This window comes from Oncorhynchus gorbuscha, linkage group LG18, assembly GCF_021184085.1.
Source record: "Oncorhynchus gorbuscha isolate QuinsamMale2020 ecotype Even-year linkage group LG18, OgorEven_v1.0, whole genome shotgun sequence".
NCBI classification, from domain to species: Eukaryota; Metazoa; Chordata; class Actinopteri; order Salmoniformes; family Salmonidae; genus Oncorhynchus; species Oncorhynchus gorbuscha.
The window spans coordinates 60,592,278-60,735,946 of NC_060190.1; the positions used below are offsets into that span (position 1 = coordinate 60,592,278).

Sequence of the window (143,669 nt, forward strand, 5' to 3'; positions counted from 1 at the left end):
TCTTCGCGCCCCCGTTCGTCTTCCACCCCCCCCATCCTTGTCGAGGGCGCACCTATCTACAGGGTCCGGAAGATTTTGGACATGCGTCCTCGGGGCCGTGGTCATCAGTACCTAGTGGATTGGGAGGGGTACGGTCCTGAGGAAAGTTGGGTTCCATCTCGGGACGTGCTGGACCGTTCGCTGATCGATGATTTCCTCTGTTGCCGCCAGGTTTCCTCCTCGAGTGCGCCAGGAGGCGCTCGGTGAGTGGGGGGGGGGTACTGTCATGTATTGTCATGTTATGTCTTGTTCCTGTTCTTTCTCTTCTCTTCGTTTCCCCCTGCTGGTCGTGTTAGGTTACCTTCTCTCCCTTTCCTTCCCCCAGCAGTCCCTCGTCTCCTCTAACTACCTCGTTTACTCTCTCCCACCTGTTCCCTCTTTTCCCTCTGATTAGGTCTCTATTTCTCTCTCTGTTTCTGCTTCTGTCTTTGTCGGATTCTAGCTAGCGGCAACAGACGCAATCCAAGCGTGGGCCGCGCCGGAGATGCCCAACTCGGAGAGGGTGGAGAGGAGGATCTGATGGTTCACAGTATCGAAGGCAGCCGATAGGTCTAGAGGGATGAGAGCAGAGGAGAGAGAGTTAGCTTTAGCAGTGCGGAGCGCCTCCGTGATACAGAGAAGAGCAGTCTCAGTTGAATGACTAGTCTTGAAACCTGACTGATTTGGATCAAGAAGGTCATTCAGAGAGAGATAGCGGGAGAGCTGGCCAAGGACGGCACGTTCAAGATTTTGGAGAGAGAAGAAAGAAGGGATACTGGTCTGTAGTTGTTGACATCGGAGGGATCGAGTGTAGGTTTTTTCAGAAGGGGTGCAACTCTCGCTCTCTTGAAGACGGAAGGGACGTAGCCAGCGGTCAGGGATGAGTTGATGAGCGAGGTGAGGTAAGGGAGAAGGTCTCCGGAAATGGTCTGGAGAAGAGAGGAGGGGATAGGGTCAAGCGGGCAGGTTGTTGGGCGGCCGGCCGTCACAAGACTCGAGATTTCATCTGGAGAGAGAGGGGAGAAAGAGGTCAGAGCACAGGGTATGGCAGTGTGAGCAGAACCAGCGGTGCCGTTTGACTTAGCAAACGAGGATCGGATGTCGTCGACCTTCTTTTCAAAATGGTTGACGAAGTCATCTGCAGAGAGGGAGGGGGGGGGAGGAGGATTCAGGAGGGAGGAGAAGGTGGCAAAGAGCTTCCTAGGGTTAGAGGCAGATGCTTGGAATTTAGAGTGGTAGAAAATGGCTTTAGCAGCAGAGACAGAGGAGGAAAATGTAGAGAGGAGGGAGTGAAAGGATGCCAGGTCCGCAGGGAGGCGAGTTTTCCTCCATTTCCGCTCGGCTGCCCGGAGCCCTGTTCTGTGAGCTCGCAATGAGTCGTCGAGCCACGGGGCGGGAGGGGAGGACCGAGCCGGCCTGGAGGATAGGGGACATAGAGAGTCAAAGGATGCAGAGAGGGAGGAGTGGAGGGTTGAGGAGGCAGAATCAGGAGATAGGTTGGAGAAGGTTTGAGCAGAGGGAAGAGATGATAGGATGGAAGAGGAGAGAGTAGCGGGGGAGAGAGTTGGGACGGCGTGATACCATCCGAGTAGGGGCAGTGTGGGAGGTGTTGGATGAGAGCGAGAGGGAAAAGGATACAAGGTAGTGGTCGGAGACTTGGAGGGGAGTTGCAATGAGGTTAGTGGAAGAACAGCATCTAGTATAGATGAGGTTGAGCGTATTGCCTGCCTTGTGAGTAGGGGGGGAAGGTGAGAGGGTGAGGTCAAAAGAGGAGAGGAGTGGAAAGAAGGAGGCAGAGAGGAATGAGTCAAAGGTAGACGTGGGGAGGTTAAATTCGCCCAGCACTGTGAGAGGTGAGCCGTCCTCAGGAAAGGAGCTTATCAAGGCATCAAGCTCATTGATGAACTCTCCGAGGGAACCTGGAGGGCGATAAATGATAAGGATGTTAAGCTTGAAAGGGCTGGTAACTGTGACAGCATGGAATTCAAAGGAGGCGATAGACAGATGGGTAAGGGGAGAAAGAGAGAATGACCACTTGGGAGAGATGAGGATCCCGGTGCCACCACCCCGCTGACCAGAAGCTCTTGGGGTGTGCGAGAACACGTGGGCGGACGAAGAGAGAGCAGTAGGAGTAGCAGTGTTGTCTGTGGTGATCCATGTTTACGTCAGTGCCAAGAAGTCGAGGGACTGGAGGGAGGCATAGGCTGAGATGAACTCTGCCTTGTTGGCCGCAGATCGGCAGTTCCAGAGGCTACCGGAGACCTGGAACTCCACGTGGGTCGTGCGCGCTGGGACCACCAGATTAGGGTGGCCGCGGCCACGCGGTGTGGAGCGTTTGTATGGTCTGTGCAGAGAGGAGAGAACAGGGATAGACAGACACATAGTTGACAGGCTACAGAAGAGGCTACGCTAATGCAAAGGAGATTGGAATGACAAGTGGACTACACGTCTCGAATGTTCAGAAAGTTAAGCCTACGTAGCAAGAATCTTATTGACTAAAATGATTAAAATGATACAGTACTGCTAAGCCTAAGAGGTTCGTGGTTCTCACTAAAGGTCGACCGATTAATTAAGGCATGGCCGATTAATTGGGGCCGATTTCAGGTTTTCGTAATCGTTCATCAGCATTTTTGGGCGCCGATTATGGCCGATTACATTGCATTCCACGAAGAACCTGTTAATTTATCATCAAATCACAGCCTACTTCGCCAAACGGGGGATGATTTGAGCTCATTCACGTAAAAAGCACAGTCATTGCACGAATATACCTAACCATAAACATCAATGCCTTTCTTAAAATCAATACACAGAAGTATATATTTTTAAACCTGCATATTTAGTTAAAAGAATTTAATGTTAGCAGGCAATATTAACTAGGGAAATTGTGTTACTTCTCTTGCGTTCATTGCATGCAGAGTCAGGGTATATGCAACAGTTTGGGCGGCCTGGCTCGTTGCCAGAATTTTACATGATTATGACTTAACATTGAAAGTTGTGCAATGTAACAGCAATATTTAGCCTTAGGGTTGCCGCCCGTTCGATAAAATACGTAACGGTTCCGCATTTCACTGAACTAATAAACAAAATGATAGTTTCCAAATTCGACCATATTAATGGCCAACGGCTTGCATTTCTGTGTTTATTATATTATAATTAAGTCTATGATTTGATAGAACAGTCTGACTGAGCAGCCTATCTACTCCTGAGATTAGGCTGGCAATACTAAAGTACCTATTAGAATATCTAATAGTCAAAGGTATATGAAATACTAATGGTATAGAGAGAAATAGTCAATGCATCATAATTCTTATAATAACTACAACCTAAAACTTCCTAACTGGGAATAGTGAAGAACTGGGAATATTGAACCACCAGCTTTCATATGTTCTCATGTTGTAACGTTCGTTGTCCTCGTCTGAGGAGGATGAAGGATCGGAGGACCAATGCGCAGCGTGGTACGTGTTCATGATGATATTTATTCAACTCAGACCACTAAAACAAAAATAACAAAGAGAATGACACGAAACGAAACAGTCCTGTCTGGTGAAGACACAAAACATAAAACAATCACCCACACCACACAGGTGGGAAAAGGCTACCTAAGTATGATTCTCAATCAGAGACAACAAACGACACCTGCCTCTGATTGAGAGCCATATCAGGCCAAACACAAAACCACAACATAGAAAAACGAACATAGACTAAACACCCAACTCACGCCCTGACCATACTAAAACAAAGACATAACAAAAGAACTAAGGTCAGAACGTGACACATGTTCTGAGCAAGGAACTTAAAAATTAGCTTTTTTTAACATGGCACATATTGCACATTTACTTTCTTCTCCAACACTATGTTTTTGCATTATTTAAACCAAATTGAGCATGTTTCATTATTTATTTGAGACTAAATACATTTTATGTATGTATTAAGTTAAAATAAAAGTGTTCATTATTCATTCAGCATTGTTGTAATTGTCATTATTACAAATATACATTATATATATATATATATATATATATATATATATATATATATATATATATATATATATATATATATATATATATATATATTTTTTTTAATTGTCCAATTAATCGGTATTGCTTTTTTTGATCCTCCAATAATGGGTATCGGTATCGGCGTTGAAAAATCATAAATCGGGTGACCTCTACTTCTCACCCCCTTCCATAGACTTGCACAGCAACTATGACAATTTCCGGAAGACATCCTCCAACCTATCAGAGCTCTTGCAGCATGAACTGACATGTTGCCCACCCAATCAAAGTATCAGATAATGAATCTAGTGCTGAAATCATAAGCTACAACTAGCTAGCACTGCAGTGCATAAAATGTGGTGAGTAGTGTTTATTTTATTTAACATTTATTTAACTAGTGTACTCAAAGAGTAATTTCTTCCAAAATGAAGGAGAAGCGAGAGAGAGAGAGAGCTATATGTGTTTTAATTTGTTTAACTTTCACTTTCACTAGCTAGTTTAGCCTACTCAAACACCCGGCTCAAACAGAGAGAGATCCTATTTATAAAATTTAAAAAATCCACTTTTATTTAACCAGGTAAGCCAGTTGAGAACAAGTTCTAATTTACAACTGCGACCTGGCCAAGATAAAGCAAAGAAGTGCGACACAAACAACAACACAGAGTTACACATGGAATAAACAAGTTGTACAGTCAATAACACAATATAAAAAAATAAAGTCTATACACAGTGTGTGCAAATGGTGTGAGGAGGTAGGCAATAAATAGGCCATAGTAGTGAAGTAATTAGAATTTAGCAGATTAACTGGAATGATAAATGAGCAGATGATGATGTGCAAGTAGAGATACTGGTGTGCAAAAGAGCAGAAAGGTAAATAAAAACAATATGGGGATGAGGTAGGTAGATTGGGTGGGCTATTTACAGATGTTATGTTAGACGGGCCTGGCCCCCCAATGGTGGAACAAACTCCCTCACGACGCCAGGACAGCGGAGTCAATCACCACTTTCCGGAGACACCTGAAACCCCACCTCTTTAAGGAATACCTCTCACCCCCCCCCTTTAAGATTTAGATGCACTATTGTAAAGTGACTGTTCCACTGGATGTCATAAGGTGAATGCACCAATTTGTAAGTCGCTCTGGATAAGAGCGTCTGCTAAATGACTTAAATGTAAATGTTAGCTAGCTGGCTATGGCTATGGCTATCCAACACTGGAAGTCTTCCAAGTCATGGAAAAGCTTTTGGTTTTATTAATTTATTGCCATCGGGGCCCACCAGTGTAACTGCTAAACTGCTTGCTGCAGACTGTACACTGTACTTCATGATTGTAGCGGGTTTACTAATGCGTTAGTTCTAGTAGTTCTAGTTGGCTATGATGTGACAATGATGTAGGCTGTGTGTAGCGGTTAGCAGTCATGATATGAAGGTTTGGCATGGAAAGGTTTTTTTGCGTGGTCACAGACAGCTGATGTGTTGTGCACTACAATCCACAAGCGAAGGAAAAAGGTGAGAGGAGGATAGTGCGTAGATAGTTGCGACAATGAATTATACAACAAGCAAAGTGATCATGCTGTTTGTATGTGGCTGCTATGAAACATTTGCGCGTGATCAGGAGTGTATTCATTTAGTCGATTCTGTTGAAAATCATTTCTTAAACAAAAGCAAGCGGAACGAAACGGGGATAAACATACCTGAATTTGTTCAATTGAAACTCTCATTTGCAACGGTTGGACTAATGATTACACCCTAGATCAGCTAGATGCAGGCAAGAGTGTGCAAGGTAGTATTGAATGTGTCACTGTGTCACTCAAATTTCTCTCAACCTGTGCATCTACGTTGTAAACTTTCATTCATAAACTTTCATTTAATTTCATAATCATCCTCCCTCATCTTAAATGACACCGACTGCCACTGATCTCCCCTGTAGCTGTTTGGCTGGAGTACATCAGTGGCATTGCTCATTTCTGTACATTTTACGGTTTAAAAAATACAGTGAGGCAAAAAGTATTTAGTCAGCCACCAATTGTGCAAGTTCTCCCACTTTTATGGTGGAAAATAATTATTTGGTCAATAACAAAAGTTTATTTCAATACTTTGTTATATACCCTTTGCTGGCAATGACAGTGGTCAACTGTTTTCTGTAAGTCTTCACAAGGTTTTCACACACTGTTGCTGGTATTTTGGCCCATTCCTCCATGCAGATCTCCTCTTGAGCAGTGATTTTTTGGGGGCTGTTGCTGGGCAACACGGACTTTCAACTCCCTCCAAAGATTTTCTATGGGGTTGAGATCTGGAGACTGGCTAGGCCACTCCAGGACCTTGAAATGCTTCTTACGAAGCCACTCCTTCGTTGCCCGGGCGGTGTGTTTGGGATCATTGTCATGCTGAAAGACCCAGCCACGTTTCATCTTCAATGCCCTTGCTGATGGAAGGAGGTTTTCACTCAAAATCTCACGATACATGGCCCCATTCATTCTTTCCTTTACACGGATCAGTCGTCCGGTTCCCTTTGCAGAAAAACAGCCCCAAAGCATGATGTTTCCACCCCCATGCTTCACAGTAGGTATGGCGTTCTTTGGATGCAACTCAGCATTCTTTGTCCTCCAAACACGACGAGATGAGTTTTTACCAAAAAGTTATATTTTGGTTTCATCTGACCATATGACATTCTCCCAATCTTCTTCTGGATCATCCAAATGCTCTCTAGCAATCTTCAGACGGGCCTGGACATGTACTGGCTTAAGCAGGGGGACACGTCTGGCACTGCAGGATTTGAGTCCCTGGAGGCGTAGTGTGTTACTGATGGTAGGCTTTGTTACTTTGGTCCCAGCTCTCTGCAGGTCATTCACTAGGTCCCTCCGTGTGGTTCTGGGATTTTTGCTCACCGTTCTTGTTATCAGTTTGACCCCATGGGGTGAGATCTTGCGTGGAGCCCCAGATCGAGGGAGATTATCAGTGGTCTTGTATGTCTTCCATTTCCTAATAATTGCTCCCACAGTTGATTTCTTCAAACCAAGCTGCTTACCTATTGCAGATTCAGTCTTCCCAGCCTGTTGCAGGTCGACAATTTTGTTTCTGGTGTCCTTTGACAGCTCTTTGGTCTTGGCCATAGTGGAGTTTGGAGTGTGACTGTTTGAGGTTGTGGACAGGAGTCTTTTTTACTGATAACAAGTTCAAACAGGTGCCATTAATACAGGTAATGAGTGGAGGACAAAGGAGCCTCTTAAAGAAGAAGTTACAGGTCTGTGAGAGCCAGAAATCTAGCTTGTTTGTAGGTGACCAAATACTTATTTTCCACCATAATTTGCAAATAAATTCATTAAAAATCCTACATTGTGATTTTCTGGATTTTTTTTCTAATTTTGTCTGTCATAGTTGAAGTGTATCTATGATGAAAATTGCAGGCCTCTCTCATCTTTTTAAGTGGGAGAACTTGCACAATGGTGGCTGACTAAATACTGTTTTGCCCCACTGTATATTGCTCAAAACAACCTGTTAAGTTACCTACTGCTCTACCATCAACAGCTCTGTGCGTTCAGCCTGCCGCCCAGTGCTTGGATTATATTGCCAGCTATTACATTGCTTGCTATTGGGGTGGGGGGACTGCTGCAATGAGATTACAGGATTTCATCTTATGATTTTCCCAGCACAAAATAAATGGACCGTCCTGGGACGTTGAAATTAACAGCCAGACCTTCTGGGTCTGCTTTATCCTCTTGGAACACTAGGGGCAGTATTTCATTTTTGGATGAAAAAACGTTCCCGTTTTAAACAAGATATTTTGTCACGAAAAGATGCTCGACTATGCATATAATTGCTAGCTTTGGAAATAAAACACTCTGACGTTTCCAAAACTGCAAAGATATTATCTGTGAGTGACCCAGAACTGATCTTACAGGCGAAACCAAGATGCAACTTCAAACAGGAAATTAGCAGGATTTTTGAGGCTCTGTTTTCCATTGTTTCCTTATATGGCTGTGAAAGCGCCACGAATTAGCCTGCCCTTTCTATCGTTTCCCCAAGTTGTCTGCAGCATTGTGACGTATTTGTAGGCAATCTTCATTGGAAGATTGGCCATAAGAGACTACATTTACCAGGGGTCCGCCCAGTGTCCTTTGTTGAAATTGTTGCGTAATCTCCAAGCTGCTCGCATTCATCCATGTGATTGAGACATAGAGGAGACTTCCAGGAATGATATATCATGAATAAATATGTGAAAAACACCTTGAGGATTGATTCTAAACAACGTTTACCATGTTTCAGTCGATATTATGGAGTTAATGTGGAAGAAAGTTTGGCGTTTGGATGAATGAATTTTCGTTTTTTTTGGTAGCCAAACATGACGCAGAAAACGGACAGATTTCTCCTGCACAACTAATCTTTCAGGAAAACTGAACATTTGCTATCTAACTGAGAGTCTCCTCATTGAAAACATCCGAAGTTCTTCAAAGGTAAATGATTTATTGAATGTTTTTCCTGGTTTTTGTGAAAATGTTGCCTGCTAATGCTAATGCTAAATGCTAATGCTAACGCTAAATGCTAACGCTAAACTCTAAATGCTAGTTTGCTATGGTTGAGAAGCATATTTTGAAAATCTGAGATGACAGTGTTGTTAACAAAAGGCTAAGCTTGAGAGCAAATAGATTCATTTCATTTCATTTGCGATTTTCATGAATAGTTAACGTTGCGTTATGGTAATGAGCTTGAGGCTGTATTCACGATCCCGGATCCGGGATGGCTCGACGCAAGAAGTTAACAAAAGGCTAAGCTTGAGAGCAAATATATTTATTTCATTTAATTTGCGATTTTCATGAATAGTTAACGTTGTGTTATGCTAATGAGCTTGCGGGATAATTACACTCCTGGATACGGGTTTTTTTTCATAGCTAAACGTGATGAACAAAACGGAACGATTTGTCCTAAACAAATCATCTTTTTGGAAAAACTGAACATTTGCTATCTAACTAAGAGTCTCCTCATTGAAAACATCTGAAGTTCTTCAAAGATAAATGATTTTATTTGAATGCTTTTCTTGTTTTTGTGAAAATGTTGCATGCAGAATGCTACGCTAAATGCTACGCTAGCTATCAATAATCTTACACAAATGTTTGTTTTCCTATGGTTGAAAAGCATATTTTGAAAATCTGAGATGACAGTGTTTGTCATGCAGGTGAAAGAGGACCCAAAAGCGACTTGGCGAAAACAGAGTCTTTAATCCAGTAAAGTAAATACAAACAAAAAACACAACTTTCACTCGAAATGACGAGGACAAACTGGAGACTCGATCTTGAACAGCAGGTGAACGGCAGGTTGCCTCGGGAAGGCACTTGAACCAGACAGACTCAGACACCTGCTCACCACGCAGCATCTGAGGAAAACACGACACGACAGGGCGATACACAAACACAGCACGGTGAATTCTAGACAAGGAACCGACAGGACAGGAACGGAACACAAAGGAAGAAATAGGGACTCTAATCAGGGGAAAGGATCGGGAACAGGTGTGGGAAGACTAAATGATTGATTAGGGGAATAGGAACAGCTGGGAGCAGGAACGGAACGATAGAGAGAAGAGAGAGCGAGAGAGTGAGAGAGGGAGGGGGAGAGAGAGGGATAGAAAGAGGGAAAGAACCTAATAAGACCAGCAGAGGGAAACGAATAGAATGGGAAGCACAGGGACAAGACAAGATAATAAATGACAAAACATGACAGTGTTGTTAACCAAAGGCTAAGCTTGAGAGCTAGCATATTTATTTAATTTCATTTGCGATTTTCATGAATATGTAACGGGTCTCTTGTGGTGAAGGAGAGTCGGACCAAAATGCAGCGTGGTTAGTTCGATACATTTTTAATAAAGAAAAAAACACGAACAAAACAAAACAACAAACGGAATGTGAAAACCTAATACAGTCTATCTGGTGACTACAAACACATAGACAGGAACAATCACCCACGACATACTCAAAGAATATGGCTGCCTAAATATGGTTCCCAATCAGAGACAACGATAATCAATCTGACTCTGATTGAGAACAGCCTCAGGCAGCCATAGACTATGCTAGACACCCCACAAAAACCCCATGACAAAAACGCACCACAATAACCCATGTCACACCCTGGCCTGACCAAATAAATGAAGACAAACATACATACTTCGACCAGGGCGTGACAGAATAGTTAACGTTGCGTTATGGTAATGAGCTTGAGGCTGTATTCACGATCCCGGATGCGGGATGGCTAGAATCAAGAGGTTATCAGGTACTGAACAGATGGCGCTAAAGAGCAAATTACAATTAACTTGTAAATAAATAATCATGACTGTCATTGGGAGCATGGGACCTGAACCGAACATCCACATCCATCAACAGTCGAAGGACAGAGGGATATACTAGCTAGAACCTTCTTGCAGATCTGGTTAAAAAAAAGCATGTCTCTGTGCCCAATTTGCAAAACTGTTTTTTGTTTCTCCTGTTGTTAGATGCTAGCTACCTGACACTAGCTACCGGCAAGCTAGCATACAGCTTGCTAGTATCCATCTTGCTAGCTCGCATGTCCATCAAGTCTAACTGAAGTTACTGGCGAGTTCATCATGCTTGTGACATTATGCTAGCTAGCTATCTCCAGTTAGATCATTTACTTGCACTTGTCGCGTTTTCCCTGTGCTTGTGTCATCAATTAATTCATGAGTTGGCTGCTCGCTGCACATTCTAAAAATATACCTTTTGGTAATCAAAATAGTGGGAGCATGTGCTGAATACCCCCGCCTCAGTTTTCCTCTCCCTTCCGCCCTCTCTCCCCACTCCCTCTTCCTGAATGACTTTGGGAAAGAGGATGGTAAGGAATCAGTGGCGGTCAGGGCCGTTTAAGATGAGGACAATTTTTTTTTCATGAGCATGGCCTTATTTCTATTGGATGACTCTCATTCATATTCCATTCACCCAGTTCAATGTAACAGCAATAGGTTTAGGCTACTACATGATACTCTAATTTTCCCTATACCCTTCATGAGGATGCTACAACCTAGCCTATGAATGAAAGTTTACGTCGTAGGTGTGCACAGGTCGAGAGACACATTTGAGATGACAGACAATGACATTCAATACTGCCTTGCACACTCTTGCCTGCATCTAGCTGATATAGGGTGTAATCATTAGTCCAAACGTTGCAAACGAGAGTTTCTATTGGACAAATTCAGGTATGTTTATCCCCGTTCTGTTCCGTTAGCTTCCGTTTAAGAGACATTTTCAACAAAATCGCCAGAATGAATACACCCTTGATCACGAGTAAACAGAGTTCACTCTCATAACAGCCATGTTGTATTCCTTCTCTTCCCTTCGCTTGTGGACTTCAATGCACAACAAATCAGCTGTATGTGACCAGGCTAAAAAATAACTTTTCAAGCCAAACATTTTCAAACAGCCTACATCGTTGTCACTATATTAGCTAAAGTAACGTCATAGACATAGATACTAGAACTACCACAGTAGTAAACCCACTACAATCATGCAGTAACGTTGGTGTACAGTCAGTAAGCAATGAGTAATACCAAAAGCTTACCTTGACTTGGCAGAGTTCCAATGTTGTGTTGTAAAGTCATAGCTTGCTAGCTAAGTAAGTGAAACTGAAAAAAATGGACACTCTATTTCTCTCTTGCTTATCTTTCATTTTGGAAGAAATTAATTTGTTCAAAACTATTCAACTATTGTCTTTCTCTCTCTTTGAGTTAACTACTCACCACATTTTAAACACTGCAATGCTAGCTAGCTTAGGTTTATGCTTTCAGTATTAGATTAATTATCTGATCCTTTGATTGGATGGACAACATGTCAGTTCATGCTGCAAGAGCTCTGATAGGCTGGAGAACATCCTCCGGAAGTTGTCATAATCACTGTGTAAGTCTATGGAAGGGGGTGAGAAACATGAGCCTCTAGGTTTTGTATTGAAGTCAATGTACCCAGAGGAGAATGGAAGCTAGCTGTCCTCCGGCTACATCATGTTGCTACCCTACAGAGTGCTGTTGAGGCTACTGCAGTCCTTATTTGCAAAATAGTGTGTTTTCATCAGTTATTTGGTTTAGTACAGTTTTATCTAAAAATGATTTATTTTTAAACGTTTTACAATTTACGTTTTTATGAAATTCACTGAGGAGGATGGTCCTCCCCTTCCTCCTCTGAGGAGCCTCCACTGTAAGGAATGGGTGGATTTAGGTCAAGATCCCTTGTTTCCTGTCCTGGCATAAAGGCTGGGTTTATTTTTCCCAGAGTGGGACGGGACACCCCTCCTCCCCAATCCCCAGTGTGAGGCAATGCCCAGGAGGGATAGAGGGAGAGAGGGAGAAGTCTTAAGTGCCATCCGTCCTTCAACCTCTCCCCCTCTCCTTGCTTCTCACTGGCACCGAGTCCTCAGCAACACATGTCTCTGATCAAGTGCAGCCTGCGTCATCAGTTAGTAAACTCCAGGCTCCAGGAAAACCAACAGAGAGCACATTCATCCCTGGCGACCCTGTGACTGAGTGTGTGATTCATTACTGTTTAATATGCACTCTATTCACCCCAACAACTCGACCACCTCTCCAATCCTGTCCTCAGGCAGACTCCAAACCCTGATGAAATCCATCATTAGACATACTTGTGGTGTTACTGTTGTTGGGTTCTTTATTTACCAGGTGCAGTTGTCCATGGCCTATTTGCAGACAGAGAAATAGCAGTATAGGTGAGTTTGTTGGTGTGAGCTTTCTCTTCACAGGCAACATACAAAGAGGAGACCATTATTTTCTGTACGTTAGGAGGGTTGGTGAGTATACACTACCAGGCAAAAGTTTGGACACACCTACTCATTCCAGGGTTTTTCTTTATTTTTACTATTTTCTACATTATAGGATAATAGTGAAGACATCAAAACTATGAAATAACGCAAATAGAATAATGTAGTAACCAAAAATAATAGTTAAACAAATCTAAATATATTTTATATTTGAGATTATTCAAAGTAGCCACACTTTGCCTTGATGACAGATTTGCACACTCTTGGCATTCTCTCACCAGCTTCATGAGGTAATCACCTGGAATGCATTTCAATTAACAGGTGAGTCTTGAAGGCTAGGCGTCCCGCTAGTGAGACCCGCTAGTGAGACAACTTCCGGTGAAACTGAAGTGTGCACAATTCAAATAGATAATCGTAAAAATTATGGATTTTAAACATTTAGGTACATACAAGTGTCTTATATCGGTTGAAACCTTAAATTCTTGTTTATCTAACTGCACCGTCCGATTTACAGTAGGCTTTACAGCGAAAGCATGCCATGCGATTGTTTGAGGACGGCGCCCAACATCAAAATATTTTTCCACCAGCACAGGTTTCATAAATTCACAAATAGCGATTAAATATACACTTACTTTTTGAAAATCTTCCTCTGATGTGTCATCCAAAGGGTCCCAGGTATAACATGTAGTGTTGTTTTGTTAGATAAAATTATTCTTTATATCCCAAAAAGTCTGTTTAATTGGCAACATTGATTTGAGTAATCCACTCGTTCAACATGCCAAGATAGGAATCCGAAAATCTTACTAATTTTGGAATAAACAAGCATGAAACCTTTAACAAAGACTACTGACACCCAGTGGAAGCCATAGGAATTGCAGACTGGGAGCTAGATTGAACTATTTCCTTATACGTTCCATTGTTAGAGCATGGGCTCTCAGGAAAAATTCTGGTTGATTTTTCTTTGGATTTTCTCCTACCATATCTATTGTGTTATAGTCTCCTACATTATTTTTTAACATTTCTACAAACTGTCTTCTTTCCAATGGTATCGATAATATGCATAACCTGGCTTCAGGGCCTGAGCTGTCATGCAGGTGAAAGAGGACCCAAAAGCGACTTAACAGAAACAGAGTTTATTTAAGTCCAAACAGGGAATAACAGAAATCCTCTAGTCTGTAGAGGGGAATAACTGGAGAAGCGGCCACAGACTGCAGGTCGCTTCGGGTAGGCGCAGGCCGTAGTTGACAGAGACACCTGCTCACACGCAGCATCTGATGAAGGCAAAAAACACGACAGGACAGGGCGATACACAATCACAGCAAAAACACGACAGGACAGGGCGAAACGCAATCACAGCATGGTGAATACTAAACAAGGAACCGACGGGACAGGAACGGAACACAAAGGAATAAATAGGGACTCTAATCAGGGGAAAGGATCGGGAACAGGTGTGGGAAGACTAAATGATGATTAGGGGAATAGGAACAGCTGGGAGCAGGAACGGAACGATAGAGAGAAGAGAGAGCGAGAGAGTGAGAGAGGGAGGGGGAGAGAGAGGGATAGAAGGAGGGAAAGAACCAAATAAGACCAGCAGAGGGAAACGAATAGAATGGGGAGCACAGGGACAAGACATGATAATAAATGACAAACATGACAGTACCCCCCCCACTCACCGAGCGCCTCCTGGCGCACTCGAGGAGGAATCCTGGCGGCAACGGAGGAAATCATCAATGAGTGAACGGTCCAGCACGTCCCGAGACGGAACCCAACTCCTCTCCTCAGGACCGTAACCCTCCCAATCCACTAAGTATTGGTGACCCCGTCCCCGAGAACGCATGTCCATGATCTTATGTACCTTGTAAATAGGTGCGCTCTCGACAAGGACGGGAGGGGGGAGGGAAGACGAACGGGGTGCGAAGAAAGGGCTTAACACAGGAGACATGGAAGACAGGATGGACGCGACGAAGATGTCGCGGAAGAAGCAGTCGCACAGCGACAGGATTGACGACCTGGGAGACACGGAACGGACCAATGAACCGCGGAGTCAACTTACGAGAAGCTGTCGTAAGAGGAAGGTTGCGAGTGGAAAGCCACACTCTCTGGCCGCAACAATACCTTGGACTCTTAATCCTGCGTTTATTGGCGGCTCTCACCGTCTGTGCCCTGTAACGGCAAAGTGCAGATCTCACCCTCCTCCAGGTGCGCTCACAACGTTGGACAAACGCTTGAGCGGAGGGAACGCTGGACTCGGCAAGCTGGGATGAGAACAGAGGAGGCTGGTAACCCAGACTACTCTGAAACGGAGATAACCCGGTAGCAGACGAAGGAAGCGATTGTGAGCGTATTCTGCCCAGGGGAGCTGTTCTGCCCAAGACGCAGGGTTTCTGAAAGAAAGGCTGCGTAGTATGCGACCAATCGTCTGATTGGCCCTCTCTGCTTGACCGTTAGACTGGGGATGAAACCCGGAAGAGAGACTGACGGACGCACCAATCAAACGACAGAACTCCCTCCAAAACTGTGACGTGAATTGCGGGCCTCTGTCTGAAACGGCGTCTAACGGGAGGCCATGAATTCTGAATACATTCTCAATAATGATTTGTGCCGTCTCCTTAGCGGAAGGAAGTTTAGCGAGGGGAATGAAATGTGCCGCCTTAGAGAACCTATCGACAACCGTCAGAATCACAGTCTTCCCCGCAGACAAAGGCAGACCGGTAATGAAGTCTAAGGCAATGTGAGACCATGGTCGAGAAGGAATGGGGAGCGGTCTGAGACGACTGGCAGGAGGAGAGTTACCCGACTTAGTCTGCGCGCAGTCCGAACAAGCAGCCACGAAACGGCGCGTGTCACGCTCCTGAGTCGGCCACCAAAAGCGCTGGCGAATAGACGCAAGAGTGCCTCGAACACCGGGATGACCAGCTAACTTGGCAGAGTGAGCCCACTGAAGAACAGCCAGACGAGTGGAAACAGGAACGAAAAGGAGGTTACTAGGACAAGCGCGCGGCGACGCAGTGTGCGTGAGTGCTTGCTTAACCTGTCTTTCAATTCCCCAGACTGTTAACCCGACAACACGCCCATAAGGAAGAATCCCTCGGGATCAGTAGAAGCCACAGAAGAACTAAACAGACGGGATAAGGCATCAGGCTTGGTGTTCTTGCTACCCGGACGGTAAGAAATCACAAACTCGAAACGAGCGAAAAACAACGCCCAACGAGCTTGACGGGCATTAAGTCGTTTGGCAGAACGGATGTACTCAAGGTTCTTATGGTCTGTCCAAACGACAAAAGGAACGGTCGCCCCCTCCAACCACTGTCGCCATTCGCCTAGGGCTAAGCGGATGGCGAGCAGTTCACGGTTACCCACATCATAGTTGCGCTCAGATGGCGACAGGCGATGAGAAAAATAAGCGCAAGGATGAACCTTATCGTCAGACTGGAAGCGCTGGGATAGAATGGCTCCCACGCCTACCTCTGAAGCGTCAACCTCGACAATGAATTGTCTAGTGACGTCAGGAGTAACGAGGATAGGAGCGGACGTAAAACGTTCTTTTAGAAGATCAAAAGCTCCCTGGGCGGAACCGGACCACTTAAAACACGTCTTGACAGAAGTAAGAGCTGTGAGAGGGGCAGCAACTTGACCGAAATTACGAATGAAACGCCGATAGAAATTAGCGAAACCTAAAAAGCGCTGCAACTCGACTCGACACGTGACCTTGGAACGGGCCAATCACTGACAGCTTGGACCTTAGCGGAATCCATCTGAATGCCTTCAGCGGAAATAACGGAACCGAGAAAAGTAACGGAGGAGACATGAAAAGAGCACTTCTCAGCCTTTACGTAGAGACAATTCTCTAAAAGGCGCTGTAGAACACGTCGAACGTGCTGAACATGAATCTCGAGTGACGGAGAAAAAATCAGGATATCGTCAAGATAGACAAAAACAAAAATGTTCAGCATGTCTCTCAGAACATCATTAACTAATGCCTGAAAAACAGCTGGCGCATTGGCGAGACCGAACGGCAGAACCCGGTACTCAAAATGCCCTAACGGAGTGTTAAACGCCGTTTTCCACTCGTCCCCCCTCTCTGATGCGCACGAGATGGTAAGCGTTACGAAGGTCCAACTTAGTAAAGCACCTGGCTCCCTGCAGAATCTCGAAGGCTGATGACATAAGGGGAAGCGGATAACGATTCTTAAACATGTCATTGAGCAACAGGCAGTTTACTTTGGGGCAAGTCAGTCCTTCTTAAAAAAAGGACCCTTGTCACGCCGGAGATTTTGTGTTTTTGTTATATGTTTGGGTAGGCCAGGGTGTGACAGGGTTTATATGTTGAGCCTTACGTATTGGGGTTTGACAGGGATAGGCTGATTAGGGGTGTGGTATAGGCTTGGCTGCCTGAAGGAGATTCTCAATCATAGAGTGAGGTGGAATCGTTGTCTCTGATTGGGAACCGTATTTGCGCAGATCCTGACTTCCTCCGGCACTTTGTCATATTGTGGGTGTTTGTTCCTGTCTTTGGGACAGTAGAAACGGGAGATGGCTGAATTAAACACTTCGTTTGTTGAAACGTATTTCAGTTATTTCATGAACCGACCATATTCTTTCATTAAAGTCATTATGACATACTAGCCAGGGATGACTCTCTTCATTCAACAGATGTAAACGGTGAACGAAAAATCAAAACAGAAATAGTCCCACCTCTCACGGACCGAGCAGCGTGTAACTGGTTAAGGGTTAAAGGTAGTGTCTCATGGAAGCAGAAGCATGGGAAGATGACTACCATCTGGGAAGAAATCGAACAGGTGGGCGTAGGCTTATCTAACCAGAAAGAATGCAGGAGCCGAACCCATGGGATTCGCTTCAGCAGTGAAAGAGGGCTATAGCCCCATGGAGTCTAAAAGGACTACACAGCGACGCAGAGCACAAAATGAAAGTAACCCCAAATTTTATTGGGGAGACGAGAGAGAGAGTGGCTGAGTCAGAGTCAGACCTGAGCCTACTGGACCCTGTTAAATGTGAGCAGCAGCAATATAAGGACTTCTGGTCTTGGGAGATGATATTAGACGGAAAAGGACCCTGGGCGCAGCTGCATGGGAGAATATGAGTCCCAAGGAAGAAATAGATGCGGCTAAAGAGGAGAGGCACTGGTATGAGGAGGCAGCACGGCCACGCCCGGTTGGAAGCCGGAAAAGCAGCCCAAAAAAATTATTGGGGGTGGCTAGAAGGGAGAATAGTTAGGCCAGGTAGGAGACCTCAAAGAGTCCACATCTGAAGGAACCTCCCGGGAGAGAATCTCATCCCTGTGCTCACGTTAGGCTAGAGAGACCGGGCAGGCACCGTGTTATGCTATGGAGCGCACGGTGTTTCCAGTGCTAGGTGCAGAGCCAGGTGCGGAAACTCATACCAGCCCTTCCTATTGGCCGGGCAGAGTGGGCATCAAGCCAGGAAGCTTGGGCAGGCTCGGTGCTCAAGAGCTCCAGTGCGCCTGCACGGTCCAAAAACCCGAATCCAGAGCCACCTCTTTAACACCAGTCCTCTGGAACAGCTCCCCGCACCAGGCTTCCTGTGCGTGTCCCGATCCAGTACCACCAGTTCCAGCACCACGCACCAGGCCTCCAGTGCGCCTCGCCTGTTCAGCGCAGCCAGCGCTTTTCTCCTCTCCTGCGCTGTCGGAGTCTCCCACCTGTTTAGCGCAGCCAGAGCTTTTCTCCTCTCCTGCGCTGCCGGAGTCTCCCGTCTGCCCAGAGCTCCCAGTCTGCCCAGCGCCGCCAGTGCTCCCAGTGCTCCCAGTCTGCCCAGCGCCGCCAGTGCTCCCAGTCTGCCCAGCGCCGCCAGTGCCGCCAGTCAGCCCAGCGCCGCCAGACAACCATTCTCTTCCAGATCTGCCAGACAACCAGTCTCTTCCAGATCTGCCAGACAACCTGACTCTTCCAGTTCCGCCAGCCAGCCAGGATTTACCGGAGCCTACTACCTGCCTGAGCTTCCTCTCAGTACTGGGCTTCCTCTCAGTACTGGGCTTCCTCTCAGAACTGGGCTTCCCCTCAGTACCGGGCTTCCCCTCAGTACCGGGCTTCTCCTCAGTCCCGGGCTGCTTCGGGTAGAGCTGCCCCTCTGTCCCGAGCTGCCCCTCTGTCCCGAGCTGCCCCTCTGTCCCGGGCAAAAAACCCTCTGTCCAGGGCTGCCCCTCTGTCCTGAGCTGCCCCTCTGTCCTGAGATGCCCCTCTGTCCCAGCTGCCTGAATCTGTCCCAAGGCTGCCCCTCTGTCCTGAGATGCCCCTCTGTCCTGAGATGCCCCAGGGGAAAGGAGACTGTCCTGAGATGCCCCTCTGTCCCGAGATGCCCCTCTGTCCCGAGATGCCCCTTTGGAACAGCTGCTCCTCAGTTATGTGGGGATCTGGGTGAGGACTATTAGGCCATGGTCGGCGGAGAAGGTGGATTATCCCAGGACGCGAAAGGAGGAAATAGGACATTAATGGAGTTGGGTCCACGTCCCAAGCCAGAAATGACAACCATGGACAGAGCACCCGGACCCTTATGCTTTGAGGGCAAGTCGGGAGTCCGCGCCTTAGGGGGGTTCTGTCACGCCTTGGTCATTGTATTTTGTGTTTTTGTTATATGTTTGGGTAGGCCAGGGTGTGACATGGGTTTATTTGTTGTGTTTCGTATTGGGGTTTGTATTATTTGGGATCGCGGCTGATTATGGGTGTGGTATAGGCTTGGCTGCCTGAAGCGATTCTCAATTAGAGTCAGGTGCTTATCGTTGTCTCTGATTGGGAACCGTATTTAGGCAGCCTGACTTTCGCTTTGTATTTTGTGGGTGTTTGTTCCTGTCTTTGTGTAGTATTCACCAGATAGGCTGTAATTAGTTTCACGTTTCGTTTGTTGTTTTCGTATTTCAGTTATTTCATGTACCGTCATATTCTTTCATTAAAGTCATGAGTAACCTACACGCTGCGCTTCGGTCCGACTCTCTTCATTCAACAGACGAACGCCGTTACAACCCTAGCCTGAAGAAGTTTTCATTTGTGGAATTTCTTTCCTTCTTCCTGCATTTGAGCCAATCAGTTGTGTTGTGACAAGTATGGGTGGAAAACAGAAGATAGCACTATTCAGTGAAAGACCAAGTCCATATCATGGCAAGAACAGCTCAAATAATCAAAGAGAAATGACAGTCCACCATTACTTTAATACGTGAAGTTCAGTTGATGCGTAAAATTTCAAGAAATTTGCAGTTGCAAAAACCATCAAGCGCTATTGTTATATCTAGCTTAGCTGTCAAAGAACGCACATCTTCACAGTTTCACATTGCACACATTGCAAAGCAACAAAGAGACAACCGAAACAGCTCCGTCAGGTGCAACACACACTAAACAGAAATTAACTATCCACACCATACAGGTGGGAAAAGGCTACCTAAGTATGGTTCTCAATCAGAGACAACGATAGACAGCTGCTTCTGATTGAGAACCACACCGGCCAAACAACACAGAAATCCAAAACATATAAAATGAACATAGAATGCCCACCCTATTTGCACCCTGGCCTAACCAAAATAGAGGATAAAAACCTCTCTATGGCCAGGGCGTGACAATAACAGCTATGATGAAACTGGCACTCACGAGGACCGCCACAGGAAAGGAAGACACAGAGTTACCTCTTCTAAAATAAGGGTTAAATAAAAATACCTCTGCTGCAGAGGATAATTTCATTAGAGTTACCTGCACCTCAGATTGCATCCCAAATAAATGCTTCACAGTGTTCAAGTAACAGACACATCTCAACATCAACTGTTCAGAAGAGACAGGCATCACGGTCAAATTTCACCAATAATAAGAAGATACTTGCTTTGGCCAAGAATCACGAGCAATGAACATTAGACCAGTGGAAATCTGTCCTTTGGTCTGATGAGTCCAAATTTGAGATTTTTGGTTCCAACCACTGTCTTCGTGAGACGCAGAGTAGATGGACGGATGATCTCTTCATGTGTAGTTTCAACTGTGAAGCATGGAGGAGGAGGTTTGGTGGTGTGGGGGTGCTTTACTGGTGACACTGTCTGTGATTTATTTAGAATTCAAGGCACACCAGCATGTCTACCACAGCATTTTTGCAGAGCTACGCCATCCCATCTGGTTTGCGCTTAGTGGGTGTATCATTTGTTTTTCAACAGGACAATGACCCAAAACACACCTCAAGGCTATGTAAGGGCTATTTGACCAAGGAGAGTGATGGAGTGCTGCATCAGATGACCTGGCCTCCACAAACACCTGATCTCAACTCAATTGAGATGATTTGGGATGAGTTGGACCGCAGGGTGAAGGAAAAGCAGCCAATAAGTGCTCAGCAGACTGTAGGAAAAGTATTCCTCATGAAGCTGTTTGAGAGAATGCCAAGAGTGTGCAAAGCTGTCATCAAGGCAAAGGGTAGCTACTTTGAAGAATATAAAACATAACATCTATTTTGATTTGTTTAACACTTTTTGGTTTACTACATGATTCCATATGTGTTATTTCATAGTTTTGATGTCTTCACTATTATTCTACAATGTAGAAAAGAGTAAAACTAAATAAAAACCATTGAATGAGTAGGTGAGTCCTTAATTTTAACTGGTACTGTACATGGGTGAGTTGTGCTTAGATAGCTATTCAAGGGGAGATTATACCTTTATTGCAAGTAAAACACACCCCAATTTCTTACAAAGACTATCAACATAAAACTAGTTGCACTTAACATTTCTCCTGACAATTTACTTAGTTGTTGAGTTTATATTTCTTGGCACGGCACACATTGAAAAAACAATGTAACTTCCCCCTGAAATCAGCATACTGCACTGCCATGTTGGGAAACATGCAGAGTAGAGAACCACAGACAGGGACTGGCACCTGAAGGAAAGCCCCGTAGGAATCCACAAGTGTAGAACTCAGCAGCACTCAGTGTAAAGCTGCGGGTCGGCAGCAGTGTGGCCAGGGAGAGCTACCCCCAGGCCTTCTGTATCATCGGTGCAGGATGAGTCGTGTTTATGGGAGGCTGACAGCTCCTTCCTGTATCCCAGGCCCTGAGCCCTCTGTGAGCCCTGGCTGCTGCTGCACTGAAGGCCGCTCTCTCTCTCTCCCCCTGACTGGGACTGGGCCTGAGAGCGGGCGTGGGTGGGAGCAGTGGGGGGGATGGGATTTGGTGCAGTGGCAGTAAGCAGTGAGGGTTAGCACTTTAGCCCCTCGGCTCCTAGCCTGTCTTTTTTTGGGTGAAGTAGGCCAATGTAAACTCCCATTTCCTGCCGGCCTGTCTCTGAGGGGGAGAGATGATCCTCCTGTGAAGAGAGAGAGGGCTGCTTCTCTGCAGGGACACTTCACACTAACACACATACATATACATAAATAGATATACAACCAAGAGACAGAGAGAGTGAGAGTGAGAGAGAGAGAGAGAGAGAGAGAGAGAGAGAGAGAGAGAGAGAGAGAGAGAGAGAGAAATACACAAACACAGTGGGACTCTGGAATGTTAAACACATGCTTTATGGCATAAATAGCAGCCACTTTTGGTAAATTACAGTGAGTGTTCTGGCACTGGGAAGCGCGCAGCAGGAAAAAGTTCTCCGATTTCAGAACCAGGCATTCTACACTCAAAGGAAGAGGAGTGTCATGTACTGTTTTCAGTTATTAAAATGTTTTGAAATATATGCAGTAACTCTGAGTGTGGTGAGGGTTATGACATTGTGGGGTTTCAAATGGTAGCTTGTGTTTAAAATGGATCTACATAAACTTTGTGGCAAAGATCAGATTAAACTACAGAGACATGATTCATACAACAGAAAGAGTGATTCAAATGTAGTATTAAGAAGTTTTGACTAAACTAGAGAGCATAATCCGACTATAACCGTTACTCACTTCAACTTGCCATGCTGTGTGATTTTATTTGAAGAGCCGATACCCTCGCCTGAGAACATGTTAAAAATGCACAACATAAAACTGCTCTCAATTAATTCCAAGCAGCTGGAACTTAAAAGGCCTGCTGTACAAGAGCATCCAGGTCAAAGGTGCAATGGTAACAACCAAATGACTCATATAAGACTATTTGTTAGTACACAGCTGTATGACCAAATGTCTAGAGCTCTTCTTTCTAACAACTACCCAGACCCAGTGGTTAGCATGTGTCATGTGATTCACTAAACAGACTAAAACTCACAACAGAAGTCTTATCTCCAGCTCTGTGAATATTTCCCTGACTGTGAAGGAAATTATGAGTTTAAGAAGCATGTGGCTAGCTGCTCCAGCTGACAGAGGCTGAGTGGAACAGTTTACATCACCTTCTGCCACAGCCCACGCACCCTCACTGCTCTGTGACCAGACCTGATCACTCAGAAAACCATGGGAACTTGGACTCTCCTGGCTACACAGACTCTGACTCACTGTCTGGGCTACAGAGTAGGAGACTTAAGTCCCTCAAAACAAAGGAAATATAGACTTGGAACAAGGTTAAATAAGATGAATGTTGGCCAACAAATCTACTCTCTCTTTCACACACATGCGCAGTGTTTAAACAGTGGCTGCAGGAGGCGAGTGGCAGGAGGAGACATTGAGCAGGTGCATACAGTTGTACCTGTCCATCACTCAGTGTGTTCACCTGCCTCTCTCTAAACATCACAATGTCCAACTCAAACTGCACATCCACAAGCAACACACTATATTTACAGTTGCTGAAAGAGTCTAACCAAACATGTGTATACCTGGTTGTTGTATAAGACTTTTTTTTTTAAATAGCTCATTTTAAAAGGTAACAACACTTTTTTTTAACATAAATTACTTTATTGAATGTAAATCCATCAGCTATGAAATATTTGAAATAGAAGTGAAAGACAAACAAACACAGTAAAACATTGAAATAAGACTACATACAATCTGAACATTGCACTGTAAAACACCACCATATAAGGTTTAGGATTTTTTAAATCCATCTCTGTACAGCCAGGGCTGTGAAACCATGCATCTATGAGACATTTTATTTGGCCCCTTCTTCCCCCAGTTCTGAGTGTTTGATGCATAATATTAATCACTTAGTCAACATTTAAAAAACTACTACCAGTTGAGGTAAGAAGGCACGGCACATCTTTGGTTTAAAATAATACATTTCATAAAACAAGTTTATATCTTACAAAAATGGTGGTTCTCTCTACCATTGTCAAGAACACTGGGAATATTTAACACTGTGGTAACCTGGAGTGCATGGCTTTCAGGAATTTAAAAAACATTGAAGGAGCAAAGCTACCATGAGGAATGACGACAGAAACAAATGGCTTTATCCTATTTCGGAAACACATCAGATTACAGTGGGGCTTGGTGTGGTCAAAATAACGGCTTAAGACAAACCCACTGGAGACGAAAGCATACAAAGGGACCAACGGACTCCATCCTCTGTGACGATGACATACTTCCTCTTTCTAGGGGCGGTGGAAGTCACCTGTTATCGGCCCAGTAGAGGTCAGGGCCAGAGCACCTGTTAGCACCCTGTCTATCTACACCACTCTACCAGCGACAGCTGTGTGTGTATGTCATGCTGAGAGATGTATCCCACCCACGCACCTTTACATCTCTCAGCAGCTGTGTCTGTGTCTAGGCCATGATGATCCGGAGCTGGCTTGGCCAACACAGAGGCTGGGCTAGACTCAAAAGTACACGGTCACACTAACCCCCAGGAGTCTACAATATGTATGAGAAAAAACAATGTTGGGACTGGGAGAATGGCAGGATTACAGAGTTCAGAACATCTACCAGATTTGGCTTGCAATGGGAGGAGTTTAAAAATCTGAGGAGTTCCTTAAATGTGATTGAAACAGAGAAACTGAGATGGCTATGGAAGTTGCATTCAAAGAGATGAGTCAGGGTCAATTTCCTCTTCTACTAGTAAATGGTGCATCTATGGTCTCTGTTGGCAGATTGGTTCAGGCTCCTCTAGTCTTGCTTATGGTATGGGTCTGTTGAAGCCCCCACCGCCCTAAGGTCCCTCTGTGGATAACTGCCTGGCTCATTCCTGCTCACGCTGTGGAGGAGGAGCAGCAGCTGGCTGCACTGTGTTTCTGGAGGAGGGACATGCGGCTGAAGGTACGGGAACACACGCCACATTGGTACTTCTTCACCTCAGCGTGAGTCTGCAGGTGCGCCCGCAGGTTGGAGCGGTCAGCAAAGGCACGGTTACAGTGTTGGCAGGAGAATGGGCGTTCACCTAAGGAGGAGATCGTAGGAGGAGCATGGGTTAGAGATGCATGACATGAACTGTGACTTTAAGGACCACACACACCGCACCAAATGTTGATCTGCCGTTCATCTGTGTGGTGTGTTTTAGGGACCATCTGCTGATGTACGTCTGACTACCGACATTGGTCGCACAATTCTACAAGACAGACAGACACAGCCGGCACTCTGTTCAGAGGGGCTAAGTACTCTCGGCCCGCTAATGCTATTGGTGTGTCCAAGCCTTTAAGCCTCTGTCTGTATATGAGACGGGGTCTGTGAACCTTGGCTTTGATTAGCAATAAAATGCTAACCTTTCTCCCCCACACAATAATATCAATTTGGCTTTCTCAGGCTCAGCAGAGTGGTTCATTAACACCTTAGTGAATCACCCTCAAAACTCACTAATCTGGTGTCAGGCTGGGTGAATCACTACCAGACTTGAATTAACATGATTAAATCAGTGCCAAATTAGATTACTACTTTAAAGTTGCTGCTGGTGATAAGTGGGCAGTTTGATAGCTGAGAGCTTTTTGTCCCCTTCATCACAATATAATCCTGCATTTTGTTGTCTCAAACAGTAGCCAATGATATGATCATTCTCAGTGAGTCATTGTTAGGGCTCCCGAGTGGTGCAGAGGTCTAAGGCACTGCATCTCAGAGCAAGAGGTGTCACTAAAGTTCCTGGTTTCATTTCAGGCTGTATCACATCCGGCCCTGATTGGGAGTCCCATAAGGGGGCGCACAATTGGCCCAGCGTTGTCCGGGTTTGGCCGGGGTAGGCTGTCATTATAAATAAGAATTTGTTCTCAACTGACCAGCCTAGTTAAATAATATATATATATATATATAAAAATGCAGGAAGGTAGAGTCACAATAGAGCCCCACAGTGGAGGTGTCATAATACTCATAACACCCAGACAGGGAAATGGTTCCAATTGGTTTTCAACCATTCATTATTCCTATAGGGGATTTTAGAAACACTTAAAATACAAGTGTAGGCTTACCCTGGTGTGACGTTTTGATAACCATGTAAATGTTTCTCGGACATGGTGACTTTCATCAATATATTCGGCTCTATTCACTCTGAGTTTCGAAAATGCTAACATCAAAGTAGACATCATGCAAGACAACAAATCCCTGCAAGCTCCTGCATGTCATCTCTAGCTGGCACCTCTGCTAACAGGTACATTTAAAGAAATGTAACCAATTTATTAATTACTACATTTATCTAACATTAGATAGTTAATCCAGAGATTATGACATTTTCCCCAACTTCACAGTCTTGTAAGTTTTTCTAAAATCCCCTATGGGAAAAATGAATTGTGGGGGAAAAAAAACTATTGGAACTATTTCCTTATTTGATCGTTAGATTTTATGGGTACTATGACTCATACTGTGGTACTCTATGAGTGATCAATGACCAACGAGCCCACAGGGCTTCTCATGTGCTCATGTCTACCACTACACTGTAATGATGATCCAATCAACTGAGTAACCAAACCTCCCTTCCACCAAAGTCATACCAAATGGCAAGTGTAGGAGTTCTTACCAGTGTGTGTGCGAATGTGGCCGCGCAGCAGCCAGGGTCTGGAGAAGGCTTTCCCGCAGGTGGGGCAGACACAGGGTAGCGTGTGTGAGCGAATGTGCATCTTCAGAGCCCCCAGGCTGGTGTACTCTTTAGGGCAGTGCTTGCAGAAGAAGGCTGGCCTTGCTGCAGTGACTGGGGCCACTCTCTCATCCTCGTTCGGGGCCCCATGACTCTTGGTGCTGGTGCGTTTGGGGCGCTGAGGGGGGTGGTAGGTGTCTGTGGGTTCGGGGCTGGGGGGGTCAGAGGTGCGCCCCTCGTCCTCCTCCCCACTGCTACTGGCACTGCTGCTGAGACTGGAGGGGGAGCTGAGGTCCAGGGGACCGGGGGTGGGAGAGGCATCAGTGGGGAATGTGGGGACGTAGAGAGCTGGAAGAAAGCTCACGTCCCATACCAGTCCCGCTGTGTAACAGGTGGTAGCTGAGTTGTTGTCCCCTGCTGGAAGCTCAGCTAGTGGGTACCTCTCCAGTGAGGTGGCTGAGGGATGAGGAAAAGGGTTAGAATACAAAGGTACATTTACAGCACTGTTGTCAGATACTAAGATGTTTTCATCATGTACATACGATAAATGTAACTGGAACGACACAACACAATAAAAAAATATATTAGGAAATTTGGATAGGCAACATATTTTCAACTTGTAAAGCAACAACTGCCACTGTCAAGTTTCTCCAGAGTATTTTTACACACACAAAAAAGAAGTTTCAGCAAAGCTAAGATTTCACGGGCCATTTCCTCCCACATATTTACATGGGGTAGAAACATGAATGGTAGCTCTGTACAGTTTAGGGGGAACTTTCATAATAATGGGCCTTACTTGAAAACTGAGAGAGAGTATAATTTATAAAGGTTGCCAACAAGGAGAAAGTTGTAATGGAAAAAGTTGTAAAAACTTAAGATCATGTAAAAAAAAACATATTTCCAAAGGTTTATTGTAAGACGAAGAGAAAACAGGTGTCTCATATTCTGTAATATTTTATACATGTATGTATTCAGCTTCATACAAGGAATAAATCAAGTAAAGCTTACTCACCATTTTGACACTCCAATTCACTGTAGTTGGGTTTTTTGTTGGCGAAATACTTTTTGACCAAGAAAGACCGAGGCATTTTTCCACTTTGCGAAATATGTGCGCAAAATATCCACTGGTTCAAACTGTGGAAATAGGCAGACGTATAGGATTTAGATCCACATGAGAATGGCGGTATATAGAAATAATTAAAGATTACTGAAACGTATAGTCCACCAGTTTGTCTCAACTTGTTCAACTGTGAACCACTGTGTGACTGTCTCCAAAATGCTGCTCTCTCTTTGCTGAAATACTCTGACACAGGCAATGGGGGTGTGCTCGCCCCGAGGGCACACCCCACCTACATATGAGCGCAGGAAGCGACACTCGCTAACCCATTCCTAAACAAAAACATGTGCCCCAAAAGCGATAACAATGGCCATCTATCAAATTGACCTGCATACAACACACATCAATGCAATAGTCTTGACCATTCCGATTACGCAAATTAAACACTTGAGGGCAATAGCGCGCTTCCATAAACAGATTGACCCATCTGGAGACGTGCATGGAGACAATTGCGCAAACGTGTCAGATCACTAAACAGCTCATTTATTCGACTTCAAGACAATAATGATTGTTCTTTGAGACGCCAGAATGTCTGAAACAGGAGAATGATGGTTTGACTGCTGTGTATGTCAATTCTATCAATAGGTCCATAGGCCAACAGTCCAACTGATTCGGCCACATAGGGCGAGACAGTCTTTTTTTAAATTGTTTTCTTCAGCATGGTCAACGTGCAACATTCGGATAAGGGACTCCTTATTCAGATACGATAAATAATTTAAGTATTGTGGGATTAATACTTGGCAAGTGTTTATTATGTAAAGAAAAATCTACCTGGTCTCAGAGAATTTCGTATTATTATTTAAATCTGGAATTTGCTAAATGTACAATATGTTACACATTTGCTAAATGTGTTGTATGTTTTACGAATTTGCCAAACGATTAATATGTTACGAATTTTCAAAACATATATGTTATGAATTCTAGCTAGGTGGCTAGGAATTCGGTTTAGGAGTTAGGTTAAAGGGTTAGCTAAAAGGGTTACGTTTAGGGTTAGGTAAAAGTGTTCAGGTTAGGGTTAGGGGACGGTTAGCTAACATGCTATGTAGTGCCAAATTAGCAACAAAAAAAAGTATATGTAGTTCAAAAGATTCAAACTCGCAACCTTTGGGTTGCCAGGCATTTCCATTTAACATCCAACCAGCCACCATACTTCAGTTTCTGCCTTAAGTAACCATCTCTCTTATGTAACCATACCAAACGTAACATATCATACTAAACAGAGTGTCTCGGATTTATGTACAGAATAATACAAAATACTCTGAGACCATGTTGAGAAAAATAGGTCTGATTTACAGTTGCCACAAGTGCCTAGGTTATTCCTGGTACGTCATGGCGCCACCCTTTGGGAAGAAATAGTAGCTGAAACAAGTTCAATAGCAGCATGTTTCAGTTCGATAAGTACACACAAGATGGCGCTATGTCACACATTTTCGAAGAGTGGTTGACAATGATTCACCTGCAAAAACAGAGAAGTTTGAAATCAATGAAATGCAGTTAATTGCCTGCATTTCCATTAGGCATGCAACCTATTTACCATGAACAATTTTCTAGTCAAATGTACAAATAAGCAGCCTGGTATAGAAATCCACTACAGAAATCTAGAGAGGACATATGAATAAATAAAACAAATCACTAGTTTTGTCGAGATCAATAAATGTGTTTTGTGATCACAACATAACAAAAGTTGTTTTGTCGAGATCACAATAACATTTTCTCATGATCAAGACATAACAAAAGTTGGTGTGTGGAAATCATGAAATAAACTCTATGTAACAGTGTTGCTTCCGCCCACCTCATCGCCTCTACCTAGGCTCAAACCAGGGATTGTCTGCACACATCAACAACTGCCTCCCATGAAGCATCGTTACACATTGCTCCACAAAAGTCTTGGCCATTGTGGAGCAAGGGAAACAACTACTTCAAGGTCTCAGAGCGAGTGACGTCACCGATTGAAACGCTGTTAGCACACACCCCGCTAACTAGCAGGCCATTTCATATGGTTACATATAAATAGGAGTGGCAGTATTGATGATAGGCTACAGAGCCCAAGGTGGATCAACACATTCATTTTTATTAGAGATTAAACCAGGCAGAAATGTCATTATGTCTGTCAGTTATAGATGGCTTCCAGTTTTGTCTCCAATACAATTCAAATTTAATGACATGTTTTGAAATGGACTGAATGTGGAATGTGGAATGTTCAGTGCAAGCAAAGTTAACATTGAGGTCTGTGGTTGCAGACTACCAATGAAAGTTTACGAGACTACCAATAAAAGTTTATTTTAATATCTTTAATAATTTTAACAGGGAGGTTGGCCTGTCAATAGCAGCAAAAACACAGTCACAAACAACAATTAACAAGCAGTACAGAAAAATAAAACTAGTAAAACCGGTAAAGTGACATTTCATGAAGGCTGCACAAATGGTGGGCAAAATATTGTGGTGCTGAAGGACAGATCTACGGAAGTCTAGCGAGGACATATGAATAAAAGTCAAATGTCTCTTCTTATTACAACTTATTTTTCTCATGATCCCTACATGACAAAGTTGTTTTGTCAAGATATACTTGTCTGGTATATCTAGACTTCCGTAGTACATAATCTTTGTGTCTGTTATTTGCTTTTGAAAGTAGCCTATTCGGTATGGAACTCAATGGATGAGATAGGGAGAATGACTCACAGCGGTATCAGCTTGTAGTAGGTCTATGTTATGAGTTCTGCTACATAAATTCGAAATAAACCAGGACAAAGTAAGGGGGAAGGAGAATGAAACAAAATGTTGTGTACAAGTGCAATACCTACATATATACTTTTCACACAATAGGCCTATTGTATAAAAATATATTTTAGACTCAGTCAAAAAGGTGTGAGAGGGAGAGAGAGTGGGGGGAGAGAGGGAGAGAGGGTGGGGGGAGAGAGAGGAAGGGAGTGGGAGAGAGTGAGAGGGGGAGAGAGGGAGTCCCTGGTATTACTGTGCTTACTTAGTAAAGGCATAGCTTGTCCTTGGCACCTGCTCTCTGCACAGCCAGGGACACTGCTGGGTGATGCCTCCTTGTAGGGATGCACAAGAGGCTGCTAAACGTCATGTTATCTAAAAGGATACCAAGAAGTAGGCCTACGTTTACTTTATCCTTATGACCTTGACTATCACCCTAAAATCCCCTGTGTGTGTGTGTGTGTGTGTGTGTGTGTGTGTGTGTGTGTGTGTGTGTGTGTGTGTGTGTGTGTGTGTGTGTGTGTGTGTGTGTGTGTGTGTGTGTGTGTGTGTGTGTGTGTGTGTGTGTGTGTGTGTGTGTGTGTGTGTGTGTGTGTGTGTGTGTGTGTGTGTGTGTGTGTGTGTGTGTGTGTATTGAAGCAACATCTCAAGACATCAGTCAGGAAGTTAAAGCTTTGTCCCAAATGGGTCTTCCAAATGGACAATGACCCCATGCATACTTCCAAAGTTGTGGCAAAATGGCTTAAGGACAACAAGGTCAAGGTATTGGAGTGGCAATTACAAAGCCCTAACCTCAATCACATAGACAATTTGTGGGCAGAACTGAGAAAGGCATGTGCGAGCAAGGAGGCCTACAAACCTGACTCAGTTACACCAGCTCTGTCAGGAGGAATGGGCCAAAATTCACCCAACTTATTGTGGGAAGCTTGTGGAAGGCAATCCGAAACATTTGACCTAAATTAAACCATTTAAAGGCAATGCTACCAAATACTCATTGAGTCTATGTAAACTTCTGATACACTGGGAATGTGATGAAAGAAATAAAAGCAGAAATAAATCATTCTCTCTACTATTATTCTGACATTTCACATTCTGAAAATAAAGTGGTGATCCTAACTGACCTAAGACAGGGAATTTTAACTAGGATTAAATGTCAGGAATTGTGAAAAACTGAGTTTAAATGTTTTTGGCTAAGGTGTATGTAATCTTCCGACTTCAGCTGTATATGTTTCCTCCTAATATTCACTTCATTGGCCTGGGCTATTGTTTGTTTGAATTGATCTTAATTTGTCAGTCAGAGTTGGCACTCATGTCTTTTGTGTGGTATTAAAACAAATTCATCTGTCTTCTGTCATGTAAATGACTTAGAATTGCATGAAATGCTTTTTTAAAAGACTGATTTTTTAAACCCTGCAACAAAACATCTTCATATGTGGAAATTCTAAAAATGCCTCTGCTCAACTGTAGCCTATACCACATGGCAAACATTATTATGGCTTTATTGTAAATGCTATTTTTCTCTTTTTTTTCCTTTTTTTATCACACATTGAATTGCATCTTAGTGCACAGAATTGTTTACAGAAAATGATGGTGTGCCTTGAAGAGAAAAAAAGGCTATGATTTCCTAATCTGGCCCTGTGTGATTGTGTGTGTGTGTGTGTGTGTGTGTGTGTGTGTGTGTGTGTGTGTGTGTGTGTGTGTGTGTGTGTGTGTGTGTGTGTGTGTGTGTGTGTGTGTGTGTGTGTGTGTGTGTGTGTGTGTGTGTCACAATGGAGGCTCCTCAGAGGAGGAAGGGTAGGACCAAAACCTGCTCAGTGAATTTCATAAAAATTAATATAGTGAAACATTTAAAAAGTTATCATTTTTAGATGAAACTATGCTAAATATATTCACTTCACCAAATAATTGATTAAACACGCCGTTATGTAATGAAGATCTACAGTAGCCTCAACCACGTTCCTGTCCTCTGTACATTGGCATCAATACAAAACCTAGGAGGCTCGAGGTTCCCACCCCCTTCCATAGACTTACACAGTAATTATGACAACTTCCAGAGGACATCCTCCATCCTATCAGAGCTCTTGCAGCGTGAACTGACATGTTATCCACCCAATCGAAGGATCAGAGAATAAATCTAGTAGTGAAAGCATAAGCTACAGCTAGCTATCACTGCACTGCACTGCATACAATGTGGTGAGTAGTTGACACAAAGAGAGAGAAAAACAATAGTTGAACAGTTTTGAACAAATTAATTTCTTTAAAAATTAAGAAGCAAGAGAGGGATTTTTGGTTGTATTTTCACTTACTGCCTACCTCCTCACGCCATTTGCACACACTGTATATAGACTTTCTTTCTTTTCTACTGTGTTTTTTACTGTACGCTTGTTTATTCCATGTGTAACTCTGTATTGTTGTTTGTGTCGCACTGCTTTGCTTTATCTTGGCCAGGTCGCCGTTGTAAATGAGAACTTGTTCTCAACTAGCCTATCTGGTTAAATAAAGGATAAATAAACCTAAAATGTTTCACTTACTTAGCTAGCGAATGCTTCTAGCTAGTTAACCTACTCGAACACCTGGCTCAAACAGAGAGGGATGATATGTTAGTTAGCTGGCTATCCAACACTGGAACTCTTCCAAGTCAAGGAAAGCTTTTGGTTTTATTCATTTAATGCCATCAGGGCCCACCAGTGTAACTACTAAACTGCTTGCTGACTGTGCACTGTACTGCATGATTGTAGCGGTTTACAAAAATTTTAGTTCCAGTAGCTATGTTGACTATGATGCTAGCTAACATGATGACAACGATGTAGGCCGTGTGTAGCGGTTTGAAGGTTTTGCTTGGAAAGGTTTTTACGCCTGGTCACAGACAGCTAATGTGTTGTGCACTGAAGTCTGCCCACAAGCGAAGGGAAAAGGTGAGAGGAGGAGAGCGCATAGATGTGAGAAGGAATTATACAATTATAAAAGGTATCATATACCATATGAGTTCAGCTAACAAAAAGGGGCCATATTCCGTCATCTTCTGACACTGCACTTATCTGACATCTACATAAGGTGTGTTCATAAATTCATTCTGGAGTGCTTGAGGGCGCATTGGTAAAATCAGATTGTCCTTTCATAAATTCAGAGCGCACACTGGAAGCTCTGGTTGATCAGAGCACCCAAGTAAACTGGCTAAAGTTGGCTAGCTACTTCCAGACACAAATGAGAGAACAACTCATTTCACTCGCCCTTAGGAGAGGCCGAGTAACCCTAGTTATGCTGTGTACATGTTATCTAGAGCGTTGACGACTGTAACAATTTAAGTAAATTTACTGACACAGGCCATATTCAAGGGTGTTGCACGTTCGTAAATTCCGCAGTTATTCTGTGCTCTGAATTTACGAACGCAAACCTAGTTTCTCTCTCTCGCGAGGTTTTCACTGGCTAGTTGCAAATGCGACTTTCAAATTAGATCCCGCCCGAGCCACAGTAAACCACCCTGTCCCAGTAGACCCTCACACACCCCCACCGCGTCAAATCAAGTGCACGAAAGGAATTGAATGCATTGTAGGCTGTAAACATTGTAACACACTTTATAACCATCATAAATTTGACACATCACGCGGCCTACCTAGTTTTCGAACTTTTTGTCAATGGATAATGGGTTTGTGTTTACTATGTATGAGAATTCTTTCAAAAAAATTGAGAAATACATAAATAACCAAGAATGTTGACAATTTATTCTAATAATGACGTTTTGAAAAATGTGTGTAGCCTAATAATGAAAATACGTAAGCACTTATGCAATAATGGGTCTAAATGTATTAGAATCGTGAGGTGACGACAGAGGGAGCCTTCAAAGGTTGCTGTTGGTCCTTTTGCAGAGGTGTTGGTGTGAGTATTTTAATAATAACAGTTCATTTAGGATCATTTAAGGTAATCACCTCAAGCCTAGACAACACTGCTGCAAGTGCAACTATTTTAACATAAAAGGCCAATACGCCCATGTAGGTCTGCACAAAATGAGGGGCAGACCCGATCTTTTTTAACCGCGTGATTGGTTCTAAACCTCGAACGGGAGGGGGATACGGTTGCTGCGTTACTTGATCAGCTGTTTTGATTCAATTTGGAAAGAAACAGTTCCAAAGACCAGACAGAGAATCAAGAACAGATGCACATCTTTGGAAAAAAAGATGGTATAAACCGATACCTCATCAAATGAAAACGCATTAATGAAGGAATCGGTTACAACATCTCATCAAATACAATTTTGCGGTTCACAGAATGTTCTACTCAAACTGAGAAATATTCTGTGAATATAGGTAAGTTTTATTTGCCGCTTGTCTTTCTATGTATTGCTATCATCTGCGTGCATCCAAACTGGTCCTTTATCAACACTGTTTTCAGAATTTTGTAATTGACAGGCCTTCTCCAATGCTTTAACATGAATGCAAGAGGGGCGTCTTTCCGAAAAGGAGATAATTAAATATGTCTGTCTATTATTATCCAGTCTTTCGGTCGCTGAACTACCGCTGGCTGTCATTGCAACTGCCCCAATTTCAGACGAGACTTTGGTGTTATGTCACCTGCACCAAAGGAGTATCTTTCATATCCAGCTTTTCATTTCAAAGTTCTTTCTCTGCTGATATAAGGCTAACGTCCAGGTTTTCTTTGTCATCGTGAAATGGTTTGTTTAGCCTTTCAGTGGTATCCCAGTTTCGTCCCTTCCTTGATTCCTGCTCAAGCTGTTGTTTAGGTTTTGAATAATGACGTCAGTTGCATACACATCTGACGCATTCAGGGACGATAATCAAAGCTTGATGATGAGTTGGTTATATAAATCTTGCTAGGGCAAACACCAACCCCTGGACCTAGTGGGGGGAGGCCCAGGACCGAGTTTGGGAAACCCTGCAATAGGCCACATATTTGCTCAGCTGAGTAGCTGCCAATTATTTATATATACACAAAAGGATGACCCGGGAGGTGCTGTTTTGGAGCCTTCATGCTTCCATCTTGGTACTCCCACACGTTGTATAGAAAAATATTTTGGACGCTATAAAAATGATTTTATTAGTGTCTACATTTGTTTTTGCCACGTTTATTCTATTACAGACACCTTAATGCATACTTTTAAATTATGTGAGCATACAACATACATATAAAGGAACATGTTTTTGTATATCTTAGTATACTTTTTTAAAAATACACTGAACAAAAATATAAATGCAACAATTTCAAAGATTTTATTGCGTTACATTTCTTATAAGGAAATCAGTCAATTGAAATAAATCCATTAGGCCCTAATCTATGGATTTCACATGACTGGTTTAGGGATGCAGCCATGGGTGAGCCTGGCTGCCAAGAGGATGGGACTATGCCATCCTGTTGGCAGCCAGGCCCACCCACTGGGGAGCCAGGCCCAGCCAATCAGAATTATTTTTCCCCCACCAAAGGGGTTTAATACAAACAAAAATACTTCTATATCCTCTCACACTACTCGCGACTGGACTTCCTCATTACCATATTTGGTAGTGAGAACTCTCTAAAAGGATGCCTTTTAATAGTCTTGCATATTAGATTTTCAAGTCCATACATTTCATAAGGACTGAGATTATTATTTTTTTATATATTTTTCTTTACCTTTTATTTAACTAGGCAAGTCCTTTACGAATAAATTCTTATTGACAATGACTGCCTTCCCCGGCCAAACCCTAACCCGAACGACGCTGGGCCAATTGTGCACCGCCCTATGGGACTTCCAATCATGGCCAGTTGTGATACAGCCTGGAATCAAACCAGGGTCAGTAGTGACACCTCTAGCACTGAGATGCAGTGCCTTAGACCGCTGTGCCACCCGGGAGACCTATTAGGTACTTTGGATGTAGAATGGAATGGTGCTATATATGCCTAGCTACAGAGATACTGTATATTTTTACTGGTGGCTCAGTTGGTTGGGGCTTTCTACTGACAACATTAGAGAGAGTTGTGGGTTTTACTGATATATAGGCCTATACCGACTCTGTGTTGAGTCCCCTTGGATAAAAGCATCTGCTCAAAAGACGGTTATAATTAAAAGCGCAGTCTTTCTCTCAGACATGGTGTATCTAAAAGGATCCTGCCATTTGTTAGTATTCCAGGTCAGTGGTTATGAAGAGTATTCAAGCTGAGCACATAATAACAAAGTGAACTCTGCAGCCATGGGCCTCGTGCCCCTAGATCTGCAAGTCTGTTCGCTTATCTATTTTTTTTATATTTCACATTTTATTTAACCAGGTAGGCCAGTTGAGAACAATTCTCATTTACAACCTGGCCAAGATAAAGCAAAGCAGTGTGACAAAAACAACACAGAGTTACACATGGGATAAACAAACGTACAGTCAATAACACATTAGAAACATCTATATACAGTGTGAGCAAATTAAGTAAGGAGGTAAGGCAATAAATGGGCCAATAGTGGCGAAATAATGACAATTTAGCAATTTACACTGGAGTGATTAATGTACAGATGAGGATGTGCAAGTAGAAATACTGGTGTGCAAAAGAGCAGAAAAACAGATTTGGGGATGAGTTGGTTGGATGGGCTATTTACAGATGGGCTGTATACAGCTGCAGTGATCGGTAAGCTGTTCTGACAGCTGACGCTTAAAGTTAGTGAGGGAGATATGTCTCCAACTTCAGTGATTTAGATTTTTTTGCAAATCGTTCCAGTCATTGGCAGCAGAGAACTGGAAGGAAAGGCGGCAAAACGAGGTGTTGGCTTTGGGGATGACTAGTGAAATATACCTGCTGGAGCGCATGCTACTAGTGGGTGTTGCAATGGTGACCAGTGAGCTGAGATAAGCCAACGAGCACATACAGGTCGCAGTGGTGGGTAGTATATGGGGCTTTGGTGACAAAACGAATGGCACTGATATACTGCTTCCAGTTTGCTGAGTAGAGTGTTGGAGGCTATTTTGTAAATAACATTGCCGAAGTCAAGGATCGGTAGGATAGTCAGTTTTACGAGGGTATGTTTGGCAGCATGAGTGAAGGATGCTTTGTTGCGAAATAGGAACCTGGTTCTAGATTTTATTTTGGATTGGAGATGCTTAATATCAGTCTGGAAGGAGAGTTTACAGTCTAGCCAGACACCTAGGTATTTGTAGTTGTCCACATATTCTAAGTCAGAACCATCCAGAGTAGTGATGCTGGACAGGCGGACAGGTGTGGGCAGCGATCAGTTGAAGAGCATGCATTTAGTTTTACTTGCATTTAAGTGCAGTTGGAGGCCACAGAAGGAGAGTTGTATGGCATTGAAGCTCGTCTGGAGGTTGGTTAACACAGTGTCCAAAGATGCGCCAGAAGTCTACAGAATGGTGTCATCTGCATAGAGGTGGATCAGAGAATCACCAGCAGCAAGAGCGACATCATTGATGTATACAGAGAACAGAGTCGACCCGAGGATTGAACCCTGTGGCACCCCCATAGAGACTGCCAGCGGTGCGGACAACAGGCCCTCCGATTTGACACACTGAACTCTGTATGAGAAGTAGTTGGTGAACCAGGCAAGGCAGTCATTTTAGAAACCAAGGCTGTTTAGTCTGCCGATAAGAATGTGGTAATTGACAGAGTCAAAAGCCTTGGCCGGGTTTCCAATGTTTGAGGATCTCAGACGATACGAAAGAGAGGTTGAGCAGGCTAGTAATAGGGGTTGCAACAATTGCAACAATCCAGATTGTCTAGCCCAGTTTATTTGTAGGGGTTGAGATTTTGCAGCTCTTTCAGAACATCAGCTATCTGGATTTGGGTGAAGGAGAAATGGGGAGGCTTGGGCAAGTTGCTGTGGGGTTGCAGGGCTGTGGACCGGGGTAGGAGTAGCCAGGTGGAAGCATGGCCAGCCGTAGAAAAATAATTATTGAAATTCTCAATTATCGTGGATTTTTCAGTGTTTCTTAGCCTCAGTGCAGTTGGCAGTGCAGTGGGTTTGAGTTATTGGACCCAGATTTTATGACAATGTTTTTCTCAACCAGGTCTTTGTGAGAAGTATTTTGATACTCAAAGCCTCTGCTGCGACGTCTGAGTTTCCTGCCAAAGAAAGGAGAGGAAAGGACAGGAAAGAGAACACAGGCAAGAACATCACAACCAACTCTGTGACCCAGAGTCAGAGACAACACCTCCAACCGCCACACAGAACAGAACCCAGTCATGTTCAGAAGGCTTACTAGTCTGTTTTTTGGAAGAGATGATGACATCTCTACAGACCAGAGGACATCCACCCCTACAGAAATGCTTGAGGAAGGGTGGCTTCTGATCAACCATAAAGGTCAGTCTCACAGAAAGTAGTGGTTGGACTGTAGCTATATAGTGTGCTCTACTAGAGGAAATATGGGTAACACTGGTTCTCTTGTTGCTCTACAGAAGTGAACCCATTGGAGGAGCAGGTAGTGGAGTGTGCCACCACATCTATCTACAGAAGTCCACCTGTCACTGAGGAGACTGAACCCATCTCAGAAACTGGCGTCAGGTGAGAGAGACTTTTGTGCATTTGACACAGAAAGTTGTCAAAGCATTTTTCAATATCCGTGTTCTGCCGCTGATTCCAAATGTTTGATTATCCTTGTGTATATGTGAACAGATGTGGGTGTGCATTTGTGGGCTTACAAGCATTTGTTTCTCTGCAGGATGTCAGAACCAGTGGTCCCAGTCCAAAGAAGCACCACCAGCCCCAGCCGGATCATTCGTGGATCAGTGTCCATGGCTGGACAGCTGGCTAAGGTCTCACAGGTTGCTCGTGTCCAGAGGGCTCAGACCCGGGTGGACCGCCACCACCTCACACGGAGCTGCATCCAGCGGCAGAACTGTGTCCGCCAGCGAGCTCAGCGCCACTCACCCCGCACACGCACAACCTATCTCCAACAGCCAGGCCACCACAACTTCAGCCACTGAACACCCAGCATCAGGGAGCGCTTTTAACACAAGAACAACAGGGACCTTTAATCTGCTCACACCATACACACACAAACAAACAAACAGACATGCTCAGACACCTTCACAAATGCAACATAAATTGATTGGCAGCATATTTCCGTATAGTGAAATAAAGTCATAATTCAAACACATTTTGCATAGTTCAATCTTGTGTAGATTAAGGTATTTCCCAAAGGAATCCTATCTACCCCATTTGATTCAAAACACAAAGCTTGTTACTTGGAATTGTCACTTGTTCACTGGCAGCTAAAAATTAATTTTGAACCTGTACTGTACATGACAAGAGAATGAAGATGTGAATATATCAAGGAATAAGTTTGCCCTAAATATTTCTGAAACTAAAAGCATTGTATTTGGAACAAAACACTCAACAAACCCTAAGCCTCAACTAAATCTTGTAATAAATATTGTGGAAATTGAGCAAGTTGAGATGACTAAAATGTTTGGAGTAACCCTAGATTGTAAACTGTAATGGCCAAAACATATTGATGCAGTAGTAGCTAAGATGGGGATAAGTATGTCTATAATAAAGCAATGCCTTCTTAACATCACTATCAACAAGGCAGGTCCTACAGGCCCTAGTTTTGTCGCACCTTGACTACTGTTCAGTCGTGTGGTCAGGTGCCACAATAAAGGACTTGTAATTGGCTCTGAACACAGCAGCACGGCTGGCCCTTGGATGCACACAGAGATAGTGGAGGAGAAATTGATTTCATCACTACTTTTATTTATGAGAGGTATTGACATGTTCAATGCACCAAGCTGTCTGTTTGAACTACTGGCACACAGCTCGGACATCAATGCATACCCCACAAGACATGCCACAAGAGGTCTCTTCACAGTCCCCAAGTCCAGAACAGACTATGGGAGGCGCACATAGAGCCTTGACTACACAGAATTCTATTCCACATCAAGTAACTGACGCAAGCAGTAAAATTAGATTTTTCAAAACAGATTAAAAAACACCTTATGGGACTGTGAAGCAACACAAACATAGGCAAAGACACATACATACACACACATACGATAACATACGCACTATACATACGCATGGATTTAGTACTGTAAATATGTGGTAATGGTGGAGTAGGGGCCTGAGGGCACACAGTGTGTTGTGAAATCTGTGAATGTATTGTAATGTTTTAAAATGTTATAAACTGCCATAATTTTGCTGGACCCCAGGAAAGGTAGCTGCTGCTTTGGGAGCAACTAGTGGGGATCCATAATGAATACAAATATCAAATGAGATATGTTTGTAGGCTTGATAGTTTGTGGCTATGGCAAAACTGTCAGTGGCATGCATATTTCTGTGCAAAGCTTTTGCAAAAAAAATTGCTAAAACATATGTTGAGGGAAATTAAAAGGTATTTGTATCATTACACATATGTATTTTGTCAGATTGTTGTGTGTGAGTTAAACATTTCATATAGCAATAAAAAGGATGACCCACGTGATTGCACCATTGTTCCTTTATTCCATTCCTGTCAGAACTGCATGATCAGGGCTATTTGGTGACCAAAAAGCATTACTAATGTTATCCAATTCAATGTTATGCGACACAATATGTAAAAGAAGGTTACAGAAACAGCTCAGTGTATACTACTTTAAAAAAAATGGCTGATCAATTGGTTACTTAATTGGCCTATCTGATTGGCTGAGTAATTCTTAACCCGTTTGTCATTATTCATGTGTTAAGGCAGGTAAGAGGGAAGCAAGCAATGGAGAGCTCATAAAACTGTGTTATATTTTCTGTTCTTCTAGATTAGTAACATAGTGCAATTGTTTTTGTGTATCTCTACATTCTACTGCTCCAACACCTGTGTTGTACAGCTTGTTTTCACCATGCTGACTTGCAGGTTTGCTAGTCATCAGATGGGAAGGGAGAGGGTAGTCCTGTGTCTGTCTAATTGTACATCATGTGCTTATCTCTGTGTGAACATAGGGAAAATGGATGTCAGTCCTGAGACTAAACTTAGTAGCAGACAATCCCCAGTTGGTTACAAGAGCTTTGAGGGCTTACCTCAGTTGACTGTGGATGACACATTGACCAAAGGGCAAAATGGGAACTTTCAGAATGAGCATAACCGAAACAAAGGTAGTTGGTTTGGTAGCAACTCAATGCTACTTATGATATCAAGTCAAATATTGCTTGTATCAACCACAAATTGCCACACATGTACAGTAGTTTTTTTTTTGCCCACCTCCACTCTGACAGGGTCTAAAATCTCTCCCTCCAGGTCTCTATGGCCATGGTGGCCTCAGTTCTGCTCCAGACCTCAGCAGTCTCCCAAAAGAATTGCCCCTGAGACATCTAGCCTCTGGGAGCCAGCACCCTAACCTGGCTGATCTAAGCTTGTCCTCCTTTAGAGAGATGGATAGGGACCTGCAGCCTGGGGGGCCAAGTAGGTGTGGCACTTGGCAGGATGCCATCATACCCATCTATGCTGCCTCTCTCATCATTGCCATAGCAGTCACCACCGCTATGGTCCTGCAGATTTATCTAGGGACAAATGAGGTATGTTCTCACTTAGAAAAATGTATAGAAACTATTTAGAACAACTTTTACTTATTGCCCTATATTTATCTTCATCCTTACTATAATGGGGTCAGCAGGTCTTCAGAGGGAGTGTGTTGGTGACGGACCATGAACACTGTACAGAGCTTGGTCGTAGGGTGCTGAATGAACAAGGCTCCAGTGTGGATTCTGCCATTGTTGCCACCCTGTGCCTGGGGATAGTCCATCCACATGCATCAGGTATTGGCGGGTAAGTGACAAATGCATTTGAGAAAGTTAACGTCAAGTGCACTATATATGTGGCATAATGATTGTCCATAGGTTATCATGTGGATGGACAGGACATTCATGGTCCACCTGACTTAATTATGTATTTTTCTGTAGGGGAGGGGTGATGCTGGTTCATGACATCCGGATGAATATAAGGAAGGTGATTAATTTCCAGGAAACGGCACCCTCTGGAATCAAGGAGGAGATCCTGCAAATTGACCCAGAGCTAAAGGTGATGTGCTGTATGACAACAGTGTATGAGTAAAAATACATAACTTATTGTAGATCTTTCGTTTTTAGGATAACACAATGTGTTGAACAATTATCTCGAATTGTGTGGCTAGTCTCAGATAGTCATGCAACATGTATACTGGGGCTTCAAAAGAGATTTTTAAATTGTAACGTCTTTCCTTAACCATCCAGCCAGGTCTGATTGTAGGTGTGCCAGGCTTGCTCAGAGGGTTGTACCAAGCCCATAAACTGTATGGAAGGTGAGGGGTTTTCATTATGTGCAATTTCATGTTTGTGTTCAGAAGCACATACTAGCCTATGTTTGTTATTGTTTCACCCCAGACTGTCATGGGAGGATATTGTCACCAGGGCTGCCAATGTAGCCAGAGATGGCTTTAATGTCTCTCACAGACTTGGTAAGGAGTGATTCACAATCATACCATGTCTTTTTCTTACTGTTTTACTTCTCATGCCTGTACAATCTGTATGAAAGCCTCAATACAAAATTAGACCAATTGCATGTTTTCACCAATAGACTTTGATATTTGTCTAACCCTGCAGCAGAGGCCATAACCAAGGTGAAAGGTCAGAATATGTCATTGCGCTTCAGGGACATGTTCTTGCCAAAAGGCCATGCTCTGTCCCCCGGCTCTCTTATGAAAACACCAAGTCTGGCTGCTGTCCTGGAGGCTGGGGTGTCAGAATTCTACAATGGGACTCTAACACAGGAAATGGCCAGTGAGGTAAATAAATGTGTTAGCTAAGAACATAGCCCTCAGCAAATTGCATTGAATCATATGCATATTTAACCTGTGTTGTATTTTAGGTGCAAGAAAATGGAGGAATTCTAACCAAGGAGGATCTCAGAAACTACAGTGCAGTCATAGAGCAGCCAATTGAAGGCCTGTATCAGGGTAAACATAGTCATACTTCATACTCTTTATAGGAAGTAGCCTACAAACAAGAAAATTCTACAGTATGTTGGGATTAGCTGCATTTGTCAACATAATATTTTGTCTACACCAGTGGTGCCTGGTGGCACTTTAAATGGGTAGTAGGACAGGCTCATAATAATGGCTGGAACATAATTAATTGTTGGATTCCATCCATTATTATGAGCTGTCCTCCCCTGACCAGCCTCTTCAGGTCTACACAATATTTCCTGACAACACCCTCCCTCAGGATTCCGAGTTCTCGTGCCACCTCCCCCTTCAATTGGTGCTGCTCTGATCTCAGCCCTCAACATTTTGGAGGACTTCCACCTCAATGGGAATAGTACAACGTATAGAGCAAACCACTGGATTGCTGAGGTACTGTATCTCAAGCTCTGAAGTGAGACCCATGTCATTCACAGTGTGCAGAAAAGGTTCCCCCTAATAAAAGTGTATTGTGTTCATTTTGAAGTCACTGAAAGCGTCCCTGACTATGGCTAGTGGGCTCGGAGACCCTATGTATACCCCATCAGTTTCTGCACTCATCTCCAAGATGCTAAGGTAAACATTAACAAGCGTGCATTCACTTCCTCACCATGTTCTAAGTAGATTAGCCATGCAATTTAAGTCCTTCTGAAATGCAATGACAGGAATTTCTGTGAACAATTGTCCTCTACTGATGGAGGAGGATGTGCAGTGCCCCCCCCCCCCCCACCACCACCACCACCACCTTATATCTGTGTCTCCGTTAAAGCAAGCGACAGGCTGTAGTGCTCCGTCAGTTGATCAGTGACTCGCAGGCGTCTCCTCCCAAACACTACTCTACTGTCTATGACCTGCCGAGTGGAGCTGTGGCCAGCCAGGTGGTCGTGATGGGTCCCGATGACATCATTGTGTCTGTTACCAGGTGCTGTGATTAGGAGTTTACCTGAAGGAGATAACATGTTTACATTAGCGTTGTGAATATGGTGTGGGATAGCTTAAGTCTTGCACTTGTTCAATTTTTTTTATTTTATGTTTCAGCTCACTGAACAGGCCCTTTGGAAGTAAAATTTTAACCCCTTCAGGCATTCTCCTGAACAGCCAGATCTTGGACTTCTCCTGGCCAATTAAAACCCAGGGACTGTTAATATCTAACCTGGTAACAGCATACCACAGTACAATGCAAGTTTGGGCTGTATAATGTATTAACATAACATAATTCTAAACTGTCAATCAGAGAAACAACCTTTTTGTAAAAATATCCTACATCAACACTTTTGTTTTCTTTGCAGACGAACAGGGTCCAGCCAGGCAAGCGGCCTCTGTCATTTATTATGCCAACAATTGTGATACCGTCTCTAGGTAAATGTGGATCCTATGTGGCCCTGGGATCTTCTAATGGAGAGTCCAGCCTCAGTGGTGTCACCCAGGTCTGACATGTAAAAAAATACTCTTTAATGTTCATGCCTTTTTGTTATCTAAAAGTTAATGTCCTTGTGATTTCATTACCTTTCATTGTGCTTTTTGTTTCAGGTCTTGATTAATATTTTATCATATAACAAAAATCTGAATGATAGCATATCACTGGGACGACTCCATCCCCAACTTAAGCCGAGCAGACTCCTGGTGGACTGTGAGCATTTCTGATATTTTCTTTATCTACACTTAATTGTGGGTGGGAAATCAGCTTTGAAATGGTTTGAAACCACTCCACTTTTTTCTCATTCTTATTTTCCAAACTATCTCCCCTCAGCTGAGTTCCTGGAGGAGGATGTGAAGGTGTTGCGTTTGAAAGGACACACTGTCTACAGAGTGGGGCTGCTGTCCCTGGTGCAGGGTGCCCAGAAAACCAATGACATCATTAGGGGCATTGTTGACCCTCGTGCTGTGGCTGGCTCTGCCTAGCTTTCTGAGAATATGGCTTTATTTCAATGTGAACATAAGAAGATTAAGTAATATTTGAGTTGTATGTTTATTAAAAAATGAATATATTACAATTTTAGATTTACCTAGTGTGATGATGGCAGGCGTGCAACTTCCATTGGTGGCGGGACATGTCTCCCCCCACACACACACACATTCTGAAATTGCATTTTTGTCTTCTCCCAAGTTTTATCATTGGAAAGTGATACAAAATGAGGCAATGGTGTGCTTTAGGACTATGCGGGCACCTCTGAGTGGTCGGTTAGACTGTTTGGAGTGTTTTATCCGACTGGTTCCCCCACATTTTTTAAAATAAATATGTCCCTCCTGGAAGATGGCATACATTAAGGCAGATCTAATACAAAGGTGGTAGACATCACAGGAGGCTGATGACGGGAAGACCGCTCATAGTAATGGCCCGGAACAGCGTCCATGGAATGGCATCAGACACAGGGAAACCATGAGTTTGATGTATTTGATCCCATTCCGCTCCAGCCGTTACCACGAGCCCGTCCGCCCCAATTAAGGTGCCACCAACCTCCTATGGTAGACATGAATTTCATCTCAGATTCTGCGTGTGAAGATGTGAGTAGCCTATACCCATCAACCTAGGTCACAATAGTATTGGTTGTCCAATAGGGGGCACTACTTGCCTAGGCAGAACTAGATAAATATAGTTTGGCCTAATGTTTGGTAGAAGTTAGAGGCAAATACATTATCGCTCAATAGCTTTACAAATCAGATATTTGCTGTTAGTCACTGCTGTTTTGTCGAGGTAAAGATGATCCATATAGCCACCAGCTACTGTATATCTCCAAGAATGCACTTCATGTGTGAATGTTGACTCTCAAACAAGCCACCAAACCCTGCCCCTAATAATGAATGCAGTGTGGGATGGGTTGAAATGGCAAATATCCAGATTTTAAAAAGTTACTCTTATTCAAATATCAGTGGCACTGTCAACCCTTACATTAAAGGCATGTGCCTGTGTCTATGTTTTCATTGTTGGTTTTAACTCTTTAGCTTGTTAATCAGCAGCCCAAAGTATTAAACTGTGTGCTCAACACCTTCCTTATGTAACAGTATAACTTTAGACCGTCCCCTCGCCCATACGACCCGGGCGCGAACCAGGGACCCTCTGCACACATCAACAACAGTCACCCACGAAGCATTGTTACCCATCGCTCCACAAAAGCCACGGCCCTTACAGAGCAAGGGGAACTACTACTTCAAGGTCTCAGAGCAGGTGACGTCACTGATTGAAACGCTATTTAGTGCGTACCGCTAAATAAGCTAGCCGTTTCACATCCGTTACACTTACAACACATACTCTCCTACTAGCCAGGGCCTCTTCGGAGTAGAGAATGTGCCAAAGGGCTGATGTCATAGGAAATTGGCATAGGAAGGTTGGCAAACAAATACATACCTCCAATGTCACTATACAAAGACAAAACAGTATCATAATGGCTTAAGAACACATTTTATGAAACTTTCTGTTATTGAGAACAATACAAAACCATAATTATGACAGATGACTAACCACATATTCCTGGGAGATGGATTATGTCGCTGGCCAGCCCATATGGAAAATGAATGTATTTCACATACAGTGCCTTCAAAGTATTCACACCCCTTGACTTTTTCCACATTTTGTTGCGTTACAGCATGAATTTAAAATGGATTCAATTGAGAAAAACAATTGACTGCCAACACAAAATATCCCTTAATGTCAAATTGGAATTGTTTTTTCAACATTTGTACAAATTAATAAAAAATGTAAAACTGAAATGTCTTGAGTCAATAAGTATTCAACCCCTTTGTTAGGGTAAACCTAAATAAGTTCAGGAGTAAAACTTGACAAGTCAAATAAATTGCATGGACTCACAGTGTGCAATAATAGTGTTTTAGATCATTTTGAATGGCTACCTCATCTCTGTATCCCACGCTCGAGCAGTGAATTTCTAACACATACTCTGCTAAAAAGACCAGGGAAGTTTTCCAATGCCTCGCAAAGAAGGGCACCTATTTGGTAGATGGGGTAAAAAATAAAAATCAGACACTGAATATCCCTTTGAGCATGGCCATATCTACACTGGAGTTGCTTACCAAGAAGACAGTGAATGTTCCTGAGTGGCTGAGTTACAGTTTTGACTTAAATCTGCTTGAAAATCTATGGCAAGACCTGAAAATGGTCTAGCCATGATCAACAACAGAGCTTGAAGAATTTTGAAAAGAATAATGGGCAAATGTTTCACAATCCAGGTGTGAAAAGCTCTTAAGAGATTTATCCAGAAAGATGTAATCGCTGCCAAAGGGGATTCTAACATGTATTGACTCAGGTTTGAGTAGTTATCTGTGTCTCAGCCTCCAGTATTTATGCTGCAGTAGTTTGTGTCGGGGGGCTAGGGTCAGTTTGTTACAGTGCCTTTCGAAAGCATAAAGATAAACATAAAGATATAAAACTGTATTTTTTTGTGAAAAATCAACAAGTGGGACACAATCATGAAGTGGAACGACATTTATTGGATGTTTCAAACTTTTTTAACAAATCAAAAACTGAAAAATTCATGATTGTGTCCCACTTGTTGTTGATTCTTTACAAAAAAAATACAGTTTTATATCTTTATGTTTGAAGCCTGAAATGTGGCAAAAGGTTGCAAAGTTCAAGGGGACCGAATACTTTCGCAAGGCACTGTATATCTGGAGTACTTCTCCTGTCCTATTCGGTGTCCTGTGTGAATCTAAGTGTGCGTTCTCTAATTCTCTCCTTCTCTCTTTCTTTCTCTCTCTCGGAGGACCTGAGCCCTAAGACCATGCCCCAGGACTATCTGACATGATGACTCCTTGCTGTCCCCAGTCCACCTGGCCGTGCTGCTGCTCCAGTTTTAACTGACCTGAGCCCTAGGACCATTTTTATTTATTTTATTTAACCTTTATTTAACCAGGTAGGCAAGTTGAGAACAAGTTCTCATTTACAATTGCGACCTGGCCAAGATAAAGCAAAGCAGTTCGACAGATACAACGACACAGAGTTACACATTGAGTAAAACAAGCATACAGTCAATAATTGCTGTCCCCAGTCCACCTGACCGTGCTGCTGCTCCAGTTTCAACTGTTCTGCCTTATTATTATACGACCATGCTGGTCATTAATGAACATTTGAACATCTTGGCCATGTTCTGTTATAATCTCCACCCGGCACAGCCAGAAGAGGACTGGCTACCCCACATAGCCTGGTTCCTCTCTAGGTTTCTTTTTTTCCTAGCCACCGTGCTTCTACACCTGCATTGCTTGCTGTTTGGGGTTTTAGGCTGGGTTTCTTTACAGCACTTTGAGATATCAGCTGATGTACAAAGGGCTATATAAATACATTTGATTTTATTTGATTTATCTCATCAAGGTATACAGTACTAGTGTTTTTGGTTTTTCATTTTTTATTTTTTTTTTATGTTAAGAAAATGTCTTTCACTGACATTACAGATTATTTTGTGTAGATCGTTGACCAACATGTTTGCTATTAAATCCATTTTAATCCCACTTTATAACAACAAGATGTGTGTGGAAAAGTCAAGGGTTGTGAATACTTTCTGAAAGAGGCACTGTATGTACATACATGCTGGGAATTCAAAATATATTTACATATATGTCCAGAATATATTTATGAAATATATAACTTGAGCATATCATATAATATTTATGCGAATTTATTTTAAAATATGAACTGGGTGGTTCACACCCTGAATGCTGATTGGCTGACAGCAGTGGTATATCAGACCGTATGCTACGGGTATGACAAAAATGTATTTTTACTGCTCTAATTACGTTGGTAACCAGTTTATTGTAGCAATAAGGCACCTTGGGTTTGTGGTATGCCCAATATACCACGGCTAAAGGATGTGTCCACGGCTAAAGGCTTTGTCCTAAGAACAACCCGTAGCCGTGGCATATTGGCACCCCCTCGTACCTTATTGCTTAAATATATGTTAATTAAAGAACATATTTCTACCGATCTGTCAATCAAAATTTTAAACGTCCCTCGCTCCCATTCTCCAGCCCCGCGTCTAAACTGACAATGCAGAGATTTAATTTTAATCAGATAAAAAGCAGCTGTCAAGCGCCCAAAATCTTTCTCATGGTTAATGCCATTTGATTTGATTATATAATCCGAACAATTATTTAAAATATGTTTTCACCTGGTGGGTGACAGAGGAAGACGATATTTTCTTCAACTGCCTGCAAGCAAGAGTTTTCAATGAGCTAGCTACACAGCTAGCTAATGAACGTTAGTTAGCTAACAGCTAGCTAGCTCCTTTTAGTTTGCTGCACCACCACAACAACACGCAATGTAACCGACCAAGGTTATAACCAGATGGTGTTTTTGTTTCTAACAATAGGCCTAGGGCATACATGTTTAAAAATAAATATATATATATGCATAGCTGATATTCCCTCTGTCACTCATGGGGAGGGGGATATTATATTGTAGATAATAAGAGTGATAAGGTTAACATTACCCCACATTGAAGTTTAAATACCCGAGTAGGCTACTCTGTCTTGATACTGTTCAATTATTTGCGACACTGATTGACAACCTGCAATTTTATGTGACTGATACAATAAGTAAGATTAGATATAACGTTACCCAAAATCCTAATGATAATTTGTGAATTCTCTGACGCAATATTATCTTGAAGAAAAATCACGATTTTCATGCTGAATTGTCTCTGTCAGATAGAGAACCGTATAAAACGGGCGTGTTCGGTCACAGAGCTACAGTATCAGTTAACTGGGCTGAATGACTTCCTTATACCCGTGCTACGGGAGCGAGGATTTAGTTTACCTTGCAATCGAATGTGTGTACAACTTCGGAGTAACTGCTCTTCAAATACTTGGAAAAACGGTCAGTAAGATTGACTCAATTACATTCTAGTAATAAAAGGTCATTACTAGAGATACATTGTTGCCATGTATCTTATTTTGTTGAAACAATGTGTTAAAACCCTTATAGTGTTACCACTGAGATTGATGTTAAATTATCGTTAAAAACTGCCAAAGGTCACGACAAAAAAAAAAATCCTAAACTGAATTGATTTAAAAAACTGTATACCCAAATAATGTATAAAGGAAGTCCTTTTGCATTCCTTGATTCTACCTATCTGTCACTTCTTTGTAAATTAGAGCCATGCGTTGAGTGTGACAGCACAATGGAATGGCTGTGAATTCACATTCACTATCAGAAGGATACAATAATACTTTCTTTACTTCTTTCCCTGACAGGGTGGCTTCTAGTAACACAACGTCTGCATTGCTTGTCAGCAGGAATATTGCACTTTAAAAGAGGGATGGATTCAAAAAGAGAAGGGAAGGACAAGTTCTTCATAGTGACACGGGGGAAGGCAAGAAAAGGGTTTGCAAGAGGATGTATCGTGCGTGTGGAGGCAGAGATGCAGAAGGGAGAGCTGATGGGACTGTTGTACGGAGGTGGCAGCAGTGGGGGTAACCCTAAGAGTGGGGGCATGGTGAAGATGGAGGACACATACCCCCTCACCTGCCACCAGGCCCAGCTACTGCTCTTCGTGTCCCCCTCCAGCAAACGCCTGGAGCTCCTGTGTAACCCCCAGCTTTTTTTGGCTATCTGTGTGCTGTCTCAGGATGACCTGGTGGTAGTTAAGCACAAGAAGGGTCACCAACCAGGGCTGGTTAAGAACCTAATGCTGATCGGTAAGAAGGAGAACCAAGGAGACCTGCTGATGCTGGGCTTTGAGGTTGAGTTTGTGGTGAGTATGCAACTTATATAAATCTGGTATCTGGTATGTCCACATCAGCATAGACACTGCCATAGAGAAAGTTGAATAACTTTGAGCATTTTTCCCAATGTAATAAGCAAATAATCAGGAATTTCTACCGTCTTTGATCCTCTCATCGATAATTGAAAAATGTAGCCTAATGATTACACAGTATGACAGACACTGCAAACTGTACATGTCAAGTACACCTGAACCTCTCATTGATTTACATGAGTTTCAGGAAGTGACAGCAGGAGACAAGAATGTCTCTCACGCTGCGATCACACCGACAGCGTCATTGCATTTTGGTACACCAGAAGTACATTAGTTTCCAATGGAACGCTGCATTTGCCTTGCAGCATTGCGTTGCAGAGGCAGTTGCAGTGCATTCTGTATGGTGCATATTTGGATTTATCAAACGTATGTGTCAAACTGTACGCATAGACAGCTTGACAGAAATGGTAGCAGAAGGTTGTTTTACTGTTTTACTTTTGTTGCACACATATCCAGATGACGCTGTGTACCATTTTTGCACAATGACACTGTAGGTGTAAACAAGGCATCAGGGGAAGATCCATAATGTTATCGGATTAGTTAAAGTACATAACTTTTACGTAACATCTGAAACTTAATAACACTGAGGAATTTGCAGTTGTTCGAATGCATTTTGTTGTATTTCTGGCTTACCAGTAACAATTCTCAGCATTGCTACTGTATAGGAATTGTGTTTACTTGATCTATTTTTTTCCTTTCCATTTCAGCAAGACTCAAATCAAACAGTGTCATCTAAGAAGCCCGCCCCTCTTCCCCTGTTCAGTGCAGCAGACATTGTCCAGGTTGTCCCAGCATACTCTGTAGGCCTTGGCCCTAGCTGGAAAGACAGTCATTCAGAGGGTCAGTAGTGCATGTTTACTTGCTGGTGTTCAATCCCCATGCATTGTCATTGATCAGTAAGCAAGCTCATAGGCCTACGTGCATTTATTTACCAAATATGACACATTTACCTGGCTTTTCTAGTCTTTAAACCCATTACATACTTTACTTGTTTTCTTGTAAGGAAAGAATATCAGCTTTCAGAACCCAGTGGCTTTGGGCTCTCATTTCAAACGTGCTTTGCACAGACATAATTCTTTGAACGGTTATCATCATTTTAGGACTTGCTGCGCATTGGGGTACCTGCAAGCAAAATACCCCTCCACCCGCCTCCCCCTTATCAGGAAGAAATGCTAAAATATAAGTGCTACACGTTATTGGACGGCAATGAACAGCACCTGTGGCTAGACAGTGGGCAAAGTGCGGTTCCTTGTACAGAACTGGTAAAACTGGCCCAGGTGCTCTGGAATGTAGCAGCAGAGATCATCACATGCTCTGAGCTCTCTACATACCTCTTATGGAGATAGACATGTTTACCACAGATCAGTCTCATGACATGGGTCTTGTGACAAGGACAGAAACCATGTGATCCGTCATTCTTATCCCTCTTCAACTTCTTCTCCCCCAGGTCTTAACAGAAAAGCGGGGTCACGTATCAACTCCATGCCTAATATGGGATCATGTGGACGACAAGTGAGAGATATAAACCACGTAGACCAGAGTGTCACCCCACCCGAAAGCCTGTCACACCACACTTTTGATGTGGGATCCCTGGTGGAGGTAACGTCCAACACTGGGATCACTGTATATGGGGTAATCCAGTGGATGGGAGTCCTTTCAGAAAATAAAATTGACTGGGCAGGAATTGAGCTGGTGAGTGTAATGTGAACTGTTTAAGCAATGTTATTGAGCTTACCTATTATTCTCCTTTCTGAGATTTCAATATCTCAATCAGATTTGATTCCTCAGCAACTCTTTTGCCATCAGGATTATGAGGTGAATAATTGCTCAGATGGGACGTATGGAGGCCAGCGGTATTTCACTTGTAAAGGGGGCAGGGCCCTATTTTTGCCCCTAACAAAGTGCAGTCCAGATGGAAGGTTCCTATGTCTCCGCTCTGGAAAGGAGACCTTCAAAGCCACAAATATCCTCCCAGGTTAGACACTACTTGTATAGGTCCTTCCTAACACTAACAAATGCAGAAACAGTGTCGATAATCTCAGGTTGTGCCGGTGTAATAATAGCCTTATAAGCATTGGTTTGCAGCCCACACCTCAAATCAAAGTTTATTTGTCACGTGCGCTGAATACAACAAGACCTTACAGTGAAATGCTTACTTACAGGCTCTAACCAATAGTGTAAAAAAGGTATTAGGTGAACAATCGTTAGGTTAAGGAATAAAACAACAGTAACCAACAGTAAAAAGATAGGCTATATACAGTAGCGAGGCTATAAAAGTAGCGAGGCTACATACAGACACTGGTTAGTCAGGCTGATTGAGGTAGTATGTACAGTGGGGCAAAAAAGTATTTAGTCAGCCACCAATTGTGCAAGTTCTCCCACTTAAAAATATGAGAGGCCTGTAATTTTCATCATTGGTACACTTCAACTATGACAGACAAAATGAGGAAATAACATGAGGAAAATCACATTGTAGGTTTTTTAATGAATTTATTTGCAAATTATGGTGGAAAATAAGTATTTGGTCACCTACAAACAAGCAAGATTTCTGGCTCTCACAGACCTGTAACTTCTTCTTTAAGAGGCTCTTCTGTTCTCCACTCATTACCTGTATTAATGGCAGCTGTTTGAACTTGTTATCAGTATAAAAGACACCTGTCCACAACCTCAAACAGTCACACTCCAAACTCCACTATGGCCAAGACCAAATAACTGTCAAAGGACACCAGAAACAAAATTGTAGACCTGCACCAGGCTGGGAAGACTAAATCTGCAATAGGTAAGCAGCTTGGTTTGAAGAAATCAACTGTGGGAGCAATTATTAGGAAATGGAAGATATACAAGACCACTGATAATCTCCCTCGATCTGGGGCTCCACGCAAGATCTCACCCCATGGGGTCAAACTGATAACAAGAATGATCACAAAAATCACAGAACCACACGAGGGGACCTAGTGAATGACCTGCAGAGAGCTGGGACCAAAGTAACAAAGCCTACCATCAGTAACACACTACGCCGCCAGGGACTCAAATCCTGCAGTGCCAGACATGTCCCCCTGCTTAAGCCAGTACATGTCCAGGCCCGTCTGAAGTTTGCTAGAGAGCATTTGGATGATCCAGAAGAAGATTGGGAGAATGTCATATGGTCAGATGAAACCAAAAGATAACTTTTTGGTAAAAACTCAACTCGTAGTGTTTGGAGGACAAAGAAAGCTGAGTTGCATCCAAAGAACATCATACCTACTGTGAAGCATGGGGGTGGAAACATCATGTTTTGGGGCTGTTTTTCTGCAAAGGGACCAGGACGACTCATCCGTGTAAAGGAAAGAATGAATGGGGCCATGTATCGTGAGATTTTGAGTGAAAACCTCCTTCCATCAGCAAGGGCATTGAAGATAAAACATGGCTGTGTCTTTCAGCATGACAATGATCCCAAACGCACCGCCCAGGCAACGAAGGAGTGGCTTCGTAAGAAACATTTCAAGGTCCTGGAGTGGCCTAGCCAGTCTCCAGATCTCAATCCCATAGAAAATCTTTGGAGGGAGTTGAAAGTCCGTGTTGCCCAGCAACAGCCCCAAAACATCACTGCTCTAAAGGAGATCTGCATGGAGGAATGGGCCAAAATACCAGCAACAGTGTGTGAACCTTGTGAAGACTTACAGAAAACATTTGACCTCTGTCATTGCCAACAAAGGGTATATAACCAAGTATTGAGAAACTTTTGTTATTGACCAAATAATTATTTTCCACCATAATTTGCAAAGAAATTCATAAAAAATCCTACAATGTCCTACAAAATCCTACATTTTTTTTCTCATTTTGTCTAGTTGAAGTGTACCTATGATGAAAATTACAGGCCTCTCATCTTTTTAAGTAGGAGAACTTGAGAACACAATTGGTGGCTGACTAAATACTTTTTTTGCCCCACTGTACATGTAGATATGGTTAAAGTGACTATGCATATATGATGAACAGAGAGTAGCAGTAGCGTAAAAGAGAGGTTGGCGGGTGGTGGGTGGGACACAATGCAGACAGCCCGGTTAGCCACTGTATGGGAGCACTGGTTGGTCTGCCCAATTACGGTAGTATGTACATGAATGTATAATTAAAGTGAATATGCATATGATAAACGGAGAGTAGCAGCAGTGTAAAAAGAGTGGTTGGAGGGGCTTCCCAGGTGGCGCAGTGGTCTAAGGCACTGCATTCGAGCCCTGTTGCAGCCGGCCGCGACTGGGAGGCCCATGGGCGGCGCACAATTGGCCTAGCGTCGTCCGGGTTAGGGAGGGTTTGGCCAGTAGGGATAGCCTTGTCTCATCGCGCACGGTGTTTCCTCCGACACATTCCTCCGAGAGCCATGTTTCCTCCGACACATTGGTGCGGCTGGCTTCCGGGTTGGATGCGCGCTGTGTTAAGAAGAATTGCGGCTTGGTTGGGTTGTGTTTCGGAGGACGCATGGCTCTCGACCTTCGCCTCTCCCGAGTCCATACAGGAGTTGTAGCGATGAAACAAGACAGTAACTACTAACAATTGGATACCATGAAATTGGGGGTAAAAAAATTATAAAGAGGGGTTGAGGGGAGCACACAATGCAAATAGTCCGGGTAGCCATAAACCATACACACAATGAACCAAACACCCACCAACAGCAGATATAAAGCATTCATCAGTTGGATTTCTATTATCTAAGTGGTACTCCCATGTTTTTGTTTGGTTTGCATCAGTTACTCCATTGGAGGAAACCGATGAGAATGTCCCTCCTATCCCTGAGTCGGAAGCCTTGTCTTTGCTCGTGGGCAAGATGAAGGGGATCCAGGGGCACTACAACTCCTGCTACCTCGATGCCACTCTCTTCAGGTAAACTTACTTCCTGTTGCTCATTGTTCCTAACTCATAGTTGTATGACAATTTTACACTGTTGGGCATCATTTTTTGTTAAGCCCAGTTTCTTGTAAGAATGACTTAATGCTGTGCCAGGACCACTGCCAAGCTAACAAAGGTAATACATCTTTCCACAGTCTGTTCAGCTCATCCATGACCCTGGACAGTGTTTGCCACAAACCAGCTGACACAGAACAGAGCATATCTCGCTCTCTGAGGAGAGACATCGTTAACTGTTTGCGCCGGTATAAACATTCTGTACTTTTTTTCTATATCCTCTTGACCCTCAGGCGTGCCTGTATTATCAACTGCTCTTCAAAATAAGGGCGTTATGACATTGTAATCTACCCAGACTGAGAAAGAAAACGCCTTCTCTCAATGCATGTCTGGTATTACTTTGGCACATTGGTAGTGTATGTTCAGGCCCAGTATAGGCACTTTATATGAATGTGCATTTCTGTGTGTTGTGTGTATTTCTGTGTGGCCACTGAGAGTGACATCAGTGGGTGTAATCCACAGACAAGGTTTTGTGCCTGCTGAGAGCGTAATGAACTTCCGCAAGCAACTCGGCTGTGACACCTTTGTAACAGAAGAGAAAGGTACTCACACACTTCTCATAGTGTTGTTTCTATGGGTCTCTTAACAGAAATGTGATACCAGCTAAGGGAAATTATGTCTAAATTATCAATTTTGAGTGGCTGCAGTGTCTCTGATTTCTCTTAAATGGTGTTATCCTGCCTCCCTGCAGACCCTGAAGAGTTCATCACAATCCTTATACAGCGGGTGCTGTGCATAGAGCCATTGCTTAAACTCAGGTTTGAACCAGTCACCTTTCTCTGCTGCTCTATTTGACCTCCTGACCCATATCTTTCTCTTTCTTGCAGGTTATGCTGTAGGCTACTTATTGCTCCTTGCTTCCCCTCCTCACTCTGCTCATCTCCATTCTAATTGTCTTGACTTTTCTCTGAGTTTCTGTTTGGTCACTCTGCCATGATTGAGTAGCTTAGCTTGATTGTTCTCTGGGTCTCAGATCGAATAACAACACATCTCAGGATGCCTACACATTCCAGATTATTCTGGATAAGGAGCAGGTGACACAGACTCCCACGGTTCAGCAGCTGCTGGATACCTCCTTCCTGTCTTGTGGCCTCAAGTTTGAGGAGGTTGGTGATACTGTGCAAGGTTGTCTAAGGAGTTATGTTTACGAGGCCTTGTAAGCCGCCCACGTTCTTTTTGGAAGGCAATCCCATTGCTCTAAATGTTTCTAATATATCCCTCAGATCCCATCCTGTCTCATGGTCCAGATGCCAAGGTTTGGGAAAAAGTACAAGATGTTCCCCCACATCATCCCTTCAACAGAGCTTGACATCACAGATCTTCTGTACAACTGTGAGTTACACCATCAGTCAATGTAATGAAGACTGACAGAGTGTTTTTGCAAAACGCTGGTCACACGTCTGCCACGCATGTAACTATGAATTAAAGGCCATACAGTAAATCCCTAAACATAGCTTGCCATAGTAAACTGTCTTCAGGTTGAGTGACAGCTTCCCACCTTCTTTCTCCCATCAGCCCCCCGAGAGTGCTTCCTCTGTGGGCGTTTGGCAGAGTATGAGTGCCCTCAGTGCCTACAGGACCGCAAGCTCCAGCCAGGAAGAGTCAAACAGTACTGCACTACTTGCAAGACACAGGTAGACACCGTTAAGCAGCATTACTGTTTGATTTACATTTACATTTACATTTAAGTCATTTAGCAGACGCTCTTATCCAGAGCGACTTACAAATTGATTTACATCTTTTCTACTTGCAAGTGTATTGATTTATTTTTCTTTATCTTACTGAATCTCCCTCTCTACTTTCCCTCTTCCCCTCCTCCATCTCCACTTCTCCCTTTGTGACAGGTGCACACCCATCCGTCTCGGAAGGGCCACTGCCCTAGAGCCCTGGCAGTGCCAGCGGAGGTTCCGGCAGATGCCCCTTTACCCAGGCACATGATGAAGTTGTTCGCTGTGCTCTGCATCCACACCAGCCACTATGTGTCTTTTGTGAAGTATGGGCCTGGCCCTCGCTCCTGGCTCTTCTTCGACAGCATGGCGGACAGATGTGGTGAGATTGACCTCAAAGAACACAATTATTTTATAAATAAGAATTTAGTCTATTACCATAACAAGTCTGTTGAAGCACTGTTTATTTTAAAAATCTATTCATTGGATGTGTGTTAATGGCATCGGGTTGGTAAAACAATCTAAAAGGAAGAACATACTACTATTTTCATTTCTCCCGAGGTGCTGAACAAATAATCATGAATGTACAATTGCAGACTGTTCCATGCTTTGTGATGTTATTTGTCTTTCCTGTTCACTAGTTATCCAATAACATGCGTTTGTCTATGAACCTCCTGACTTGATGTTGCGAAAACACTGCACCATGACATATGTCTAGTCTTATCTATCTTCCACTCTGATAAATAATCATCTGCCCCCTCTACAGGTGATGACCACAGTGGCTACAACATTCCAGAGATCAGGGCTTGTCCTGAGGTGGGTGACTTCCTGTCTCAGTCAGAGGAGGAGCTAGTGTGGGCTGACCCCTCCCAGGCTGGAGAGCCTGTCCGCAGGCTACTGTGTGACTCCTACATGTGTTTGTACCAGAGCGCATCCATGGCCCTCTACAGATAAAGCCAGCACAAGGCTGAAGTGTACTGAAGAGAACACAGTGTTCTCACAACAGTGCTAAAATAACCTTGGATTCAGCATCGCCATGACATCAGTTCGTTTTCACAAAAACAAAACACTGATTAGTTGAAGAACTTAAACTTTAAAGGGATGCTTTTATGATAACTGAAATAATCACCATGGTCTTCTCAAATGTTTTCCTTTGTCATTGTAATTGACCTTTGTTTCAATAAAGGTTGATTGGTGAAGTTGGGGTTAGGAAGGGCAATTGAACTATTGGTAATGTTTTATTGTTGCACATTTCTATGTATACTGAAGATTTATGGAATTGAAGTGGATCTATGACTGCTTGTGGAATTCTGTTGAATGTCAGTGTTTTCCTGCTTTTTTTATGTTGAAGGAAAGAAATAATATATACTGTAGTACCTTGTGTTTTATTGACTGAAAATGTTGAATGAAAAGGGCTAAGTTATCCATTCCCAGTTTAATTTGGTTGTAATAGTCTGCTTAAAATGATCAAAATGTGCATTTAAACTATTTCAATTGTGTTTCAGTTAAGATTGAATTATGCCCAGAAATCCCCCAGTTCTTAAAAAAACATATTTTGGGTATGGAAGGGAGATAGAGACATGCTGTAGATCAGGGGTCCCCAATTACATTAAGCCACAGACTAATTTTTATTGAGTGGATGTTTGGGGGCTGAAACAATTACAAATAATTAGTAACCTGCAAATTGACTGAAGAAGCCCAAACAGATATAATATTTGTCAAAAACATTGATTACATTGGGATACAGTCACATTATTGCTCTATTTATGCGTGGGAAAACTTGGGAACAGATTTCTTAAGTTAAAATCACTTTGATCTGATTTCCTGGTAATTGTACAGTCTTATGTCCAACAACGAAAAACCTTTTTATGAAAATAAATTAAATCAGAACTTGGGTCCAAATAAAATCACTGGGACCGAGCTTCCTGCCATCCAGGACCTCTTTACCAGGCGGTGTCAAAGGAAGACCTTAAAAACGGTCAAAGACTCCGAAGACAGAGACTATTGTCTCTGCTACTGCACAGCCAGCGGTACCAATGCACCAACAGGACCCTGAACAGCTTCTACCCCAAGTCATAATGCTACTAAATAGTTAATAACCAAATAGCTACCTGGACAATCTGCATGTGACAAATAACATTTGATTCTATGTCAAGGTTTAATCTATGTTGAATTCTTTAAAATAGACAGATTTTATTCTCAGGTCATATTTGAAAGAGCTTGGGTTTGCCAAGAGGTAGGCAGGGCTGTTGATAAAGCTGCTGGGTAGCTGGTTATGCCTGAATTCTGGCCTGAGTACAACTGTTGATGAGGCCAGGGAAGTTAAAAGGGCTGAGAAGCCCTCTTGTGGATTTGGATTCAATGTCTTGTGGATTCAATGTCTCACACAGTGGAAAACGTAGTTATGGTATGGGAAGTGATTGTCCTTTCAATAAAACCCCATCTCATTCCAAAATCATGGGCATTAATATGGAGTTGGTCTCCCCCTCTGCTGCTTTAACAGCCTCCACTCTTCTGGAAAGGCTTTCCACTAGACGTTGGAAAATTGCTGCGAGGACTTGCTTCCATTCAGCCACAAGAGCATTAGTGAGGCCGGGTACTGATGTTGGGCGATTAGGCTTGACTCATTCCAATTCATCCCATGGATGGGTTTGAGGTCAGGGCTCTGTGCAGGCCAGTCAAGTTCTTCCACACCGATCTCAACAAACCATTTCTGTATAGACCTCGCTTTGTGCACGGGGGCATTGTCATGCTGACACAGTAAAGGGCCTTCCCCAAATTGTTGCCGCAAAGTTGGAAGCACAGAATCATGAAAAAACAGCCCCAGACTATTATTCCTCCTCCGCCAAACTTGACAGTTGGCACTATGCAATGGGGCAGGTAGCGTTGTCCTTGTGACGTGGTGGAGTTGGATCCAGGTGCAGAGAATGGGCCAGATGAGGAATCAGTGGTTTAGGATAAATGTAAATACTTTACGAAAAATAAGGGAACAGAATGATCACAGTAATACTGAAAAAACACTAGGACTAGATAACTTACACAGGGCAACCAAAATCAAGCTTCTGCAAACAAGGACAGAAAACATAATGAAATTATAAGCAACATCTAAGTAACAAAGAAAGTCTCTTCCGCCCTCTGGTGCCCAGAGGAACCATGACAGTACCCCACCCTAGGAGCGGCTCCAGGCTCCAGCCGCGGAGTCCTGACAGCCACCACGTAGTCTGTTGAAGTCTCTTACCAGACCCCGATGTAGGATGTCCCGGGCCGGGACCCATACCGCTCCTTTCCCAGTCCACCAGGTACTGCAGGTTCCCTTGGACCTTGCGAGCCTCCAACAGATGCCAGACAGTGTAGCAGAGGAGCAGGTGTGGGGGGAGAGAAGGGACTGGTACTTACCAGCTTGAGACAGGAGATATGGAAGGATAGATATGGACAGACCCTCATGGACCTGGGAAGCTGGAGACGATAGGTAACCGGGTTGATGCGACTCAGGATCTTGAAGGGTCCTATGTAGCGAGGAATGTAGCAAGGAGCGAGTTTCTGTGATTCCACCTCTAAGGGAAGATCACGGGTGGACATTCACACCCATTGACCCGGTCAGAGGACCCGAAGAGGTCTTTAGTGATGGCTTGCCTGATGTTGATGTCGGGCAGAGAAGCGGAGCAAAGAGGATCGCGCTCTGATCCAGGTGCGACAACATCGTTGAATGAACGCCTCAGCCGATGGCACCCTCACTTCGGCCTCTTGTTCAGGAAACAGGGAGGGGGTGAACCCAAACTGACACTCAAATGGTGACAGTCCAGTGGACGAGTTTGGCAGTGTGTTATGAGCATACTGCGCCCAGATGAAGAACCTGCTCCAGTTGCTAGCCTGAGTGGAGACGCTCATTTTGCCCATTCTACTGTGGGTGGAACCCCGAGGAGGAACTCATCGATGCCCCCAACAGAGCGTAGAAGGCCTTCCAATACCGTGCAACGAACTGGGGCCCCCGATCTGAGACAATGTCCTGGGAAAGCCTGTGTAGTCTGAAGACATGGGTAATCATTTGATCAGCTGTCTCCTTCGCTGAAGGCAACTTTGGTAAGACTATGAAATGGGCTGCCTTGGAGAATCGATCAACGACCATCAGGATAGTTGTAAGCCCTTGAGATGGAGGTAGCCCAGTGATAAACACTAGGTGTTAAAGTCAGTTTTCCACTCACCTCCTACCCTGATTCTCACCAGATTGTAAGCGTTGCGTAGATCCAGTTTGGTGAAGAATTGGGCGCCTTGGGCCAACTCCAAGGCAGCGGACATCAGGGGTAGGGGGTAATGATACTTGATCATAATCTGGTTCAGCCCTCTGTAATCGATGCACGGACGCAGGCCTCCATCCTTCTTACCCATGAAGAAGAAGCCTGCACCCGCTGGGGATGTAGAGGAGCAAATTAATCCTGCCTCCAGCGACTCCCGGATGTAATTGTCCATGACCACTGCTTCAGGGCTTGAGAGGGAGTACAGACGGCCCCGGGGAAGTGTGGAGCCGGGTAGGAGTTCTATAGCACAGTCGTATGGACGATGAGGGGGAGGGTGGCCACTTGCCTCTTACTGAAAGCCTCCCGTAGGTCAAAGTATTTGGGAGGAAGAGCGGTCTCCAATGGATGCAGGAGGACACGACGAAGCTCTTGGTGGGGGTCTTAGACATTTAGTATAGCAGTCCTTGCCCCAGTCTAGTAAGTGTCCCGTGAACCAGGAGAATAGTGGGTTATGTAGCGCTAGCCAGGGGTACCCTAGGATAAGGGGGTTCTCGGGAGCAGTGATCAAAATAAATCTAAGAGTCTCTGAGTGATTCAGCTCAAGCTGCAGTAGAATGGGCTTGTTCTGATATTCCACATGGCCTGAGCCAATGGGGTGTCCATCGAGGGCTTGAATCTGCAGAGGGATAGGACATTTCACGCAGGAGATTTGTAATTCTCTGGCAAAATCTTGATCAATGAAGTAATCTGCGGCCCCGGCGTCCACGAAGGCTTGAATCTGGTGCTGACTGTGGAGGGTTGTGAGTAGTAACAGACGGTGACTGGGTAGCTGGGAGGTAACTGCACAGCTCGACAAAACCATGACAATCCTGGCATTCACTAAACCCAGATTCGTCCATCGGACTGCCAGATGGTAATGCGTGATTCACTTCTCCAGAGTCTAATGGCGGCGAGCTTTACACCACTCCAGCCGACTCTGGCATTGCGCATGGGGATCTTAGGCTTGTGTGCTGCTGCTTGGCAACGAAAACCCATTTCATTAAACTCCTGAACAAACAGTTCTTGTGCTGACGTTGCTTCCAGGGGCAGTTTGGAACTTAGTAATGAGTGTTGCAACCAAGGACAAACAATTTTAACGCTCCGCGTGCTTCAGCACTCGGCGGTCCTGTTCTGTGAGCTTGTGTGGCCTACCACTTCGCGGCTGAGCTGTTCTTGCTCCTCGATGTTTCCACTTCACAATAACCGCACTTACAGTTGACTGGGGTAGCTTTAGCAGGACAGGTGACGATCTGACTTGTTGGAAAGGTGGCATCCTATGATGGTGCTTCACTGAGTCACTGAGCTCTCCAGTAAGGCCATTTTACTGCCAATGCTCATCTACGCAGATTGCATGGCTGTGTGCTCGATTTTATACACCTGTCAGCAACAGGTGTGTCTGAAATAGTCAAATCCACTAATTTGAAGGTGTGTCCACATAGTTTAGTATATACTGTATAGTGTACTTTATAAAGAAAGGTACAGATTTGGCATATCATGAACTAAATCATGAACTAAAGCATGTGGTCTCTACTGAGGGGAGGAGTTGTTGGTATTATCGCAAGTTGTTCCTCCATCAACGTTGATAATTCTCATAATGAGATTTAGCCACACTGATCTGAGAGGGTCTTAAAATGACTCAAACACAGAACAGACTTCTCTACTGGTCAATCTGAGAACTGAGGGGAAATATTGTAGAAACACCAATGTTCTAAATGTGAATAATTCATTGACTATGAATGATTTGCTGATCCACACAATGTACATGCACCACTAAAATGCTTATTTTCACAATGTATTCATGTGCAGTAGTACCTTGACTACAGTGTAAATAGAGTAATACTCTCAAATATTCCACATTCATTCAACTTGATCTTGCCAGACATCCTCAAATCTGCCAGCCAAAAAATATGAGCCCTGGGAGAGAACTACGTGGGATGCAAGGGAGTTGGACTTACTGCAATATTCCTCATTGACAGCAGAGAACATTATATCAACACACTGTAAAATGTTCAATCCAAAAATAGGCTTATAATATTGATATACCAACTCAGTGGTCTCCACTGTGCACTTTGAATAAGTGTTTTAAATGCACTAGAGTGTCCTCAGACATTGATGGACATCGAATACTGACATGTATCACAGATGATCTGGCTGGTCATGATAGTTCCATCCTATGGACATTCTCTCAGATACTGGTGGTGGACTGCAGTATTTCCACTAGGGCCAGGACAGCATCAATTGATTTATGAAATCACCATCCCATCTCCTATGGGCTCCACACAGTTGCTTCTGCATTTCAAATTGTCACTGTTAAAGAAAGATATTTTGCAGCTATTTATCTATTCAGTTCTAATGCACAAAGGAACCTCTATCTGATTAAAATGGCCATTAGGTGTGTGCTGTTTGTTGCTATGTTGCATAGAATTAGGAATTTGAATACTAAAATGGACATAAAAGGTCTTATGACAGTAAAGGTCAGCCATTTTGGTCAGGAAGTTGGTAAACCATGGTCAGCCAGTGTGCTGTGATAAGATTGAATTAAATCAAATCAAATACTTGTCACATGCGCCATGTAGACCTTACCGTGAAATGCTTACTTACAAGCCCTTAACCAACAATGCAGTTCAAGAAATAGAGTTAAGAAAATATTTACTAAATAAATTAAAGTTTTTAAAAAAGTAACACTAAAATAACAATAACGAGGCTATATACAGTGGGTACTGGTACCGAGTCAAAGTGCGGGGGTACATGTAGGTAGGGGTAAAGTGAGAATGCATAGATAATAAACAGCTAGTAGCAGCAGTGTAAAAACAAAGGAAGGGGGTCAATGTAAATAGTCCAGGTAGCCATTTGATTAATTGTTCAGGAGTCTTATGGCTTGGGGTAGAAGCTGTTAAGGAGCCTTTTGGACCTATACTTGGTGCTCCGGTACCGCTTGCCATGTAGAAGCAAAGAGAATAGTCTAGGACTTGACAATTTCTTTGGCCTTCCTCTGACACTGCCTAGTATATAGGTCCTGGGTGGCAGGAAGCTTGGCCCCAGTGATGTATTGGGCTGTATACACTACCCTCTGTAGCACCTTACGGTCAGATGCCGAGCAGTTGCCATACCAGGCAGTGATGCAACTAGTTTGGATGCTTTCGATGGTGCAGCTGGATAACATTTTGAGGATCTGGGGACCAATGCCAAATCTTTTCAGTCTCCTGAGGGGGAAAAGGCGTTGTCATGCCCTCTTCACGACTTTCTTGGTGTGTTTGGACCATGATAGTTTGTTGGTGATGTGGACACCAAGGAACTTGAAACTCTCAACCTGCTTCAATACAGCCCCGTCAATGTGAATGGGGCGTGATCGGCCCTCCTTTTCCTGTAGTCCACGATCATCTCCTTTGTCTTGCTTAAGTTGAGGGAGAGGTTGTTGTCCTGGCACCACACTACCAGGTCTCTGACCTCCTCCCTATAGGCTGTCTCGGTGATCAAGCCTACCACCATTGTGTCGTCAGCAAACTTAATGGTGTTGGAGTCATGCTTGGCCACACAGTCGTGGGTGAACAGTACAGCATGGCAGATGTTTTGTTGCCTACCCTTACCATCTGGGGTAGGCCAGTCAGGAAGAGGGAGGTGTTTAGTACCAGGGTCCTTAGCTTAGTGATGAGCTTTGTGGGCACTATGGTGTTGAACGCTGAGCTGTAGTCAATGAAAGCATTCTCACATAGGTATTTGTTTTGTCCAGGTGGGAAAGGGCAGTGTGGAGTGCGATTGAGATTGCATCATCTGTGGATCTTTTGGGGCGTTTATGCGAATTGGAGTGGGTTTAGTGTTTCCGGGATGATGGCGTTGATGTGACCCACGACCAGCCTTTCAAAGCACTTCTTGGCTACCGACTTGAGTGCTCATTTAGGCAGGTTACCTTCGCTTTCTTGGGCACCTGGACTTGAAACAGATATTGTGTAAAACAATTCATTTTAAGATTATGCTACCCCGGGTCCTCTCCAAATACTACTGCTGTACCATCGAGAGCGTCCTGACCGGTTCCATCATGGCCTGGTTCGGGAATTGCGCCGTCCACAACCGCAAGGCCCTCCAGGGGGTTATGAAGATCGCCCAGTACATCACTGGGACCATGCTCCCATCTACTCAAAATGGTGCCTGAGGGAGGCCCGCAGAATTATCAAGGACCCCAGCCACGAGCTGTTCAATTTCTTATCATCGGGCAGACGGTATCGGAGCTTGAGGTCTGATAACAGGCTCAGAGACGGTTTCTATCTACAAACCATCAGACTGCTGAACACTTGAACTGGACTGAAAACCTGCTCTTATTCTCCGCACCTTAGCACACATTCACTGACGCACACACCCACACTCATGCTACACACACATTACGTCTGCTGCTACCAGACTCTTTTTATGATTTCTAAATACTGCACAATTTAAACACTTGCCCCCTCCCCTTTCCCAAAAACATGTAAGTATTGGATTATAAATTGTGTGTGTATTCCTGCATTCTATTCTACTGAGAAATTTTACTTTATGTTCATATTCTTCTTTGATTGTTTGTTATTGTTGTTGCACTATCAAGATGGAACCTGTGTAACGGCTCTCGTTGGTGGTAGGAAGAGTAGACCAAAGAGCAGCGTGAAAGTGTTCATGATTCCATTATTCAAAAAACACTCAAACAAAATAACAAAAGCGAAAACAAAAGTGCACAGTTCTGTCAGGCTGAGACACTAAACAGAAAACAAGATCCCACAACCAAATGGTGGGAAAAAGGGCTGCCTAAGTAAAATCCCCAATCAGAGACAACGATAGACAGCTGCTTCTGACTGGGAACCACACCCGGCCGAAAACAAAGAAACAGAAGACATAGAATTTCCCACCCGAGTCACACCCTGACCTAACCAAACAGAGAATAATAAGGATCTCTAAGGTCAGGGCGTGACAACCTGTAAGTAAGCATTTTATTGGATTGTGTATACCATGTATCCCGTACATAAGATTAATTCAACTTGAAACTTGATCTGTATAGTACGTTTATTAGCTAGCAATCAATTGGACTGATTCCAATAATTTCTCAAATTAACTGACAAAATTACAACATTCCATACAAAAAATGCAGTCAATCGACAGCCACTGGCTGAAATCAAGTTGTAAATGGAACGAATACTGATATTATACTCGAACCACCCAGATATTATAAACTGGGTGGTTCGAGCTCTTCGAAAGCCGTGGTATATCAGACTGTATACCACAGGTATGACAAAATATTTATTTTTACTGTTCTAATTATGTTGGCAACAAGTTTATTATAGCAATAATGCACCTCGGGGGTTTGTGGTCTATAGCCATTATACCATGGCTAAGGGCTGTATCCAGGCACAAACATTGAGACATTTATGTTTTTTTTTACATATATGTATTAGAGGCTAGTTATACAGAAAATGTGTATAACACCTGTATAAACTGTATTTATAATTATACGACCAGTGTTGTAAAGTACTTAAATAAAAAATACTTTAAAGTACTACTTAAGTATTTTTTTGGGGGTATCTGTACTTTACTTTACTATTTATAATGTTGAGCACTTTTACTTTTACTTTACTACATTCCTAAAGAAAATGATGTACTTTTTATTCCATACATTTTCCCTGACACTCACTACATTTTGAATGGCTATCAGAACAGGAAAATGGTTAAATCCATGCACTTATCAAGAGAACACCCCTGGTCATCCCTATTGCTTCTGATCTGGCAGACTCACTGAACACAAATGCTTCCTTTGTAAATTATGTCTGAGCATTGGAGTGTGCCCCTGGCTATCCTTAAATTTAAAAAAAGAAAAAAAGAAAATTGTGCCATCTTGTTTTCTTAATATTGGTAATTTTAAATTATTTATCATTTTACTTTTCATACTTAAGTATATTTTATCAATTACATTTACTTTTGATACTTAAGTATATTTTAAACCAAACTACTCAAGTAGTGTTTTACCTGGTGACTTTCACTCTTACTTGAGTAATTTTCTATTAAGGTATCTTTACTTTTACTCAAGTATGACATTTGGGTAACATTTTCCACCACTGATTAGGAAAATATTTTAGGTTAACAATAATTATGTTACACAATTTCTGATAGTCGTATATATGTATGCATGTTTTGGAGAAACTACGTGGGACCACTGAACGCGTGGGACGGAGAGCACGTTTTGAGGAGGGGGGTCTAAAAGTGGCCAACTGCTTTTTCCCACCCATTTAAAAAGACACGCGCATGCGCACTTACTTACAATTTGGACTTAGTCTGTTACACAACTGTTTCTTTCTTCATTCTGCTCGCATCACCTCGTCGGCGGTTTCCTCCAACGAGTTTCACACTTTGCTTTTAACAGATTAATAATTGAAAATGAGTGGAGATCATTCCCACAACGATAGCCAGGTAACATTTGTAATCGTTTGCCGTGTCATTGCGAAAGAGCTTTGTAGGACATTAAACTCGCTTGCTTTTTTAATTTGCCTCAGCAGCCAGGCTACACTAACGTTAGCTAGCTAGGTAACTTGGCTAACTAGCCAATCAACAGTGAATATAATTGCAACAAATGTGACAGAAATAAGTGTTTTGTCATTCTTTCAATATTGTGTTTTTCAGATAATAAAAAGTAAAGTCCATTCAACTAAACTTTGTGGCTAACTAAGGATGGCAAAGGCACTATGCGCTAGCTCGTTAGCCATTTTATCAGACTGGTCTCAATTGCCAACCATCAGCAGGGTTGGTAGCTAGTCGTTAGCCAGCGAGCTAGCCAACAAGTTCAAAGTTATCCAGCTAGCAAGCCATCAATCAAGGAACATGGCTAGTTAACCAATCTTTGTTTTACAATTTGCAGATAGACTCCGGCTCTCGGGTCAATGGTAAGTGTAACGTTAATGTGTCAAACAACTGTCACAATGATTGTCTCCTTCAAATTCTGACGTGTCCACACTGTAGTTAGCTAGCTATCTGCTAACATGGGCTAGTTCGCTAGCCAGACATATAGCTAGTTTAGCAAAGGGCAGAAATGGCGTCCAGAGACTAAGTCCTCTGCCTCACTCACAAGCGCCTATTGTTCAAATGGGTGGCTCTTTAATAGCTTTTAAACATTTTATAATCTCGATCTGATCACAAATTATTAAAGAACTAGAGGTGTTTTATTGGTATACTAAATTAGATTTTGTTGTTGGCCGGCTTAAAATGCCACATTCCGAGTCTAAAAGTAAGGGTTTGGGGGTTGAGAACTTAGTCTCTGCGCCATTTTCTTTTTTCTGTCTAGCTGTCTGACTAGGAAACATAGCTGAAGTGCAGATGGCTGTGATATGGAGGGGAAACACGCAGGACCGTTTGTATCAAGACACGATTTCCAGCGGCGGAGGAAGTAAAATCACCTGATGGCCCCGTTTTGCTTTTAAATAATATTTTATAGTCCTATCCGAATGTATTATGGATAATTATGTATCATATAGAAGTGAATTTACATTAACTAGTTGTGACTCAAGTCCAATGCGGGATTTTATAACATCCCTGACAGATTTGTGGCGCAAGTTTGACAATGCACATTGACTTCCACTACTAACACAATTTTTGATGACTTAATTCATTGATTTGATAGCTTTGTTGGCATGGTCTAAACCACATGGCCACTGAGGCCTAACAAGTTAAACCCCCAGCAGTGGTATTTAACAAGTATGAATGACCTTTTTTAAGGTTTCAGAAGCTACAACATGCTTCCCCTCACCACTAAGTAAACATTTTTCGTGAAAGATTAGTTCTGAACAATTTCAAAAAGGGTCATTTCAATTCATGTTTATTTCTCATATGACAGTGTATTTCTTATGGACAAGGACTCCACTCCTAGCCCTTGGGACAACATGGTTGGCTGCCTCAAAATCCTACAGCTTTAGATAAACTATTCATCTTTCCAGATTCGTTTTGTGGGAATCTGTTTCGAAGTCCAGATAGGGATTTTAACATGCAAAGAAGTGATTGCTGTACCAATTCAAAGATAAACGTGTCAAGACACTGCATTGAATGAATTTTCTACTGTGGCACATCTCAGAACAGCCTTTCCTGCATCAAAAAATACCCTCCTCACTGCTATTTTTGAATTAATACTAGGCCTATATCATATTTGGTTTGTGATTTTGGTTCTCACCATCACATAGTGGGCTCCTGAAATGGTTGTGTGTCTGTTGGTAGAACACTGCACTTGACATGCCATAGTTGTTGGTTCGATTCCCATGGTGGGGCAGTATGGAAATGTGTGCACTCACTAAGTTGCTCTGAATAAGAGCGTCTGCTGAATGACAAATGTAAATGTAGTGTGGGCTGTCCAATGTTGGTCAGAACAGCCTATGTCAAGCACAAAACCTGATACCTTGTTAGAACATGGAATACAGGGCTCCGATGGAGACTCGGGGGTTAAGAGTTGTCCCTGTATACAAGACATATTTATTTCTTGTTTTGTCTTCTGTAGTAATGGAGCATGGGGCCCTGAAGTGATAAAACAGCCTGTCACTGATTTGCTCTTATTTGTTAGATTTAAGATCGACAAGAAATGCTGTAATGAAAAACCCACTACCTACATCATTACAAGGTATATAGGCAAACATCAGTCCAAGCTCTGCAAGGGCTTGCCCGAAAGAATCCTCAGACTAGTTTGTTTATAAATACCATGATACAAATTGTTTAGATTTTATTTCATGGCTCTGAAGTCCTATAGCCCACATTCCTACTGCAGTCCCTAACTAATAGAATCTACAGATGCCAACATATTAATTTAATCTTGCATATGTGTCCTCTTTGGTTTCAAATGCATTTATTGCCTGCAATAGGTGATGTCAGATCATGAGGAAGGGGAAATATGTTGTTTATTGGTGTGTCGACCAGTAGCTTGCTGTGGGGCATAGAGCCTTGTGACTGAGTCCCTTATTTAAAAGCCTCACACCTTTCAAAACATGCCTCGATTGCAGTAGGGGAAAGTAATTTAATGTGTTATGTTTCTTTGGCTGTCAACTTTTGTTTGACTGTGTGATGTACCTGTGTTGTATATGTATCAACTAAGGAGAGAAGATTGGCATTCATTTAGCTACTATTGCTGCTTGTAGGGGGTTGGTTAAGTGAAAGCAGATGGACGAGGCCTGTTAGAGCTTGCTCCCTCTTTTCATCCATGTTGATACTGTTTCTGAGTAAAAATGAACCTCAACTGTCAATGGGCACTAGGAGGTGCTGTCTTACCATGTATGGCACATCCTCTCGTGGCCCTAAGTCTGACCTGAATTTTTTTAAACTTAATTTGTGAAGGGTGTTCTGTTAAGTTTTTGATCTGTCATGAACAAGGTCCCCAAATCCAAATGTGCCTGAAGTTGACTGGAGATGGTCCTATTCTATGTAACTTCTACCAACCAGTAATGTATTCCGGCTGACACGGGTGCACATACAATCCGACTGTCAGTATTCAGATTCACACCCAGGTGTTGGATGAGTGTTCTGGCCTAGCACTTCCTGAGCCAAGACGCACTCTTATCTAGTCAGTCATTCAGACATTACAACACTGTTGAATCTTCCCATGTCTTTTTGTGCACATATTTGTATTTTGCATAACATTTTTTTTCTCACATTGACTGTTGTATTCTTTTTACTAACCTTTTAGTTTTACCATGGAAACTTGTCTGAACTTGTTTTGTGTGTTTCTTAAGCATAGACTGGAGTATTGTTTACTTATTGTTCCTGGTGCGGTAATGTCTTCTTTTGTGTTAGCTGTTTTCACCTGCTGGGTTTAGAGAAGGGTTGAAGAAAAGTGGATATATTTACAGAATGTTTCTGTGGCCTAAATGTTTCCTATTCCTTTGGCAATGGTCATTTAGCCTTTCCGTCAGTCCGCGTTTGAATAACTTTCTTCTTTTGCAGATTCTCATAAGCATAAAGATAAGTACAAGGATAAAGAACACAAACACAAGGACCACAAGAAGGACAGGGAGCGTGAGAAATCAAAATATGGCAACAGGTATGACTCTCCAGTCTTTTTAAGCAGGGTCGCATAGGTGAAACTTAGTGCGTCACTAGGGCAGTAATTGACACCCACACATTTGCTTTGTTGAGCTCTTTAACGTAACTGTTTGTTTGATGATTTGTCTGATAAGCAGGGTGTATGAATGGGCGTAGGACCAGCCAGAGACTCCTCACTGTTTTATTGCTATAGTATATCCTAAAATATACACACTTAGTTGATTTCCTTATTGGTATGTTCAATCTGATGCTGATGTAATCTGTGAAATTCCAGTGACCATAAGGAGTTCTCGGAAAAGAAACACAGAGAAAAGGAGCGAATAAAGCATGAAGATGTCAGCACAGACAGACACAAGGACAAACACAAGGAAAAAGACCACAGGAAGGATGAGGTTTGCTAATTATCCACCGGAGAGGGATGCATCGCTGCCATTTTGGTTTAGATGTGCCAATCAGTTTGTCAAATATTTGTCCAGTCTCTTTCTCAGTGAACCTGAATTTATAGCTCTTACCATTTCAAAAGATCCATGTTTTAACTCTTCGTTGTCATCTTGCAGATCAAGCCGAAGAAGGAAAAAGAGAATGGCTTTGCCAGGTAGGTTTGGTTTGTATTGTTCATTTGACATTTGTGCTGCTTACAAATGCTGGTTACATATCTAGGGCCCTATAAAATCAGCGATTGTATTATTTTTATATATGTTTTTCCCCAAATATAGTTTTTTTTCTCCCGCTTTTGGTCTCAATCACACTTTCTTTTTTTTATTAAAAAAATAGAACATCCCATGTTTTTCTAAGTCCATAACCATGCTTAAACCAAATCTGGAGACCACTTTTGAGGTCTGGAAAAAGCTAAGAAATGTACGTTTTTGGATGCAGTTATCCTTTTAAGTGCCAGAGATGGTTAGCAATGTTTCTGTAGCGTTTATGTGATTTCAGAGTTTGCTAAATAAATTACTCCTTGATTGATGCAAGTAATCACGATATCATTCTACCAGTTAGACATAGGCTACTTTGTATTTAACATTTAATTGAGAAGGTTTTTGAGAGCCTTTCATCTCGACCAGCAGGTTATTATTAGCATCATTGCTATCATCTACACAGTGTAGACATGTGTACGGGGGCATTCCTGTGCCGTTGCAGGAAAATACTAATCAGATTTTGTTCATGTGCTATGATTAACTTGGGAAAATTAATGCATTTTCTATAGTTCAATATATTATGATGATTTCCTACTAATTTCAATAAAAAAAATTATATTGTTAAATTCCATCATGTCTACATTCTGTGTGCGTTTTCCACAACAGATTTTATGGGACCCTACATATTTGATTTCAAATGCACAATGAATGTAAATGTTCGAATTCTGTCACCAGCCCTCATCGCATTAAGACTGAGACGGACAATGATCACTTCTACCACTCTCCCAAGTCCCTGAAAAGACAGCGTGACAATGACGAGTGAGTAGATCTGTACTTAACTTTGTCAACAGGCCCATTTCTTTCTTAGTCTTTGGCCCTGTTACATTTGTATGATAAAAATGTTAGCTGTAGTTGCCATGTTTAGACCAACCCCATCTGGATTTTCTTCGTTCTGTTGGGCAATGACAATGTTTGGTCATTGTTGGCTTTGCAAGAACCACACAGCTGCCTTTCGGTATGACTATGTAGTTTGGTGTAGAGAAGACCAAGATAGTTGTTGAATCTACCATTAGTCAGGCCTCTTTATAAGGTGTTTATTTTTATTTTTTTAGAACTGAATTCAAGCCCAAAAAAATTAAAATTGAAAATGACAGAGTGGACAAGAAAGCAAAGAAGAGGAAACAAGATGAGGTACGTGGAAATCTTCGGATTTCATATGGGATATATTTCAGTGATCCGTTGTGAGAAAGGAGACTCATGCGTTCTTTGTTTCTTGTAAAGGACATCAAGCCCAAAAAGACACAAAAAAACAAGAAAGGGGAAGTTGCTGACGGGAAAAAGAAGGCAAAGAAGGAGCCTGAGGAGAAGTGGAAATGGTGAGTGTCATAGTTGCCCTCCAGCTGTGTTGCTGCACAGAGCTTTTGTGAAGGCACACTGACTGCCTCGTTATGGAATGCTCATTATGGTGATGGGTAAAATATGGATGTTCTTTGTATCTCTGTTGGACAAAGGATTTAGTTTGTGCATCAACCATCACTTCACGTTGTTGTACCCTGTTGGACTACAGGTGGGAAGAGGAGAGGGCAACTGACGGTTCCAAATGGAGGTTTCTGGAACATAAAGGCCCAGTCATGGCAGCACCTTACGAACCTCTTCCCAGTAAAGTCCGATTTTTCTATGATGGTAATATTAATACTCAAGTGCTGTTATTTCTATGACACTTGGTCCATTTATGAGTGGCCTTTGCTGAGTGGAAGTGGAGGGTTTGGCTGGTTGAACAAGTCTTTGCTGAAATCCCTCTGTAGGGAAGCAGATGAAGCTCGGCCCAGAGGCTGAGGAGGTGGCCACCTTCTTTGCCAAAATGCTGGACCATGAGTACACTACCAAGGATGCCTTCCGGAAAAACTTCTTCAAAGACTGGAGAAAGGTAGTGAATGTTTAAGGCTGTATACCTGGAGTTTGCAATTGCGTTACTTAGATGTCTTTCATATTTTTTTTTAGAAATTGTGATTTTTAACAGTAATTCCATACACACATGATCATGACTTGTCTACCTCTGTTCTCTCCTACAGGAAATGACCTCTGAGGAGAAGTCTAAGATCACAGACTTGAAGAAGTGTAACTTCAATGAAATGGGGGAATACTTCAAGGCTCAGTCTGAGGCCAGAAAGGCCATGACTAAAGATGATAAACTGGTGAGCAAGAACAATACTTGGTGCTTTTTCTTACATTAAAATAAAATGTATAACCCCGTTCAGACCATGACTGTCCAGTGAAGTTCTACATTAGGCAGTGGCGTAATAATACCTGGAATCTTCAGGCTGGTCCAGAGTTCCAACAACTGTACCCAGATCTAACTAGTTTGTCTCTGGTTCTCTGCTTCTTATAGAAAATCAAAGTGGAGAACGAACGCCTCCTACAGGAGTATGGCTTCTGCATCATGGACAACCACAAGGAGCGCATTGCTAACTTTCGCATTGAGCCCCCGGGCCTGTTCCGTGGCCGAGGAGACCACCCCAAGATGGGCATGCTGAAACGCCGCATCCGCCCTGAGGACATCATCATAAACTGCAGCAAGTGAGTGACAGGGTCCTGGGTAGGGGTGCAATGGTTACATGTATTCGTACCAAACCGTTTGGTATGGGGTCCTCAATCCGGGCCGCACTGTGAACCTAAATGAATACATAAAATAGAACACCAGGCTATATGGCTATGCCTACTCTGCGTTGTATGCCTCTTAGGTAAATCTGAGCTGAGAACATTTCAGGCTATTCTGTTAAAACGACTAGAGCCTATGCTCACATTGTAATCAGAATTCTAGGCTTAATTGGCACGTTTTGTAAGGCGCAGCTGGGAACTAGTTCTGTACGATGGTGAGTGGTGGCGTTGATAAACTAGGAGTCTCAGTCATTTAAATCTCCAGTTTGGGAACATTTTGGCTTCCCAGTAGATTACAAGAGTACCCTATGCTGCTGCCAACACCTCAAACATGTTGACACATTTACGCCAACCTCACCCCAGTATCCCTACCACCGGAGCAAGACGGAAATGCAATAAAACACTGCTTAGTATTCAATCTGCATTCAAGCAGCCCTTTGAGCGTTGGGCAAGTAACCAGAAGGTATCCACCTTCCCCTTTCCACAGTTGATTACAAACCGTGGGGTGAACCATTAAACTCATAGTCCTGGGTGCAGGTGGCAATATGAACATAATGAAAGAAAAGTCTTACAAAATGTTCTACAGCGCGTTCCCCTTCTCTTGATTATATTAACCGATGGACTGCTTGTTTGGACCAGATTAGTGTATGTCTGGATACTTGCTCTGACTCAGCCACTCTATTCTATCTCTCTCACACAGGGACTCCAAGCACCCCAAGCCTCCCCCTGGTACCAAATGGAAGGAGTTGCGTCATGACAACAAGGTGACCTGGCTGGTGTCGTGGACAGAGAACATACAAGGCTCTATCAAGTATATCATGCTGAATCCCAGCTCAAGAATCAAGGCAGGTTGATCTTTATTATGGCTCATGGTGGTTGCGGTGAAAGTGGGAGCGAGTGACGTATTGTTAGCTTTTAATGAAGTCTCTAGAGACGACAAAAGTCTGCAATCGTATTCAACATTTCTCAAATTATTTTTTATCCCGTTTCGCCAATTTTGAAGTATCCAATCGCTGCAACTCCCGCGCGGACTCAAGAGGCGAAGGTCGAGAGCCATGCGTCCTCAAACCCAACCAGGCCGCACTGCTTCTTGACACAATGTCCACTTAACCCAGAAGCCAGCCACACCAATGTGTTGGCGGAAACACTGTGCACTTTGGCAACTGTTTCGTCGTTCACTGCGCCACAGGAGCCGCTAGAGCGCGATGGGACGAAAACATACCTGCCGGCCAAACCCTCCCCTAACCCAGACGACGCTGGGCCAATTGTGCGTCACCCCACGGGTATCCCGGTCGCGGCCGGCTGGGACGGAGCCTGGTCTCGAACCCCGAATCTCTAGTGGCACAGCTAGCACTACAATGCAGTCCTTTAGACCACTGTGCCACTCGGGAGACCCAACCTTTCTCAATTATTTTTAAAAATATATTTGTTCATTGTTGTGCCCCCTGTCTCTTCCCCCTGGTTGCTGTAATGGTGGTGTGTGTTGATCTGCAGGGAGAGAAGGACTGGCAGAAGTATGAGACAGCCCGAAATCTGAAGAAGTGTGTGGACCGGTTAAGGAACCAGTACCGTGAGGACTGGAAGTCCAAAGAGATGAGGATCCGACAGAGAGCCGTGGCACTCTACTTCATCGATAAGGTGAGACTGCTGCCACACGCGCACACACACGCACAGCTCCAAGTTTGGTTGTAACATGTTCCCTGTGGTGTTGTGCACCAGTTGGCTCTGAGAGCAGGTAATGAGAAGGAGGAAGGGGAGTCTGCGGACACAGTGGGCTGCTGCTCCCTCCGAGTGGAACACATCAACCTGTACCCCGAGAAGGACGGCCAGGAGTTTGTGGTGGAGTTTGACTTCCTGGGTAAAGACTCCATCCGCTACTACAACAAAGTCCCCGTGGAGAAGAGGGTAAGGCCTTGAAGAATTGACATTTGGTTCACCAGAACATTTCTATGTGCTTTTTCCCTCGAGTTGAACTACAATGGTTTCCAGATTACTCTCACTTCAGAGAAACTCTCACCTTGTTATTCTTATGAGTTGTAAATATTCTGTCCTCCTTTTCTTAGGTATTCAAGAACCTGCAGCTGTTCATGGAAAACAAGCAGCCAGAGGATGACCTCTTTGACCGGCTCAATGTAAGAACAAAAAAATACTTTCAATTTACGTTACTTGTGAATTGCAGTGTATTAGTCATGTCACTGGACCTTGTGAGGGAAAATGAGTACCCTGTTTGACGTGTGGGAATTGGATATCCTCTTGTAATTCTGCGTCTCTTGCCATCAGTCATAGTTAATTGTGGCATTTCTCTCTGTCCTCCATTTCTCCAGACCTCCATTCTGAACAAGCACCTTCAGGAGCTGATGGACGGGCTGACGGCCAAAGTGTTTCGTACCTACAATGCCTCCATCACTCTGCAGCAGCAGCTGAAGGAGCTCACCAGCCGTAAGTCCCCACCGTCATGAAGCCCCACCCAGAGATAGAGGGTCTAAGAATGCACAACCTACCCAAAGCACATTTATCTCATATTCTGGTTTGGTATGATCAGAGGTGGGAACTGGGAGGAGCTGTTGTAGATAGTTGTGTGCTGGTGGTCACTTGTAATACGGTGTAAAGGCTATAGCAAGAGTCATAGTAATGTCCATTTTCTCCCCTACTTGTAGCGGATGAGAACCTTCCAGCCAAGATCCTGTCATACAACAGGGCCAACAGAGCTGTGGCCATCCTGTGTAACCATCAGAGGGCACCGCCCAAGACCTTTGAGAAGTCCATGCAGAACCTCCAGACTAAAGTGAGTCACAGGGAGGACACATGGCCAGTCGACCTGACAGATGAGATGGCTCTTTGCTGATGGGAGAAAAGGAAACAAAATACTATTGCTATGATTTGGGATTTTGTTTGGGGTTTATTTGTGACTTGTTTTTAGAGTTATGTTTGTCTGCTGGGTGCATACTCTTTGTTATTTTGGGAATACTTGGCTCGGTAATTTATTTTTTAATAGCTGCATAGTAAGAATCCAGTTATACTTCACCTTAGTTTCAAGATTATTGACATTGATAATATTTCTACCAGATTGATGCAAAGAAGGACCAGCTATCTGACGCAAAGAGGGATGTGAAGAGCGCCAAGGCTGACCTCAAAGTACGGAGAGACGAGAAGTCCAAAAAGTAAGCATGTGGATATGATTGGCTTGTTGAGACATCCATTGGTACTTGTACGCTGGGATGTAGAAGTAGCTGATTCTTTCCCTTATTCCCCCAGAGCTGTGGAGACCAAGAAGAAGGCTGTGGAGAGGCTAGAAGAGCAGCTGATGAAGCTAGAGGTGCAGGCGACGGACCGCGAGGAGAACAAGCAGATTGCTCTGGGCACCTCCAAACTCAACTACTTGGATCCACGCATCTCTGTGGCCTGGTGAGACATGACCACGAACTTGTTGACAATCATGCACAACATCTTGCTTTCTCCATTGCTTGTCCCTTCCCTTGGCCCACACACTCCGTAGTGAGTGAGTTGATGGTTTTAGTTTCGAGTGTCCTAACTCCTGGAGGGTTTATCATTCTAATATCCTCCTGCTGTCTCCTAGGTGCAAGAAGTGGGGTATCCCTATCGAGAAGATCTACAACAAAACTCAGCGTGAAAAGTTTGCCTGGGCTATCGACATGGCAGAGGATGACTATGAATTTTAAATCCTGTTTGCGGTTTTATAATTGTGATTTCTATTGTAATTTTATTGGATACTTGTTTTTAGCTTAACCGATTTATACAGAATGGCCAGCCTGACAAGGAAATTATAGAATGAGTGTGCACTCAACAAGCATGGTGAGGTTGAATGTCAGGGGTCAGGACGTATAGGCCATTACAGATGAGCTGGAGGGAGGGGGGGCGAGGTGGGTTAATCTGAGGTCTGGTCGGATGTCAGATTCAAGGGCAGAACTATACCCATACCCAAAGGTGACGCGGTAATCTCTGATTGGATGAGAACAAGTGGGTTGCCTTTTTTGCCTTTTGGCTCTCTTCCCCTTCAGCCACATGCACGACTTAAAGGTGTCTGAACTTTGAACTCTGGGGTCCTATTGCTACTGTATCCAACAAAAAATGACTGCTTTGTGTATTAGATTTTATTATTTTTTTGTTCACTTGGTCTATTTTTAGCCCTCCCATGTATTATTAATGGATTCTATATTTTAATAGAGAACAGTTAAATCAAATGAAATCCTGAGGTACACCCATGCGCCTTTGAGGAAATGAAATGTGATCTCTAGGTATGAGTTGTAGGGGGGATAAAGACCATGAAAGCTGTGTTTTGGTGAGTGTGATGTTTTAAACTGGACTATGTTGATTGTGTACCATAAAGAGGATGCGTTGACACAGAAGCGGGAAAATGCTACACCCATGTCAATATTTACATAAGCAGGCAGGATGTGATTTAATTTGTTTTACAGTATCTATCAGGGACTGATTTTCAATGTGAACCAATCATTTAATTGTTCTCCCCTTGCGTTGCCAGCATCCTCTGGATCTTTCTGCATAGTCTATCTGGTTTTAACTTTATAATTTCTAATGATTGTTTGAGTGGAAAACAACTCCCTTATCTGTTACTTGAAAAAAAAAAGAAGATATTTTAAAATTTAGTTAATTGCAAATATTTTTTCTTCCAGAAGGGTATGTGAGGGATATCAACTTTGCCAAAAAAAATACCAATCTGTTACAGTTTAGGCAGTTATTGTTTTAATTGTGTTAAAGACTGAGGATGAAGAACATTAACAGGAGTTTCAATGTGAATTTTAATCCACTCTAGTGTCAGAGGAAAGTTGGTGTTTATAGCGGTAAGCTCAACTTCCTTTTCCTGTTTTTCAACCTCTTCTGTCATAGCCTCCAATCATGTTCTTGTTTTATGCTCATTGTAAGTTGAAAATGAATAAAACCCCTCAACTCTACACTTGGGGTCTGTTTTGTGTTATTGCTGCACTTGACTGATAGGCCTTGCACCAAAGGGATTTTTTTTTTTCTCTTGTCAAATTTCCTCAAGTTGGATCTGTCACTGGTATGTTCAGCCTGCTTAGTCACTTTTCAACATTTCTCTTGAATGTGTTTTGTGGTTATGTTTCAGGAGGGTTCCTGTGTTCCCAAAACCCAGTGTAATAAGTAGCTCAATCTCTCCTGAGAACAACAGAACCCAGGAAGCACCACTGCCTGTTGATTTAGACCAGTCGCTATGAGGGATTTAGCAGGGTTTGGTGCAGGCCTGGCTCTCATGTTTGGAGTTCTTTTGTGGTATATGACCAGTATACCACTGCTACGGGCTGTATCCAGGCACTGCGTGTTGCGTTGTGCTAAGAACAGCCTTTAGCCGTGGTATTTTGGCCGTATACCACAAACCTCTGAGGTGCCTTATTGCTTAAGATGGTCCATTTGCACTTGAGGGCAAGTTTCTGAGCTGGGATCCATTCAACATGAGCAATAACTGAGGCTGATTGGACTGATATGCATAATGTTTTCAGCATTGTTCAATAAATATCATCAGTAAGGCAAACATCTGCAGATTTTGGATATCCTCTATCGTAACAAAGGTATCTAAAATGTCTTACATCTTTAAACCCATTATTATGCATTTTTTCATGTCCCTAGACTTAAGTATGGAAAATCATTCGAAGGACTAGTGAAATGGCATTTCAAAAGTAGCTAGTGATCAGGCCTTGTTGGAGTCCCAAGATCGAGCTGTTCATGTTGACATAGGCCTACACAATATAGTTTTGTATGTCTCTGATTACAACTTGCCAAATACAGTACACTGGAAATAATGATTATAGACTTCTGCTGCTATAGCAGCAAGAGCTCAATTTCCCTAACCAATTGATTTTTCTTGTTGGCATGTAGTTCTTCATGGAGAGAACAGTGCATCAACTTGTCCTCTACCAGTAGATGGCACTACCTGTGTTTATAAAATAACCTGCCAATTCTTTGTCAATTCTTCAATGCAATTTATGTAAATTAATACACCCATATAAATATCCATTAGCAAATGTCATGTACTATAATCATTCTACAGGTGTGATAGCTTTTAATGTGGCAATAAAAAACAAGTAAACAGTTTCTCAGTGAGTATTTATTCAGTAAAGATTCAAAGTGTAGAAAGGATGATACAACAGTGCTTTTTGATCAAACTATTTCATAAAAGTTAAAGTGATCATAACACCGTAAGTCCAGATTTGTTTTCATTATTTTTCTAACCAAAATAAATTGGTAACATTCACAAGTGCATACACTGCTGGTAGGAGATCGCCTCCAATTTGGATGGTATAGCACCGTTCTTCGCTTATTTAGCAGCTTATTAGAGATGCAGCTTTGTAGGATTTATGTAGTGACTACGTTTGTATGAAAATTCAGTAGAGTGAAAAGATCTCTTCATTTGGCTCTCTAGCTAGCACAATACCTACCTCTGTGTCCTCCAGGGTAATTTGATCAAATTTACCTTTATTTTATAACATTTGCCAGTAATGATATTTGATATTATTACAGCTGAATGTTAAGCTTTTCCAAGAATACAGAAGCAGCATATTTTTTTTATTCATAGATGTAGACCATCACATGAGTGACTAATGCACTGGCACCTTGTTTTGATCTCAACATCACAGCAGCTGGAAAGCTATAAGTGATGGGCAGACCAGTCATAAATGCATGGACAGACTGAGTAAGGCAACGTTTGCATGACAGGCTTCTTTTATGTTTGGGTTTGCAGATGAAGCCAGGGCAGTATTGATTCTGTTAGCGCTCTGCCAATATCTTTACGCTGGGGCAGTGTGGTTTTAGCATTGCTGTCTGCTAGTCCATTGTATTGTCTGTTGCGTATAGCTGAACTGTTAAGTGATCACCAACATTTATACAGAGCTAAATAAAACTAAAGGCTCAATTGCTTCTGGACTTACAGTGACTATAGAAGAAGAGTAGGAATAGGGAAAAAAATGTTTTACAGAGAAAAGTAAAATTCAAGACAGTGAAGTACAGGTTGCTAAAAAAAAGTAAAAAATATCACAAAGCCAACAATAACATCTCCTAGACACTTGTCATTTTGTCCAGTAAACAAAAACCCTCTATAGTGCAGTTTGAATCATATACTGTACATCCCTCTCCCATCTTCCCTCAAGTCAGTTGTCCAGTCAGTGTGCGCCTCCTTTCTGTCTCATGTCTTACTGCCCTCTACATACATCATCCTATTCACCACATGACCACAAAGAAGCATGAAGAAAGGCTTGAACATCACAGGACTCAATGGTGAGAAGTTATTTCTTTAGAGGATGGCAGGAAGTGATGGTATAAGGGGGGGGGGTATTCACAGTTACAGTCCAACGGTCCAGCAACAATCACATCTGCTGTCATAATGAACACACCAGACCATGGCCATCTGTAAAGCCGGACAGCCAACCCATCCTGTACCTCTAGTACGTTTGGGCCACTCCATCAGACTTCAAGCAGCTCTATCCTCAGACGATCCCTGAAAACACGTGCACACAACACGCGTGCACACATGTATTAGTACAATATTGTTCTGATTAAATTACATTTCCCATGAATACACGTCATATTAAGTGTCTTTAGAATCAGCACCGTCAACAGGTGGTTGGAAATCAGAGACTATGTTATGTAACAGCCAACTCATAAAAGACCATTTTCATGATTTATTCACATATATTAGCACTCTCTCTTAATCTATAATTCAATGGCCCAGACTCCAACTCTTCTAAAAATACACAGACCTAATACACAGACCTTTGATTGTCTGTGAAAGCCACTCTGTATGAGTACCCACACTCCCTCCCCGGGTTTTTTTGCTTCTTCAGAAATCACAGTAACAACTACAAACTTAATTTTCAGTTTACAAAGCCCTAAATAAACCATATCCAGTTTCAGAACAATATATAGCTACTGTAGAAATCAACAGTATAGTGTTTGACATTCTGTTATGGCCAAGGAGCAATATTAACCTTTGAAAAATCATCATCATCAGTCTCAAAGAGCCTGACAAGTAAACAACTGACCTAACATATACAGTACATTCCATGAAGGTATGGATTGAGTCATTTTCATTAGACAACGGTAACTGATAGAACTCACCTGGCCTCCGCCTGCTTCTCCCCAAAGGCCTGACTGCTAACCAGCTGAGGGTGGTCTTCCTCCCTCTCTGCCCAGTGACCATGTAGTTCTTCTGTCTCCACAGCTCTCCCTCTCTCCCCAGTCTCCTCTGGCTCTGTTGCACTCAGCAGTGGCCTCTGTGTGTCTGCGCCCCACCAGAATCCCAGCTGCCCCGAGTGGAGCTCCTTAGGTCCTTCATCAAGCTGCTTGTTCACCTCCAGTTCCACTAGTTTCCTATTAACCTCCTGGGGATTGATCAGTGCCCCTGCTTCAGAGTCTCTGTGGCCCTTTCCTTCCTCTCCCTCTACTGGTGGGCACTGGTAGCCCTCCAGCCATTTCAGCTGGCCGTTCTGGTGGATGTAGCGGCTGTCGCTGAACCAGCGGACCACCTCTGGATTTGGCAGGCCCGTCATGATACTCAGCTCCTCATACTGCTGGCTGCTGGGCCACAGTGTGCTGGTGAATGCCTGCCTCAAAAGGTGCACCTGCTGGGGGCTTTTCTTGGATGGGTGTGACCGGTCTGAGACATGTGTCTCAGACTTGAGCTCTGGAGGGAAGGCCTCTGAACCAGGTTTGGCAGCTGGATCGCTCACCATGAGCCTCTGCAGGTTGATCTTGATGGGGTCAATTTTTAGTTCAGGGCAGGTTCTGTCGTCCCCAAAATGGTCTTCCTCTTTGATAAGCTGCCGCAGGACTGAAAAAGCTTTCATAGGAACCTCCTTGATGCATTTGCCATCCTTAATGATGGATATGCTGTTGCTGATACTGCTGCTTTTGGTAATGACACTGATGCTGGTGTTTTCGTTTTGGGCTTTGCTGGCAAGGTTCAGGTTGTTGACACTGTCATTATTTCTAGTGCTGGAGTAGCCACTGCTAAAACTGCCATTTTTGGACTTGTGGATATTGTTGTTGTTACTGTCATCATCGCTCTTTGTTGATGTGTACTGATCCTGGTTAGCTGTGTTTCCATTGCTATGAATGTTATAGGCGATAACGTTAGATTTGCTGGTGTTACTCATGATCACTTTACCTTTGTTGCTGCTGTTGCTGAAGCCTTCCAAGAAAGATGCAATGCTAATATGTCTTCTGCTTTGATTGTTTGGTTTGTCATGGCTGTCAGTGCTCCAGTCATCTTTATTGCCAATGTTGGAGGAGCAACTGACAATGCTGTTGCTGGAACTGATGTTGTTCATTGGTTTCCTAGTGCCATGGTCCCTGTCGTTACTACTGATGGAGGAGTTACTACTGATGCTGCTGCTACTACTGCAACTACTACTGTTACTGCTGCTACTACTGCAACTAGTACTGTTACGGCTGCTTCTGCAGCTGGTGCTAATGACACAACTGTTTCCCAGCCTCAGAGCAACAGTCTTGTCAGACTCCTGGCTGGCCACAGTAGTGGGGATAGTGTTCCTGGCCACTACCTGTGTTGTTCTGCTGACTACAGTCTGATATTTTGGGGGGATCATGGTTGGGGTAGCATAAGAGACCTTAGTGGTGACCGGGTGACCAGCGGCTGACATGCTAGCCGAAGTGGATATGACTCCAGTATGCCTGCTCACTACACTGCCATGGGTCACCTTGGCAGCCTGGTGGCTGGGGCCCACTGGAGCAGGCCGGGCATGGACAGTGTGATGGGTCACAATATGATTTGTGTGCCGTTGCTTGGGGGGCTGTTTTTGGGGTGCTGCTCCTTGGAAGACCGTGTTGAACATCTTCCTCCTGGCCTCCTCTATCTCCTCGGGGGACCAGCTGATCCCCTGTTTGAGTCTCTGGGCAGTGAACCACAGTTTGATCTGCTCCTCTGGCCAATCAGAGACCACAGTCAGGTAGCAGAGCTCAGCTTTGGTCGGGTAGGGGAACTTACCAAAGGAAGTCTTGAGAAAGCTGCTGGTGTCCATGGCAGCATCATAAGTGGGGATGCTGCTCAGGGGAATCATCACCTTTGGAAGGTTTTTGCTGGAATCTGAGATGGAGGAGAAGGTGGGAGAGCTGTGCTGGTGATAGGTTTGATTGGGCACTGTTGTTGTTATCACATGAGTGACAGGGTTTCTCAACATAGCAGCACCACCGGTCCCACTGAGAGACCCATTTTGTAGTTCAGGCATATTCATCAACATGGTGGGGTCTGTCCGCTCCATTTTCTTCCCAGTGTCTATCCTCTGCACCTCCACCGTGTGGGAAACCACAATCTTCTTGTGTTCTCCCTTGGCCTTCATCACCCTCACTATAGGTGTTTTAGTGAGAAAGATTGCAGTATCGCTCGAGTCCTCCCCATTGGTGGTGAACAGACTCTGCTCTACGGTGGTCGCACCATCTCTCTTACTGACATGCAGGGAAGCGGAGACAGAGCCCCCTGACACCCCAGGGTGTGCTTTAGCATTGTGCAGGGCCAGGGCCTCAAACCTGACCACTGACACGCCACAGTTCAGGCAGGAGAAGCAGGGTTGGGCCCTGAAGTCTATGTGGCAGTTGTGCAGGTGGTCCAAAAAGTAGTTCAGCTCTCTGGACTCAAAGCGGCAGGGTGTGCAGCTGTATGTGCTACCTTTCTGCCATTTGTCACCCCTTTCAGATCTGGAGGAATCATGGGAGAAATGGCCTCTGTCTTCTCCAGATATACTGAGGATGCTGTCCTCTGGGATTGTGGGTAGGAGCTCAGGAAGGCAGCCAAGTATGATCTCCTCACGCATGTGTTTGCTTTTGGATGTGATCATACAGGGCACTGTTGACTTCCTTTTGCTGGCCATTGTAATGTAGCTGTGTGCAGATGATGGGTGACTGACTGGTTGTCCCGTATGGTAACGGAGGGCGAGTGGTTTGTGGATAAGGCTGAGAGTTTAAGTGTCATGGGCCAGCCGCGATGACTTCACAGTGTTGCTTCATGTTTGCCCTCAGCTTCTGGGGCTCCTCTCACACGATGAGTTAGGGTTAGACTGTTTTAGCAGTTCACTGGGAACCTATAGGAGAGAAAACAGAACAAATATGTGATAAGGTAAATCATTCCTTATAAGAATAACACCACACACAATTGGTTATTAGCTATTTAGTTATTTTTACACTGTCAGTAAAAAAACGATGGTTGTATCCTATCCTTCTATATGGGTCCTTAACCCCCTACCCATACCATCAGCGAGTGTCTAATGATCATCCTGATCATGTGCCTCATAGTAATGCCAAACTCTTCTGCCAACCTTGGACGAGAGCCACTGTTCACATTTGAGCCACTGTTCACATATTTAAGACGTTTGGTATGAGTGTTGGCACACACACACATCCATGCAGAGGCTTCATACCCATAGGGGACACAGGGGCATGTGCACCCCCAGATCTGTCCGGTTTAAGAAATTATTTATTTATTTTAAAAAAATCTCTCTCTCTGTAATACCTAGTGCATTCCCCAAGAGAGGATGGCTTTCACTTCAGCAGTAATACATTCATGAACTTCTTTGAAGAAAAGATCATGATCATTCGAAAGCAAATTACAGACTCCTCTTTAAATCTGTGTATTCCTCCAAAGCTCAGTTGGCCTGAGTCTGCACAACTCTGCCAGGACCTAGGATCAAGAGAGACACTCAAGTGTTTTAGTACTATATCTCTTGACACAATGATGAAAGTAATCATGGCCTCTAAACCTTCAAGCTGCATACTGGACCCGATTCCAACGAAACTACTGCAAGAGCTGCTTCCTGTGCTTGGCCCTCCTATGTTGAACATAATAAACGTCTCTCTATCCACTGGATGTGTACCAAACTCACTAAAAGTGGCAGTAATAAAGCCGCTCTTGAAAAAGCCAAACCTTGACCCATAAAATATTAAAAACTAATCGGCCTATATTGAATCTTCCATTCCTCTCTAGAATTTTTAGAAAAAGCTGTTGCGCAGCAACTCACTGCCTTCCTGAAGACAAACAATGTATACGAAATGTTTCAGTCTGGTTTTAGACCCCATTATAGCACTGAGACTGCACTTGTGAAGGTAGTAAATGACCTTTATTTGGTGTCAGACCGAGGCTCTGCATCTGTCCTCGTGCTCCTAGACCTTAGTGCTGCTTTTGATAGCATCGATCACCACATTCTTTTGGAGAGATTGGGAACCCAAAATTGTCTACACGGACAAGTTCTGGCCTGGTTTAGATCTTATCTGTCAGAAAGATATCAATTTGTCTCTGTGAATGGTTTGTCCTCTGACAAATCAACTGTAAATTTCGGTGTTCCTCAAGGTTCCGTTTTAGGACCACTATTGTTTTCACTATATATTTTACCTCTTGGGGATGTCATTCGAAAACATAATGTTAACTTTCACTGCTATGCGGATGACACACAGCTGTACATTTCAATGAAACAAGGTGAAGCCCCAAAATTGCCCTCGTTAGAAGCCTGTGTTTCAGACATAAGGAAGTGGATGGCTGCAAACTTTCTACTTTTAAACTCGGACAAAACAGAGATGCTTGTTCTAGATCCCAAGAAACAAAGAGATCTTCTGTTGAATCAGACAATTAATCTTGATGGTTGTACAGTTGTCTCAAATAAAACTGTGAAGGACTTCGGCGTTACTCTGGACCCTGATCTCTCTTTTGACGAACATAACAAGACTGTTTCAAGGACAGCTTTTTTCCATCTACATAACATTGCAAAAGTCTGAAACTTTCTGTCCAAAAATGATGCAGGAAAATTAATCGAGGCTTTTGTAACTTCTAGGTTAGACTACTGCAATGCTCTACTTTCTGGCTACCCAGATAAAGCACCAAATAAACTTCAGTTAGTGCTAAATAAGGCTGCTAGAATCCTAACTAGAATCCCAAAATGTGATCATATTACTCCAGTGCTAGCCTCCCTACACTGGCTTCCTGTTAAGGCAAGGGCTGATTTCAAGGTTTTACTGTTAACCTACAAAGCATTATATGTACGCTACGGTCACAAGACGCAGGCCTCCTAATTGTCCCTACAATTTCTAAGCAAACAGCTGAAGGTAGGGGTTTCTCCTATAGAGCTCCATTTTTATGGAATGTCCTGCCTACAAACTCGGTCTCAACCTTTAAGTCTTTACTGAAGACTCATCTCTTCAGTGGGTCATATGATAGAGTGTAGTCTGGCCCAGGATTGTGAAGGTGAACGGAAAGGCTCTGGAGCAACGAACCGCCCTTGCTGTCTCTGCCTGGCCGGTTCCCCTCTCTCCACTGGGATTCTCTGCCTCTAACCCTATTACAGGGGCTGAGTCACTGGCTTACTGGTGCTCTTTTATGCCGTCTCTAGGAGGGGTGCGTCACTTGAGTGGGTTGAGTCACTGACGTGGTCCCCCCCCCCCCCCTTGGGTTGTGCCGTGGCGGAGATCTTTGTGGGCTATACTCGGCCTTGTCTCAGGATGGTAAGTTGGTGGTTGAAGATATCCCTCTAGTGGTGTGGCGGCTGTGCTTTGGCAAAGTGGGTGGGGTTATATCCTGCCTGTTTGGCCCTGTCCGGGGGTATCATCGGATGGGGCCACAGTGTCTCCTGACCCCTCCTGTCTCAGCCTCCAGTATTTATACTGCAGTAGTTTATATGTCGGGGGGCTAGGGTCAGTCTGTTATATCTGGAGTATTTATCCTGTCTTGTCCTGTGTGAATTTAAGCATGCTCTCTCTAATTCTCTAATTCTTTCTTTCTCTCACTCAGAGTACCTGAGCCCTAGGACCATGCCTCAGGACTACCTGGCATGATGACTCCTTGCTGTCCGCAGTCCACCTGGCCGTGCTGCTGCTCCAGTTTCAACTGTTCTGCCTGCGGCTATGAAACCCTGACCTGTTCACCGGACATGCTACCTGTCCCAGACCTGCTGTTTTCAACTCTCTAGAGACAGCAGGAGCGGTAGAGATACTCTCAATGATCGGCTATGAAAAGCCAACTGACATTTACTCTTGAGGTGCTGACTTGTTGCACCCTCGACAACTACTGTGATTATTATTATTTGACCATGCTGGTCATTTATGAACATTTGAACATCTTGGCCATGTTCTGTTATAATCCCCACCCGGCACAGCCAGAAGAGGACTGGCCACCCCTCATAGCCTGGTTCCTCTCTAGGTTTCTTCCTAGGTTTTGGCCTTTCTAGGGAGTTTTTCCTAGCCACCATGCTTCTACACCTGCATCGCTTGCTGTTTTGGGTTTTAGGCTGGGTTTCTGTACAGCACTTTGATATATCAGCTGATGTAAGAAGGGCTATATAAATACATTTGATTTGATTTAGTGCCATGGTCCCTACAGTCTGATATTTCTAGGGTGATCATGGTTGGGGTAGCCACCTAGCAATTTTATGAAGTTAGCTTTAGCTAGCTCAGATAGGTTGCCAACCTCATAACTACCTGCCAAGAAGCCATTTCAGGCTATCAATCAAGTTAGAGTAGCTAGCTTGTCCAACTACCGTAGCTGGCATGCCTGCTGCAAGGTTGGTAGACTTGAGAAAAGCAAGCAATAACTAAATGTAATGAATATGTTTATCAATCTTTTACCCAGATTTTTGCTGAGATGCATAGAAGCATATATACAGTGGGGAGAACAAGTATTTGATACACTACTGATTTTGCAGGTTTCCCTACTTAGAAAGCATGTATAGGTCTGTAATTTTTATCATAGGTACACTTCAACTGTGAGAGACAGTATGATTTTTAAGTAATTCATTAGCATTTTATTGCATGCAATAAGTATTTGATCACCTACCAACCAGTAAGAATTCTGGCTCTCAGAGACCTTAGTTTTTCTTTAAGAATCCCTCCTGTTCTCCACTCATTACCTGTATTAACTGCACCTGTTTGAACTCGTTACCTGTATAAAACACACCTGTCCACACACTCAATCAAACAGACTCCAACCTCTCCACAATGGCCAAGACCAGACAACTATGTAAGGACATCAGCGATAAAATTGTAGACCTGCCTAAGGCTGGGATGGGCTACAGGACAATAGACAAGCAGCTTGGTGAGAAGGCAACAGCTGTTGGCACAATTGTTATAAAATGGTCTGGGGCTCCATGCAAGATCTCACCTCGTGGGGCATTAATGATCATGAGGAAGGTGAGAGATCAGCCCAGAACTACACGGCCGGACCTGGTCAATGACCTGAAGAGAGCTGGGACCACAGTCTCAAAGAAAACCATTAGTAACACACTACGCCGTCATGGATTAAAATCCTGCAGCGCACGCAAGGTCCCCCTGCTCAAGCCAGTGCATGTCCAGGCTAGTCTGAAGTTTGCCAATGACCATCTGGATGATCCAGAGGAGGAATGGGAGAAGGTCATGTGGTCTGATGAGACAAAAATAGATATTTTTGGTCTAAACTCTACTCACCGTGTTTGGAGGAAGAAGAGGGATGAATACAACCCCAAGAACACCATCCCAACCGTGAAGCATGGAGGTGGAAACATCATTATTTGGGGATGCTTTTCTACAAAGGGGACAGGACGACTGCACCGTACTGAGGGGAGGATGGATGGGGTCATGTTTCGCGAGATCTTGGCCAACAACCTCCTTCCCTCAGTAAGAGCATTGAAGATGGATCGTGGCTGAAGCCAGGGCAACTATGGAGTGGCTCCGTAAGAAGCATCTCAAGGTCCTGGAGTGGCCTAGCCTGTCTCCAGACCTAAACCCAATAGAAAATCTTTGGAGGGAGCTGAAATTCCATATTGCCCAGTGACAGCCCCGAAACCTGAAGGATCTGTAGAAGGTCTGTATAGAGGAGTGGGCCAAAATCCCTGCTGCAGTGTGTGCAAACCTGGTCAAGAACTACAGGAAACGTATGATCTCTGTAATTGCAAAACAAATATTTCTATACCAAATATTAAGTTCTGCTTTTCTGATGTATCAAATACTTATTGCATGCAATAAAATGCTAATTCATTACTTAAAAATCATACAATGTGATTTACTGGATTTTTTTCCGCGTCTCAAAGTTGAAGTGTACCTATGATAAAAATTACAGACGTCTACATGCTTTGTAAGTAGGAAAACCTGCAAAATCGGCAGTGTATCAAATACTTGTTCTCCCCACTGTGTATATATACACAGTGGGGAGAATGGTGATATACGGTTTAAATGTACGAACCACCAGTCGGGAGGATACAGACAGCTCAATAATGCAAGGAATTAAGCATAATGATTATGGCTCTAGATTGCAGGAAAAAGCTATTTCAGGTGTTTGAAAAATGTTAAATTCTCCAACATCCGGATCGGGGGCCTATACCCCTTCCAGACCAACCCCCAGCCATCCTCACGTACTTTGTGCCCCGTCAGATTTTTGGGGTGCATGATGCCTATCCATCCATGAATACCCCCTTTGTACTTTAAAACACTCACGCATGGCGTTCCTCACAATTGCTTAAAATTTCACATATGCACACACACCCCTTAATGCAGTTTGAAACCGCTTCAGGACACAGGTCAGTGATTTCCGCTTATTCTGTTTCTACAGTTATGTAGCTAAATATCTCATAATGATTGTTTCTCTGAGCACTCTATCATATGTAACAACATTCTGAGCACAAAAACAGAATCAGAAAGTGAGAACACGAATCGGCTTCTCTTACTCACTGCACTCTTGGTGAACCCTACCCTCCCCACACATATTTTTTCTCTCTCTCTATATGTGTTTATGTCTCTCCCTCTCTCTGCCTCTCTTGCTGTGAATTTGTTGATGTGTGATGTGGTGTTGAAAACTGCTCTTGATTCATCTAGTTCTCAGAGATATCATGATGCTTTGGTAGATAGACATGTGTAAGCTCTCTTTAGCGAATGTTCATCATCATCCTCATCAGTGCCGCTCTCAGTACTTAAAAGTATTTATTACAAGGAGTGATATTACTTTATATATTACAATGGAGCCCACTGCTCAGTATGCAGAATGAGCACACTATTACATTATTGAAATCTTAAGTCAAATGATTTACAGTCATCCGCATTCTCTTGAACATGGCTACACTCCTGAAACAAAACGATATGTCTTCAGCCAGTGAAATTGAATGGAGTCACTTGTATGCATTCACCATGGCTTGCTGGTCAGTAAATTAAAAAATGAACCTGTTCCAGAATTTAAAATCCCAAATGACTGCCCACAATACATGCTGATCCCAGATGGGCTGTGACGTCCTTTTTGTAACTGCCTCTTTTTATTTCTAATGACGGCTCCCTTTCAACAACAACAAAAAAAACACCACAAAAAAATAGGTCACCAGCCTCTTATGCAGTAATCCCGGTTTGCTGCATACAGACGTGGGCATTTGCTGTATGTTTAGCCAGCGGAGAGGTCGTTATACAGCACACAATTAACCCCTGACAGCAGGTTTAGTGAGTGCATTCCATTGAGACTAAGGCTATAGCTCTCATGCAAGAGTCTGGTCTTCTCGTGCTCATCTAATTAAATGTGATGCTATGGTTTTAGTATAGTGTGGACAGTGGATGGGCAGCAGATGAAGTTAAGTTACTGGTTATGATACCGTAGTTAAAGGAAAAATCCACTAAAAACAATGTTTTGGTGTGTTTTTCATTAGTCTACTGTTGATACTGTCCCAAAATGGCAGCCAAGCACGAGTGCTCAGTGTAGTATGCTTTTATCATCTAGACTTTTAGGACGTGTGAGTTCGCCAATTCCATTCAAAAAGTATCCTGAAGTAACCTGTCTAGACTCCATCACTTAATGACAAATAATTCTCTCTCATTACGGAGTCTTCTCTAGCCACTATGAACAACATGATCTTGCATTGACTGCAGCAGGTCGTAACGGTATTGTTTATTGTTGTTCTTAAAATTCAAACTATATATTGCGCAACATTTGCAAGCCCCACATGTTCCATTACGTTGTAATGGAAAATATTAATGTTGTTTCCAACTACCAATCAGCAACTGTGCCATAAATCCGGCTCTATATTGAACGTTGAGATTGCAGAAAGCAAATGACAAGAGTGGCAAGGAGTGGAATGTTAGCTAAAAAGACCGGTATAACCAAACCAAAAGAGAATGGTACTGATGCTGCGTTCAAAACAACTGGGAACCCGGATATCTCCGACTTGGAACTCGGAATTCCAAGTCGGAAACTCAGGCATCTTTCTAGAGCTCTTGCTTTCCGACTTGAAGATCACTGAGGTCATGATTTGACCTTGTTCTTTTCCAAGTTCCCAGTTGTCTTGAAAGCACCATCAGACTAGCTACATCATGATGATGATGCAAGTGACGAATGGTGCTATCAAGACAACTGGGAACTTTAGAAAAAAACAAGGTTGAATCATGATCTCAGTGATCTTCAGGTCAGAAAATCCGAGGTCTAGAAAGATGCTAGATTTTCCGACTTGATGGGCTTCCCTGAATCTATAGTGGCACAGCCTTAGACTACTGCGCCACTAAAGATTCTGGGTTCGATTCCAGGCTGTCACAGCCGACCGCGACTGGGAGATCCATGGGACGGCGCACAACTGGCCCAGCGTTGTCTGGGTTAGTGGAGGGTTTGGCCGGCAGTGATGTCCTTGTCCCATCGTGCACTAGCGACTCCTGTGACGGGCCGGGCACAGTGCACGCTGACACTGTCGCCAGGTGTACGGTGTTTCCTCCGACACATTGGTATGGCTGGCTTCCGGGTTAAATGGGCATTGTGTCAAGAAGCATTGAGGCTTGGTTGGGTTGGGTTTCGGAGGACACACGGCTCTCGACCTTCGCCTCTCCCGAGTCTGTACGGGAGTTGCAGCAATGAGACAAGACTGTAACTACTAATTGGATACCACGAAATTGGGGAGAAAAAGGGGTAAAAAAATACAAAGGCCATGCCATTTAAAAAAAGACCATGTGATGGAAAATAATGTTATCTGAGCACTAATAAGTTATTTGATGTAGCCTGTGTGGATGTGGTCCAGGACAGGAGTTTGTGCTGAGCAATATTCTAGTGGCAAGACAGCCGTTGCCCTGGTATCTCTCCTCCTAAAACATCAAATTTCCTGCATGACAAACCAAAGACAGGCCAAAAGTTGAGCAAGGGTACATAAAGAACCAGGTCACCTTTCAAAAGAATGGGGTGCATTATCTAGCGAGCAAGACGTGCGATCAGACACAAGACAAGGGCTTCCCAGACAGGGACTGGAGCCAATGAATGGTGCACTCTGAAAAGAGGGGCCTCGTGTTTCAGCGCTGAAGGAGACGACTCAGACGAGCACCGTCTCCTGGTGTGTCATATGTCCCGATACTGGCACTGGCTCTATGGCTGAGATTAAAAGAGTTTCATCTCTGGTGAGTACTGATCTAAACTGAAGCAAAGTGACAGAGCTCTCAGACAAGCTCTTAGAACACCTCCTCTCACTCTTCACAAGCAAAGTCCTCGTATTACCTTGTGTGCTCAACTCAGCCAGCATGATTTCATTTCAAGAGACTACTTCATGTTTGGCTTTTTAGAATAAAATGTTAAGAAAAAATGTGGCTTCATATCTGAAGGGGTGTAAAAGTGGTACAAATTCAATAAAATAGCCCATAGGCACTCGCACTGTTGACATTTGCAAACGGATTGGTATTTGCAATGCCATGTCGCTGGTCACATGACTGAGGAGTGAGGGGACAGAGAAGAACGACATAGGGAAAGCAGACCCAGACAGACAGCTGGGTGATTATGACAGAGAAAGTGTTTTAGTATTCCACTTCCTCCAATACACGCACACAACACACACCCTTCTTGCCTGTTCTCTTCAACATCGTTTTACACCAAAGCTTTCAAAGATATTTCTCTTTAAACTCAACTGCCAGTAAACAGTGTGTGGTGCTGCAGTCACACAAGGGCTGATGAGAAATCTTGGCTGTTTTATGACAACATTTGTTTTCCATATATTAGCATTTCAGTGATCCACAGCTGTCTTGAAAGTCTGACAGCCTCAGCTTGCTTCACGGGTTTTGAGTTGAAAATCAACAGAAACTGTGCCTGGCATAAGTGGGTGTGGGACAGACAAAACAGTTCCTGATAGACACACCTAAACAATAGGAAAAATCTGTTTAGGAGTACATCTTCTGCCAAATGTTCATTAAATAGATTAAAGTCATGTGAGTGGATCTACTGGACATCCAAATATAAGTCAGAAACAGATAGCAATTACTTCCCTGAACAAGGAAGATGTTGGGAACAATGGCGTCTCATTTATAAGAGAAACGTGATCCTTATTTAGACGACTGTCCGTCAACTTGCCATTGTTCAATATCCTGCATGTCTGCTGTGTCTATTATGATTTCTGTGTCTAGTAATGTGTGTTTGACTGAATGGCTGCGACTTAGTTTGCACATCATCATTTAAGTGTATTCTAATGGGTTAATGTTTGTATGTCCATAATATCCACATTAACTACAGAGTTGTAAGCTCCACTGTCACACCTTCAGCCAAGGATGCAAGTGGTTAACCCAGTGTATCAGTCTTCAGCATCTGGTCGTTTGTATGCCCCTTAATTCTGTGTTTGACTGTGTCTTCAGGGCGTGTGTGTGTATTTGTCTGTTCTATGTATTTATGTGTGTACCAGTATATGAGTAAGGGTGTGTGAACGTGTGAATGCCTGCTGAGAGACGCAGGTGTTGTCAACCGTCTCCTCCTTGCCCCCCTTACCTCCATGACTGCAGCCCGGTCCGCTGGGAGACCAGTCGGCGGTGCCACTCATGTGTTAACATTGCCATAGCAACCCCTCTCTTCTCCTTGCCCACCACACCACACACAGAGGAGTCTCTCGACTACACCCACCAGACGCATTTACGCACACACGCACACACATAAATGACCACCTTTTATGCCAGGCAAAGGACAAAGTTAATCCTCCTGCTGTGCCATCTTTGAAAATGCCAGTCTTGGCTTAGCTGTTCCGGACCATTGTGGTTGGGTTGGCCAGTGGTAAAGACACCTTCTCACAACGACAATACAAAAATACCTGCTCGACTGCACAGTCCACTCTACTGATTAAGTGTTTGTGACGACAGTCCTTTCATAAAAGACAAATGTGTGATATATACATTGCAAAGGACATCCTGTCAGTGTCGTCTTGTAAAATTGGCACAGAGGTCTGAGGACTGGGGTATTGCAATACAGTATAATGTACACTGCCAAAGCATCTCTTGTTCTGTTCAAATGTATTTTCATGTCATCCATCACAATCTTATATTGTTCACCAAAGCCTTCCTCTATGGCCTGGCTGAATGACAGACCAAAAATGTGTAAAAACAATCCTGAGTAATGAGAACCTATTTCTGTGTTTTTTTTAAATGAATATATCTCCTTCAGTTCTGTATCTTGGACTCCAGGCCATTGATATGGCAACATAAAAAGAAAAACTAAGAAAAATGGCGGCGTATCGCGCATTGTACTGTCCAACCTAAAATGGCTGACATCACAGCCTCTTGTAAGTACCAGAGCTTGGCAAATGCCAGCTCCTGCTGACCAAACCTTTCTTGCACGGGACAGAGAAAGTGGCAGGGGCTCTCTCCTCTCTAGCCCCCAGTTTTTTTCTTCCACGAGTGCAGAGAAGTTTCTTTTGGTTGGAACTGAGCAAACATGCTGTCTCAGGGAGGCTTTCGATCGCTTTGTGCCTCGATACTCCTAAGACAAAAGCAATACCATACGATGAATAGGAGAGAATAAGAGCAAACCCATACAGAGTGGTATAGACTTTCAGACCAACATAACAAAGCTCTCTAAGTAGTATGATTATGGGACTGTTTTTGTGAGGAGGGGGAAGTATGCTGTTATCACGAATATGGTTGTTTGTACAGAACTGCTGGGAAATAGATCTGGTTGGCATTAGATAGCTGATTTTCCTCTCTGAACTCGAGGAATGTTATACACTCGATGTCAGCTAAAACGGCAAATCACGACCATATGACCTCCTTGAGGGTGCTCTGGCAATGACTATACGGCACAGTGAAACCTAAGCCAAAGACATAAAAATACTATCTGACTGGTGTCAATAGACAGAACATTTAATCCTCAAGTGGGTATATTCGTACAGTAACTAAGGAGTGGCATACAAGGATGTTTTTTGTAGAGTGGGGTGGGCACTCTCTGCCCATTACACAGTGTCTGTGTATACAAACACTCTCTGTTATGGCCATAACCAAAACTGTGAGCTGTTCCTAATTGCAGGGAGTCAGGATAAAAAGCAATATGCCTGGCCTCATTAGAACAGTTCCGAGAAGGGAGATGGAAGAACATTCCCAGGGATCCACAAAGGGAATTGACATTCCCCCAGTGTAACCACCTAGAAGAGTGCAAACCTCTACACAGACACACTCACTGGACTAGGCTGAACCTAGCTAGCCTAGAGGAGCCAAGCTATGGGAGCTAGCTTGTCTAGCTTTGTATTAGTCAGTAAGGAGAGACATCTGCCAAGCATAGGAGCAGAATGAGGCTCTTTTACGAACTTCATGCATCTATGTATTTTGAGGGGGCAATAATGGTCAAATTAGGTGTCTGCATATTCATTCTAGTTTAATAACCTTAAATGATATTTCCTATACCACTGGTAACATGACATGCTCCTTCAGTTCCAATGGGCATGATGCCCCTGGCTCATTGCATGTGCATGAATCATTCACACATTTCCCCTGATTAGAAGGTTGAATATTTAAACCAATAGTTTTCGGATGAATATTTTGTGTTGCTCATTCAAGAGGTAGAAAGTGTAGGCATGATGGCCAGCTAAGAGACAACAACAAAATGTGATTTTACAGGGTCAATTAATTGGCTTACACATGAATAATGTGCGCCGTCTTGTCTGTTTTAGTGAGATTGGAATCGTGAGGAAAAGTTTACAGTGTGCAATATTCTGACAGTTTGACACACATTAAAAAAGACAGACGAAAACATGATGACAGCTCCCAAAATGCAGTTGATTGTCGAGCTCTAAGCATCAACGCAAGGCAGTAACAGGTGGGAAAACAAGATTGTTCAACACATAGGCTAAAACAACAATGTCTGCAATTAAACATCATACATTAGCCTACTGAACTGATTCATTGAAAGGAAGGATTAACGTCGCTTTAAAATTCATAGATTTAAAAAGGAAGACATTTTGGGTAGTAAATCCAGCCGGACGTCTTTGGTCGTCTAAATTAGACTACCCGACATCACATCCAATAAGATTATGTATTCGTTATATAAAAAGTCCTTAGAACTTGGATACTGAAATAGTCAGCACCGACTCGCTCAAAAAGCTGGGGAAATATTCAGCGTTGTGCAATAAATTAATCAGAAACGTCACATTGTAGCGTGCGACAGGGCAAGTACAACGTTGAGTAGACTACATTCTTGAAACTGTAACAAAAAGTCGAGTTAACCCTTTCACTCCAGTAGCCTGTTGGCAAACATTGGCTCGGTGTTTGGGCTATTTGCGACTATCTTCAACTCATACTGTAACGTTAGAATAAAACATATTCCCAAAAATCCTAACTCGGCACCCCCCACCTACTGTCGCCATTTTATATATTGGCGACTTCATATATACTGCCTAGACTACAGCACCAGATACAATTCAATAGCCAGAATTGGAGTAAACTATCTGTGATTAAACAAAAATAATTAGAGCTATTCTATTGTAGGCTACACGGAAAAGTGTCCTTACCTTGATAGTTGGACCGGGGTAAAATGGAATACGACATTAATATAGAAATGATTAATATTAGATTAGCTCCGTTCGTTGCGCTTTGAGAGGAGGGGGGTGGATCCTCTCCTCAGTTGAACCCGATAAACTGGCGTGAACCCGTCCGACAGTGACCACAGCAAGGTACATTACCTCTCCTCGCACACTGTATGGACAGAAAACAACTGTGGTCGGCGGCAGGACGAGGTAGCCAAAAATGATACGGAGTGTATTTCCTATGAACACGTGATTCAGAGCGTCACCCAACATCCTAAACCCTTTCATCTAAATTTTGGAGAAGGGCGGGGGTTGGACGGTGAATGTATAGAGATACGCTCTAACGAAGCGAAAGTGTTGGACACGAACCACGGTCGGTCATAATTTTGATGTCTGCCTGTTGAAAACTGAAGTGTATTTGAGAATTTGCCAAAGATGTGGCTTAATAATTTTGACGTCCTTTCCTATCAGAAAAGGTCTTACCTGCCACATAATGAAAGCAGTCTAGCCTAATGAATAGGCTACATAATAATGAGGTAACTCTGTTTTGCCAATTTAACGTGTGTTAAGGCGCCTCGTCTGTCGAACCACAGGAACGTTGAGAGTGAGATTGTCCCTGAATATCAAAAAGGCCTGCTCAGCGTAGTGAATAGTGCGCGTAAAGGGGTGGATAGCTCATGCCACAAATATGTCGCACCGACGCGCCATATCCTATTTCTATTTACATTTTCCAGCTTTACTGACTCAAGATTCATCGAGGGACAATTCATCTGAGGTCATAGCTAGCTAGCTTCCCTGGTCCATTAAACAAATAAGGTATACCAAAGACTAGGCTCTTACTCCTTGGTTGGTTATACAGTACGTGTGCGTAAAAATAAGGCACCATAAGTGGCAATATGGGGACATTGACTCCATCATTTGCATTGCCAGATGATAATTATTATTTTGATTGCCAACATGTTTCATCTTTTGAATTCAATTCAGGAATACATAGACCTTATCAATCACTTTAAATCATGCCGGGCTGGTATTATTTTTAAATATTAGGAATCAATGTCATGATAAATCAGCAAATTAGACGTGCTATTTTATCATCATATGATATAGCTTACTTCAGACCAGGCCTATACCCAAAGGCCTACCGCAAACCTTCATCGTGTCTGTAAAAATGTACATGGTCTTACTCCTTGGTTATAGACTTGTGGTAAAAACAGAATGTTCCAATATGTGGCATTGGGACATTGCGTCCATCATTTTAATTGCAAGGTTAATTATTAATTTTATTGCCAACTACACTGTTTAAACGTTTGAATTATTAGGCATAAACTACACATACATGATCTATACCATGATACCACAACTAACATAACTTGATAACACACATGATTAATGATTACGTGGTCTCCTTTTAAATATTAGTGACATAAATGTCGCCAGTCAGATAATTAGGCTTGTGCTTAGTTTTATAATCATATGATATAGCCTACTCCTTCAGTGATTTTTCGTAGTGTCAAAATGTACTGTCGTTCTACAGTAGGCTAGTCCGGGCATTTGAGGTCGTGACTTGAGTGGATACTGGATAGGGTTTGTTTGCCTCCAAATTCAAACTGCTGGCCAATGAGCGAGCGCTTATAGCGGAGTGACAGGTGTATAGCGCAGGCTTGTCTGCACGATTCTGGTTCCTAACTTTCGAGTAGCCAATACTGACTACGGATGGGCTGGAACTGAATAAATTGCTAAATACAAATTTGCTTCTTCTGGCTAGGCTACATTATATCACGAGGGACACTGAATTGAATGGTTACTGTCTATTCTAAATAGTTCACTTAACGTTATGGCTCTATCGCAATGTTTGGAAGATTCACCTGTAAGGTGGCCGTCAAGAAGACAGGAAAATGATTTGAATGTAAAGGAGTTATACAACGAAAGGCACCGACTGGCGTTAGAGGAACTTATTTCAGGAGGAGTTGATTCGTTTTTGGGATTTCTAAGAAAAGAGAGAATACCGAACTTTCTCTCTGATGACGAGATCAGACGCATTGGCTGTGCTGCGGTGGTTCCACGCGGTGTGTCCCTCCACGCAGAGGACGTGATTTTTGAACAGTCGGTAAGCAGCTCCATGGATTGCTCCTCGGTCACTTACTTCCCCGAGGTCTCGGACGTGGAGCCACCGCTGTTGGAAATCGGCTGGCCCGCCTTTACATCGGGCTCTTACCGAGGAGTCACTCGTGCTGTCGCCCACTTCCAACCCAGTTATGGAGAATGCATCTATAGTTGCAAGGAAGCTGCGAGAAGAATGATTCAAAGTGCCAAGGAGGTAATGCAAAACACTAAAATGGTGACCACAGTAACATCAACTCAATTGTTGAGCTTAGTCGGCTCTGTAGACTACAGTGTTTAATGTTTGCATTTTTTAAAATGTAACCTTTATTTAATTAGGCAAGTCAGGTAAGAACAAATTCTTATTTACAATGATGGCCTTATTTATACAGATTGTTTCAGGACTAGGCCTATATCCAATGGAAAATAACATTTAGCTATTTTACTCAATTTTGTACACCTCAGATGTCAAATTCAAACGATACCAGTCACGTATTGATTGTTTGATTTGAGTCAGATAAGTCAATCGGCTCCTGACCCTGGGTGTGTCTGTTTACTCAAACGTGACCATCCACTCACTCACTAACTGACTGGTATTCTAGGCCTATATACAGTGCATTCGGAATGTATTCAGACGTTGACTTTTTACACATTTTCTTACATTACGGCCTTATTCTAAAATCGATTACATTGTCATTGTCGCCCCCCCAATCAATCTGCACTCAATACCCCATAATGACAAAGCAAAAAAAGGTTTTTAGACATTTTTGGAAATGTATTTAAAAAAAATACATTTACATAAGTATTCAGACCCTTTACTCAGTACTTTGTTGAAGCACCTTTGCAGCGATTACAGCATTGAGTCTTGTTGGGTATGACGCTTGGCACACTTGTATTTGGGGAGTTTCTCCCATTCTTCTCTGCAGATCCTCTCAAGCTCTGTCAGGTTGGATGGGGCGGTGTTGCTGCACAGCTATTTTCAGGTCTCCAGAGATGTTTTATCAGGTTCAAGTTTGGGCCACTCAAGGACATTCAGAGAGTTGTCCCAAAGCCACTCCTGCCTTGTCTTGGCTGTGTGCTTAGGGTAATTGAGGTCCTGAGCACTCTGGAGCAGGTTTTCATCAAGGTACTGTCTGTATTTTGCTCCGTTCAATTTTTCCTCCGTCCTGACTAGTCTCCCAGACCCTGCCGTTACAAAACATCCCCACAGCGTGATGCACCGTAGGGATGGTGGCAGGTTTCTTCCAGATGTGACGCTTGGCATTCAGGCCAAATAGTTCAGGCCAGAAAATATTGTTTCTCATGGTCTGAGAGTCCTTTAGGTGCCTTTTGGCTAACTCCAAGTGGGTTGTAATATGCCATTTACTGAGGAGTGACTTCAATCTGGCCACTCTACCATAAAGGCCTGATTGGTGGAGTGCTACAGATATGGTTCTCCCATCTCAACAGAGGACCTCTAGGGTTCTGTTAGCGTGACCATCGGGTTCTTGGTCACCTCCCTGACCAAGGCCCTTCTCCCCCGATTGCTCAGTTTGGCCGGGGGGCCAGCTCTAGGAAGAGTGGCCGTCTTTTCACTTTCTCATTATGGGGTATTGTCTGTAGATTGAGGGGGAAAATATTTAATCCATTTTAGAATAAGGCTGTAATGTAACAAAATGTGGAAAAGGGTAAGCAGTCTGAATACTTTCCGAATGCACTAAATCTTTCTGGGGTCTGGATGAACCTTTATACTGTGATGCTCTTCTCAATAGTCATATTTAAAGTACTGTTGCATTTTCTTATAGTGCTAGATACTTGAAAGGTCAGAGGAAAGAAAGACACTTGTTAGTCACATGTTCAAACTCAACACATTTCTGGACGTGTTTGGAACTGTCAGTTTAATGCAGTTTCCTTACCATCCTGATGAGTTCGCATTCCAGAATGGCGAGATTGATGAAAAGCTTCAACTCCAAGTCTGGTTCAGAGGAGCGCCTACAGTGATAGTACATTAATGAATGTGTCTGAACATGCTTTTCACATGTAATAGTGTTGGTGTGCACTTTTCTTAATGCTTAGCCTTGTGTGTCATCTGCCTCTGTGCAGGTGAGCTGTAGGTAGGTTTACAGCTAAGTGGGAGAAATCAGAGTTGAGTTACATCTTTGTATTTACAGTGAATTTAATTACTCTCTCTGCTTCAGGCCTTATAGTTGATCAGCATCAGTTTCAGAATAACAATTTAGGAAATGCCCCAAATGGCCCTTGATCTGTAAACTATTGAGTTATTGTTGATTGTCCAGATTGTCCATGTCATAGAAACACATTTGTTTGCAGTCCAAGCGTTAAAGATGATTGCCATGGCAGCAGACCACAGTTGACTGCAGTGAGGCTCATCTAGATACACGACAGAGTGTGGCCAAAAGAGGCGCCGCTTAGTGTTTTCTCCTTCTTAATGTTTGATTAAGACCTGGTTTGTGGGCACAAGCATGCATAAGAGCCCATTTAGAGTGACCCCGCCTCACAAATAGTAAGACAGAAGAGCAGCCTCTTTTAAATTTTAAACTGGGTCTATATCAATGGTGCTTTGACTAAGGAATGATTTGATTTACCATTACAGGTGATCGCCATAGTGACAGACTCTCTGACAGACCTGGACATCTTTAAGGATCTCCAGGAGGCGTGCACACAGCGCAGAGTTCCAGTCTACATCCTGCTGGACTGGTCCTGTGTGCCGGCATTCCTCAAAATGTGCAACAACATCAATGTGCGCCTGGACGATCTTAAGGTATATGTTGTTTTGATTCCACCTGTGTTTCATGTCTTATCGCAGATAAGCTGATATTTTATTACTGATTTAGAAGCATGATAATTTACTATTTAATAAGTGACCTGTGACTGGCTTGTATTTCATACTGTTTTTGTTTCATTCCTCAACAAAGCAAATGCGAGTGCGGACCATAACTGGTGGTACATACTTCATGAGGTCAGGGGCCAAGATTACTGGGAAGGTTCATGAACGGTTCATGTTGATTGATGGGAACAGAGTGACTACAGGCTCCTACAGGTAAAGACTTCTTGCTTTACTACCATATAATTATATGCAGTATAGCATTGAAAAATGTCCCAGTTTTTTTACAAGACCCCCGAGCAAAAAGCCTATAAAACACTCAATACTTTCAACTTGTATGAACCTAGGTGCTGTGAGTGACTTTGCCATCCTTATTTGACTGATATGGGGTATAGAACTGTAAAGCCCTTTGCTTACATTCTTAGGTTCAATTGGACTGATGGGAAACTAAACAGCAGCAACATGATCGAGTTGTCTGGCCAGATCACTGAGAACTTTGATGAGGAGTTCCGGATTCTGTACGCTCAGTCCATGCCTGTTATTACCAGGGGCCCAGCCAGTGCCCGAAACAGTGGCTTCTACGACCACCTTCTCATCAAACACCCCGTCACCTCATCCCCTCAGCCGGGCAAAGAGAGGCCCCCAGTCAAGCCTGTCTGTCTGGAAGTGTTGGGGAAAACTGTCTGTCTGACCAGCACACCCAGCCGGGCCCAGGCTGTGGCAGTGCCGCCCTCCAGAGAAATGACTGGGAAGAGCAGCCCTTTGTCGGCCTCCTCCACTATAGGGGAAGACTGGATGGAGCAGCGACACATGCAGGAGGTCCTGGCTGGAAGTGCCACCCAGTGCCTGCCCACAGGTGACCCTACCACTGCCACATTAGCAGTGGATGTGCAGGTCACACCCTCCATCCCTACCTGCTGTCATGTCTCCACCCAGACCAGCTGCCCTGCGGTGGACCTTGGAGTGCAGACTGATCTGACTCAGTACACTAAGCACCTCTCACCCAACAAGGCTACATTTACTCCCATTACCAGCACCACGACTCAGACCAACAACATTCAGAGTGAAGCTGCCGCCTCCTCAGATTCTGTCTCTACCTCCCCCAGGCAGCACCTCGCCCCCCGTGGGGTGGACCGTCGCCCTGCAATCCGTCACTGTACTGCACCCCCTGATGGGAACCTGAGGGAGTGCTTCCGCAAGCTGACCAAAGAGCGTCAGTATCACTACTCCACCATCCGCTCCAAGCTGGAGCACATGGTGACCATGCTGTCCCACCGCCGTGAGCTGGTGGACCTCACCAACATGGCCCTGGGGCCCGGGCTGCACAGAGCATGCAATGCCCAGAAAGAGCGGAGACATAACCCTGGCCTGCTGATGGACAGTGTGGGCATGGGCACATGGCCAAGGGCTAGATGTTTACACTAACAGGACTTACAGGGCTGCAGGGGCTTGAAGGTGGAGGGTGTTGTAGAAACCGCTCTGTGTTTCGTAGGTATACACTACTTGAAACAAATGGGTTTAAAGAGCAATATGACATTTGAGAATTAGTCTTCCTTAGAGTTTAGAATTTGAAAGTATGTGTCACTGTGTCTGTGTTGTGATGTAGCCTTCCTATTTTTATTGTGAATCTGTTCCTTTTCTTTGACCCCTGTTTGAACATTTCTACTTTAGAAACTGGCGTCAAATGGCAGTAGACAGGCGATGGATATACTGTAATTTGCCTTGACTATTTTTGCTACAAAATGTAATGTTTTTAAGTGTAGACATTGTGCAGTAAGACACAATCTATATATGGTTTTGATGATTTAAAAAAATATATTGAAACAATAAGATTGTCCAAAGATTTATTTGAGAAATACTGTAATTACAATTCAGAAATTTATATTTGATGAACATTTTATTATACAGCATTCTAACATTCAGTTTAACTTGTTAGGTTCCAATTTTGAGTAAATAACTCACGGACACTAGAGAAGCTTAACCAAGTTTAATTCTTCCCAAAGAGTTGTTACAGCTGTAATTCAGACCAAAACTCTCTTCACACAAGCACGGATATTTAACCCTTTCTCCTAGGCTGAGTCTCCTTTGCAACTGAACAGCCAATGCATCTCTTTTGCTAGACAGAACTTTAGTGATATCTGTTCTTCCTTACTTCATCTAACCTGACCTCTACCCCAAAGTCCTCACTCCTCCCCAACTCCAAGGCGGTCATGGTTATTGATACCAGACGGTGTCTCTTCTCCACCCAGAGGATCCCCGATTGCTAAAAAGAACATATCCCGACATAATTATACATCACCCTCTTTCCCTCCGTGACATTGTTAGGTTCTAAGCTCTCCACCCGTCTCCCCTACACATTCCCAAAGCCATCTAACTCCTACAGATAACCATTCACTTCTGATGTAAAAACCAGTCTCTATCATCTCTCAGATACCATACTTCTGATCTATCATGTCTCTAGTATAGCAATGTTAAAAGTTTACCCAGAATCGAACAAACTAAATCTGAGTACTGAGAAAGCAGTTACGTGTTATATCAATGTATGTACTTTATTGCTGACGCTTAAAATAAAGGAGTATTTTACATATCTTTTTCATCTATCACTTTTTTATTACATGTACACTCTCTAGCCTCACAATGAGTACTTGGAACCAGTGACGGTGTGTCCTGAAGCCCAATGCTTAAACATGCTGATCATTGTATTATGAGACGTGATCACTATGGAGATCTATTTTTTATATATGAATGATAATGTTGAGGGCAATCATTTTTTGAGTCTCAGTTTAACATCTGGGTATTTGTGGGCCACTTTGCAAGGGAAATAATCTCTCTTCACTCTGTAGCCTTGGCTTTACATGTGGTAGACGTTCATCTAGCCAATATTTTCAGAGAATATGTCAAGGGAAGCTGAGCGGCAGCACAAATGCAGTAATACAATAACAATATACGCATTAGACTAATGTATTTCCGGTATGTGTTGGTTATCTCCTATGACATATGTAAGGCCTTGTACTATGCTGCAATAGTTCATAGCGTCATCTGGGTTTGGCAAGAACATGTTGTTTTTCTCTCATCTGAGCACAAAGGTCCTTCGATGATCAAGCCAATGTCTTGGCTCCTTTGAAAAATGCCCACATAAATGTGTTACTCTGAGTTTTGTGAGCAATATTAACCCAGAGGGGAGGGACACGGTGACTGGTAGTATAGGTTAAACTTTGTCCCAAGTCTGAAGTTAGGAATCACTTCACTATAAACCAGTTTATTGATTGGAATGTCCCTTGCTATACCACATTTATATAAAAAAAAATATTTATTTGTAAATATTTTTTGATATAGTTCATTCAACTTTTACAAAAGGAAAATATTTGATGGTTACCTAGAAGTATGATAACACCCCCGCTGAAGACCAGAGGTAGTAGTGCTTCATTATTGTGTGATCTGTAGCTAACATAATCACTTTAGGGCCACTGCCTCATTATAATCTCCATAAAATATGATCATATTATTGAAGTAATAACAATGAAAAATACATTAACAGAAACATGTTTTTTATTTTAATGACGTTATCAGAAGCCAGCAGGCTCAATTTATGTTCCCAAAATAAGGCAGGCATTTTAACAACTCTCTTTCAGACTTGTATATCCCCACAGGGCAGCATATTAGAACCCACTGTATTCATGTATTCTAGTAGTGCAACCTAAGGGAACTGATCTGTGAGTAAATGTGCTGGTTGTGTTGTGAGGTAAAATGAGATTCTAATTAAGTGCTGTAAGGCTGTTTCTACAAAGGTAGCCCAATTCTGATATTTTTTCCACTAATTAGTCTTGACCAATCCCATCAGGTCTTATCCCATCAGGTCTTTTCACATTAGCTCATTTTCAGAGCTGATCTGATTGGTCAAAAGACCAATTAGTGAAAAAATATCGGAATTGGACTGCCTGTATAAACGCAGCCTAAGACAACAAGTGTGTTTGTAATGAAAGAATCTATAGGGGTTCCATAATATTGCATTATTTATTTTTCTATTAGGTTTTTCACTCATTTGTAAATAGTGAGTGTCACAGGAGGCTGCTGAGGGGAGAACTGCACATAATAATGGCCGGAACGGAGCAAATGGAATGGAATCAAACACCTGGAAACCATGTGTTTGTATTTGATAACTTTCAACTAATTCCACTCCAGTCATTACCATAAGCCCGCCCCCCCCAATTAAGGTGCCACCAACCTCCTGTCTGTGCATTTCCTGCTACACTCAGCACTATTAATTAAATGTATATCATTTAGTGTATAGGTGGTAAGGGCAGGTAACAACACATCTGCCACGCTGATCCTCAACACGTGGGCCCCTCAGGGGTGCGTGCTCAGTCCTGTCCTGTACTCCCTGTTCACCCATGACTGCATAGCCAAGCACGACGCCAACACCATCATTAAGTTTGCAGACGACACAACAGTGGTAGGCCTGATCACAGACAACAATGAGACAGCCTATAGGGGGGACGTCAGAGACCTGGCAGTGTGGTGCCAGGATAACAACCTCTCCCTCAATGTGATCAAGACAAAGGAGGTGATGGTGAACTATAGAAAAAGGAGGGCCGGACACGCCCCCATTCTCATGAACTGGCTGTAGTGGAGCAGGTTGAGAGCTGGAAGTTCCTTGGTGTCCACATCACCAACAAACTATCATGGTCCAAACACACCAAGACAGTCATGAAGAGGGCACTACAGCGCCTATTCCCTCTCAGGAGACTGAAAAGATTTGGCATGGGTCCTCAGAAGTTTTACAGCTGCACCATCGAGAGCATCCTAACTGGTTGCATCACCACCTGGTATGGTAACTGTTCAGCCTCTGACCACAAGGCACTATAGTGGGTAGTGCGTACAGCCCAGTACATCACTGGGGCCAAGCTTCCTGCCATCCAGGACCTCTATACCAGGCGGTGTCAGTGGAAGGCCCTAAAAATTGCCAAAGACTCCAGCCACCCTAGTCATAGACTGCTCTCAATTCTACTGCACGCCAAATGTTCCCGGAGCGCCAAGTCTAGGTCCAAAAGGCTTCTTATTTATTTTTTTTACTTCAGTTTATTTTAATAAATACTTTCTTAACACTTGTTTTTCTTAACTGCATTGTTGGTTAAGGGCTTGTAAGTAAGCATTTCACTGTAAGGTCTACATGGCGTGTGACAAAGACAAATTGATTTAATTTTTGATTTGATAATTGACAAACTTGTTTTCAATTGCAAGTATATCCTATTTTCAGACACTGAAAGGCTTCTGCTATTAAAATATTGTATTTGTTTTCAATTGTACATGGCACAAATTGGGGTACATGCTTTTGGACCCAACTAGTGGTTTTACATTATTAAGTTGTGCTTTAACTACTTTGACAGGAAAGAAAGGCATGCAAAGATTGAGATTATTAGTAGGGTTTAAACTGGCTCTTGATGAGCAATTTTGGTACTGAAAACAAGTTTATTTACAGTTGACTGTCTCTTGTAGAAGTTCTACCATGTTCCGTCATAGCATTCATTAGGAACGACTATAATGATCTACTATAATTACTAAATTGCTAATAACTCAAACTAATGCTGAATGCTGTCTGAAACGGTATTGTATGGGGGTAAAGGGATCTTCCTAATTATTCATTGCATCAACAGTACCATGTCTCTGCCACCAGAGAGAGCCATAGTCTTGGTTATATCAACATGGCATATGGCGTGCTCTATTGTGTCGGTCTTCAATTCCTCTGAGACTCGAGGACTTAACCATTTCATATCATCTGTTTACCACAACAGTCCAGTTTCTCAAATTCATGGGAGGCTTGATATAGACAATGTACACAATTAGAGTCATTTGATGTCCTTTTCAGGTCATTTCTGTAATCCCAGGAGGGCAGAATGTTTCCTAAACCAAAAGCATGCTGGGTAAAGTCATCTTGGCTGTCATAGTGGCTGACAAAAGGTGTAACATTATGTCCCGACACATATTGAATTAAAATGTAATTAGATTATTAACTTAGAGTATGCCATTAGTGATTACCTTTAATCAAAATTATATAAAAGATAATTAACCTTGTGCTTGTCTGTTTTTAGAGCAACATCTGTATAATCACTTTTTTCTATCTATAACTGAGGCAGACATGATGCATGCATTCCAGTCATACTAATGCTTTGTGCATTAACCTTTTTTGGCTGATAGGTCACAGTTTTTACATTCTTGTTTTATAGCTCAGATAAGGTGGACAGTGTTTGTGTCAGTGCTCGTGAGCGAGTGTTCACATGTGCTGGGAAATTCCTCTCACCTATAACATCAACAATGTAAATTCACACCGGAAATCTTTAGCAATAAGAAAAGTATTTGGCAAGGGGCACTTGCCCTTTACTTTTGTCAAGTATTTCTGTACCAACCCCACCCTGTCCACCCCACACTGATCCCTTATTGAACAGCATAGACTGGGTGAGACGGACAGTAACAGCCACCTCCATTGATTATTGGATTTGTATCCATCACCCTGTGGATTTGTATTGGCTCCCTTGGTGCCTGGGTGCTGAGATATTGACTGCTTCTATCTGTAGCCTAAGTCACACATTTGCAATGACATTCATTAGAGGGTGATTTGAAGAGCACACATAGCGAGGTAGGCACACTGATCCTCTGTGCAGTTTTACTCAAATTGTTTTAATACTAGTTTCAAATGTAGGGTTTATAATGCCAACATAAATGTTAAGGCATTTTCTGGTCACCACAACCTTCTGGTTTGCCTAGTGTTTAATTAATGTGATAGATTGAAATGGCTTTCCTGATGCCTAAAGTAAACCTCTCAATTACACACACACACACACACACACACACACACACACACACACACACACACACACACACACACACACACACACACACACACACACACACACACACACACACACACACACACACACACACACACACACACACACACACACACTTCTCTCTGTTATCAGCCTGAATAACTTGGTCTAAGCATTTAATTTCAGAAGGCTACTAACTGTTAAAACACTCTGACATATACATACTGATAAAACCTGCTCATTTGGCTGAATCCTGCTTTGTTTAACTGTCCCCTGTCTTGATGAATCCTGTTTTTAATCTCTGCTTTATTTTCCATGAAGGGATGCAGTGGTAGTCACTGCACTGGAGAGGGAGTGTTCTGCCTCAGGCGACAAACGTAGATAATAAATGTTCAAGTCATTGGAAAATAAAGTGATTCTAAAGCATGTAGTCAGGTTTAAATGCTGTTGTTCTGTGGTTGTTTGGGTGGGTGAGTAAGATGGCAAGTATCATGGTTCAAATGCACGGAATTCTGTTACTTCCTTGCCTTCAAATGCTGATGACTCAGGCGGAGGGTATTGTTGATAGACTCTCTATGCTAACTGCATGCTCTGCATTTACACACTGTCCAACAACAGCATGACTGCTATTTTTAGATGAGTCCAGCTGCTCCCCTGCACCACCCTTTAACCAGCTATTCACCAATGATTTATAGGAAGAGTCCATGTGAAACAGTTGTGGTGTTGGGATACATGTTAGGTTTGTAAGAGCAGTGCCAGCTAAGATTGGTCAGGCCTCATTAATGGTGATACTTATTAGAAAAGTGAATATGAAAACTATATGAAAATATGAAAACTATATATAGGCCTATGCTTTACATATTTTCAAACTTACAACATTTACTATTTTTATTTGTAATGTGTAAGTACCAGGAGAAATCCCTCAAAGTGACAACTGTTGTTATGTTGCTGTTGTCCTTGCTGTCGTAGAAGTGCTGGCTCCGGTTCTGCAGATACACACTTGCTGAGGTCAGACAGGGAACAACCATGTTTTAGACCTCTAACACTTGTCACACAGTCACAGTAATGATGAGTCAACAGCACCTGGACACAACCCAAGTAAGACACTTGTGGTCATTCCATGGTATCCAACCCACAGACAAGTCCTTGCACAAAGAGACAACCCCCACTCCCTGATACTGTAACTGTAGTCCAGTTCCCGGCTAAGGCTTTGTGACAACCTCCCTCTCTCAATGAGACCAGTATACATGATCACACTGGTAGGCAAGGAAACACCTTATCATTCAGTTACGGTCCTTACCACAAACACACACATTCACACACACGCACGTACACACAATACAATGCAGTCAAATACTCTTATTTTACAATGACAAATAGACAACTATTTTTGGCAAAGCATTTTGGACAGTGTATTCTGTGTGTTCCGCGTGACACCTACTGTGGTGTCTATTTCAGCAGCTCTCTATCCATGTATTGATGCATGCCTTCCATTGATTCAGGCATTGATTTGCCATGCAATTCATTACCCATCTGTCTGTTTCAGCTGGCTTTTAAATGACCAGTCAGACTGAGCTATTAAGGTGAGTGCTGGTGAAGTCCAAAGGTTGGTGATATAGCCAAACAGAGACCGAGGCATGGTGGATAGTGCATGGATAAAGTGATTGAGAAAAGAGTGGATTGAAATGGACATATCAACATAAAAGGGATTTCATGGAAATATTTTGTCAACAGTTTATGTGAAATAAAGTCAGAGGAACTAAAATTATTTTACAATAACTGCTTTTATATTTTTGTTGCCTTAACTAGCCTAGGCCTGTGTCTATGACTGTGTTTACACAGGCAGCCCAATTCTGATCTTTTTACACTAATTTGACTTTTGACCAATCAGATCAGACATTTTCCCCCAAAATCCGAATTGGACTGTTTGTGTAATCGCAGCCCTTGACACTGGCCTAGGCTAGTTAAGGCAACAGGCTGCCACTGAGAAAGTAGAGTCCAGTTAACAGAGGATAAACTTTGACCCTGTTACTGAGGCCAGTCAATCCACAGTGGGGTCAAGTGGTGGGTGTGCCGTATTGGATGGATTCATGGCTAATGGGATTGATATCATTACTCCTTTAGATGGTAAATTATTTGTTTAATTAACTGAGATGGACCTTGGATAATTGAACTATTGACTGGCCTCTCAGTAACATTTGTCTTTCATAATAATGAGTGGTGCAGATAAAGCTACTGATCCCGGTGTCCTACATGTGTGGTTCAGAACAGTATGGGCTTGGTTGAGAAGCATGAGATAATACTGAAATGTGACTAATTCTTGAGTGATCTGGTGCATTCATTGCATAAATCGAATCAGGACCCAATTTTCCTTTGGTTTTATTTTCCTTTTATACAGTATACAGTATAAACCTCGCTATTACCCTAAATTATATTATGTTGGAGGAGCTCCAAAAACAACAATGAAACAACCATTTCTAACCATTAAGCATTTTCTGCATGTCAGTCTGCTGGTTGCATGTCTGCAGCTGTCTCAATAATGCTGACAATGCAGCCAGTTTCTGCCCAACACCACACTGTCTCTGTATGTGAACTTGGATTTAGCTCAAGGGTACATCCACCCAGCTAATGTGATGTTGCTGGAAGAAGGAAACAAATTGGGCTGACATCTCATACAGTAGCTTGTCTTGATTGTGTGATGGCTACTGCTGCTAATGTGTTACGATGGGTAGACCTGCGCAGGGAGAGGGGTGCAGGAGTGGGGGAAGGGGCACAGACTGCAAGATCAGCACAACTGGAATTGCATTGATTCAGTTAACTGCAGAGTTGGCGCTTGATGTGGAATTCTGTTTATCGGGGGAGGTTTACACGCTGGTCTCCATTTTGTTCTCATTTCTTACACTGTAGCCATAATCATCCTATGCTCTATTACTTGCAGTAGCATAGTACAATGTGGTATATCTGCACACAAGATAGGATTAGTGTAATACAATGATGTGTGGGTGATGTTGATTAAATGTTTTTGGTGGTAAAAAGAAATGCCTGTAATGCATTTTCCCAAGGTCTTTATTTCCTAACGAGCACATAATTCATACATTAATTGATTAAAGGCCTTAATCTGCTGCAAGTGTGCCTCTCTGTCAACAATATTTAGCATAAAGACTGTGGGGCTGTCCTTTATGCTAGAAGGGTCTGATACTAGTGCGCTATTTCAGTTAGTCACAAGGAGACAAAGAGACATTTTAGGAAAAATCTTTCCCAGCGACCTAACCCACCCCCCTCTTTCTCTCTCTTCATCTAGCTGAAGGGATTTCTGTGCCTGAAGGTTTATTCTGATTGCCTCATATATTCCTTCCAGTTTGTAATTTTGCTGATCCAAACATTTCTCATATTTCAATATTCTTATCATCCAGCAGCAGAAAAATGATATATTTTACGTCTGTCTAATAAGTGTGACTATGAGTCAATATTAAGGAGGGACAGGTAATAGTAGTAATCGTAGTTAGTAGTAGACGTGGTTCTGGACTCAATGATTTTATACAGAGTCAGCAAGGATGTGATGTCAACCATCTCTCAGGGATGTGGTTCCATAGTCTTCTATTGGAAGCTTTAATCTTAATTGAGAGCATCACACATTGATATTCCAAAGGCCTCTCTGCCCTTCCCCTCTCAGCTACTTTCATTTAGAGGATAGCCGCACTGCACTAGAGCATGGGGAGTGCTTTGTCAGAGAGCCAAGAGGCCAAAGGCAAGGTCAACTCTTCTTTATAATGGCGGGTGACTAGGAAAGGTGGAATCGCTGCTTTGATGATGCTGCTGGTTTCTCTATTGGAATCTTCTGAACTTAGTGCAGCGCACGGATAAATGTTACTTGTCTCCTTTCTCTTTCATCCATTATTGTCCTCTTGTTTGAATTGAATGATACATTTTGCCAAAATCAAATGTTAGAGACTTTGAGAGTGTTTGTGTGTACTGACTGTAGTTGCTGAGTTATAAACAAACAGCTTTTCCCCACTACGCAAGCCAAGGTCAAGGACAATGGAGAGTGCCAGTAATAAACAAATAATTTCCATAAATGTGTAAGTCAAAGCTAGTTCATTATAGCCAGTGGGATGATCTGATGCTGAGTATCTGTGTTATGTCTGTCTGTCTGGCACAGCTCCCTGTAACATATTGTCACATGACACAATAGGCTAATTTCCCCAAAATCAGTTTTGGGGTTTTGTTGTCGAAGCGCTGAATAATGGTTTACCTTTGAGGCTGCACAATTTCAGTGCCTTTGTGAACGTACTTGAGCAGGGGTTTTAGCATTGATGACAGAATATAGGAGTGCATTGTCTTGGGTTACAAGCAGAGAGCCCCTTATTGGCACGGTAACTGTATTAAACACCACAATGGGTGCAGTTCCGCTCTTTAATCCCCAAACGCCTCTGTGGAGTGACAGAACAGACCCATATCTGCCCTGTAGATCAAGGCAGTGATAAGTCACCTGTCAGGCCGGGGAGCAAGGTGTGGGACTGTAGCTCTCTCTCCACTCCTGAGGGAAGGCTCGTCCTGCTGCTTTTCCAGTGAAACACACACACACACACACACACACACACACACACACACACACACACACACACACACACACACACACACACACACACACACACACACACACACACACACACACACACACACACACACACACACACACACACACACACACACACACACACACAGACTGTTTAACAGTGTTAATATCACAGCCAGGGGAGTCACAGCTGAGTTGACAGCCCCTATCTGTGGGACTGAGGACTGAGCTCTCCCCTGTGTCTCAGGCTCCAGCCTCAGCCCACTGCTGACACCGATACTGGTAGGCTATACAGAGATAGGACCAGAGATAGTTATGTATGTGTGTGTCAAAATAGCCGTGGGGGCCGGTGAGTTTAGAAACATGAAGAGTGTGGGAGACGGTGTATGTGCCTGACAGAATGAGAGCCAAACAACTACAACATTTCCATATCTGGTTTCAGTAAAAAATAAATAATAATAATAATAAACTAATCAGTGAGGTGTTAAATTGATACAATAAATAATGAGTGTATCAACATTTCCACAAACAAACACATAGAGATGAAGCAATGTGTTTCCTTATCTACTTATGAATTTAAATTGGTTTTTGGATTAGCCTTAACAGGATTAGAACTTCAAAATGTATTATTCTGCTCTGTCTCCCCTTTGTGTAACTAGTCAATGTGTAAAGTTGAAATGACAGTCACAACTACTTGTGGGGGGAGTCTCGGGGTTGATTTGAACAGGTTTAGCAAGTGATCAGTGATAGAAGCTGCTCCTATTTCAAAGTGTCTCCCCTGATGCTGTGGGTAAGCCCAATGTCCCTGCTTTACACTTCCACCAGAAACCACAACTGCCACACAGTTCCAGTCATCATAGTCAACTAGTGAACGCAAAGCAGGATGAGGACTCTGTCAGATGTGTTCGACACGATATTGAGAAGTCACAATTTGGGAGGCGAGGGGGAGTTCATTTTAACTCTATATAAACCAAATGGTATTGAAAGCCTGTTATTGTATCAATAAGTAGTAGCATAGTTTGTATCTCACCTGTTAGGTGACCTAGATACGACATTTCTGGGTTGTCCTAAATATCCAAAGGATTTGCAGATGTATTTTTATCTTCATGTGAGAAACACAAAGCAGCCAAAGGAGCCTAATATGATCTTGAATCCAGGCATGACCACTTTCCTGGCATGCAAGCCTTAAAATTAGAGCTTAATTTTTTTTCAACGATCTACATAAAATACTATTTTTAAAATGTATTTTTATTAATGAAAAATAATATATCTTTATTAGATAAGTATTCACCCCCCAAGTCAATAAATGTTGGAAACACCTTTGGCAGCGATTATAGCTGTAATTCTTCTTGGGGAAGTTTATTAGAGTTTTACACACCTGCACTGTGCAATACTTGCCCAATATTCTTTTTAAAATTCTTCAAACTCTGCCAAGGTGTTGGGGACCATGACTAGACAGCAAATGTCTCTTGCCATAGATTTTCAAGCAGATTTAAGTGAAAACTGTGACTTGGCCACTCAGGAACATTCACTGTCTTCTTGGTAAGCAACGTTAGTGTAGATTTGGCCTTCTGTTTATCGGGGGAGGTTTACACGCTGGTCTCCATTTTGTTCTCATTTCTTACACTGTAGCCTTACACCTTGTCGACAATGCAACAACAATAATAAATAAGGAAATATAAGAATACAAACATAAAGTAAATGGTTCAGTGGAAAATAACATTTTTGGGGGCATAAGTATAATAGAGGAAGGCACAATTTATAGTCCAACATTTATACGTCTTAAAGGGAAGCGGGGATTGGGGGGAAATGTTAAAATTGTGCAGCATTTAGCAACCATAGTCTAACTCTGGTAGCAACAGTTGAGTGTGTGTAGCATGAACATACACTAAGTGTAAAAAAACATTAGGATCACCTGCACTTTCCATGACATGACTGACGATGTCATGAAGCCTATGCTCCCTTATTTATGTCACCTTCATGTCACCTAAAAACACTTCATCACTGTGATGAATAGGAGATAATGGAGGAGACAGGGTAAAGACGTATTTTTAAGCCTTGAGACAATTGTGACATGGATTGTGTATGTGTTCCATTCAGAGGGTGAATGGGCAAGACAAAATATTTACAGTGCATACTGAGAGTATTCAGACCCCTTGACTTTTTCCACATTTTGTAACATTACAGCCTAAAACAGATTAAATATTTTTTTCAGACCCTTTGCTATTAGACTTGAAAATGAGCTCAGGTGCATCCTGTTTCCATTGATCATCTCTGAGATGTTTCTACAACTTGATTGGAGTCCACCTGTGTTAAATTCAATTGATTGGACATGATTTGGAAAGGCAGACACCTGTCTATATAAGGTCCCACAGCTGACAGTGCGTGTCAGACACCTGTCTATATAGTGCAGTCGGGAAAGTATTCAGAACCTTTCACTTTCCTCACATTTTGTTACGTTTCCTCATCAATCTACACACAATACACCATAATCACAAAGCAAAAACAGGTTTTTAGACATTTTTGTTAATTTATTAAAAATATAAAACTGAAATATCACATTTACATAAGTATTCAGACCCTTCATTCAGTACTTTGTTGAAGCAACTTTAGTAGCATTTACAGCCTTGAGCCTTCTTGGGTTTGACGCTACAAGCTTGTCACACCTGTATTTGGGGAGTTTCTCAAATGTAGTATTTTTTTATACATTTTGCACAAATAAAAAATGAACTGTTTTTGCTTTGTCATTATGGGGTATTGTTTTTTATTTTTCCTTTATTTTACTAGGCAAGTCAGTTAAGAACAAATTCTTATTTTCAATGACGGCCTAGGAACAGTGGGTTAACTAACTGCCTGTTCAGGGGCAGAACGACAGATTTTGTACCTCAGCTCGGGGATTTGAACTTGGAACCTTTCGGTTACTAGTCCAATGCTCTAACCACTAGGCTACCCTGCCGCCATTGTGTGTAGATTGATGAGGAAAAAGACAGTTTAATCAATTTTATAATAAGGCTGTAACGTAACAAAATGTGGAAAAAGACAAGGGGTCTGAAGACTTTCCAAATGCACCGCAAGTGCCATTGAAATGGGTATGGTAGTAGGTGCAAGGTACACTGGTATGAGTGTGTCAAGAACTGCAACGCTGCTTGGGTTTTCACGCTTGACAGTTTCCCGTGTGTATCAAGAATGGTCCACCACCAAAAGGACATCAAGCCAACTTGACGCAACTGTGGGAAGCATTGGAGTCAACATGGGCCAGCGTCCCTGTGGATCTTTTTCGACATCTTGTAGAGTCCAAAATGGGTAGTGCAACTGTACACTCGGTGTGTGTGTGTGTGTGTGTGTGTGTGTGTGTGTGTGTGTGTGTGTGTGTGTGTGTGTGTGTGTGTGTGTGTGTGTGTGTGTGTGTGTGTGTGTGTGGTGTGTGGTGTGGGTGGGTGTGGGTGGGTGTGGTGGAAGTAGCTATAGGATGACGCGCTCATTGTAATAGCTCGAATGGAATTGATGGAACGATATCAAGCAAATCAAACATATGGAAAACACATTTCACTCTGTTCCATTGACTCCATTCCAGCCATTTCAATTAGCCATCCTCCTATAGCTCCTCCCACCAGCCTCCACTGGTGTGTGTGTGGGTGTGTGGATGTCTGTATGGGTGTGTACGTGAGAGAGTGCATCTATGCTAAGGTGCGGAGAATCAGAGCAGGTTTTCAGTCCAGTTCAAGTGTTCAGCAGCCTGATGGTTTGTAGATAGAAACTCTGAGCCTGTTGGTATCAGATCTCATGCTCCGATACTGTCTGCCTGACGGTAAGGGAGTGAACATCTCATGGCTTGGATGTGTCATGTCCTTGATGATGTGGGGGGCCTTCCTCAGGCACCATTTCTAGTAGATGTCCTGGATGGGTGGGAACACGCTGGAGGGCCTTGCGGTCCTGGACAGGGTAATTCCCGCACCAGGCCGTGAAGCAACTGGTCAGGATGCGCTCAATGATGCAGCAGTAGTATTCGATAAATTTCTTCAGCCACCTTAGGAAGTAGAGATATTGTTGCACCCTCTTGACAAGAGTGGTGGTGTTGTTGTTTCGGCCATGTCAATAGAGATGGACATGGCAACTTCCGTGGATCTGTTGGAGCGTTAGGCAAACTGGAGTGGGTCCACTGTGCCTGGCATGCTGGCCTTGATGTGGGCCATAACCAGCCTCTCGAAGCACTTCATGATGACCGGGGTGAGTGCTACGGGGCAACAGTCATTTGGGCATGTCACACTGTTTTTCTTGGTCACTGGGATGATGGTGGTCTCCTTGAAGCAGGTGGGGACTACAGCCTGGGACAGGGACAGGTTGAAGATGTCAGAGCAGTGACAGTCTTCCTGGATGGCTCCATATTGTCTGACTCGAAACAAGCATGAATGTGTTAAGCTCATCTGGGAGGTAGACTTCAGTGGGCACCACACAGCTGGATTTGCCTTTTTAGTCCGTGACATGCGTCACATGTGTCGCGAATCTGAGTTGTTTGAATCTACATTGTCTATTGGATTTGCGGAGTTCGTACCTGCTTTCCTTGAACTCGTTGCATGCCACAGAGTGATCGGGATGTAAAGCATTTTGCCTATGCCTAGCTCTATTCCATTTATTTTTATCCGGAAAATCTCCTCAGTCTTTGCCGATGTCAAGCCTACCCATACCATGATTCAGCCACCACCATGCTTGAAATTAGGGAGGAGGTTACTCAGTAATGTTTTGTTGGATTTGCCCCAAACATAAGGCTTTGCATTTAGGCCAAAAAGTATATTATTTTGCCATGTTTTTTTTTCAGTATTACATTAGCACCTTGTTGCACACAGGATCCATGTATTCTCTCTCTATATTTCTTTTTACTCTGTCATTTAAGTAATTATTGTGGAGTCACTAGAATGTTGTTGATCCATCCTCCCATCATAGCCATTCAACTCCATTGCTGTTTTAAAATGACCAATGGCCTCATGGTGACATCCCTGAGCAGTTTCCTTCCTGTTCTGCAGCTCTGTTCAGAAGGATGACTGTACCTTTGATTGTGTCTGAGTGGTTTAATACATCATCCACAGCATAATTATTAACTCACCATGCGTAAAGAGAAATTCAATATCTGATTTGTTATTGTTAACCATCTACCAATGACTGCCCTTCTTTATGAGGTTTTCGAAAAGCACCCTGGTCTTTGTAGTTTAATCTGTGCCTGAAATTCAATACTTGGCTGGGGGACCTTACAGATGTCGTATGTTTGTGGGACAGAGGAAGGGGTAGTCATTCAAAAAAATCATGTCAACCCCTATTATTTCACACAAAGTCCATGTAACTTATTTTGTTGATCTGTTAAGCCACATTTCACTCCTGGACTAATTTTGGCTTGCCTAAACAAAGGGGGTGAAAATTTATGCAATGGCTATATTTTAGTTATTAAATTGGTATTCATTTGTAAAAATGTGTAGAATGTTCTTTTCACTTTGATATTCTGGAGTATTTTGTGTAGATCAATGACGGAAAAAATTCACAATTAAATCTATTTCAATACCACTTTGTAATGCAACAAATTGTGAAAAAAATCCAAGGGGGGTGAGTACTTATGATACCCACTGTAGCAAATTATTTTCCCACCATATGTTTTGTTAGGTAAAAGTACCATACGTTTAGTGGCTGATTTCACTTGTGCTGATTTGGTTATCATAATAGTATATCTGTGGCTGACTTCTTGGACATCATTTATCTCACCAGTTATGTTGGTTAAGTGAGTGTACGGGAGAAAGACAGTTGGAAATTCCCACAACAATGGAGCCCTCTTGAGTGTTCCAGAACACCTGACAGGGATAGGTTAAGGTCAAACGGTGTGGGGTCACATGTCGGGGGTCTGTAAACCCCTGTTACACAGTTACACAACATATTGTCTGTGAGGGATGCAGGATCACTGCTCAGCCACATGTGGGCATGGTATCCCCTTAAACAGACCTCTCTCCCTTCTCTATTCTAGCACGCCCTTTGTCATGTCAACAGATTTGTATTAACAGGAATGAGGCTCTGTATCTTGTGTTTGCGCATGCTATCAAGTAAGATAGCATACAAAAAGAAAAGTGGACAGTGGAGATAAATAAAAAGGAAGGGGAGAAGAACATTTAATTAATATTTCAACTGTTTTCCCCAAAATCTGCTTACCACTTCGAAAGAACATGGTCATTCAACTTTCAATCTTCTCATTCGTTTTCCTACTCTGAGAAAATACTGCTTGGGTTTTTTCTTCTTTCTGTTGTTAAAATCCCAGAACAAAGTACTTCCTGTATCTCAACCACAAAAAGAGAAAACAAATACTTAAGCATAATGTATAAAGGATGACTTGGCCTTAAATATAACTCTTATAGGCTCTATGCTGTGTCAATGAAAAGTCCTCCTCCATGCAGTTAGACCACAGCACAGAATTGGTTTGCGTCTGGTTGCTTTAGTTGTTTGTTTTAGCCAGACTTTAATGATGGTGAGAAAACTGGGTTTGGAATCAAAGAATGGGTGTGTGTATGGGAAAAGCAACCATTTCAGCTGTTATGACTGTGTTGGAAGAAGAGAAGGAGGAAGGAAAAAGATGTCAAGAAGAAACCAGAGGGAGGAGTGGCCTTGAGGCCTTTTAAGGCTCTTCTGAGAAACACAAACTTTTGATAAAAATGGAGAGAGAGGAGAGGTATGACAAATTGAAGAAGTTGACATGACACATTGGTCTTGGATGGACACACCCAACTCCCAGATAGTACATCTTAGCACCCAACTGCCAATAGAACTTTATCTAAAATATAGCAAGACGCCAAGACCAAAATCAAGGTAATGACACCCAGAGTAAACTCACTAAATTACCATTTTATTTATTTATTTATTGAACCTTTATTTAACCAGGTAGGCTAGTTGAGAACAAGTTCTCATTTACAACTGCGACCTGGCCAAGATAAAGCAAAGCAGTGTGACACAAACAACAACACAGAGTAACACATGGAATAAAAAAATATAGCAATAATACAATAATAATACAGTGTGTGCAAATGAGGTAGGATAAGGGAGGTAAAGGCAATAAATAGTCCATAGTGGCGAAATAATGACAATATAGCAATTAAACACTGGAGTGATAGATGTGTAGAAGATGGGTGTGCAGGTAGAGATACTGGTGTGCAAAGGAGCAAAATATATCAAATAAATAGCAGTATGGGGGATGAGGTAGTTGGATGGGCTATGTATAGATGGGCTATGTACAGGTGCAGTGATCTGAGAGCTGCTCTGAAAGCTGGTGCTTAAAGCTTGTGAGGGAGATATGAGTCTCCAGCTTTAATTATTTTTTCAATTCGTTCCAGTCATTGGCAGCAGAGAACCGGAAGGAAAGGCGGCCAAAGGAGGAATTGGCTTTGAGGGTGGCCAGTGAGATATACCCACTGGAGCGCGTGCTACGGGTGGGTGCTGCTATGGTGACCAGTGAGCTGAGATAAGACGGGGCTTTACCTAGCAAAGACTTTTAGATGACCTGGAGCCAGTGGGTTTGGCGACGAATATGAAGCGAGGGCCAGCCAACGAGAGCATACAGGTCGCAGTGGTGGGTGGTATATGGGGCTTTGGTGACAAAACGGATGGCACTGTGATAGACTGCATCCAATTTGCTGAGTAGAGTGTTGGAGGCTATTTTGTAAATGACATCGCCAAGGTCAAGGATCGGTAGGATAGTCAGTTTTACGAGGGTATGTTTGGCAGCATGAATGAAGGATGCTTTGTTGTGAAATAGGAAGCTGATTCGAGATTTAATTTTGGATTGGTGATGCTTAATGTGAGTCTGGAAGGAGAGTTTACAGTCTAACCAGACACCTAGGTATTTGTAGTTGTCCACATATTCTAAGTCAGAACCGTCCGGAGTAGTGATGCTGGACGGGCGGGCAGGTGTGGGTAGCGATTGTTTGAAGAGCATGTATTTAGTTTTACTTGCATTTAAGAGCAGTTGGAGGCCACGGAAGGAGAGTTGTATGGCATTGAAGCTCGTCTGGAGGTTAGTTAACACAGTGTTCAAAGAAGGGCCAGAAGTATACAAAATGGTGTCGTCTGCATTAAGGTGGATCAGAGAATCACCAGCAGCAAGAGTGACATCATTAATGTATACAGATAAAGGAGTCGGCCCAGGAACTGAACCCTGTGGCACTCCCATAGAGACTGCCAGAGGTCCGGACAACAGGCCATTGGATTTGACACACTGAACTCTGTCTGAGAAGTAGTTGGTGAACCAGGTGAAGCAGTCATTTGAGAAACCAAGGCTGTTGAGTCTGCCGATAAGAATGTGGTGATTGACAGAGTCGAAAGCCTTGGCCAGGTCGATGAATGATGAGTGCTCTATTGGGTATAAGGCTAATTGTTTTTTCCAGACGTGTTTACTGTCAAAGTGAAGTTTCGTATTCACTCTTTATTGTAAGAAGATGAGCAATTTTCCGGTAAATCTATATTTTTACCTTAGTTTCTACCAAAGAATGACAGATGATGAGCAAGTTTCCTCTTTACTTCTAAATTGCACAATCTTGCCTTTAAAGGAAGTCCCTCCCTAAATCTGGGGTTAGTCATACAAACCAAAGGACGCCTGTGACTAGACTTCTTAATGTTAATGTACTGCACATATGAATGCAGCCTATAGGATAAACAACTGACAAGACATTTAAGTCACTGTCCAGCATAGCTAACCCCAGCAGCAGAGAAGGATCTAACCCTGTTCCAAACACACAAACAGACATGCAAATACGCCAGGCAGTCACACATACTAACATTTGTTGTGACACTCTACCTTCTTATTCATTCTCACTGTCACATCATCCTAATCTTAATTAGAGTTCTGCTTTATTATTGAACCATGAGGAAACAGCTATTTAGCTTTACAACAACAGCCTACTTGCCAAACGCCTCAGTGACTTCAGGATGTCAGTCTCATTACTTCAAACACTAAACAGCTGTGCATAAGACCACACAGTTTCGGGACTTGCTTTGCAGTTTGTGTTGAACTCAACAGGGTGCAGACTGGCATCTGAATGGGGCTGAGCCTTTATCAGCAGTGCTTTGCTAACAACACTGAGAGCCCCAACTCTGCCCTTGCCGTCCAGATACAGAACCAGAGCCAGTGCCAGGGCTGTGAAAAGGGAAGAGGCAGTCAAGGGGGAACAGCCTGAGTTAACCTCCGTGGCTCATGTTTCTACTGGGCACTAATGGAGGCCTGTCATCGTTATGGACTGAAACAGGAGGGCGCCTGCCAGCTGCGTGACCCCCATAAAACAGAGCAGGAAATCCTAGCAGGGGAACGAGAGTGAGGGACAGAGGAACTCCTACTAGTTTTTTTCTCTCCTTCAACCACTCTCTCTTTCTTCTCTCTGTTATCTCTCACATGACCAGTTTCAATCTTTGACCTCCAGCTTACTGCTGCTGCACTCTGTTCATTAAGCACTACATGGATTAACTTTCATGTTCCCCTCTCTGCCAATCAACTGCCATGTCACCTCTATGAATAGAAAAAAAGAGAAAGCACTGTTTACTGTAATAACTGTCAGGAGTTTCAGAAGCACAAGGGTAGGAATTGGACACAAGATGATTTTAGGTCTCTGTACAATTTATTTAAACGTTACATTGTACTCATGTCTGGATTTCGATCTGATATTCAAATTATATAGATACCCCCCATGTAATTATTGTTACAGTTGTTGAGGGCCTTTAAACTGTGAATTATTATATGCAGAACATCACCTTTGCTCTGTCTCAAAAGTCCATGGTCAGTAATCTGACAGGACTTTGTCACATCCCTCTCAGAAGTGCTCAGTGAGACGTGACTGGGGGGGATCCTTATCAGATCCTCAGTGACTCACGCCTGCAAACACGCAGTAAACAGTATCGTCTCCTGACGCTCTATGACATCAAACCAGATAGCTTGCGACCTTTATTACAACACTGGAGCTACACATTAATCTGAATCATGAGTGTCCTCTGCTGAAACCTGCTAAGGCCGTCATGTGATAACCTGGGACATTTACAGTAGTGCCAACATTATTACAATTACAACCCTTTAAAATGTGGCCATCTTGGCTTGAAGACGTGTATTTTATGGTATGCCCAAGGGACTAGCTTTAGGAACAAGAGAAACTTAAGACTTGAGAGACTTGACTAATACATTTAGGATCATGCAGTACTTTCAATAATGAACCTAATGTACATGTTTGTGTGTGTGCATGGGTGCATGTGTGCATGTGCATGCACAATCTGTGAATTATTCAGACTGTCACAACTCTGCACAGATAGGACTGGACATCCTGAGCGGAAACCACAAGCTGCATTTTCCTGCACTAAACAACCCGCTCTCACAAAGAGTCACTTGACTGGACCCTCATATAGGAAGTGAAAGAGGAACCCACCCCCCCCCCCATTTCATCCTCTACTCCACTCTTTGCTCTGCTGTTCATGTGAAGTCACAGATAGACTGGTCATCTGAACCAGCCTCATCCATTGCACAATAACAATGGTTAAGTTGGAAATAACTGGCTCTGACTGGTAACGTCCTGCTGCTGTAGAGGTCAAATGTCTGGTCAGTGGATGGTATTATTATAGAAATATCCTCAGCAAGCAGTTGAATAATGAGAAATAATAATTTCACTGGAACTGTTGGCAGGAGCGGGATTAGTTATAATGTTATACCAAGGTCTTGCATTTCTGATGTATGGGTTTAGCTAAATAATGGGTATGACTGTGAGAACGGCGGTGGTGGATTGGCTTCATGTTTGAGAAGGAACAGCCCCTTTTGCCCCGCACCCCTCCTTTACTGACGCCCCTGGCTGTGTTCATTGGTGACACTGCAGCCTGGCGGCCTGCATTCCTGTGCATCTCCCCACACAATGGCGCACATCTCTGACATTCCTCTGTCACCAGTGCCCACTGGGAGCAGCCAGGCCTCTGCAAACCAGCACAAAGCGCCAAGCAGAATTCCATTTGCCTGCCCCAAACCTCATCTCACAGTCACCATCCCTACAACTGAGAGCAGTATCCCTAAATTAATGTTGTCACCTCCGTTTACACATTTTTATTGAGTGACAGAGTTTAAAGTTAAACAGTCTATTGATATTTATTACATTACAAATACAACTAAACCAACTGTAATAAATGATGATGACACTTTAAAATGGTCTACTCTACTGTGATGACCTGCTGGTATCAATGAAGGTTCACCGTTTGTGACATTGAAAGGAGTAAAGGTGACTGATGATGATTGCCCTCCTTCTTCATTTTTTCTTCCCCCTCAACCACTCTTGCTCTCCACTATCTCAATATTTCTCTGTTTCGCTTGTTCTCCCATCCATATATTCTATCTCCTCTCCATCTCTCGTCTATTTTCTCTATCCAACATTCTCTCCACTCTCTTCAACTCTCTCTGACGCCACGGAGAAGCAGACACCTTTTCCTCCTGCTGACTCAGTAATCAGCCTGAGGCGGTGGGTTTGAGGTGGGGGTGTTGGTGGCAGAGAGCGAGGCCGCGAGCAAGGAGGGGGAAGTGCTGGGCTCCCACATCAGGCACACTAGCGTATCACATGCAAAGAAAAAGAGCTGGCTAATGGCTTTTACAATGGCACCCTGCAAGCTGTGTTACAGGACCACAAACCGCTGTCTCCTCTCTTCCAACAGTCTACTCCATACTGAACACAGTGACCATGCAGGCAGACATGCACGCACACGTGCACACAGGCACACACACAAACACAAATAAACACATTCTTATGCAGATGAAAGTGTGTGAAAAAAAGATTTTCCAGTGGGATTTTGCAAGGTAACTGCACTGGTTATTAGAGTCAATATTTAGATCTTGGGGTGGGTCCATCCCTGTTTCACGTATTTCTCCTCCTGTGTGTCACATTGGTGATGGTAAGCTGAAGACGCTACAGACCACTTGATCCTCACCCTGAGCAGTGGGGTGACCTTCCAGGAATCTACCTTCTGTTTTTAGTGGGAAAGTGCCTTTGCACCTGTGCTCTGTTTCTGAGGCAGTTTGCACACTGCACAGAGGGTAAGGTCAACACTGTGAGGTAATATACGAGTGGAGGAGAAACAGTCAGCCAGGTTAAAGGTTAGAGCCAATAGTACCCTACCTACTCATCTAACTGTGGAGGGAAAAAGAACACACACTGAGACAACACTTCAATCTGTTTTCAATGTATTTTTTAATGCAATTTTATTGTGTCTACTGAACAGCCAGTGGGCATATGTAAATATCATACCAAAAATAACTACACATTTATGTCCCACTTTATTGTGAAAGAATTGCAAATATTGTGCTAGCCTATTTAGGCTACATGGTTGGTATAGTACTTTAGCACTTACAAATGTTAAATATCTTTGCAACTTGCCTAATTTCAGAGATTTTAAATACAATTAGTGTGATAAAACGTGAGGGAAGGCTTAATACAATAAATGAGTTTGTTTGCAAATGTAATAGATGTACAACATTTTATTAAAATCAATATGCAGTCACACCAACCACATTGTACAAATGTGTATATATTGTGTAATTATACAGTAATTATACAAATGTGTATATATTGTGTAATTATACAGTTTGTAACTACCACATAAATGATTTAACAACACTTAATATGAAATGGGACTATGGTGCACAATTTCAATTAAACGTATTCCAAGCCATTTCTCCACATATACGACTCTGAGAAGCCCCTTAATCCGGGCTTTCGAGTGGCGGACTAAGGCACTGCATCTCAGTGCTCAAACGTCACTACTCACCCTGGTTCGATCCAGGGCTTTATCACATCCGGCCGTGATCGGGCGGAGCACAATTGGCCCTGCATCATCCGGGTTAGGAAGGGTTTGGCCTGGGTAGGCCATCATTGTAAAATAAGTATTTGTTCTTAACTGACTTGCCTAGTTAAATAAAGGTTAAATAAAATAACAAAAATAAAAATCTGAACAAGCTTTCAGTACTGAAGTTTGTGATTGCGTTATATACATTTAACTTTTAGATCTACAGAAAGTATTAAATGATCGCCATCATCTCATGGACATTTTATGAAGATACATTCTAAGATCAACTCCACTGCATGTATTGTGAATATGGTTGGTTCTGTGCATTTCAGCACTGTTCACCAGGCAGAAACTGTCACCTTTTGTCCAAGGTGTTTCCTTTCATCATATTAAACCTTTACCAAAACTTGAAAATAACTAAAAAGGTTGGAACAGTTCTAATGAAAAATACCCTATAGAGTTCACCGAAAGAGACAAGTGCACAACAATGTGCTGTGCTTGGTGTTTCTCTTTTCCTCTGTTAATGAATGCAGAGGTGACCTGTTTGTCTGAGGAAGAGAGCAGAGGGGAAGCCTGATTTCCACTCATATTATCTCCACCACACAGCCCCAGCCAGCGAGTCTTCAGTGCCTTCACATCCAGGGGTCCCTCAGGAAGCAGCCGTCCATGAAGGTCAAAGGTCAGCACAGAGAAAAAAGACACTCATCATTTCATTTGTCACGAGCCAAATGAGTGCATTGGTATGGAAAAGAGTTTATTATTAGGGGTTCACAGCAAAGCTGTGAAACCTAATGTTATTCTTAGGATTGTTTTTTTACTTGAGATGGTCAAATAACTCAAGCATAGATTGGTAACTTTTTTCTAATTTGGAACACAGACTCTAGAAGCCTTGAGTGCAAAAAGAATGGCACCGATTAGTAAATAAGTGCCGCTGTTATAAACAGTCTCACTTAAACCCTCATATCCGCTTCCCTGTGGGATCTAGACTTTAAACTTTGTATGTCGCTGTCTTTCTTCAAGCTGAATACATTTGCCTCAAGCACCAAAAAGGTCTATCAGGATAGATTTTCCTCAATCTTCAAATTTTTGAAAACCTTTGAAAAAACATATTCTCATGAACAATAAGTCAAAATAAAAACTCGGTATGTAGGCCCATGGTACATCTCTTAACTTAGTTTGAGAAAAGCTAAGGGGTTGTTTAAGAGATGGCTGAGTTATTAATGAATCAGGAAATCAGATTTCCATTTAAATTCATTATATATCCACTCCACAATGGACTATCAGTTTGAAACCTTTTATCGTCATCAAATACATTACCATGATGAACCATGTTAAGTTTGGCATTGATATCCTAAAAAATAAGGAAACTATGAACAATTCAGTTTTTGGACTATGTCATGCTAATGCTTAAAATAATCATAAAAAATGTTTTCTCGCGGACTAAAATTCAGATGTTGTATTTGAACTCATCACAAAAGTCCCTAAAGATGAGAAAATAACATTGATGCATTCAAAGATGGCCACACTATACCAGTAGATGCATATTAGCACATACACTAATATACTAAAATATGCAAAAAATACTTTAAAAATATTATTCTCATGAATCGAAAAGACCAAATGACACCACATTTGGAATGTAGGCCAATGGTACATCTATCTTCGTTTGAGAAAAGCTAATGTACTATTCAAATGATGGCTGAGTTATTGACAAATCATAAATCAGATTTTATGCGTCCATTTAAATCAATCATCTCCACAGTGGCCTATCAACGTGAAACTTGAAATCGCTATCATGGATGTCCCTTACATGAACCACACTAAATTTGGTATTGATACCTCAAAAAACAAGGAAACTATTAAGAACTAATTCTTTGCAAATGTAACACTAATGCTCAAAATCATCTGTAATAATTTTCTCCTCATGAACCATACCTCAGATTCACTTCAGATTTTTTTTAAATAGACTCATGATTGCACATAAAGGAAGATAGTTCTTACCATCGTCTCACATCAGATACGGCTGTCTGCACTGATCTGTCTAATAACTCGAAAACACTGATGGGATAGCTAAAAAGAAGTCCGGCTACAATATACAAGCTGACATCATCCACTGGGTTAAAAGGGTCAATACATGACACATTTTGATATTTTAAAGAATACAGACAATTTCCAATTAATATTTTGAGTTGATATGCACCATATCCTGTGGATATGCACCATATCTTGGCGAATTCCGAATACAGATGTTTCTTTTAGATATATATGATATTGGGATTACTCTGAATATCACACATGGACATTTCTTATGCCTGGATATGACCTCATTCAATATCCTGAAATATGCAACATCCTACTTTCTCTCCTTATGTTGACAAATACTGACTGTATACATTGCATATTTGTGTTTTCTCAGCACATTCAAGATGTGAAGCTATATTGATTCCAGATATCCTTCTCTTGGCTGAGGTCCATCTCCGGATCTTGATGGGCTTTTCGATTTGCCGAAAATAAGGATGATTTCTGATGCATTTCTGACTTTTCAGCACATGCTCAATAATTTGACAAATATGAAATCTATATTTTTATTTCGTGCACAAATCATTTTTGGATTCCCCCCGTAAGTCATACATGATATTGACTCATTAGATATCCTGAGATAGGCCTATGTGGACTTCTTATCTTATTTTCTCTATATGCTGAGAAATACTGACAGTAGGCCTACATAGTATATTTTCAGCATATACAATGCATATGCTCTTGAGTGAGGTTCATATCAGGATCTTGATGTGAATTTTGATATGCTAAATAAGGAACATTTCTGATGCTTATATGAGTTGAGGACATGCTCAATAATTTGACAAATATTAAATCCATATCATTCTTTCAGACGCTAGCTATAATTTTTGTATTTCCATCTGGATAAAGTAATTTTGAAACCATAAGCACTGTAACTGGTTGCCTAGCAACAATAATCATGTATTTTCAGCTGTGGAGTTCCAACTGTAATTTTTTTTATTTGGGCACCACAAATTAGTGTGTAGCATTAAACCGTGTTTAGTCGAACTGACAACTGGAGAAACAAGGAAGTGAGAAGCTGTTCAGAAAATACCTCAAAGAAGTTAACGCTAAAGTGAGTAGCTAATTTGAGATGTTTTATTCATTTTAGTAACTAGAATCAAGAATGCTAGCTAATCTGGCCAGTAGCCATTACGATAAAAGCTAACCTGTAGCATAGCTAGTAAACAAATATCGAAATAGCCTCAAGGGAACAGCTAACGTTAACATGTTAAAATGTTTAGGAGTATTTTGTATTAACTTTACTGGTTAATATAAGCTAACTAGGCTATCTAGCTTGTTCCAGTTAGTTTTCTCATGGTGAATGAAGCAGTTAGAGTAGCTACCTTGTGGTATTGTTATGTGAAATTACAATCTTTTTTTGCAATATTGACACAATTTTAATTAATGATTTATGCATTGACAGTTTGGAGGGGATCACAGACCATAACTACCATCACGTTGGGTCAGGACTGCAAGGGACCGCCGCTGACGATCCAATCTGCACTCATCGCATCTATTTTCCATAACAAAGTTTAATCAGGGGGATTGAGGGTGTGCAACTTTTATTTTCTGTTAAATAAATAAAATCCATGTTTAGCAAAGATTGGCCTATGTTTGCATCTCTATAATAATAATAATAATAATATATGCCATTTAGCAGACGCTTTTATCCAAAGCGACTTACAGTCATGTGTGCATACATTCTACGTATTCTACGTCTATAAAAACGTGTTGTGATAGGAGCTCACAACAGAAATAGCTTTGGAAATAACGACTTTGATTAAATATGACTATTTTTCCCTTTCCGTGCCTTGTATAGCCTACAACTGAATATGGTGCAAATGCATGCTCAGATATGTCACCTTCATGTGAAGAAGCACAATGATTTTCGGCACTTGAACAGGTAAAATAAAATGTAGTCAGATTTAGCCCATTTTCGATCAGACATGAGGATGAATAGTACATATCATGTAAGAATATCTATTGAAATGTACATACATAAATACATACATAAATTATCAGGTAATGCCTACAGATATGATACATTTCTGGAAATATGTTGATTCTTTAATCCCTACGTATAGGCTTAGATATGTCAACATGTTGACACATACCCTTTCCGGAGTTAGAATATTCTACAAATATGTAAGCGGGTTCACACGCATCAGGTGAGTGTCTTGAACATATCTCACCCCGGATATATCCATGGACTCATAGTAGCAGGGAGATTTCTGAGGTCCGGATTGGATGCAAGTAGAAACTGTCCCATTGCAGAGAATATCTTAGCTCCATATATGAAATTAAGGACATGCGTATCTGGAGTATGTCTACTCCTTATATCTAATAAAATGTTTGATATCTAGAAATATATACATAAAGATATCCCCTTTTATTGACCTTTTCCCCCCAGTGCCCTTTCATCCTCAAAAGAGTTAGAGAACTCATCCTCAAAATCTTACCAGAAACTATACACCTCGAGCTAATATTTACATTTTTTCATGAGGAAGTCTTCACTACCTAATTCTACATCTAGCTAAGGTGTTTTGTGGTAGTAGAATCAGTATTTCTGAATGTCACGATTGTTAAAAGGAGTGGACCAAGATGCAGTGTGGTATGTTTCCATCCTTTATTTTGGAATAGAAAACTTTCAAGTATAAAATGAACAAACGAAACATAAAGCTAATATAATGCTCACAGGCATAGGCAAGATCTCACAAAGCACAATGGGAAATGGCTACCTAAATATGATCCCCAATCAGAGACAACGATAAACAGCTGCCTCTGATTGGGAACCATACTTGGCCAAAATAGAAATATAATTCACCTAGATAACCCACCCTTAATCACACCCTGACCTACCCAACATAGAGAATAAAAGCTCTCTATGGTCAGGGTGTGACAGTACCCTCCCCCAAAAGGTGCGGACTCCGGCCACAAAATCTGACTCAATAGGGGAGGGTCCGGGTGGGCATCAACCGTCGGGGGCGGCTCCGGTGCGGGGCGAAGTACCCACTCCGCTCGTGGAAATGTCATCGGAGGAACCGGACCGTGGCTCGTTGCCGGAAGAACTGGAACCTTGAATCATCGCCGGATGCTCCGGACTGTGGATCGTCGACGGGGACTCCGGGCCATGGCTTGTCGCCAGGGACTCGGTTCGGCGCCGGGGAATCCGGACCGCAGACCTTCGCTAGAGGCTCCGGACCGCAGACCGTCGTAGGAGGTTCCGGACTGTGGACCATCTCAGGAGGTTCCGGACTGTGGACCGTCGAAGGCGATTCCGGACTGTGGACCGTCGTTGGAGGTTCCGGACTGTGAAACTTCGCCGGAAGCTCTGGACTGGGAACTGTCTCCGGAAGCTCTGGACTGGGAACTGTCGCCGGAAGCTCTGAACTGGGAACTGTCGCCGGAAGCTCTGGACTGTGGAGGTGCATTGGAGGCCTGATGCGTGGGATCGGTACAGGTGGCACCGGGCTGATGACATGTACCTCAGGGCGAGTGCGGGGAGGAGGCACAGGATGCACTGGGCTGTGAAGGCACACTGGCGACACAGTGCGTAGGGCCGGCGCAGGATATCCTGGACCGAGAAGGGGTACTGGAAACCAGGAGCGCTGAGCCGCCACAACCCGTCCTGGATGCTCACTTTTGCACGGCAAGTGAGAGGAGCTGGCACAGAATGCACTGAGCTGTGGATGCACACTGGAGACACATTGCGTATCTCCGCAAAACATGGTGCCTGACTGGTCCCACGTTCCTCACGGCGACTGTCTTGTTCCAGACACCAAAACATCCACTCTACCTCATCACTCCCCTCAACTATCTCACAATACTCCTTGCTCAGTCTATCCCAATATTCCTCTTCGCTCTTAGACTCGCCCCTCGGCTTCGCCGACCAACCCGTGTGCCTCCCACAAAAAATTTTTTGGGGCTGCCTCTCGGGCTTCCGTCATGGTCGTGAACTTCGGCGTTGCCGTTGATCCTCCTGCTCCTGCCTCCTGCGTCTGCTCCTGCGTCTCTCCTGCCATTATCTCCTCCCAAGTCCAGGATGTCTACTCCTCCTGGCCACACTGCTTGGTTCGTTTGTGGTGAGATCTTGGACCAAGATTCAGAGTGGTATGTTTCCATCCTTTATTTTGGAATAGAAAACTTTAAAGAACAAAAGAACAAAACGAACAAATTAAACGTGAAGCTAATATAATGCTCACAGGCAACTATACATAGACAAAATCCCACAAAGCACAATGGGAAAATGGCTACCTAAATATGATCCCCAATCAGAGACAACGATAAACAGCTGCCTCTGATTGGGAACCATACTAGGCCAACATAGAAATATAACTCACCTAGATAAGCCACCCTTAAATCACACCACGACCTAACCAACATAGAGAATAAAAGCTCTCTATGGTTAGGGCGTGACACTAAAATTTGAAATGTACATAAACATTTCCTAGCCAACAGTAAGTGTCTGCTGGCTGAACTAATCTCAACTCAATCCATATGAAACAAAAGGCAGGGATGCTAACAACGCCAGTTCACACAATCAATGCTGAATAATCCCTGCAGCTAGCTAGCTAGTGTAGTGAACTTTTAGCTAATGATCTGCCGTGATTAGTGTGCCGAGTTCTACAGCACAGTTTACTGCTCTCTGCGACGTTATTGCGTTGGCCAAATGTTACAAAGTAGTGAGGCACAGTGGCAGCTGCCAGAGTCAGATACATGATCATTTCTGAGAACAGTCTCATAAATTTGTTGCCTTATAACTTCCTCAACAAGCAGGCAAACTAGCTACCATATGTGACCCGATTCAGGAAACTAGGCATATGTCGCAAGTCACGACTTCGCAGGAGAGCCGTTTGAATGTAAAAAATATTTTTGGATCAAAATGCGGTTTTGGGCAGAAATGCCTTCTCAAACTTGTAAACATTCATGTGCTTTAATAACAAATGTGTATGCCATCTGTAAATACAATAAAATAGTTAAATTACGAGCCTTGTTGGTTAAGCCACAAAAAAAAGGAAGCAACCTTCCCACTAGCTATGATTGGCTTAGATAATGAGTGGGCTGGACATGCTGAGAGATGAGTTTGGATTGGTCTGGCATATAGAAGGCTTCTGGCTATTTGAGCTCATCAGTCTGTGTTGGTAATACTGTCGAACGCTGTTTAAAAATAAATGTATTGTGTAGTGGAGCTGCATAGTTGTTGCTCTCCACTTCCTGGAGGATCAAGTTTTGAAATCAGTGGAATTAGAGTATGATAGCTAAAGAGATGGAGAAAACACCTGTCTCTAGATTACATCTTCAAACTAAGGGCAACTGTGGCATGGCATTCCTGACAGTGAGACACGCCCATCATGCATGATGATGTATACAGGTAAGATAGTCTAGCGTTTTCAGCTATTACACATTTCTAACTTTGACAGAAAGTGGTTTCATTTCAAGCTAAATTGTACTGTTAGCTAGCTAACATTAGCTGGCTGGCTCCCTAGCAGAAGTTATTATTCGTATCCCAGAGCAGTTTGCTTTTCTAGTTAGAGCCTAATGTTAGCTAGCTAACATTGAACCTGGTTGGTCAGGTGACTTGTTGTTTAACTAGCTAACGTTAGCTGGTTGGCTTGTTAGCTAACGTTACATGACGTGTGTACAACACCCGTAAAAGTCTGCAAAAAAGTGTAATGAAATTGCTGTCAGCAGAGCTGGTTAGGCTGTTTTCATGTTATCCCTAGGTAAACAAATAATCGGCCAGAACATCAAGCGTGCACTCCGAGAGCGAAACTAGATGTGTGGGGCTAAAGCTGAACTTCTCTAGGGTAGGGGGCAGCATTCGCAATTTTGGATGAAAAGCATGCCCAAACTAAATGGCCTGCTACTCGGGCCCAGAAGATATGATATGCATATAGCTGATAGATCTGGATACAAAACACTCTGAAGTTTCCAAAACTGTTAAAATAGTATCTGTGAGTATAACAGAACTGATTTGGCAGGCGAAAACCTGAGATAATTCCATTCAGGAAGTCGTTTTTTTTGTTGGTTTTGTAGTTTTCTATTCAATGCCATTACAGTATCCATTGACTTAGGACTCAAATTGCAGTTCCTATTCCTTCCACTAGATGGCAACAATCTTTCGAAATTGTTTCAGGCTTGTATTCTGATAAATGCGGGAGTAAGACCAGTCTGAATGAGAGGACCCTTGTTGTGTCACAAAGCTTTTTCATGTGCGCAACCGAGAGAGAGCCTTTCTTGTTTACTTTTTAAATTGACAATGTTATTGTCCGGTTGAAATATTATAGATCATTTAGGCTAAAAACAACCTGAGGATTGAATATAAACATCGTTTGACATGTTTATATGAACTTTACGGATACAATTTTGATTTTTTGTCTGCCTGTTTTGAATGCGTTTTAGCCTGTGGATTACTGAAGAAAACGCGCAAACAAAACGGAGGTTTATGGATATAAAGAGACTATCGAACAAAAGGAACATTTATTGAGTAAATTAATGTCTTCTGAGTGCAACCATATGACGATCATCAAAGGTAAGGGATTAATTTTATCTCTATTTCTGAGTTGTGTAACTCTTCTGCTTGGCTGGTTACTGTTTGTAATGATTTGTCTGCTGGGCTATGTTCTCAAATAATCGTATGGTATGCTTTCGCCGTAAAGCATATTGAAAATCCGACACCGTGGTTGGATTCACAAGAAGTTCATCTTTAAACCTATGTAAAATATGTTTCGTTTTTTGAATTTTTATAATTGGGGCGGCAGCGTAGCCTAGTGGTTAGAGCGTTGGACTAGTAACCGGAAGGTTGCGAGTTCAAACCTCCGAGCTGACAAGGTACAAATCTGTCGTTCTGCCCCTGAACAGGCAGCTAACCCACTGTTCCCAGGCCGTCATTGAAAATAAGAATATGTTCTTAACTGACTTGCCTGGTTAAATAAAGGTAAAATTAAAAAATTAAAAAATGAGTATTTCTGTATTTGAATTTGGCACTCTGCAATCTCACTGGATGTTGGCCAGGTGGGACACTAGTGTCCCACATACCCTAGAGAGGTTAAAACTTCTTGGGGATAGCCCCCTTTTTTTCAATTTTTGACTAAAATGACATACTGAATCTAACTGCCTGTAGCTCAGCCCTTGAAGCAAGGATATGGATATTTGTGGTACCATTTGAAAGGAAACACGTTGAAGTTTGTGGAAATGTGAATTGAATATGTGAGAATATAACACAATAGATCTGGTAGAAGAAAATACAAAAAAATTATTATAATAATTACACCACCATCTTTGAAATTCAAGAGAAAGGTCCCAGTTCTAGCCATCACTCTGGTTGTGATTCAGATGGTGTCCACAAGATGGCAGCAGTGTATGTGCAAAGTTTCAGGCGGATAACTTGAAGTATGAGCAAACTACATGACATTTAGTGTGAAGTCACCCAGGTACATTTGGACAAATCGTGAAGGAGACATTTGCATTCATATTTGCAAGAATATCGTCAAATCTGTATACTTGGACTTTGATTTAGCTTTTCCAGTATTAGTAGCCATATTATAAGTTCAACATTTGCAAAACAACCAGTTTTCATAACTTTATTACTCTGTGTATATTTTTATAATTTTTGTCCAAAAGGAAAAGGCATGCTGTCGCACAAGGTTAGTAGCTAAATTTTACGACAAATACAGGGTTTCCAGATACTCCCGTTAAGCCCAGCTCATTGGCTATCTAACTAGCTTTGTTTGATCCCGATTGGCGCTTATTTCACAAAGTTTGAGTTGTTCAAGTGAAGACCGCCCGCGTCATTGGCGTGCTATGACCAAATTTGGTGTCCTATAGGATATACTACATACCTAATGATATAGTGAAGTCTGGTTACGTTTTAGGATATCTGAGGAATATGTACGAACTTAATTTGACTGGTTGAAACCATATTTAGGGTTAGATTTTCACAGATTCTCTTCTTTGCAAATTAAACGAGTGGAAATATAAAATCAATCGTGCATGCTATATGGACGTTTTAATGATATGAAAAATGATTTTATCTAACAAAACGACGCATCAAGTTATCTCTGGGACCCTTTGGATGATAAATCAGAACAAGATTTCAAAATGGAAGTAGACATTTCACCTTCAGAGGTGAATTTTTTTATTTGTTTATTTATGAAACCTATCGCGGTGAAAATAGTGTTTTGTTGTTAGGAGCTCTCCTCAAACAATAGCATGGCATTTTTTCACAGTAATAGATACTGTAAATTGGACAGTGCAGTCATATTAACAAGAATATAAGCTTTCAGCCGATATAAGAAGCTTATATGTACTGACATTTGTTGTTTCTCTAAAATCTGCGTTTGTAACACAAGGCACTGCATGATTTACAACTGTCTAAAAGGGTGTGAACGACCCTGAATAGGTATACACAAAGAGGAGCTCTTCTCTAGATACCAAAATATTCAAAGGCCCTTTTCTCAAAAGTAAGTTTACAAGTTGATCAACTTTCATAGCAGAATTACTTTCACATTGTTCCTCAACTGCAGTGTATGATATACCCTTTTGTAGCTCTGTAAAAAACACAATTTCAAATTTTGCTACATAAGACCGAATCCAGGTGGAGTCACATATGACCATTCAAACAAGCTTGCACTTTGCTGCTAGCTGGAGCATGGTTTGCCATAGTCGCTCTGGATAAGAGCGTCTGCTAAATGACTTAAATGTAAATGTAAATATCAGGTGCATCTATAGCTACCGAGAGCGGAGAGATTTTCAGAATTAGGAATTAGTGTTAGGCGGATGAGCAAAATCAACATTTTTTTAGATGTGTTCCATGTCCTACAAGACAGATTGGTTGAGGGATGAGTGTTGCGATCTGATGTAAGACAATGAGTTCCTACATGATAGAGTGCTTGCTTTGTTATGCAACTGGTGTTGTGTCCTTTCCGTCATCCTGTGAACCCCATTCATTGCTGCTCACAGTTATATTTACTTTTTGTATTCCAATTACTTGTCTATCAAATCAGTTGACTGTGTGCAAAATGCAATAACCGTGTGTAAAAATATAAATAAATACAACTACATTTTTTCACTATAAATGCCAATTTTTTTATTCCTGTCATGACAGTACCAATATCCTGGAATGTAATACTGTGCATTGGGGACTTTCACTGCTCTGTCTTCCACACAAGTGAATGAGTAAAATGGTGTAGGATTATGTGTATTATGCAGCACAGGCATTTGTGTGATATATTGTATGCAGTGCACAGAACAGACTTTTAAAAAAGGATTCCGCAGCTTACTTGGCACCTGATTTACACACCAGGTGCAAGGTCTGCACTTGTTTTTCCATGATGAAAGTAATAATAGAAGGTATAGTAAGGTGAAAGAAAGAGTGTAAATGAAGAGACATTTGTTTTAATCAATCAATCACTCAACTGTATTTGTTAAAAGAAAAATCTAAAACACATTGGTCACAGCTTTGAAGTTTGCGTATTATTGAGCTCCTTCTTGTTGTAATGACTCTTTCTTTTTCAGCAATCAAATATTTCTACATCAATTAGCTTAATTAGATGTAAGCAAGATGTTCCTTTACATTATGTCTGCCAGTCGCACTTCACTTCTTCTTTATAGCCATGAGAAAAACTACTCTCATACTGCTAACAATATGGCTACATGAAGCAAACCTTTATCTCTATAAAAACAAAATATTCTGGAAAAATAAATATGATTTTTATTTTAAAGCCACTGGCTTCCATGCTCAATAAATGTAATCAATAAATTAATCAGACCAGCTCCAAATGAATACATAGCTAAGTGAGCCAGCACAATGTCTATAAGTGGATCCAATGATTACTCAACAGATTAAACACAAAGTTGCAGAATAAAAGTATTAATGGCTTTATTGATCTTTACAAGTCTAAAGCAGGTGACAATAGATTTCAACACAACTGGACAGGTAACAATGATGGTCATTTGCAGGCAATAATGCATGAATAATACTTTCAAAAAATCTTGCTCTTTTTCTTGTACAGTTAACATAAATGTATGTGAAAGAAAACAACAAAAACATTAGCCACATCTGGCCAGCAGAACCAGCTCCTCAAAATGTAATGTAATATAACATAAAAGGATATCGAGAACAAGTAGATACATCATCATCACCCATGTACTCATTATATTTGTTATAATAGATAGCCTACAGCAGGCAGAATTAACACATGAATACCACTCAAGTGAAGATTTTAACACAAAAAATAAAAATAATTTCAAATTGTTTTGATGGATGATTCCATTTAAGACTAAATTGAGAGTAGGCCTAGTACATGAAGCCAAAAGTAATGTAATTTCATAAACCAGACTGGTTTTTCAATTCAACAAAAGTAAGAGGAACTATTTAAAGTATTTTCACGAAGACTTGTGTGACAATGTACAACAGATTCCATACATGTCCAGCATGCATGATTGATTGATTATAGATTCATATTACAAATCTTATTATCTTAATTTGAAAAGGTGAATTAAATGGTACGTTTGCATCAAGAACTGGTAAGAAATCATTAATATTGTTGAAACAAATAAGTTTATCAATAAAATCAGTAAAATAACTTTGGTAGCTGATACAAAGAATAAACTCACATAAAATACTCAGGCGAGGAAGGGTTGTCACTGGTAGACCCAGTTTCATGGTAACCATTCGAACCAGTCAATTTCTCGCATTTGAGTTTATATGCGTCCCTCTCGCGTGCCAGTCGGTTGAGCTCGTGCTTCAGCTGCTCCACCTGTGTGACAAGGCTGGTCTTCTCGTGCTCAAGAACGTGTTTCTGCTGAACGCGTTTGTAGCGGCACGATTGTGCGTAACCACGGTTTTTCAGGGTTCGGCGCTTCTGCTTCAGACGCATCATGTCGTCCTTGGTCAGACCCCTCAAGTGCCGATTGAGCTCCCTCACTGACATGGAGACCAGCTGGTCGTCCGAGAAGGCGCTCTCCACGTTGAGTCGTCTGTCGTGGCGATTCTGCTGATGGAGGTGGTGCGCACTAAGCTGGGAGTCGGGTGAGTGCGGAGCCGAGCTGTCGAGGTCCTGCTTGTGGTGATATTGATTTTGGCAGTGCATATCTTGCATATCAGGGTGACCCGAGAGACCGTCGGGTTGACGGATAAGTCCAGGGTACTGCTGGACATGGCCGTTGAGGTTATGTGCCGCCCCGTACCCTTCGAATTCTGCTTGGAGAGCATGTTGATGACCGTTTGGAGTGGGTTGGTGCCCGTGGACTGTGGTACCGATAAGGGCCTCCACTGCGTCCTCAGGTGTCAGGCCAAAAGTGTGGGGATACATTTGCTGAGAATAACCTCCACTGCTGGGCGTCCAGTAAAGATCATCAGGGTTCCTTTGCTCACCCGGATTGAAACTCGGTGACGATGGCACCGAACTGCAAGGGGTGCTGACCGGTGTAGAGGAGACTGAGTCCGGTCTCTGGAGCTCGCTGCACGGCCCAATGAACGAGTGATCAATCCCCTGCATTGTCTCCTTCTTCACTTCGAACTTCATCAAGTCGAACTCACTGACATAACCCAAAGGTGTTTTCGGCAGACCCAGATTTGTATGCGATTCGGCGGTCATTCTTTCCAGGATCTATTTGTCTTGGCCACTTCCAAGGGGCACAAAACTCTATTCTTTCATGCAGTCTTTTGCAACAATTGCACTATTGATGAGACGCTTCATACAATTAGTAAGTCCGTCAAATTAAATCTACAGTGAAAACACGCGTGCGTAAAAATGGAAAGAAAACCGTCCTCTTAATCGGATAGAAGAAAGGTGCTCTGAGTCCACGGCGGGGCCAAAAGCTCTGCATATGTGTAGCTGTACTGGTTTATGCTTGCGAGCGCACTTTCTTCATAAAGAACCGTTGCATGATGTCACACGGTATAGACTACACCTCCCTGCTCTTCTCCAATAAAAAGACGACGAGAAGGGTAATTTGCATAATAGCTGATGTGTGCGTTTTGACAATCCAACAAAGGTTGAATGTAGAATGATGCCCAACATTTCTTTTACATAGACCTGCAAAGACATATTGTAGACTAGACATTTTACAGGCTACTGTCTACTTTATTTAATTGGTGCATATGTTTCTCTTTCTCTCACACACTACCTCACCACTTGATATATTAAAATAGTGTATTGTGAAAGACCACAAGGGAACTGATGCTGGAATGCAAAGCATCTGAGGACTAAATATGTAGTCTGTAGGCTATATGTCCATGGATATATTATAGTCAATATGGCTAGTTATTAAAAATGTAGACGCACTAAATTACCATCTGACTTTCCATATAAATAACATACAACTATCACAGTTTTAAAGTCACAATTGTATTTGGACAGTGGTCTTTATATTTAAGTGGAAGTCCATCATGCAAAAACATAATTCAAGAATTCTAATAGAGCTGTTGTGCGTTTGCAATAATCCACCACCGCCCATAATAAACAAATAGCCTATACTGTCTCTAGTCCATGACTAGCCCACTGAAAATAAATCTTTATATTCCACTTGTATGTGCTATTATTTGATTTCTGGTTATATTATATGGATAAGCATAAAGGGTGGACCATAGAGTTAGAAATAGGTTAATTATAAATAATTGTATTTCTATGGGGTTTCTCCTGAGAGTTCTGGTAGCCAAATTGTATATTTATAGATCTATGCTGACCCCTTGTGGTGATATGAGGAAAACGTCATTATTGATCCTCAGGGTATACTGAGCAGTGAATGAAAGCTAGTGTTGTGTCATTGTCTGATATTTACCCTGTCATTTTTTCCTTAATTATATTTTTTATATTGGCTTTTTATAATGTCAGAATGTACAGAGCATGCACAGTAAGTACGTATGATGATGGTGGCTTGTGGTTCTCAATACCCCCCTCCACCCAGTCTGGCCCCTTGGTTATAGGGTCTGGCCTAGCTTTCTCTCCCTCTTAATTTTTTTTGTCCATGGCAGAACAGATTCTGATGAGAATACCTCATCAGAAACCAAGTGTCTTCCTGATTGATGTGAGTGTTGCAGTTATTCTAAACACCATCAGGATTTCTCTCCCTCTCTCTCTGGGTTTATGCACAACATCTATCCCACATAGTCAGAGGCTGCTGCTGGGTACTGGTTATTTGGAAAACATACTGGCTTCTAATGAAATTAGTAGTTTTTTTTAGACCAGTGTCAGTAAAGGAACATGGAGAAAATGGAAAGCAGCAGAAACATAAAAGATGACCAGACTGCACAAGGCTGAAATTATGATTGCTGTAGAACAACTGAGGTATGGAAGAGAGAGAAAGAGAAGCTTGATTTTCTTTACAGTTATGCTACCTGTAGAAACATACTGTGTTGAAATCCAAAAAGTTCATTTCAGATAATTCACATATTTTCTTCAGCCGACCTTCCCATAAAAATCTAACAATAATAGAGACAATATACAGTGGGGCAAAAAAGTA

General features: G+C 42.7%; 7 protein-coding genes and 1 long non-coding RNA gene across 17 annotated transcripts; 5 read left to right on the forward strand and 3 right to left on the reverse strand.

Moving 5' to 3' along the window:
* Positions 1–23,553: 23,553 nt before the first annotated feature.
* Positions 23,554–27,963, reverse strand: LOC124003040 (protein snail homolog Sna-like). Its single transcript, XM_046311014.1, has 3 exons — positions 27,619–27,963; positions 26,550–27,062; positions 23,554–24,989 (listed from the first exon to the last, which is right to left on the reverse strand). The coding sequence occupies exons 1-3, from the start codon at positions 27,692–27,694 to the stop codon at positions 24,802–24,804; spliced, it is 777 nt and encodes a 258-aa protein (XP_046166970.1). The 5' UTR covers positions 27,695–27,963; the 3' UTR covers positions 23,554–24,801.
* Positions 27,964–41,044: 13,081 nt separating this feature from the next.
* LOC124003039 (glutathione hydrolase 7-like) lies at positions 41,045–46,255 on the forward strand. 7 transcript variants are annotated; one of them, XM_046311012.1, is made up of 16 exons: positions 41,045–41,087; positions 41,330–41,482; positions 41,625–41,902; positions 41,998–42,152; positions 42,287–42,404; positions 42,596–42,663; positions 42,746–42,819; positions 42,965–43,146; positions 43,230–43,317; positions 43,586–43,713; positions 43,808–43,896; positions 44,090–44,242; positions 44,359–44,476; positions 44,610–44,747; positions 44,851–44,950; positions 45,071–46,255. In XM_046311012.1, exons 2-16 carry the CDS (start codon positions 41,335–41,337, stop codon positions 45,220–45,222), a joined length of 1,989 nt encoding a protein of 662 aa, XP_046166968.1. In that variant the 5' UTR covers positions 41,045–41,087; positions 41,330–41,334; the 3' UTR covers positions 45,223–46,255. The 7 variants fall into 7 exon arrangements, 4 of the variants coding, with proteins under 4 accessions (XP_046166968.1, XP_046166969.1, XP_046166966.1 ...); XM_046311013.1 differs by lacking the exon at positions 41,045–41,087 and adding an exon at positions 41,105–41,243; XR_006833183.1 differs by lacking the exon at positions 41,045–41,087 and having other exon boundaries at positions 41,253–41,482; positions 44,610–44,679; positions 45,071–45,116.
* A 3,310-nt stretch (positions 46,256–49,565) lies between these two features.
* On the forward strand, positions 49,566–59,055 carry LOC124003038 (ubiquitin carboxyl-terminal hydrolase CYLD-like). Its single transcript, XM_046311008.1, has 14 exons — positions 49,566–50,140; positions 50,518–51,017; positions 51,788–51,920; positions 52,528–52,772; positions 52,887–53,055; positions 55,802–55,934; positions 56,096–56,203; positions 56,478–56,557; positions 56,707–56,773; positions 56,989–57,121; positions 57,239–57,347; positions 57,531–57,649; positions 57,860–58,064; positions 58,449–59,055. Exons 1-14 carry the CDS (start codon positions 49,951–49,953, stop codon positions 58,634–58,636), a joined length of 2,379 nt encoding a protein of 792 aa, XP_046166964.1. The 5' UTR covers positions 49,566–49,950; the 3' UTR covers positions 58,637–59,055.
* A 9,187-nt stretch (positions 59,056–68,242) lies between these two features.
* Positions 68,243–80,209, forward strand: top1a (DNA topoisomerase Ia). Of its 2 annotated transcripts, XM_046311668.1 has the most exons (22): positions 68,280–68,382; positions 68,828–68,852; positions 69,251–69,352; positions 71,884–71,980; positions 72,257–72,374; positions 72,540–72,577; positions 73,356–73,439; positions 73,733–73,811; positions 73,902–73,996; positions 74,188–74,303; positions 74,426–74,547; positions 74,693–74,815; positions 75,010–75,197; positions 75,979–76,123; positions 76,773–76,916; positions 76,998–77,183; positions 77,342–77,410; positions 77,603–77,717; positions 77,936–78,063; positions 78,345–78,439; positions 78,534–78,683; positions 78,856–80,209. In XM_046311668.1, exons 3-22 carry the CDS (start codon positions 69,283–69,285, stop codon positions 78,956–78,958), a joined length of 2,265 nt encoding a protein of 754 aa, XP_046167624.1. In that variant the 5' UTR covers positions 68,280–68,382; positions 68,828–68,852; positions 69,251–69,282; the 3' UTR covers positions 78,959–80,209. The 2 variants fall into 2 exon arrangements, with proteins under 2 accessions (XP_046167625.1, XP_046167624.1); XM_046311669.1 differs by lacking the exon at positions 69,251–69,352 and having other exon boundaries at positions 68,243–68,382.
* Positions 80,210–81,360: 1,151 nt separating this feature from the next.
* LOC124003417 (zinc fingers and homeoboxes protein 3-like) lies at positions 81,361–99,270 on the reverse strand. 3 transcript variants are annotated; one of them, XM_046311665.1, is made up of 3 exons: positions 98,987–99,270; positions 83,385–86,359; positions 81,361–82,764 (listed from the first exon to the last, which is right to left on the reverse strand). In XM_046311665.1, the coding sequence occupies exons 2-3, from the start codon at positions 86,147–86,149 to the stop codon at positions 82,731–82,733; spliced, it is 2,799 nt and encodes a 932-aa protein (XP_046167621.1). In that variant the 5' UTR covers positions 86,150–86,359; positions 98,987–99,270; the 3' UTR covers positions 81,361–82,730. The 3 variants fall into 3 exon arrangements, with proteins under 3 accessions (XP_046167621.1, XP_046167622.1, XP_046167623.1); XM_046311666.1 differs by lacking the exon at positions 98,987–99,270 and adding an exon at positions 96,159–96,922; XM_046311667.1 differs by lacking the exon at positions 98,987–99,270 and adding an exon at positions 95,986–96,107.
* LOC124003419 (protein FAM83D-like) lies at positions 99,212–106,512 on the forward strand. The gene is made up of 4 exons (XM_046311671.1): positions 99,212–101,318; positions 103,695–103,862; positions 104,017–104,141; positions 104,351–106,512. Exons 1-4 carry the CDS (start codon positions 100,836–100,838, stop codon positions 105,348–105,350), a joined length of 1,776 nt encoding a protein of 591 aa, XP_046167627.1. The 5' UTR covers positions 99,212–100,835; the 3' UTR covers positions 105,351–106,512.
* A 22,201-nt stretch (positions 106,513–128,713) lies between these two features.
* Positions 128,714–131,791, forward strand: LOC124002533. The gene is made up of 3 exons (XR_006833052.1): positions 128,714–128,820; positions 130,558–131,274; positions 131,626–131,791. It is a non-coding gene; the product is annotated as an uncharacterized LOC124002533 (long non-coding RNA).
* An 8,266-nt stretch (positions 131,792–140,057) lies between these two features.
* On the reverse strand, positions 140,058–142,067 carry mafbb (v-maf avian musculoaponeurotic fibrosarcoma oncogene homolog Bb). Its single transcript, XM_046311177.1, has one exon. The coding sequence runs from the start codon at positions 141,800–141,802 to the stop codon at positions 140,816–140,818; it is 987 nt and encodes a 328-aa protein (XP_046167133.1). The 5' UTR covers positions 141,803–142,067; the 3' UTR covers positions 140,058–140,815.
* Between the last annotated feature and the right edge of the window lie 1,602 nt (positions 142,068–143,669).

What these genes read in the sequence shown, in the direction of transcription:
- LOC124003040 (XM_046311014.1), bottom strand. Translation starts at nt 27,694, where the DNA reads ATGCCTCGGTCTTTCTTGGTCAAAAAGTATTTCGCCAACAAAAAACCC. An exon ending in TGAATTGGAGTGTCAAAATG is followed by an intron (nt 27,063 to 27,618) that starts GTGAGTAAGCTT and finishes CTCATCCCTCAG; the next exon opens with CCACCTCACTGGAGAGGTAC. An exon ending in CCACATTCGCACACACACTG is followed by an intron (nt 24,990 to 26,549) that starts GTAAGAACTCCT and finishes TCTCCTCCTTAG; the next exon opens with GTGAACGCCCATTCTCCTGC.
- LOC124003039 (XM_046311010.1), top strand. Translation starts at nt 41,260, where the DNA reads ATGGGAAGGGAGAGGGTAGTCCTGTGTCTGTCTAATTGTACATCATGT. An exon ending in GCCCATAAACTGTATGGAAG is followed by an intron (nt 42,664 to 42,745) that starts GTGAGGGGTTTT and finishes GTTTCACCCCAG; the next exon opens with ACTGTCATGGGAGGATATTG. An exon ending in TAATGTCTCTCACAGACTTG is followed by an intron (nt 42,820 to 42,964) that starts GTAAGGAGTGAT and finishes CTAACCCTGCAG; the next exon opens with CAGAGGCCATAACCAAGGTG.
- LOC124003038 (XM_046311008.1), top strand. Translation starts at nt 49,951, where the DNA reads ATGCTGAATTGTCTCTGTCAGATAGAGAACCGTATAAAACGGGCGTGT. An exon ending in CTCGATGCCACTCTCTTCAG is followed by an intron (nt 55,935 to 56,095) that starts GTAAACTTACTT and finishes ATCTTTCCACAG; the next exon opens with TCTGTTCAGCTCATCCATGA. An exon ending in CACAGATCTTCTGTACAACT is followed by an intron (nt 57,348 to 57,530) that starts GTGAGTTACACC and finishes TTCTCCCATCAG; the next exon opens with CCCCCCGAGAGTGCTTCCTC.
- top1a (XM_046311668.1), top strand. Translation starts at nt 69,283, where the DNA reads ATGGCTGTGATATGGAGGGGAAACACGCAGGACCGTTTGTATCAAGAC. An exon ending in CCTGAGGAGAAGTGGAAATG is followed by an intron (nt 73,997 to 74,187) that starts GTGAGTGTCATA and finishes GTTGGACTACAG; the next exon opens with GTGGGAAGAGGAGAGGGCAA. An exon ending in ATCATCATAAACTGCAGCAA is followed by an intron (nt 75,198 to 75,978) that starts GTGAGTGACAGG and finishes TCTCTCACACAG; the next exon opens with GGACTCCAAGCACCCCAAGC.
- LOC124003417 (XM_046311665.1), bottom strand. Translation starts at nt 86,149, where the DNA reads ATGGCCAGCAAAAGGAAGTCAACAGTGCCCTGTATGATCACATCCAAA. An exon ending in GAGAAGCAGGCGGAGGCCAG is followed by an intron (nt 82,765 to 83,384) that starts GTGAGTTCTATC and finishes ACGTGTTTTCAG; the next exon opens with GGATCGTCTGAGGATAGAGC.
- LOC124003419 (XM_046311671.1), top strand. Translation starts at nt 100,836, where the DNA reads ATGGCTCTATCGCAATGTTTGGAAGATTCACCTGTAAGGTGGCCGTCA. An exon ending in TGATTCAAAGTGCCAAGGAG is followed by an intron (nt 101,319 to 103,694) that starts GTAATGCAAAAC and finishes TTACCATTACAG; the next exon opens with GTGATCGCCATAGTGACAGA. An exon ending in TGCGCCTGGACGATCTTAAG is followed by an intron (nt 103,863 to 104,016) that starts GTATATGTTGTT and finishes TCCTCAACAAAG; the next exon opens with CAAATGCGAGTGCGGACCAT.
- mafbb (XM_046311177.1), bottom strand. Translation starts at nt 141,802, where the DNA reads ATGACCGCCGAATCGCATACAAATCTGGGTCTGCCGAAAACACCTTTG.